This window comes from Microtus oregoni, unplaced genomic scaffold (genome assembly GCF_018167655.1).
Source record: "Microtus oregoni isolate MIOR12 unplaced genomic scaffold, Mior012 000019F_ref0000042, whole genome shotgun sequence".
Classification (NCBI taxonomy): Eukaryota; Metazoa; Chordata; class Mammalia; order Rodentia; family Cricetidae; genus Microtus; species Microtus oregoni.
In genome coordinates, this window is record NW_024543078.1 from 19193454 (window position 1) to 19315349 (window position 121896).

The 121896-nt window shown below is 43.3% G+C and overlaps 2 protein-coding genes and 1 pseudogene across 12 annotated transcripts; all 3 read left to right on the forward strand.

Annotated features, from left to right (window-relative positions):
• The first annotated feature begins 11148 nt into the window (after positions 1-11148).
• LOC121459220 lies at positions 11149-12074 on the forward strand (annotated as a pseudogene).
• A 5108-nt stretch (positions 12075-17182) lies between these two features.
• Positions 17183-94605, forward strand: Sanbr (SANT and BTB domain regulator of CSR). Of its 11 annotated transcripts, XR_005975971.1 has the most exons (25): positions 17183-17319; positions 17598-17915; positions 19522-19570; positions 19773-19888; positions 22217-22375; positions 23703-23889; positions 30128-30221; positions 32667-32905; positions 35135-35193; positions 36482-36642; positions 42275-42361; positions 42525-42635; positions 51284-51407; positions 53389-53541; positions 54778-54923; positions 56222-56321; positions 60021-60053; positions 61130-61229; positions 65415-65506; positions 65937-65965; positions 66095-66168; positions 67382-67470; positions 71306-71400; positions 93923-94278; positions 94424-94605. XR_005975971.1 is itself a non-coding variant. In XM_041669587.1 (24 exons), exons 5-24 carry the CDS (start codon positions 22226-22228, stop codon positions 93924-93926), a joined length of 2127 nt encoding a protein of 708 aa, XP_041525521.1. In that variant the 5' UTR covers positions 17183-17319; positions 17598-17915; positions 19522-19570; positions 19773-19888; positions 22217-22225; the 3' UTR covers positions 93927-94605. The 11 variants fall into 11 exon arrangements, 10 of the variants coding, with proteins under 10 accessions (XP_041525521.1, XP_041525514.1, XP_041525515.1 ...); XM_041669587.1 differs by having other exon boundaries at positions 93923-94605; XM_041669580.1 differs by lacking the exons at positions 93923-94278; positions 94424-94605 and adding an exon at positions 72467-74068.
• A 19088-nt stretch (positions 94606-113693) lies between these two features.
• CUNH2orf74 (chromosome unknown C2orf74 homolog) lies at positions 113694-115988 on the forward strand. The gene is made up of 4 exons (XM_041668739.1): positions 113694-113836; positions 114377-114487; positions 114876-115044; positions 115815-115988. The coding sequence occupies exons 1-4, from the start codon at positions 113694-113696 to the stop codon at positions 115986-115988; spliced, it is 597 nt and encodes a 198-aa protein (XP_041524673.1).
• Positions 115989-121896: the final 5908 nt, after the last annotated feature.

Below are 121896 nucleotides of genomic sequence, written 5' to 3' on the forward strand. Positions count from 1 at the left end.
GACCAGGAGATAAGAAAGGGGAGTCACATCACCATGACAACAACAAAAGCAGGAACCTGAGTAAACACTGCTCATTGATGCCTCTCAACATCAGTGGTCTCAATTTTCCAGAAAAAAACACATGTTAACAGTATGGATGTGAAGTCAGGATCTGTCTGCTACATCCAAGAAACACACCTTAATATTACCTCAGGATAAAAATATGAAAAAAGATATTCCAAGCCAATGGACCTAAGAAGCAAGCTGGTGCGGCCATTTTAATATCTGACAAACTAGACTTCAAAGATAATCAGAACAGATGGGGAAGGATACTACCTACTCATCAAAGAAAAACCCACCATGAAGACATTGCAGTTTTAACATTTATGCACCAAACACAAGTACACCCAAGTTCATAAAAGAAACACTACTGTAGCTTAAATCACATATTGATCCTTACACACTCCTAGTGGGAGACATTGATAATCCACTCTTGCCAATAGACAGGTCATCTAAGCAGAAACTAAAAAGAAATGCTGGAGTTTACTGGTTGGACACAAAGCAAGTCTCAGCAGATTGAAGAAAACTGACATAACACCCTGCAACCTGTCTGACCACAGTGGCAGTGGGACCTGGGAGAATGAAGCCAATTAATGAGGCAGACTATATTCTCATGCACTAAACGTCTTTATTTAGAGCATCGGACAATTTAAAGTCTGAGGGCTAAGAAAGATCACATGAGCTGAGCAGTGGTGATACATGTCTTCAATCCCAGCACTAGGAAGGCAGAAGCAGGTGGATCTCTGAGTTCAAGGCCAGTCTGGTCTATAGAGCAAACTTAAGGGGAACGAAAGAAAGCTTGTCTCAAAATAAAACACAAAAGAAAAAGTTCACATGAGTAAAGTTCTAATGAGTTGCACAAGGATAAACTGCGTGTGGCAAAAAACATGTTTTTTTTTCCATAGAGGCATTTAAAGGATATTTAAACATTTCATTGAATAACAACAGAAAGCAATAATGAGTAATCTGAAGTAAACTCACTCCTATCCCCACCCCTGGAAGGAGCACAAAAACACATTCTGAGAACAAATTCCTTGTTTTTGAAAAATCTGAGGTCACAAAACTCTTGGAGTTTCCTCAAAAGCACCCACACTCCATTTCTGGTCTGCGTTCTGACAGACCACCACAAATTTTAATCTGCATATCAACAACAAAGTTTACACACTCATGAAACTGAATAATCCACAACTGAATGAAATGGGTCAAGACAGAAATTAAGAAATTAAAGACTTTCCAGAATTGAATGAAAATAAGTGCACAACATACCCAAACTTATGGAACACAATGAAGGTGATTCTAAGAGGCAAGTTCATAGCACTAAATGCCTTCATTAAGAAAAAAAATTATTAGAGTTCTCGTACTGGTAACTTAACAGCACACCTGAAAGTTCTAGAAAAAAAGAATTCACACCCAAAAGTAGTAGAAATCAAGAAATAAACTCAGGGCTGAAATCAGTAAAATAGAAACAGGCAAGTAAATGAGAAAATCAATAAGATTGACACACCCTTTTCCAAATTAACCAAAAGGTAGATATGCTAATTAACAAAATTAGAATAAAAAGAAACATCACAACAGACACCAAGGAAATTCAGAGACATATGTTAAAAACCTGTACTCTACCCAACTGAAAAATAATTCTAAAAAAGGACAATTTTCTTGATATGTTTCAATTACCAATTCAATTCATCAAAGTTGAATCAAGATGAAATAAGCAGTTTAAGCAAACCTATAACCACGAGTGAAATAGAGCCAGTAATTAAAAAGTTTCCCAACCAAAGTCCAGGGCCAAATGGTTTTAGCACCAAACTCTACCAGACTTTCAAAGATTTAATGCCAGTACTCCTCAAATTATTTCACAAAATAGAACCAGAAGGAACGAGCATTGTCCAATTTGTTTTATGAGGCTACAGTTACTCTGTTACTCAAACCATATAAAGACCCAACAAAGAGAATTATAGACCAATTTCTCTTGTGAACATAGGTGCAAAATTCTCAATATTTGCAAACCAAATCCAAGAATCCTTCAGGAAGATCACCCACCATTACTAGTATCCTGGCGCCCCTTCTGAACCTGGCACAGCGACACCTTCGTGTATGGCAAGCAGGTCCTAATTTGTACACAGGTGCAAAGGTCACTTTAGCAAGCCAGTCTTAGCCGCTCTCTCCCTCTCCTCCCTCCCTCTCTTTCTCGCTGACTCTCGTTTTCTTTTCCCTTCCCATTCCCTTTATCTCAAACTCCACACTCAAGTTCTCTCTGCATGTCGTATTCTGTCAACTGCTGTGGTCCTCACTGGACTCACCAAGGTCCTCATTCATGCCATATCTTAATAATAGCGCTGTGGAAAACTTGGCAGGGTCTCCCTTGCAGCTGAGGAGGACAAGGGATCCTGGAACCCTTCTATCCAGTCACTTTTCCAATTCAGGATGGCTGGAATTATACACCCAACACCAGCAAAATCGACAGTGATGGTACACCCCTTCCCTCCCCTACCTCCGGCCGTGCTTCCATGAGTGAGGATTTGTCTTGGCTGTGGTTCCTCACTCACAAAGTCCAGTACCAAGCAGCCACATTTCTCTCAGGCTTAAAGCCCTTTGGCCTCCGACCTCTAAATTAATAATTCCATTCAAAATTAAGGATTAGAATAGGGTGACCAGACATTGTTCTTGATTGAGCCTCACCCTGGAGGGATTTCTGGGAACCCTGGACACCTACTTTGGGGAGGCCCAGTTAGTGAAGCTATATCAAGAACTACACTGGAGAGTCCCCTTAGTCTTTTCTTCTAGGCCCCTGCCCCAAGCATTCACTGTTTGCACAGATGGCAGGAAGAATGGGGCCGCCTTTGTAGTTTTCCCTGCAGGGGGGACCAAGACAAAGATTACCAAAATTCCCCCTTGTGAGGGATCTGCTCAATATAAGGAAATGATGGCTGTATATATTGTCCTACAGGAGGTTCCAGAACCCTGCAACCTCTATTCAGACAGCTCTTATATGGTGAACCTACTGCCTCTCTTACCCTGTGCTAATCCCATTTCTGCCTTGATGATACAACTTGGATCACTCTTAGAAGGTAGAAAAAAACCCATATATATTCAACATCTCAGAGGACACCAAAACCTCCCTGGCCTCATTTTCCAAGGAAATGTTGCTGTGGATGCTGCAGCTTCAGGAGCCTGTCTCATAGAGGTCTCAACTCTGCCCATACAAAATGCTACCCAAATGCATGACTTAACTCATGTCAACTGGGGAGGACTCAAATACCTATACCCCCAAATCCCACAACAGAATTAAAGAGAATTGCTCATACATGTAAGACTTGCAAATAGTTTCTCCGTACCCTGCCCCTTTACAAGGGCTGGGGGTGAATCCAAGAGGGTTAGGGCCCAGTATCATCTGGCAAACAGATATAACACATTACCCTCCATTTGGCAAGTTAAAATATATGTTTGTGACCATAGACACGTACTCTAAGACATGCTGAGCTACTGCCCACTCAGGGGAAAAGGCAACCCATGCCAAAAGCCACTTCTTACAATGATTTGCTACCTTGGGACTACCACAACAAGTAAAGATGACAATGGCCTCTGTTTTATAAGTAAAACATTAAAAGACTTCTTCCAGAGATGGAATATATCCATACCACCAGGATCCCATACACCTTTCATGGTCAAGCGATTGTTGAAAGACATCACCAATATCTCAAAACGGTCCTTATAACACAAAAAGGGGCAGAAGTCTCCCCCACCTACAACTGCAAAAGGCATTATTAGCCATCAATATTTTAAATTTTCAAAAATCAGATGAACAAAATAGATTCCAGAAACATTGGGGATCCCTACCAACAAGGCCCTGCATAAAAGTTAGGTGGAAGGATCCTCTCACTAACCAATGCAGGGGCCTGTAGAGAGCTGCGTGGAGCCGCACCTGATGGTGCTGGCTTCCTCCCTCCACAATCCCGAAAGCGAGTGCTCTCTGTGTTAATCAACTCCTATTATGGCTAAGGCCTGACTCATGCTATTATCACGCAATGATCATCAGCTGCTTGCATATGCGTGGACCTATGGGCAGTGCCCACCTGGCAATCCGGGGTTTGTGGCCTATGCCTTTTTAAGGACTGGGAGAGGTTTGCCCGGGGGGGGGGGAGAAGGGGGGGAAAGAGAGGGGGAAGAGAACAAGGTCCTGAATAAACTGCTTGCAAGAAGAGCTCCGGTGTTGCGTCTTCCTTGCTGGTCGAGGTGGGCGCGACAGAGGCCCAGATCCCTTGTTGAGACAGGGCTGAGGGTATGGATGTGTCTTCCCAAACAGAGGGGAAATGCCTATATGACTACCTGCTCAGAACTTAAAATTTCTCCCCTCCCCTCAGGACAATGGGGAAGACCAAGATGACCAATAAAGAAAGAAAGAGATTATGGTGGACAACCCTTAAATTCAAAAGCAAGAAAAGAAAAATAACCACTGCCCAAGGAAGAATGACCCTTGAGGAAAGTATTGCCTGTTTATCTATTTCAGATGGCCCTCCTGGCAGTAATCATGTTAACTCTTCTCATGGGGATCAAGGTCCAGGCCCCCACCAACCACAGAAGGTGACGTGAATGTTGTCGACGCTGACACTGGAGGGATCCTAAACCAGACATCTCAGATGACGACACCCTGGAGGTGGTGGCCTGACCTGACGTTTGACCTGTGTGATTTGTTGTGTGGGAGCTGGGACTGGATTCCGGGGATCAAAGGGAGACCTGAATGCAGAGGCTCTTGGGGGTGTATCCTACCCCAGGCATCTTACCCTAATGAGACTGGGTGTTCTCATGTTCTTAGGAGACATGCCCTCCTACAGACACCCTTTTATGTATGCCCAGGAAACAACCAGACTGCCTCCGCTCTTAGAAACTGCAGAGGAGCTCCTGATTACTATTGTTCCTCCTGGGGATGTGAGCGGATTGGGACTGGACATTGGATAAAACAACATGGAGATATAATGATCTTCAGGGTCTCCCAGGTACCCCTATCCTGGAACCCCCTATATGGAAGATGCGCTCAATTTAGATGTAACCCTCTGATATTAAGGTTTACGGGGGAAGAAAAGGGACCTATCCTGGTTATCCGAGAAGATGTGGGGATTAAGGCTATATCAGAAGGGATATAATCATGGCCTTATACTCATGCTTTGAATGGAGATCCACCTTGGATGCTGGGGCCTGCTTCCAAGCTTATGCCCATGGGGAACATACCTGTATATACCTCAATTTTATATACCTCAACCCCCTATCATCTACCCTAAGTCACCTTTTGTCCTCCCCTTTGTCTTGGAGTATAAAAGGGCTAGAAAAAAGAGACTTGGGGCAGATTCAGTATTCACTAGTATGCCCTCCCTACTCTATCTTTAGTCTCTCATCTATTTTTTCTTTAATCCACACTCCCCTTCTGAAGAGTGTATACAAGTCTGCTGGACCAACACATAACCCTTCCATTATGGAAGCCTTTCCTCTTTGAGCTGTAACACTTACACTTAGGAGGCAGAGGCTGACAGTTCTCTGAGTGTGGGGAAAGCCTGGTCTACAGAGCAGATCAGGCTACATACATAGGCTGTTGGGGTTGTGTTGACTCTTTCAAAATTTATAAGTGAAATGGCAGCATTTTAGTTGGCTACACAACTAAACTGCTCAAACAGTCTACATTTTCTAAACACTTCTTAATTCTAGTCAAGACTTCTGAATCATGCCCCTAAGTACACAGACATTAAAAAAAAAGGAAAGTGGTCAAAACTTATGTCAGGGCAGCACAAATCAAGACCAAAATGATACATTACATCACATATGGTAGAAATAACTTTTACTGAAAAGTCCCTGGTAGGGTAACAAGTGTTGGCAAGGATTTTGTGGAGTCCTATACACTGTTGGAAGGCATGTAAATTAGTATAGATATTATGGAAAACTATTATAGAAGTTCTTAAGAATTAGAAGCAAACTGTATGATCCAGCAATCTTACCACTAGGTTAATAATGAAGAATTAGTATGTCAAATCGATGTTTGGCTGCATGTGTTAACACACACCTGTAATTTTGGTATTTGGAAACAGAGAGAGGATTAGCTCAAGTTTGAGGCCAGCTTGATTTACATATCTGGTTCCACTCCAGCCAGAGCTACATCAAGACCTTGTCTCAGAAAGGCGGGTCAGCCAGAAGATCCAACAGTAAAGGCACATGGCACCAACCCTGACAACCTAGTTCAACCCTCAAGTCCCTCTGAGATTTTCTTGGCATAAATGTGTAAATATTACACAAACAAGTGTGTAGAAGCAATATATATGCTCACTAGTTTGGTTTAGCTGTTCTACAGTACATCTTTAAGATGTTTGGGGGGGATTTTGTTTGTCTTGAGACAGGGTTATTCTATAAATCCTTGACTGTCCTGGAGTTTGCTCTATAGACCAGGCTGGCCTCGAACTCACGCAGAGCCACTTACCTCTGCCTCCCAAGTACTGGGATTAAAGAAGGGCACTACCATCTCTGACTTAAAGTTTGTGTGTGTGTGTGTGTGTGTGTGTGTGTGTGTGTGTGTGTGTACATATGTATGTGAGGACACGTGGCTCTTAAGTGGGGTCAATTCCTTCCAACTTTACTTGGGTTACAGTGATCAAATTCAGGCCACTAGTCTTGACAAGCACCTTACCTGATCAGCCATCTAGTCCTCCCTGGAGCTGTATTTAAGGTAATCTGTTGTACACTATAAGGCATGCATTTTTTGACAAATGAAATAGATTTTTTTTTCAAAACTACATGTTCCTCGCCCTGTATTTTATTTCATATAGCACTGTGAAGAAGGAAGAGAGAGATCCTCAACCATACCAGAAGCAAGAATATGAAGGAAGACAAAGTGACCCTACCAGCCCAAGACTATCCATAAAATTTGAAATTTCACTGTGTCATGAATGATAGGACCTTCCCCTTGTTTAGTTTTGGTTTTTTTGTTTGTTTGTTTTCCTTAAGATAGGGTCTCAGTGAGGTGGTAGTGGCACATGCCTTTAATTCCAGCACTTGGGAGACAGGAGTAAGCATATCTCTGTGAGTTTGAGGCCAGCCTACTCTACAAGAGCTAGTTCCAGGACAGGCTCCAAAGCTACAGAAAAAAAAAGATAGGGTCTCATTGTACCTCTGGTTGACCTCAGACTCAGAGATCCCCCTGGCTCTGCCTCCTGAGGGCTAGGGTTAAAAGTGTACACCATGCATGGCTTTTTTATTTGTTTTTGTTTTTTATGTATGACTGTTTTGTTTGCATGCATATAACTTACCATGTTTGCCTAGGAATGGCAGAAGAAGGTGTAAAATCTTCTCGCATGTATGGGTATTTGCAACAACTCAGGTGCTCTGTAAGAGCAGCAGATGCTGAGCCTTCTCTTCAGCACCTAATAATGCCCTTCTTTATAAAAGACTACAGTTTTCTCTTATATACATATACCACGTTTTCTTAACCCATTCATCCATAACTGGACACTTTAGGCAATTCCTTAGCTATTGTAAATAATGCAAGAATGCAGGGGTGCACATGAGAGCAGAGACACCTCTTTGATGTATTGTTTCATTTTCTTGGAGATCTATGTCCAGTAGTAGGATTTCTGGGATTGCATGATAGTTCATTAATTTTTTATTTCTTTTTTGGGAGGCAGATTTCACACATGTAGTTTTCCATAATTGCCATGGGAGCTCCATCAACCAATAACCTTTAAGATACCAGCCCACTTGGGCATGGCCTCTTATACTATAAATGCAGCTTTATAGCATACACTTGCTCTCTTGCTTCCAGGTGCTGGATTTGGTTCCTGTTCCCCATTTGTGCAGAGGACTGTGATCTAGGATTGTGATCTCTGATTCTACCCCTAAATAAATAATTGTTATACATAATTCTGAACTAGTGTGGGATTATTTTGTAACTTCTGTCATCATCTGGTGCCCAAATGTGAGGACCAGTTCACCCTTTGGGGGATTGGTTGCCAACTGTGTGGCACATTGAGCACTGGCTCTCCCACCTGCAGCTGCAGCCAGCACTCATACACAGCAGGCCACTGCTCAGTTCTCCCTGGCTTGCAATGCCACTTGGTGCATTACACACCAACCCACATGCTGCTGCCTGCAATCCCCACAGTGCACACACTTCACAACTCACACTGACAGAAAACTTTGAGTTTTATCTTTATCCTGGTCCCCGTCTCAGAATCATTTGATTACCTTAATAGCTGCTCTTAATTTGTTACACAAAGCATATTTTTCAGTACCTAAGTAAGCAACACATGCTGTTCACTGCTGCTAGCGTCTCTCGGCCACATGGCTGCAACTGTAAAACCTACTGGCCAATAATGATTACTACAATACTCCAATATATTGTAATTGCCTTACAACAGATAAGATCTGAAAAACTACAAGAATAACTGATAACTATTGACAGAATCTCCTCTCTGTATTTTTTCAGGGCAATTTGTAATCCCCTTTTTGGCAAAACTTTCTTTACTTCTTCAAACATTCTTTCTAAAGTATCTATGTTTAAATCAGATAGCAAAATGTCATCCATGTAATGGTAAATTATAGACTTAGGAAATTGCTTAAATATTATTTCCAATGGATGACAAAGTATTGGCACAGGGTGGGGCTATTGAGCATCCCCTGAGGGAGGACGGTCCATTGATATCTCCTAGTAGGCTGAGAATTATTATAAGTAGGCACTGTGAAGGCAAATTTTTCTCTATTCTTTTCTTGTAAAAGTATAGTGAAGAAACAATCTTTCAAATCAGTAACTATAAGAGGCCATTCTTTTGGTAATAGAGGCAGAGGAATTCCAGACTGTAGAGGGCCCATAGATTGAATTACCTTATTGACAGCTCTTAGATCTGTCACCACTCTCCATTTTCTTTTTTTTAAACAACAAATACAGGAGAATTCTAAGAGCTGGTTGATTTGTCAATATGGTGAGCATCTAGTTGTTCTTGTACCAGCTGTCCTAAAGCCTGCAACTTTTCTTCAGCTGGAGGCCACTGCTTAACCAATATTGGTTTCTCAGTTAACCATTTTAAAGGTAGGGCTGTTGGTACCTCTGGAGGTTTGCTAGTTGCTTTATGTTCTTGTACAGCCTGAATGGCTGGTGACCTTTGTGTATAGTACCTTATAACATCCTTCCCAGAATTATGAGTTCCTGGGACTGCAGGAATGTTAATCTGGGTATCCCATTGCTGCAGCAGGTCACAACCCCATAAATTTACTGCGATATTAGCGACATATGGCCTCAGTTTTCCTTTTTGACCTTTTGACCCAAATGTAGTTAACCCATCTCGTGCTTTGTTTAACGTGAGATATGGTTCTAATTCCTAGTAATTTAACATCTGCCTCTTGAAGAAGTCAATTTGGATGCCAAGATTCTGGAGTAATGATACATTTGCACCTGTGTCTATCAATCTAACAATTACCATGCCATTTATACACACTCTAGCTTTGGTCTTTGATCATTTATAGAAGTCTGCCAGAATATATGTTTCCGGGCCGGGTGGTGGTGGCGCACGCCTTTAATCCCAGCACTTGGGAGGCAGAGACAGGTGGATCTTTGTGAGTTCGAGGCCAGCCTGGTCTACAAGAGCTAGTTCCAGGACAGGCTTCAAAGCTACAGAGAAACCCTGTCTCGAAAAACCAAAAACAAACAAACAAACAAAAAAAAACCCCAGAATATATGTTTCCTATTGGAATTTTTTACTTATCCTCCATGTTTATGCCATCATCTAGAACAGCATGGTTTTTTACAGAAGGCTCTGAAATTTTTAATTTTCCTCTTGAGAAATGTCCTCTACAGTGACTGAGAATGACTGGGCCACTTTTAACTTGGAGCCCTGTGAGATGCCCCCCCCCCACAGAGGAGTTTTCCCAATGGTATCGGATGCCTTGTTTGTCTATTGTTGATCTGCATTCATTGGTCCAATGTCAGCCTTTGCCATACATTCTACATATACCTGAAAGCTGAATCCTCCTATTTTTGCCCATTCCAGAGGAGATATTATTCCCAGGAATTTCTTGTCTACAATCCCTTCTCAGATGTCCTATTCTACCACAAGTAAAACATTTGACATTTTGATGTCTCCTCATTCCTTTGGAAATTGCTTCTCCTACCCAAGATTCAGTATTATAGTCAAATGTCTCAATGTTTATTGTATGCAGGATCCATTCATCCATAGGTACTAATCTAACTTTTAAAATCCCAAGTATCTTTTTGCATTCTAAGTTGGCATTTTCAAAAGCCAGAAATTCATTATGTACTTTTCTAGCATCTGGGTCTGTTACTCCTATTTGTACAGCCTTAGTAATCTTTGTAAAAAACCACTTAATGGTTCTCTCTGGCCCTGTTTAACCCTGGTATATAATTCAATTCATTTTTCTTGTTTTTGAATCCTGTCCCAAGCATTTAAGGCTACTTTGTGGCATAGGGACAAGATTTGCTCATCATAAAGAGCTTGAGTCTGTGGGTCAGCATGAGTGCCCTCACCAAGAATTTGATCATGGGAAGTCTCAAGGCCTTTTGTTTTTCCCTGTTTCCAAAATTTTTGCCTCTATCCTTAAATAACATTTAAACATCAACTGGGGCCCATCATCCAGGACTGCTGAAACTAACAGAAGCCAGTCATGTGGTGTTGTCTTGATGCTAGAAGCCTGTCTTTATCATCTCCCTAACAAATGCTGAATGCAAGCCATAAGTTATAACAGCTTGCTTAATTTCTTTTAGATCATTCATTCCTATAGGTATCCATCTACCTTCTTTGGATCCTTTTGGGCCTTTAGAACTTGATGCTTTGTCAGAGTAGATTACAGGGCAGGAAGCTAAAACCCTGGTTAAGTCATCTCTGACAGCTATTGGCAATGTTGAATTCTGTCCTTGTGTCTTCTTTCCCTGTTCATCAGCTCCAATAATTTCCTTAGTTATTTCAAATCATTTTATTATTGTCTTTTGTAAAGCCTGAATCTCCTGGCCTGTATATATTTCTAGTGATTTCATTGAGGCGCCTAGCCTCTGATCCTCATTCTGCACATATAATTCCAAGGTCTTAAGTTTCTCCTTTAAAGATAACAGCTCACGACTAGCTCATGCTTGCTGCAAAGGTTGGGGGTCAGGGTGAGCGTCTCCCAGGCAGAAGGAGGAAGATGGTGGTGGAATCACGCATTACCCAGGAAGAGACTAAGAAGGAGCCCGAGAAGCTGATGGACCGTGAGAAGACCTGCCACTCCTGCTCCTACTGTAGATCTTTGCCACCAACAATGGCCACCACCACCTGTAGAAGGAGCTGCAAGCTGCATTCCTGTTGCCCAGCTCCCAGCCGCCTGGCTAGCTTATGCCCTGAAATAACAACACACAAACTGTAGTCTTTAAACACTGCTTGGCCCATTAGCTCTAGCCTCTTACTGGCTAACTCTCACATCTTGATTAACCCATTTCTAATAATCTGTGTAGCACCACGAGGTGGTGGCTTACTGGGAAAGATTCAGCATGTCTGACCTGGTGGCTGGATCCATGGCATCTGACCCAGAGAGGAGAGGCATGGTGATTACCTCACTTCCCTCTTCCTCCCAGCATTCTGTTCTGTCTACTCCACCCACCTAAGGTCTGGCCTATCAAATGGCCAAGGCAGTTTCTTTATTAACCAATGAAGTCAACACAAAACAGAAGACCCTCCCACATCAACCACCGAATGGACGAGTTCTCCCGCAGGAATGTGCCCTCAAGTGAGCTGCACCTGGATGGATGCAACCCTGAAAGAACTGACTAATTTAGTAAAGGAAGTCTACCCAGAAGCCAGAAAGAAGGGCACACACTTCAATTTTGCAATTGTTCTTATGGATCTCAAAAACCTGGATATTGAGTTAAGGAGATTGGCAGCACCATGTCTGGCAGGAAGGGCACTGATGACTCCATGACCCTGCAGGCACAGAAGTTCCAAACAGGGGATGATCTGGATATATCCATCATTCCTCCAAGTCGGGCACCTCCTTCAGGACGGATGAGACCATACTAAATTCTATTGACTTTCTTGAAGTTATTTTTCAGTCAGTTTGTACAATAAACTTACTTAATCTTTTCCTCCCTTGGAAAAAAATAAAGATAACACCTCATCCTTGGAATGGATAGCATGCAGATTGCCATTCTGGAGAGATACTCTATCTGCTAACCTATCATTACTTTTTAACAAATTTTGACTGTCAAATTCAACAGTATGAATTCTTTCAGATAATTTCTCATTACCCTTAAATTTGGATTTAATTTTGTCTGTCAAATTAATGTTGTCCTTTTTAATAGTATTAATTTTTTCAGGCAACTTTTGATTTTTGATAGTATTAATCCTATCAACTAGCTGTTCATTATTAATCTGCAAAGACTGTATCATTCCGAAAAGTGCCACATTCTTTCTTAATGATATAATATGAAGAAAAAACTGAGTCCTAATATCCAATAAATTAAAGTATCACCATAACCATATAAGCTTCACAGAATAGAATCCATAATATTAGCAAAAAAGTTACTAAAAGTTTCAATATTAATGTAATCTGTTGTAACAGGAGCGGCGGGCTACGTTCCTGGCACCCGGCCGCCCCTGTTACAACAGAGTGGCACCTAACGTGGTAATGAACTTTACATAAAACCTGAGAGGGCTTAAAAAGGAGAGAGAGAGAATTTTAGACAGCTTTTTGCTGTTTGTGGGTTGTGTGCCGGCAAAGAAATTGTCCTGACTCAGCAGCAGGAAAAAACTGGCTGTTTTAAAATGCCAGCTTTCTGGGCTGTGCTGCCATCGCAATCTCTGTCTGGCTCCTGCGGGAGACAAAGTCTTTGAATGGAGCATTTGGATTAAAGTGCTACGATTTGTTTGATGGCAACTAGACTCGCTGTGTGCCTGAAAGGAAGTCATTGCATGTTGTGGCTCAGAGGCACAAACAGCTCCACCATGCTAGTGGTGCAATGTGCAAGGATCAGAGGCACGAGCGGCTCCACCATGTTGGACTGGGCGGGGCAAGCAGGCAGTACCCGTTTTTGACCTAGGAATGTCACAGCTTAGATTTTTTTTTTTTTTTTTGGTTTTTTCGAGACAGGGTTTCTCTGTCCTGGAACTAGCTCTTGTAGACTAAGCTGGTCTCGAACTCACAGAGATCCACCTGCCTCTGCCTCCCAAGTGCTTGGATTAAAGGCGTGTGCCACCACTGCCCAGCACAGCTTAGATTCTTAAGCATTTAACGATTTAAAAGCACAAAACAAACTGCTCCTGGATAGTAAAGAAAATTACAGATTCACAATAGGACAGATTCAGACCACTAAATGGATCACAATGTTAGATGAGTGTACATAGGTTGAGAGAGAGAAAATATATATAGAGAGAGAATAAAGTTAATGCCCTTAAAAAAGGGGGGTAAAGTCTTTAAAGAGACAGAGTACAGATAGTTATAGATTAAAAGAAATAAAGAAAAATAAGCCACGTAAAAATGGAAAATTCACAGAGAGTCTAGATTATGTACATTGTGTTTTCTTTAAAATTTTTGACTGTAAAGGAGCTAAGTACAGAGAGACATTTCATTATATGGGTTGCCAAGTGGAACCAGAACGGATATCATGAGGGTATGACTTCAGAATTTGGGTCTAAGGATATGATGCTTTGGAAAGGGTCTTCTTTTGTTTTCACAGAGGCTGAGACCCTGTGGATTGCGTCTATCCCGATATGGTATGATAGATCACGCCCTCCTGAAAGGTTACTGTGAACACCTTCAAAAAATTACTTCACTCAACTGCCAATTTAGATAAACTTGGCACACAGATTATACCATAAAAGACCTGATTAACAGCACCCCCATACAGCAGGAAGCAGTTTGGAGAGAAATAACTACGTCCATATTCCCAAATATTGTTTATAAATGTTCTTTTACATTTAAAGGGGGGTATGATATAGATGTGAATAATTTGCATTGGTATGGATTTTAAGGTCAATTTTATTATATGTATATGTATTTTTGAAGATATTGTGACTGTGTAGTTCATTTTTAAAATGTAATGTATAATTAGGAAATATAGGTTGTTAGTGGATAATCATCAATAATAATCAAGCTTGTAGTCATGTTAGTTAGATTTTCTAGATATATAGAGATATATTTCAGTTAGATAGGCATTCGTCATATCTTTCAAAGACTGCAGAATGTGACATTTAAAATATTTTAATAACTTAGGGTTTTTCATGACAATGAGACACGTCTGCTCCTGGCAGTACCAATCTACTTCGAGAGGAAGATGGGCATTGAAGAGGCTCCTTATGGAGTTTGATATTAATTTGGGCAAGAAACTGCTCTTGCCTGGACTATTGCATAAACTGGACACAGAGTACCTGCAGAGAAAGGACTGCTGAACTTGCCGAAAGGTGAGATGGTCTTTCGGGATTCCTGACTCATGAAAGAGTCTGCAAGACACTCTGCAGGGCGCCAGATGAAGGAGAAGGCGTAAGTCACAAACAATCCCACACCAGTTTGGAATTATGATTAGTAGAATGGTTATTTATTTAAAGGGGAAAAACTTACAGATCACCATCCCAGACAACAGCCCTCAGCACAATCAGGAAGGGAGTCTAGTTGCTGGAAGTGGAGCAGGAAGTAAGAGAGAGCGAGGAGGGAAGTGGCCGCTTTTTTAAAGAGAGAGACCACGCCCCAATGGCCTGGTATCTCAGCAGCTATTGGCTGGAGGAGCGAAAGGACCTCCTGCAACAGTAATCTGCCATGTTGATTTATTAATTACCTATTATGTGATTTGGTAAACTGTAATCTTTATTGTCCAGCAGATGTCATGGTTGCAGAGTTGCGACTAGAAGCAATGCAACTGGTGGTGACAGGAACGGTCCTGAGCTGCTTTAGTTTCCTGCCTTGGTACTCGTTAAATACTGAGCAATATGCTTTGCTTGACAAATTAAAAGCAATTATATGGAGCAAGAAACCCAGAATTCATGGGCAAGGAGCACAAACCGGAAGTTGCAGAAGTTGCCACACGGCAAGGAACCACACCAGGGAACCGCCCCAGGAAATGCGGCAGTAATACGTGCGCTTGGAAAATTTCCAAGTTGCCACACGCAGTAAGCTCTGCTGTGGCAGATGTTCTACCAAAAAAACAAAAACAAAAACAAAAACAAAAACAAAAACAAAAAAAAACTGCTTAGGTAAAAGCAAGCCATCGGGTGGGGTTGGGAAACTTTCTGGGCCATAGACCGGGCTAGGCCTTTAGGTCGTCCACCCGGTAGGTGTGGAGTCCAGATTTATGTGGGAACCAGATAAAGAAGAATGCCTAAAAGAAATTCCACACCAGCTCAGACTAGAGAATAATAGATGGTTATTTATTTATGGGTAGACTCACAAATCAGTATCCTCTGCTGGAACAGAGAACAGAAACCGAATCCCACAGCTGGAAAAGAGGCCGGATGCATGCTTTACTTTGGCGTAAATAGTATAAGAGGTCATACCCCAGTGGGCAGTTAATTTAAAGGCTACTGGCTCTATGATTTCCTACAGCATATGCTGGTTGTAATTCTAATCTTATACTTGATATCTCTTCTTAGTGTATATAGTTTTGTGTTGATTTTGGAACTCTCTTATTTAAACAAAAGGGGGAGGTGCTGTGGGAGCTACTTCAGCCAATAGCCTTTAAGATACCAGCTCACTTGGGCATGGTCTTTTATGCTATAAATGCAGCTTTAAAGCGTGAGCTCACTCTCTTGCTTCCGGCTCTTGCTTTCATTTGTGCAGAGGACTGTCGTTTAGGACTGCTATCTGTGAGTCTACCCCTAAGTAAAAAAAACCCTTTGTTAGATGTAATTCTGAACTAGTGTGGGATTATTTTGTAGCTTCCATCATCACATAATGACTGTACTAATTTAAATTCCCACCCTTTTGACGTTGCAACACAACTTTGTCCTCTATCTACAAAGCAGATGCTCAAAAACTTTGAAACCAAGTTACAGAAGATATTCCACGATTTTGTGATGAGCAGCATTCATAGGTGTCCTGGAACCCATGTGGTTTTAGACTGCTTTCTTTGATTTTTAGTGTTGGGGAGCAAACATGAGGCATCCTGTGTGTTAGGGAAGCATTCTACCAACTGGTCTACATCCCTGGGTCCTAAACTTTAGTTATTTGAGATTTAAATTGAAAAGACTAAATAAATTATCCTCTCAAGGACCCTGTCTGTAAAAGTATGCTTTAGAAAAGACGTAAGTAAACTGTATGGTGTTGAATGCCTGTAGTCCCAGCATTTGCAAGGTGGAGGCAGGAGGATCAGGAGGTACCGAAAAGAGAAAAAGAAAAAGCTAGAGTTCAAAATCAACAGCTACATAGGGAGTTGAGACTGGACTGCCCCATAAAGAATGAAAATATTAAAGCTATGATGGAAAAGTTTCCAACACTATCTAAAGTGATAACACATGTTTATTATGGTGTGAAGCAACAGAGGCTGGTCTCATATGGGGTCCCCAACAATAAAGCTTGGTTCTCTTAAATCTGTGTTTATAATGACACCGTTTGGAATCTTGCCAAAACCACGGAGTGGTAGTCAACGTAAACTCACATTCTGGCTTCTAATCCGCTTCCTTCAGTGCCTTCCGGCTTAAGACCGATGTCATTGTCCACAATATATCAGAGCAGTCACTAGCTTTCCAGTTACAGTATGTTTCTAACTGCCAATCAACGCCCTATCAGATTATAGAATTTCGTTTTACCTATAAGCAGTTTCTACCAAAATAACTGACACAGAAATATTTTTTTAACTCCATTCTTTTAACTCGAGCTCCCTTTATCTCCCACGCATCCCTCTGGTGCACTCCGCGTCGGTCATCTAAAATCAATCGCTGAGGATCAAGTTGCTAAGAGACAGGACGCTGAGAGGGCGGAGACGCTGCACTGCGACAGGCTTGAGAGGAAAAGCCAGAGGGGGCAGGCTAAGGAGCAGTGGGCGGAGCCGTGGGCTGAGCTCCGGACCGCACCCTCCGGCCCGCAGGAGCTCGTCGTTCATTGGCTCCTCGGCTGCGGCGCTAGCCTGCGATTGGCCGGGCCGGTCGACTGGCGCTCCGCCCCTCGGCTGTCGTGCAGGGCGGCCAGCTAGCGGGCGCAGGCGGGTGCGGTCGCGGTGCGTGAGGCCTCCTGAGCTGGGCTTAGTCGCCGGGTCGCGCCGTTCCGGGCACGAGCGCGGGCGGTGCCGGCCGCTGCAGGTGACACGGGCGCAGTGGGGGCCGCCGCGGCCTTGTGGAGGTGAGAGAGACGCCGAGAGGCTGGGGCACCCAGGCTGGAGCTGGGAAGTGGGACGAGGGCCAGGAGCACGGCCGCCCCGGGCGGGCGGACGGATCGTGCGGGCCCCGCTGCCCGGAAGCCCGCGGACGCCCGGGCACAGCCCGCTGCCCGGTCCCGCCGCCGCCCAGCAGCCCGTCCCGCCCGCGCGCCTGACGACGGAGCCCAGCTTCGGCGCCGGACTCCGGCCCTCGTCGTCCCGGCCTGGCTCCTGTCCGACGCCTTTGTCTGCCTCTCTCTAGCCCGCGCCCCGAGTAGGCGTCCACGCCGCGGAATCCGGGCCCGGAGGACGCGCCGCGCAGGGAGCCTCGGACCCGGGTGGGAGGCGATGCTACCCTACGCCCTTCAGAATCAGAGCCAACCGCCTCGGTTCTCAGGTCTCGACCAGGGTCAGGAAGTCTGTTCTCCTTGTTTGGGATGAGTCAGTGTTAACAACCTCCCTGTGTTGTGCCAGAGACCTCCCACCTGTCCCGGTGCCCCCTTCCTTCCACTGCCATCTCTGCCTAGGAAGAAAAAAAAAAAAATCAAGAACCCCTTTTTCATTGAAACATGAAAAGCAGGTGCTTATTATGGACAGAGAAAGCGACTTAGATAGCCGTGTATATGCAAGTGAATAAGCCAAAAATAAGGAAATAAGTTATGTTCTTTAAAAGTGTAATGTGTTAAACAGTAGAATTTTCAATTTAGGGTAAGTAATTTGTTATGCCTTAGACACTTTTAATATATATTATCATGTATAAGAGGATAATTTTGAGCTTCAGATATTCTTTTGATCAAAGTTTTTCATGTGTTTATACCTTGTTCCTGAATGAGATGCGTGTGCCAGCTGTTCCAAGAGACTATATGCTTTATTAAAAATTACCTGTCAATGCTTTACCTTTCATACTTACGTTCAGACCCGAAAGGAAGTTTGCTAGTAGATTAATTTAAGTAGAATACGCAATAGTTTTACCCTTGCTTGGAAAGATTCAGTTGTGTCTACAGAAAAAAAAATCACACCCAAATTATGTAAATTATCCATGAGCACAAATACATGAGAATAATATTTGAAATATACACGATTTTAAGAATTTGAGAGAGACAACATTCTTGACATTTTAATGACTGGAGATTTAGCTCAGTGGTAGAGTACAGTGCCTCATCCCCACCACCAAGAATAGGAAAAAAATTCAATTGATTTTTTTTTCCTGGAAATTAAAACCAAAAAAAACAGCTTACAAGGGGTCTGTTTTCTTTCTTTCTTTCTTTCTTTCTTTCGTTCTTTCTTTCTTTCTTTAAGTGCTAGGCATCAAACTGAGGGCATAGGCAAGAACTCATCTACATTCCTGGATCCTAAATGTCTACTAAGGTCCCAACAAATTATAAACACCCCTTTCCAAATCATGTGCTCAGAAAAGGGATCCATGTATTACCCCTGTAAGTAGAGAGCAGTGTGCTCAGAAAGGGATCCATATATTATTCCCCTGTAATAGAGAGCAGTGTTCACTGAAAATCAAGATTGCCACATATTATTGTAGATACTTACATATTCTCATAGAGTACGGCTTTCAACTCAGAGTGGGGTTCCAACAGATACATTGTTTCTTTAAAGTTTTGTGACTTTATTAACTCAGCAAACATTTTGGGCACTATCTGCTTTGCTGGTCCTTCTAAGGAATCAAAAGATAAAAGGACCAATCTATGAGCTGGGTGTGTCAGTACAGACCTGTAATCCCTGTGCTCTGGAGGTTGAGGCAGGAGGATCAAGAGGTAGAAGCTAGCCTGAGCTACAAAGCAAGATAAAACTGCCGGGCGGTGGTGGCGCACGCCTTTAATCCCAGCACTCGGGAGGCAGAGGCAGGCGGATCTCTGTGAGTTCGAGACCAGCCTGGTCTACAAGAGCTAGTTCCAGGACAGGCTCCAAAACCACAGAGAAACCCTGTCTCGAAAAACCAAAAAAAAAAAAAAAAAGATAAAACTGAAATTCTGTCCTCTGCAATTCTTTCTAAGTGACTCAACTAATTCTTGAAAAAAATTTATGTCACCAATGGCCAAAGTAGAATAAGAATAAATAGTGGTTGTAATAAAGTGTGGTACCCATTTGAATCCAGATGCTGTGCTGGGTTCTTTAATGGTATGATTGAATTCTCACAATAATTCTAAAGACTGTTGATATTTTCCTTATAGCTGAAACAGTTGAAGCCCCAGGATGCACTGCTGCAAATGGTAAAGCTGGGTAAGTTTCAAGAGCCCACTTGAATCCTTTATCGGCAGCATACTTCATTGTTAATCTTTATGAATCTGTTTGATCCAGGGATCTCAGAAATGCTAATTCTTCTGCTACAAGCATCCAGTCCTTACACTGTACCTGTAAGAGGTCCCACTTAAAGCCTCATGGAAATCCAGAAGCTACCTACTGTTTTACCTTTGTTTTGCAGATGAGGAAATTGAAAGCCAAATTATTTGAACTAGATGCTATCTTAATGGTGGAACCAGGATACACACTTCAGAATCTATACTTGTGACTACTACGCTGTACAGATCCTCCAATAAGGTACATCCCTGGAAGCCATGATTTTAGAGTGCTTTGTGTTTCTTTTGTGTTTTAGATTTATTCATTTTTATTTATGTGTGTTTGCTTGCATGTATCTGTGCATCATACACATGCTTAGTCCCCATGAAGACCAGAAGAGGGCGCTATAGCCCCTGTAACTGGAGCAATGAACAGGTGTAAAAAACACCTGTTTGTGCTGGGTAGCAAACTCAGGTCTTGCTCAATAACAGCAAGTACTTGTAACTGCCAGCCATCTCTCAGGCCCCTGTTGCTTTTTAATGCTTATGCAAACACATAGATTGTTACTTGGCTGCCATTTCATGTCCTAAGGCAGTGGTTCTTGCTCCTGATTTGCTTCCACACTTCTACTCCAGCGCACTTGAAATACCGCAGTCCTAGGAAGCATATACTGTCTCTGTAGGCCACATCTCGAAATGTCATGGTCCTAGGAAGCATATGCTGTCTCTATATGCTACGTCTCGAGATATTGCAGTCCTAGGAAGCATATGCTGTCTCTGTAGGCCACATCTCAAGATGTCACGGTCCTAGGAAGCATATGCTGTCTCTGTAGGCCATGTCTCATCTGTGAGGTGCCATGGGTATCTCCAGAGTACCTTCCCAGAGTGATCCCTTTTGTTCTCTGCACTGTCAGTCATAGGCTTTTAGTCTAATTTCTCTGCTGCAGTTCAGCAAGTGTAGGTGGCGTCTGTCTGTCAGTGATCTTTGCTCTACGTTATGCCATATTTTTCTTAGAGCAGCTTATAGTTTCAGGTGGAATTCTCAACCTAGAAACTAACAACAGTTAAACTGTAAGCATGACTAGCCATAAACCCTCACCTCTGTTTTTCTATAATTTTGTATTCCAACTTCGGCTGCAGTGCCTGACACATGATGGAATTGGTAAATGCTTGGATAAAACAGTGTCTTACATTGCCTGACATAAAGAGTTTTTAAAACATTTTAACTTTGGACAGGTGGTTCTGTTTTTGTTTCTTTTCTTTCTTTTTGTAATATCCCTGGCCTACCTCAGGAGCCAAAGCTTTGGCAGTTGTTTCACTGAAACACAAGCAGCTTCACAAGCTATTAGAGTCTGTCCTTTCTCATCCTGAACCATCACCTCTGACTCACCACCTCTCCACCCCATGCTCTTCTATAGAATGGAAAGAATTATCTTAATAGATTGATGGCATTGTGTAACTTATTTAGCTTCTTAGAACCTGTTGTAAAATTAGTGAGAGCTCTTCTTTCATATCTATTCCAATTTCTCTGCCTCCCCATGGTGTGACTCCATTTTGGCTGTTGGCCAGAATAGTGTCACCATGATGCTTACGTTATCCGTTTTTCTGCCAGTATCCATCACCAGATCAGTCAGGTCAGTTTCACATTGCTTCAGGAAAAAAATGGGCTGCAAAGAACTTTGCAAAGAGAAGTTGTTTCAAACATATAAAAATAGCACCACTTAATAGTCATTACTACAGTTCTAATAAGCATAGGCACTTTACCTGCTCTGCTCGGTTACCAGGCTAAGGCTCATCTTATTATGTCTGTACAAGTTCAGTTTGTTCAGCCGTCATTATTTGTACCGCAAACATTCACTCAGGGAAAAACAGGAGGGAGGCTATTTAGGAACAACATTTAGGAATGAAATTATAATCTTTTTTTTCTTTTTAAGCAAGGTACATGTGTCGATTTCTTCACAGTTTGATTAAATGAATTCTAGATAGTCAGTGTATAAACCAGGCATGCTTAGTGAGTTTTTATAAAAAGAAAAACTTCCCCTGGACATTTGATTTGGAAAAAATTTAACATATAACAGAGTCAGAAAGAATTTTGTAGTAAACACCCAAATGCCTGCCACTGGAAGTCTGTCATTAAGATTCTTTTTATTGCATTTTTTATCCATCTGTCCATCTGTATATGTACCCATCTTTTTTTTTAATTTTTTTTTAAATTTATTTATAATGCATACAATATTCTGTCTGTGTGTATGTCTACAGGCCACAAGAGGGCACCAGACCTCATTACAGATGGTTGTGAGCCACCATGTGGTTGCTGGGGATTGAACTCAGGACCTTTGGAAGAGCAGGCAATGCTCTTAACCGCTGAGCCATCTCTCCAGCCCCTGTACCCATCTTTCAAGTCATAATATCGTAAAGCTTTTGTGTCTGAAGAGATTTTGGATTGATATTCTGTGTTTGTTTTAGGTCAGTTTTATTTTTTCTTTATATAATGACAGGTGATTTTTAGGAATGACTGTAACTAGTCTACAATGTTCTGGAAACATCTGAATTTCAGATGTTAAGAAGACTGTGTTTTCCCTGTTTCTAGCTCCAAAAGATGAGTCGTGGGTATCCAGAAAACAATAATTTCCTGAATAATAATAACCAAATGGTATTAGATATGATACTTTATCCACTAATTGGAATCCCTCAGACCATCAACTGGGAAACTGTGGCAAGGCTTGTGCCTGGACTAACACCCAAAGAGGTAAGTAACAATCCCTAGATACCACCTAAGGAGCAAACACAACAGCAACACTAAAAACAGAACCCCCCAAATGTGAGATCTAAAGAAACATCTAAGTGAAAAGAATTTACAGCTTTTTATTTCCTTTTATATTTATTTTATTGTATTTATAAGTGTTTTGTCTGCATGTATGTCTGTGTACCACATTCACATAGTGCCCAAGGAGACCAGAAGAGGACATTCCAGGACAGCCAGGGCTACACATAGAAATCCTGTCTCCTAAGATAATTTTAAAATAAAGTATCTTTAAATAGAAGGCAAGAAAATAACTTTTTGCCATTAATCTTTTTACTTTGCCTTACACATACATAATCTTAATGATTGAAGTTGATCATTCAGAACTATGAATAAATATGTCTTCTCCCCTATAAGTTAGATCATTCAACAATATTTTATTAAATTTTATTGGATGAAGATTATCTTAATGATTACTCTTATAATATTACTCAATGATAATATCATGTATTAAGGTAGTAAGCATGTATAAAACCACTATGTGATCCCGAATTTCCTGAGAAACCACCACACTGCTTTCCAAAGTGGTTGCACAAGTTTGCATTCCCACCAGCAATGGATGAGTGTACCCCTTTCTCCACAACCTCTCCAGCAAAGACTATCATTGGTGTTTTTGATTTTAGCCATTCTGACAGGTGTAAGATGGTATCTTAAAGTTGTCTTGATTTGCATTTCCCTGATCGCTAAGGAAGTTGAGCATGACCTTAAGTGTCTTTTGGCCATTTGAACTTCTTCTGTTGAGAATTCTCTGTTCAGATCAGTGCCCCATTTTATAATTGGGTTGATTAGCCTTTTACGGTCTAGTTTCTTGAGTTCTTTATATATTTTGGATCTGAAAAACCCTGGGATAAAACCGGACTTGCTGAACATAGTGGACAATGAGGACTACTGAGAACTCAAGAACAATGGCAATGGGTTTTTGATCCTACTGCACGTACTGGCTTTGTGGGAGCCTAAGCAGTTTGGATGCTCACCTTACTAGACCTGGATGGAGGTCGGTGGTCCTTGGACTTCCCACAGGGCAGGGAACCCTGATTGCTCTTTGGGCTGATGAGGGAGGGGCACTTGATTGGGAGAGAGGGAGGGAAATGGGAGGCAGTAGCGGGGAAGAGACAGAAATCTTTAATAAATAAATAAATTAAAAAATAAAAAAAAACCTCATGTGCTTTTTAAACTTTTTTGGTTAGCACAGGAAGTACCACCATTCTGGCATTTTCATTCACAGGGAGTTTTGTAATGTAACCTCCATTTTTACCATTTTCTATCTTCGCAGTGTGCAAAAAGGTTTGATGAGTTGAAGAGCAGCGGAAGCTCACCTGTTGACAACCAGTATAACCCCTTAATGGCAGCTGGGGAGGGTCCTGTGGAGTCTTTAGCCACTTACATTAAATCTTCACTTCTGGAAACACAAGGAGATTTTCAAGAGACTCCAGTTGATCAAGATACAGTTTCCAAAGCAGGTAAGGTTGTAAAGTACAATAGAGCACTTGTCCTTATGAAAATCTACATTTGTACAGTCTAGTCAACCTTAGTCAACAATACAAATACTTGTGTAAAATCTGTTAGTATTTTTATCTTTGTGAATGTTAAAAATTTTCATTGTCTTTGCTGTTTTTCAAAAACCTTAACTGTAAATATGTAGGCAAAGTAACATTTCTAAAACAAACTGTTAATTGTATCAAAATTATTTACTCTAGTTTCTCAAACTAGTGTTTTACATATTGTTTATTTGCTGTAATTTTGTTTTTTGAAAAAGGGTGTCATGTAACCCAGGCTGGCCTTGAACTCAATATGTAGCTAAGAAAGACCTTGAACTTCTGAGTTTCCTGCCTCCCATCTCCCAAGTACTGAGAGATGACTGTATCTCTGTACTGAGAGATGACTGTATCTCTGTACTGAGAGATGACTATATCTCTGTACTGAGAGGTGACTATCTCACTGTACTGAGAGATGACTGTATCACTGTACTGAGAGATGACTGTATCACAGTACTGAGAGATGACTGTATCACTGTACTGAGAGATGACTGTATCTCTGTACTGAGAGATGACTGTATCACTGTACTGAGAGATGACTGTATCTCTGTACTGAGAGGTGACTATCTCACTGTACTGAGAGGTGACTATCTCACTGTACTGAGAGATGACTGTATCACGGTACTGAGAGGTGACTGTATCACTGTACTGAGAGATGACTATCACTGTACTGAGAGGTGACTGTATCACTGTACTGAGAGATGACTGTATCACTGTACTGAGAGATGACTGTATCACTGTACTGAGAGATGACTGTACTGAGAGATGACTGTATCACTGTACTGAGAGATGACTGTATCTCTGTACTGAGAGGTGACTATCTCACTGTACTGAGAGATGACTGTATCACTGTACTGAGAGGTGACTGTATCACTGTACTGAGAGATGACTGTATCAACTGTACTGAGAGGTGACTGTATCACTGTATTGAGAGATGACTGTATCACTGTACTGAAAGGTGACTGTATCACTGTACTGAGAGGTGACTGTATCACTGTACTGAGAGATGACTATCTCACTGTACTGAGAGATAACTGTATCACTGTACTGAGAGGTGACTGTATCACTGTACTGAGAGATGACTGTATCACTGTACTGAGAGATGACTGTATCACTGTACTGAGAGATGACTGTATCAGTGTACTGAGAGGTGACTCTATCACTGTACTGAGAGGTGACTATCTCACTGTACTGAGAGATGACTGTATCACTGTACTGAGAGATGACTGTATCACTGTACTGAGAGATGACTGTATCACTGTACTGAGAGATGACTGTATCACTGTACTGAGAGATGACTGTATCAGTGTACTGAGAGGTGACTGTATCTCTGTACTGAGAGGTGACTGTATCACTGTACTGAAAGGTGACTGTATCAACTGTACTGAGAGGTGACTGTATCACTGTACTGAAAGGTGACTGTATCACTATACTGAGAGGTGACTGTATCACTGTACTGAGAGATGACTGTATCACTGTACTGAGAGGTGACTGTATCACTGTACTGAGAGATGACTGTATCACTGTACTGAGAGATGACTGTATCAGTGTACTGAGAGGGGACTGTATCACTGTACTGAGAGATGACTGTATCACTGTACTGAGAGATGACTGTATCACTGTACTGAGAGGTGACTGTATCACTGTACTGAGAGATGACTGTATCAGTGTACTGAGAGGTGACTGTATCACTGTACTGAGAGATGACTGTATCAGTGTACTGAGAGATGACTGTATCACTGTACTGAGAGATGACTGTATCACTGTACTGAGAGATGACTGTATCACTGTACTGAGAGGTAACTGTATCACTGTACTGAGAGATGACTGTATCACTGTACTGAGAGATGACTGTATCAGTGTACTGAGAGGTGACTGTATCTCTGTACTGAGAGGTGACTGTATCACTGTACTGAAAGGTGACTGTATCAACTGTACTGAGAGGTGACTGTATCACTGTACTGAAAGGTGACTGTATCACTGTACTGAGAGGTGACTGTATCACTGTACTGAGAGGTGACTGTATCACTGTACTGAGAGAAGACTGTATCAGTGTACTGAGAGGTGACTGTATCTCTGTACTGAGAGGTGACTGTATCTCTGTACTGAGAGATGACTATCACTGTACTGAGAGATGACTGTATCACTGTACTGAGAGATGACTGTATCACTGTACTGAGAGATGACTGTATCAGTGTACTGAGAGGTGGCTGTATCAGTGTACTGAGAGGTGACTGTATCTCTGTACTGAGAGGTGACTGTATCACTGTACTGAAAGGTGACTGTATCATTGTACTGAGAGCTGACTGTATCACTGTACTGAGAGGTGACTGTATCACTGTAATGAGAGATGACTGTATCAGTGTACTGAGAGGTGACTGTATCTCTGTCATGAGAGGTGACTGTATCTCTGTACTGAGAGATGACTGTATCTCTGTACTGAGAGGTGACTATCTCATTGTACTGAGAGGTGACTGTATCTCTGTACTGAGAGGTGACTGTATCTCTGTACTGATAGATGACTGTATCTCTGTACTGAGAGGTGACTATCTCACTGTACTGAGAGATGACTGTATCACTGTACTGAGAGGTGACTGTATCACTGTACTGAGAGATGACTGTATCAACTGTACTGAGAGGTGACTGTATCACTGTATTGAGAGATGACTGTATCACTGTACTGAGAGATGACTGTATCAGTGTACTGAGAGGTGACTGTATCACTGTACTGAAAGGTAACTGTATCACTGTACTGAGAGATGACTGTATCTACTGTACTGAGAGGTGACTGTATCACTGTTCTGAGAAATGACTGTATCAGTGTACTGAGAGATGACTATATCACTGTACTGAGAGGTGACTGTATCACTGTACTGAGAGGTGACTGTATCTCTGTACTGAGAGATGACTATCACTCTACTGAGAGATAACTGTATCACTGTACTGAGAGATGACTGTATCACTGTACTGAGAGATGACTATATCACTGTACTGAGAGGTGACTGTATCACTGTACTGAAAGGTGACTGTATCACTGTACTGAGAGGTGACTGTATCACTGTACTGAGAGGTGACTGTATCACTGTACTGAGAGAAGACTGTATCACTGTACTGAGAGGTGACTGTATCTCTGTACTGAGAGGTGACTGTATCACTGTACTGAGAGATGACTGCATCACTGTACTGAGAGATGACTGTATCACTGTACTGAGAGATGACTGTATCAGTGTACTGAGAGGTGACTGTATCTCTGTACTGAGAGGTGACTGTATCACTGTACTGAAAGGTGACTGTATCATTGTACTGAGAGGTGACTGTATCACTGTACTGAGAGGTGACTGTATCACTGTACTGAGAGATGACTGTATCAGTGTACTGAGAGGTGACTGTATCTCTGTCATGAGAGGTGACTGTATCTCTGTACTGAGAGATGACTGTATCTCTGTACTGAGAGGTGACTATCTCACTGTACTGAGAGGTGACTGTATCTCTGTACTGAGAGGTGACTGTATCTCTGTCATGAGAGGTGACTGTATCTCTGTACTGAGAGATGACTGTATCTCTGTACTGAGAGGTGACTATCTCACTGTACTGAGAGGTGACTGTATCACTGTACTGAGAGATGACTGTATCTCTCTACTGAGAGATGACTGTATCGCTGTACTGAGAGGTGACTGTATCACTGTACTGAGAGGTGACTGTATCACTGTACTGAGAGGTGACTGTATCACTGTACTGAGAGGTGACTGTATCACTGTACTGAGAGATGACTGTATCTCTGTACTGACAGGCGACTGTATCACTGTACTGAGAGGTGACTGTATCACTGTACTGAGAGATGACTGTATCAGTGTACTGAGAGGTGACTGTATCTCTGTCATGAGAGGTGACTGTATCTCTGTACTTAGAGTTGACTGTATCTCTGTACTGAGAGGTGACTATCTCACTGTACTGAGAGGTGACTATCTCTGTACTGAGAGGTGACTGTATCACTGTACTGAGAGATGACTGTATCTCTGTACTGAGAGATGACTGTATCTCTGTACTGAGAGGTGACTGTATCACTGTACTGAGAGGTGACTGTATCACTGTACTGAGAGGTGACTGTATCACTGTACTGAGAGGTGCCTGTGTCACTGTACTGAGAGATGACTGTATCACTGTACTGAGAGATGACTGTATCACTGTACTAAGAGGTGACTGTATCACTGTACTGAGAGATGACTGTATCACTGTACTGAGAGGTGACTGTATCACTGTACTGAGAGATGACTGTATCACTGTACTGAGAGGTGACTGTATCACTGTACTGAGAGGTGACTGTATCACTGTACTGAGAGATGACTGTATCACTGTACTGAGAGGTGACTGTATCACTGTACTGAGAGGTGACTGTATCACTGTACTGAGAGATGACTGTATCAGTGTACTGAGAGGTGACTGTATCTCTGTACTGAGAGGTGACTGTATCTCTGTACTGAGAGATGACTGTATCTCTGTACTGAGAGGTGACTATCTCACTGTACTGAGAGGTGACTGTATCTCTGTACTGAGAGGTGACTGTATCTCTGTACTGAGAGGTGACTGTATCACTGTACTGAGAGGTGACTGTATCACTGTACTGAGAGGTGACTGTATCAGTGTACTGAGAGGTGACTGTATCTCTGTTCTGAGAGGTGACCGTATCTCTGTACTGAGAGGTGACTGTATCTCTGTTCTGAGAGATGACTGTATCTCTGTACTGAGAGATGACTGTATCTCTGTACTGAGAGGTGACTATCTCACTGTACTGAGAGGTGACTGTATCTCTGTACTGAGAGGTGACTTTATCTCTGTCCTGAGAGATGACTGTATCACTGTACTGAGAGATGACTGTATCTCTGTACTGAGAGATGACTGTATCACTGTACTGAGAGATGACTGTATCTCTGTACTGAGAGATGACTGTATCACTGTACTGAGAGGTGACTGTATCACTGTACTGAGAGGTGACTGTATCACTGTACTGAGAGGTGACTGTATCACTGTACTGAGAGGTGACTGTATCACTGTACTGAGAGATGACTGTATCACTGTACTGAGAGGTGACTGTATCACTGTACTGAGAGGTGACTGTATCTCTGTACTGAGAGATGGAGTATATCACCACACCCAGTTTATGCAGTGCCGGGGGTTAATCTCAGTCGTGCTAGATAAGTCTTCAGCCAGCTGAACTGTATTCCTAGCCTTCATTTCCTTATTTTAAATTAATTTAACGTGGATGCAATATAGCAAATTTATATTTCATTTTCTCTTCTGTACTCATAGTTTTTTTTTGTAGATATCCCACTTAAAGAATAATAAAATTTTCTTCTCCCAGAACAAATCAAAGTTAAGTTTTAAGTTCAGCTGCACTCTGACCTGTTTTTTACTTTTACTTTTTCATGTAGCTCAGGTTGGCTCAAACTTGTTATGTAGCTAAGGATGACCTTGTATGCCTGATATTTCCGTGTGCTGGGATAAAGGCGTGTACTATCATGCTTGGACACTTTTTAAAGTGTTTATTAATTAGTTAATTTCTTTCATTTGTTTGTTTTTCAGACAGAATCTCTCTATGTAGCCCTAGCTGTCCCAGAACTTACTGTATGAACCAGGCTGGTCTAGAACTCATTGAGCTCCATCTACCACTGCCTCCCAACTTCTGGGATCATAGGCATATGCTACTATCCAGGCTACTTTAAAAAAATAGAGCATCTTGCTCATCGTAGTCTCTTTTTACAGCCATGTTTACTGCAGTTGACAGAAATTCAGGTAGCACAATGGCAGGGTTGAGGAGGTGTTTTCTGGAGTTGCACTTGGAAGTCACCGGTTTACTTTCATCTGCAGTCAGAATATGGAAATAGGAATGTATTTTGGGAAGAGGAGACTGGACTGTGCTTTTGAGCAATTGGCTTGGTTTGGAATACCACATCTTCTGAGAATGTTCACTAGAACGTTAGCAGTTCGTACTGCCCTTAAGATATGAGTATTAAGGTGAGAAATGCTACCTGACAAATGCCAAATACCATAGCTGGCCTTGGGAACCATGTGTTTACTTTGTTACCATTCCATAAGTAAACCCATTCTCAGTTAGAAATGCTAACCCACCCCCCTTTTTTTGTATGTGTCTGTTTCTGTATTTAAGGAAGACATAGTATAGCTTCCACAAGGAATTGTTCTTCAGAAAGTGAAAATTGTACTACTCGTAATGCTGGAGAAATGACTGAAGAATCTGAAGGGTAGGAGGCCGGTTGTTTGCTAGATAAGATTTAATATTAATATTACCGTTAGCCGTTCACATATACGATTGGTGGTTGTGTTTATCAGTCAGCATACTGTAGGAATTTTACATTACTTCATTGCTAAGACATTGGAATCAGATTCATCTGTGCTGAACAACAACAAATAGCTTAATACCTAAGCATGTTGCTTGCTTGTGTTATTTATAAGTTGTGGAGGTTTTTCATTCTTAAAATAATTTGCCTATCTTTAAAAATTAGAAATAACATCTATTAACATAATTTTGAAAGTAAATTTTAATGTCCAAAGAAAAACCTCTAAGTAATTAGTTCTTTAACTTTACTAATGAGATTAGATATGCATTTTAGAACTGTCTAGTATAGTTGCTTTACAAATATATAGAAATCAGAATGTATTTCAGTATGCTTCAAGTTTTGATATTTTGTTTTGCTCTGTGTGTTTCCTATACAATAAAGTGCATGCATAATAAATGTTTACTTTGTTTTGACAAATAATACACTAGCTCACCTAATGAATATGGAACTATCTTTTTCATCTATAAAATTTCTTTCCTGCACCTCTAATTTTTGTAGATTTATAATAACAGTTTTATTAATATGAAGTTCACATATCACAGAACTCATCTACCCGCTGCCTTCCTCCTCTCCCTCCTCTCCCTCTCCTTGTATGCGGATGGAGCCTAGGGCACTGCACATGCCAGGGAAGCAAGCCCTCAGCCGCTAGCTAGTCAGAGTCAGCCAGGTTTCCCGGGCAGCCTTGAACTTGAGCTCTCCCTCTCCACAGGCCAGAGTGTGCATGGTGAGCCCATGTAAGCAGAGGGTATTGGTAGGAATCCCTGCTTCCCGCCTACCGCGTGGGTCCCAAGGATTAAAGCGAGGCCATCAGGCTTAGCAACAAATACCCTTCCTACTGAGCCTCTTGTTAGCCCTCTTTTGATTGTGATAGAACATTGATTATAATACTTCTTCTTATATCCCAACTTTATATAAAACACTTCGTTCTGTATTTGGAATTTGTGAAATTGAACTAAGCACTAAGTAATTCATACTTTTAGTACACTGTATTTCTTCCTATTTATTCCCTTTTTGTAATGGCATGAGACAATGCATCACACTGTTGGGGGTTCTGGTTTTTCGTTTGTTTGTGTATGTGAAGGTGCAGGTTTGGAAGTGAAAAGATTTTCTCCGTCCTGGAACACTCCAGGTTGGCTAGCTGGATGCAGCCAAGTCCTAAGGATCTGTCTGCTTTGATCTGCCCAAAACACTGTGCTTTTTAAAATGGGTTCTAGGAATTCAGCTCCATCTCATTTACCCTTACTCCTGTTTTTTCCTTTTTAGTTGACTTTTGCATTTTTGAGACAGGGTCTCACTCTATGGCCCAGGTTGGCCTGGTACCTACTATACAGTACAGACAGCCCCCAGCTGATGGTAATCCTACCACTTCAGATTCTCATGCCCCATTACACACGTGAGCTGCCATACCTAGTGAAATACATCACTTTCAAGGAAGGTAAATTCAAGGAGTATGTAGTTTTTGAAGCAAACTTTCAAATGTATTTACTAAATTATTTTATGTAAATAAGCACATAGTTTTAATTATTTTTTATAAGTAATCTTTTTATTATTATTACTTTAATACAGTCTTATTCCACACAGTATCCCTGCTCCCACCCCCTTCCCCCCATACCCTACCCTTCTCCTTACCCCCATCCATCCCCAGAAAGGGTAAGCCCCGCATGGAGAGTCAACAAAGTCTAACAGCAGTTTGATATAGGATCAAGGCCCTCCCCCCATATCTAGGCTGAGCAAGATATCCCTCCATAGAGAATGTGCTCCAAGATGCCAGATCAAGCACTAGGGATAAATCCTGGTCCCACTGCCAGTGGCCCCACAGAACACCCAAACCTCACAACTGTCCCCCACTTGATGTGGGCCTAGTTTGGTCCCATCTTGTAACTGTACTCATTAATATATATTTCATGAGTGCATGGAGCCAAACATTGCTGATACTAAAGTAAGCATACAGGTTTTTAATTTGATTGTTCAAGGAATCATTTTAGATAGTTTTCCTTTTTTAAAAGTATAAAGATGTTAGTTATTACACAAGAATCAAAGTCTACTATTTAATTGTTCTTTGAGAACTGAAACTTGAACAATAAAATTGAAGCCATGTAAAGTATTAGTTCTTTAGAAACAATATTTTTTATTTCTTTATGAAATGGGTAGCTTACTGAAGTTAATCATAATCTAAGGTATAATCAGATAAACAAGAAGTGAGAAATTTTGAAGTCAAACCCTATAAAACAGATTTTTGTGGTCGAAACTTGCAAGAGGACCTTGTTCTCTTACCGCACTACACATCAGTGGTCTCGCCGCCCCTTCACACTCTAATCGTCTCTTTTCTGTGTAACGTTTTTCATGAAGGCCAAACATGGTGATCCACGTATGTGATGAAGCAAAAAACTTGAAAGAAGATTTTATTTGTCCACGAGATCTTTTAATATCAGAAATGAAGTACTTTGCTGAATATTTATCTATGGATGCCCAGCGCTGGGAAGAAGTGGACATTTCTGTTCATTGTGATGTTCATATTTTCAACTGGCTGATAAAATATGTCAAAAGGAACACTAAGGAGAATAAGGATTGTGAGATTCCCACTTTAGGTAAAAAAACAAAAACAAAAAAACAATCCATTGCTTATTTTGAGCTGAAATCTGTGTCACCTGGTAGCTGCTTCAGGTCCAAACTGAGGCGTAGAGGTTTACTAGAGCCGTGCTCAGACCACAGGAACTCACGCTCTATCCGTCCTGGAATGGGTCCTGGGGCTCTTTAAAGGCTCTAAGGTTAACCAGGTTTACATGACAATACCAAGATGTTACTCACTTTTTCTGTGTGTCAAGATTTGTTCAGAATGTGAAAAGGCAACGTGTACAAAATTATTGAGCTTTATAGCCCGAATCAAAGCAGACACAGAGAGCTGTTTTACTGGTTTTCTCCAGTACCATGCACTCATAGTTAAAAAGGAAAGGGAAAATGTAGGTTCACTTGTCCTTGATGAAGCGGTAAAAATGACTTTATTATACCTCAACCCTCCGTATACATCCTTTTCTGGACTCTCATAATGGCCTCAGCAGTTTGGATGCTTACCAGTGTGGCTGTCTTGAGGTAAAGCATTGGCACAGCTGAGTGAGCTTATAACTCAGCTGACTAGTTATGAGCTAACTCAACTGACCTCAAAGTAGAAAAACATGTTTACTTGAGAAAGCAGCTTACAGAACTTGTGATTATTCAGACAGGTAAATGAGCTAGTCACATAAAGAAAAACAGTTGATAGTGGTGTTGTTAGTAATAAAAGCCAAGTTCTCACGTGAGAATTCAAGTTTTGGAAAGTGTCCCTGCTGCAGTGTAACCGACAACTTCTCCATACACAAAAACTTTTCTTTTTAAATTCTGTTGGTCTTACTATCAAATCTGAGCTCTAAACACCTCTTTCCAGTGAGTCATCTGAGTACTTAGAACATGCACGACTCTCCCACGTGAGCACTGTGCAGTGTCTGAAACATTTCTGCAGTGGGTTAACGCTGCACTCACAGTGCAGATGACCACCGAACAAAGGAGTAGTTTACTGATCTGAGTTCAGATTCTGTGCCACGCCACCTTCACGACAATACTACCTGTCAAGTTTTGGCTTCACAAAAGCAGCCTACCCCCAAACAAGTGCAAAAGCTGATTTGAAGCCAGGTATGGTGGCTCATGCTTGTAATTCCAGCACTCTGGGAAGCTGAGGCAAGAGCATTGCTATAAGTTGAAGATCAGCCTGGGCTAAGAGTGAGATCCTGTCTCAGAAGAAAGAAACAGATACGAGAATTTGGCAGTCAGTTAAGTTAGACGTTGAAGAGATTTATAAAAAATGTTCATCAGTGCCACTCACTAATTTTTTTATTTGAAGATATTTTTTCACAAAACTATGTTTACATGTAATAGAATTATTGTATTTTAAAACTGACTTCTAAAAATTTCCTGACATTATTTCTAATATGGTAAATTATGGTAAATACTGACATATGTCCCACATAAACAAAATCTGTTTCTAAGATTGTAAAGGATTTCTACTACAAAGGGTTCAGAATGATTGTTACCAGGATGGTGGAAAATGGCAGGATTTCTTCTTAAATATATTTTACAGAGATGACATATTTACTGAAATTGCAGTGTGAGGCAGCACCTCCTTTCTCTCTGTGTGCCCGGAGACCCACTCAGTGTGGCCATTATGTGCAGCTCTCTCTGTGTGCCTGGAGACCCACTCAGTGTGGCCATCTTGTGCAGCTCTCTGTGTGCCTGGAGACCCACTCAGTGTGGCCATTGTGTGCAGCTCTCTCTGTGTGCCTGGAGACCCACTCAGTGTGGCCATTATGTGCAGCTCTCTCTGTGTGCCCGGAGACCCACTCAGTGTGGCCATTGTGTGCAGCTCTCTGTTTGCCCGGAGACCCACTCAGCGTGGCCATAGTGTGTACCATTAGCATTTTGTCAGTAGTTCATTTCCATTATATTTCAGAATCTTTAAATGTTTGTTAGCACTGATGCCTTTCTGAAATACTTCCCTAATTAATGCTCTCATCCATTGCTGGTTAGCTTTTCTCACTGTGACTTTTGCATGCCATTATCTTTAGCTAGAGTTTTGTACTTAACATGAATCTAATTCATGGACAGTTTACCATATTTGTCTACACCCTATGATTTAATGTTAGATCTTCTTTCTTTTATCCAATCTAAGTGATATAAGTAAGGGTATATTAATTTTTTTTATTAAAGTAACATCCTCTTTTAAGACGAAAAGAGAAAATTGAGTTAAAAATCAAAATGAAATTTCATCTTTTTTTTCTTTTTATTAGAGCCAGGAAATGTCATTTCAATTCTCATTTCTTCAGAATTCCTGAAGATGGATTCATTAGTAAGTATTCATTTTAAAAATCTAAGCCCCTTTATTGACCTAATCCTATCCCTCTTTTGGATGTATAGAAAGCAAAATAGTTAGCTTCAGAGAATAATTGTAACAGTACTTTGTTCTTTTGAGAAGGGGTTAAGACTACTGGGTATCATTTGTATGTTATATCTATAATTGGAACAACTGTGTAATTTGAGACTTGATAGAATAAACTTTATTCTAAAAGATTTTTGTTCTATCACTAATAAGGAAAATTAATTGGATTATGTTGTTTTACTATTTAAATAATTTCTTTAGGCACGTTTTTATTCTGTGTCTCTCACTTATAGTTCAATGAACAAAAACCAAATGCCCAGCTACTAAACAGTGTAGCTTTGTGTTTACATCATAGTTTGTATCTATTGCTTAAGGACAGCTGGTCAAATATAAAACTGTAATATATATATATATATATATATATATATATATATATACACACACATACACACATCTATTTCAAGCGATAATATTAAGTACAATTATTTTCTTATTTATCTAATAAATATCTGGGCAACCCTAGGATGCATAGTCAGGCTTAATCTCACACAAAACCAAAAGCAAAAAAATGTTTGTAATTCATGGTTTTCTGTTCCCACGGCTGACATTTTGCAGCTGTTATTTAAATGCTCTCTGGGTTTGCCCCGATCCAGCTGTACAGAGCAGAGCGCTGCTGTGCTGTGTGCAGGCGGACTCACTGGTTTGTGAGGCGTCTGCGGGCCGTGGGCTTCAAGCAGGACCTACAGAACAATCAGAGTCCTCACACTTTGAGTTTCAGACCCTAAGCCCTGAACTTTTATATCATCAGAACAGTGTGTGGAGAAATATGAGACACCTCTCTCTTTACATTTACACTAAGTAAATCCACCTCAGGTTAGAAAAAGCAAATAAAACAGAACTGAGAAAGTCCTTATATGTCTGAAATTTTGTTTCTCTTCCCTGGAGGATTGGGTATACCTTAATAACTAAGTTTATTCTTGAGAAGTCAATTGAATATGCACGGTAGTGTGCAGAGTAAGATTTATGTCTGCTACAGATGCTTAAAATACATTATTGTAAATAAAAGGGATTGGAAATGATTTCTTTATATGTGTTTTAAATTTTGCCTATTTAACAGTGTAGATGAACACATACAGGTCCAGTTACTGGCAATGTATATGTGGGTTTGACTTTTCATGATTTTTATGTTTGAAGTTACTCTGACAATATCATTAATGTTACTATTTTCAACACTGATTTTCTATTCTGTGTTTTTCAGGTTGAACAATGTATTCAGTATTGCCACAGAAATATGAATGCCATAGTAGCTGCCCCATGCAACATGAATTGTATCAATGCAAACCTCCTTACACGCATATCTGATCTGTTCACACACAATGAAATTGATGACTTGAAGGACAAAAAAGATAAGTTTAGGAGGTAACTCTTTAAACCTTAGTTCTAAACCTAATAAGTTTTGTTAAGTATATTTCTGTTTAATTTTAGTGAAATTCTATTTTAAAATATATATGAAATATATTTCTATTTTACTTTAAATAAAAAACCAATAACTTACAATAAATTTTAATGATTTAAAAATTTTTATTACATGGGGCTGGAGAGATGGCTCAGTGGTTAAGAGCATTGCCTACTCTTCCAAAGGTCTTGAGTTCAATTCCCGGCAACCACATGGTGGCTCACAACCATCTGTAATGAAGTCTGGTGCCCTCTTCTGGCCTGCAGACATACACGCAGACAGAATATTGTACACATAATAAATAAATATTTTTTAAAAATTTTTTTATTACATTTAACTTTATTTTGTGTGTATATGTGCATGTGGACACCAAAGCACACATGAAATCAGTTTTCTCCTTCTCCAGGATGGATTCTGGGGTGCTCAGATTTGATGTCAGATACCCTTTTCTGACAAAGTATCTTGCTAGCTCCTAGTAATCATTATGTGTAATGAACATATGGACATATGGTGGTAATGAGCTGTGTTAAGATTAAGGCTTCATCTTAAGGGGGCAAAGGGGTATGATGTGAGACCAGCAACATCTTGTAGGGGCCATTGGGGTCAGAGCACTGACTCTGAAAAACTTACTTTTATTATTTTTTAATTGTATGTCTTCCTCTGCATGGTGGGGGTTCACATGAGTGCAGGTACTGGTGGAAATCAGTGGCATTGGATCCCCTGAATCTGGAGACATGTGCTATTGTAAGCTGCCCAGAATGTGTGCTTGGAACCAAATGCAGGTCCTTCATAGGAACAGTGTGCGTTCTAAACTGCTGAGCCATCTCCAGCTCAAGTCCACCTAGTCTAAATTAAGGCAGGCTTATAATAATGTTGGTATTTAGTAACCCAAGTTCTCCAGCTTTACCTTCAAGATTGCAACCTAGCTATTTTGGGATCCTTGCATTGCCCTACAGATATTTCCGGCGAGGAGACTGAGATCTAACTGGGATCTGTTGCAAGGAGGGAAGGAGAACTTGAGGGAATGGGAGGGACAGAGAAGGAGAGCAAGGTATGTGGATTAAAATCCAGGTCTTCAATTCAACTCCATTGGTCCACCTGTCTGTTTTTATGCCAATACCAAGCTGTTTTCATTACTATAGCTCTATAGTAGAGCTTGAAGTCAGGGATGATGATGCCTCCAGAAGTTCCTTTATTGTACAAGATTGTTTTTCCATATGAAGTTAAGTATTGTTCTTTCAAGGTCTGTGAATAATTGTGTTGGGATTTTGATGGGGATTGCACTGAATCTGTAGATTGCTTTTGCTAAGGTTGCCATTTTTATCGTGTTGATTCTACCTATCCATGAGCATGGAAAATCTCTCCACTTTCTGATACCTTCTTCAATTTCTTTCTTCAAAGACTTAAAGTTCTTGTCTAACAGGTCTTTCACTTCTTTAGTTAGTGTTACCCCAAGATAGTTTATTTTATTTGTGGCTATTGTGAATGGTGATGTTTCTCTAATTTCTTTTTCAGCCCCTTTATTATTTGTATATAGGAGGGCTATTGATTTCTTTTTAGTTAACCTTGCATCCTGCCACATTATCAGCTGTAGGAGCTCCCTTGTTGAATTTTTGGGGTCACTTACGTATTCTATTATATCATTTGCAAATAGTGAAAGTTTGACTGTTTTCTTTCCAATTTGTATTCTGTTGATCTCCTTTTGTTGTCTTATTGCTCTAGTTAGAACTTCCAGTACTATATTGAATAGATATGGAGAGTGTAGACAACCTTGTCTTATTTGTGATTTTAGTAGAATCGCTTTGAGTTTCTCTCCATTTTGTTTGATGTTGACCGTCGGCTTGCTGTATATTGCTTTTATTATGTTTAGATATGTTACTTGTATCCTTGACCTCTCCAAGACCTTTATTATAAAGGGATGTTTGATTTCGTCGAATGCTTCTTCAGCATCTAATGAGATGATCATATATTTTTTTCTTCATTTATACAGTGAATTGCTTTGATAGATTTTCATATATTGAACCATTCCTGCCTTTCTGGGATGAAGCCAACTTGATCATGGTGGATGATTTTTTTAAATGTTTTCTTGGATTTGGTTTGCCAGTACTTTATTGAGTATTTTTGCATGAATGTTCATGAGGGAGATTGATTTGTAATTCTCTTTCTTAATTAAGTCTCGGTGTGGTTTCAGTATCAGGGTAATTGTAGCCTCATAGAAAGAGTTTGGCAATGTTCCTTCTGTTTCTATTATGCAGAACAATTTGAGGAGTATAGGTATTAGCTCTTTGAAGTTCTGGTAGAATTCTGTGCTGAAACCATTGGGCCCTGGGCTCTTTTGGTTGGAAGGCTTTTGATGACTGCTTCTATTTCCTTATGGTTATAGGTTTATTTAAATTGTTCATCTGGTCTTGATTTAATTTTGGTATATGGTACCTACCCAGAAAATTATCCATTTCTTATACATTTTCCAATTTTGTGGAGTACAGGTTTTCAAAGTATGACCTAATGATTCTCTGGATTTCCTCAGTGTCTGTTGTTATGTCCCCCTTTTTATTTCTGGTTTTGTTAATTTGGATATTCTCTCTCTACCTTTTGATTAGTTTGGAAAAAAGTTTGTCTGTCTTGTTGATTTTCTCAAAGAACCAGCTCTTTGTTTCATTGATTCTTTGTATTGTTTTCTTTGTTTCTATTTTATTGATTTCAGCCCTCAATTTGATTATTTTTCTGTTGTCTCTGGGTAACTCTGCTTCTTTTTATTGTAGAGCTTTCAGGTTTGTTGTTAAGTCACTAGTTGGAGATTTCTCCATTTTCTTAGTGCTCTGAACTTCCCTCTTAGCACTGCTTTCATAGTGTCCCATAGGGTTCAGTATGCTGTGTCTACATTTTCATTGAAGTTTAGGAAGTCTTTAATTTCTTTATTTCTTCCTTGACCTGGGGTGATTCAGTTGAGCACTGTTCAGTTTCCATGAGTTTGTAGGCTTTTTGCAATTAGTGTTGTGGTTGAATTCTAACTTTAAGCCATGGTAGTCCAATAAGATACAGGGAGTTATTCCATTTTTTTGTGTCTGTTGAGATTTGCTTTGTGACCAAATATGTGGTCAATTTTAGAGAAGGTTCCATCAGGTGCTGAGAAGGAGGTATATTCTTTTATATTTGGTGCAATGTTCTGTATATGTCTATTAAGTCCATTTGAGTCATGACATCTGTTAGTTCTCTTATTTCTCTGTTAAGTTACTGTCTGGTTGACCTATCCATTAGAGAGTGTAGGGTGTTGATGTCCCTACTGTCACACAGGGGTCCTTCCCAAGGGCAGTATACACATCTCTCCAGCCATGATTTTAGCATCTTAATAATACCTAATCTTATGATTTGCAAACACTATAACTTTCTACTTATTTATTCCTAGGTATTTAATTTCTCATTGCTATTATAAATGCTATTCTGGTTTATTTGCTGTTAGCAAGAGAATATTAACGAAGGCTGCCCTTTACTTAAAGGGTTGAGAGAGAAGTAGCAGTTGGGCACCTTTTAAGGCCCCTGGAGTGGAAAGGAAGGTAAATTCAAGGAAGTTTTGGAAGTGGAAGCGATGACAAAATGTGAGGACCCTGCTCTGTGTAGAGGCCGAAGGAAGTGGGGTCCCCGAATGTAGAAATGTGAGAACCCTGCACTGTGTAGAGGGCAGAAGTGGGGCCCGGATGTAGAAATGTGAGGACCCTGCTCTGTGTAGAGGGCAGAAGTGGGGCCCCCGGATGTAGAAAGTTTTCCAGACCTTTGCTCTGAATGATTGCTTAGGAAAAGAAAACAGAGCAGAAGTGGGCTCAAGGGGGGATATTTGTAAGGCAATACTAGGTTTTTAAATGTGTTAATCAGAATGAGCCATTAAAAGAAAGAAATTGATAATGAAGAGTATTATCCAAGAATTCAGCCCTTAAGTGGAAGGATGTGTAATGAAATTATCTTGAACAAAATACCTGGAAATGGGAATGGAATCCAAAATCCATATTTGGCCTTTAAGATCAACAAATAATACATTAAGAAAATGGTGGTAGGAAGGACATACATGGAAGACTTCAAGCTCAGTTATACTATGTTTAATAAGTACTTAGCATTTATTTCCTAATACTGTATCTGACATTATTTAAAAACATATAATTTAATCTTCATTAACCTTATGAGCTTATAATTATTAGCCACAGTTTATTATCTTTGATTTTTGTTTGATTTACCATTAGAGTGTGTAGGGCACCTGGCCCTTCACCAGTGAAGGTCAGAGAATAACCTTTGAGAGTCCGTCTTTCTTCTTTTGCCTTTATCTTCTCAGCACTTCGCTGGCCCCATTAGCCATATGTTATACACAAGAAAATAAAGATCAAAAAGCAGGCTGCTAAAAATTACATTCCTAGTTATTGGTAGACCTGGGTTGTTAAATTCTCAAATTTTAAAATCTTGAATATTCCAGTAATAAAGGCCTGAAGGAAAGACAGATAACTGCTTCTTTTCTGGCAAAAAAAAAATACATTCTTGACAGATATGGTGGCATATTCCTACAACTCTAGCACTCTAGAGGCTAATGCAGGAGGATTGCTCCAAGTCAGAGGCCATCTTGAGCTACATAGTGAAACCAGTTTTCAGAAAAACAACACAAAATATGAGCAAAAGCGGTGTCACAGTGCATGAGCCTCGAACAGCGTTTGGGGTGGAGGGGGCAAGTACTCGGGATTTAAAGATCAACCCCAGCTGTAGAGTGAGTTTGGGGTCATAAGAGACCCAGCCTTTAAAAAAAAAAAATGGCAAGATTGCTCAGTGGTTAAATGCACTTACTGCCAAGACTGGTGGCCTGAATCCAGTCCTCAGGACCCACATGGTGAAAGGAAATAGCTGACTTCCAAAAACCATTCCCTCATCTCCATGTATGTACACACACACACACACACACACACACACACAAAATAAATAAACACGTAATAAGAAAAAGAGAATCTTGATCAGCAATAGGTTTATTTACTTAGAATAGCAAAAATTAAATGCCCAAAAGGAACTTCCTAGGAAGTAATAATCTCATTTTCTACATGTATGAGGACAACACTTATTTTACCACTGTAAACTAACTTTAGGGCTGGGAAGATGGCTCCATACACAAAGTGGCTGCTGTGTATGCTTGAAAATCCCCGGACCCACAAAAAGTCAGACTTATGACATCTATCTGTGTAACCCTAGACTGGAGCAGTAGAGACAGAAAGATCCCAAGGACCCACTGGACAAGCCAGTCTAACCAAAATGACAGCCTCCACATTGAGTTAGAGATTCATTTTTTAAAAATAAAGTAGAAGGACCAGAGAGAGGCTTCAGTGTTTAAGAGCACATACTGCTCTTACAGAGGACCTGAGTTCAGTTTCCAGCACCAGTGTCCAGCAGCTCCAAGGGCTTTGATGCCCCCCATGGGCACCTGCGCTTATGCGCACACCCCCCACAGAGACGCATACCCATAATGTAAAAGGAAGGTAGGGAAGACGGAAAGGAGGGTGGGAAAACACACCACTAACTTTAAGATGCTAAATATAGACGTTTAATTTATTGGCCATTTGTTTTTAATAGTAAACTATTTTGTAAGAAGATCGAAAGACTGTTTGATCCTGAGTACTTCAGTCCAGATTCTCGAAACAATGCAGCAACATTATACAGGTAACATATTTTTCTTGGTATGCTATGTAATATAGCTACGTTATATTCTCGGTATGTTATGTAATATAGCTACGTTATAGTCTTGGTATGCTATGTAATATAGCTACATTGTTTAATTACTACATTCATTCTTTTCTTGAGTGTTTTTGACATCTTGTTGTAGGTGTTGTTTGTGTAAGAAACTGTTAACCAGAGAAACGGAGAGGAGAATCCCTTGCATCCCTGGAAAAATCAATGTGGACCGACATGGAAATATTATCTACGTCCACATAAGGTACAGTGAAGATAATCGACAGTTTTTGTGTGTGAATTTCAAGAATACTTATAAACATATAACTTCATTTTCTGGTTTGTTTCTTGTTCGCTGTATAGTCTAAACTAGCTTTGAACTTACCCCCTCCTACCTCAGCTCCCAAGTGTCAGAGTTGTATGCAGGCACCGTACACTTCCTGTGTAAATACTTTTATAAGGACTAGGGCGGTACTGAGTGTATTTCTGACTGACTTAGAAAGACGCTGCTTCAAAACAAAGTTGTTGCAAAAACTACCTTGTATTTACTGGGTGTGTTTCATAATGTCCTAAAACTTCAAAATGTTGCAAGTTATTATATGTTAGTCTTAAAAGATTTTAGTCAGTACCATTAAGGTGATTTATTGCTAATGTTTTTATTATCTATTAAGTGTTATATTGAATTTTACAAGAGAACTAAATTTATTTTCAGTTAATTCTTGATGAATGAAAAAAATTAAGGGTGGAGTTTCTATATCTATTCTTCATACTTTGGCATACTTTATTAGCATATAATACATACTCATGCTTATATTTAACACAAGATTTCATTCTGAGTTGGTGAACTGTCTCAGAAGAACAGAAACTTTGAAGATGTGTGTGTTCTTTGATAGCATTCCGTTGCTAGGAAGTTTTACATAGAGGTATTGTTGAGTCTATGAAAGCATTTAACAAGGCCATTCATTGCCGTATTAAGTATACTAGCTAGCTTCCCTCCTTCCACGAGTAGGCTAAAATACAGCCATGTAGTGGTACATGCACATGGTGCATGGGTGGGAATGCAGACGAGGAACCATGCACAAAATCATTTTTTAGTATTAAAATAAAATGTAATATATAATGCTATATAAAATGTAGAAAATCGATTCTTTTTTAAAATGTTTGTTTGGTTCTCTGAATGGGGGCATATGTGTGTGGGTGCCCTGGAAGGCCAGAGGCATCAGATCCCCTGGAGCTGGCATTGTAGGTGGTAGTTAGCTGTCTGACATGAGTACCGAGGATCAAACTTGAGTCCTCTCCAAGGACAGTAACCGGCAAGCCATAACCCCAGCCCCTCAAATCAGCTCTTAGTGTATACCCTTCAAGGATAATGTTTAAACTGGGTGTGGTGGTGTATTTCTATATAACCCGAGTACTCAGAACACAGAGCCAAAGGATGGAGAGTTTGGTGTTAGCCTGAACTATATAGCAGATTTGAGACCAGCTTCAGAAAACTCTTGCCTGGGGCTGGAGAGATGGCTCAGCAGTTAAGAGCACTAGATACTCTTTCAGAGAACCCGGTTCAATTCTCAGCAGCCACATGGTGGCTCACAACCAACTCTAACTTCAGTTCAAGGAGATTTGATGCCCTATTCTGAGCTTCAGGGGTACCAGGCATGCACACGGTGCACAGATATGCATGCAGTCAAAGAACCACACACACACACACACAAAAAAAAGATTAAAATAAGCTTTTGGCTAGGGCTGATGAGATGACTCAGGGTTAATGTCTTTGCCACAATGCCCAACAACCTGAGTTTAATCCCCAGGACCCTCATAGTGGATGGAGAAATAGACTTGCCTAAGCTGACCTCTTGACGTCTACTGGCACTCACAATAAATAAATGAATTAAAAATTTTAATTGTAATTTAAAAATATAAAAGGGCTGGGACTGGTGAGATGACTGAGCTAGTAAAGGAACTTTTCTAAGAAGCCTGGGGACCTGAGTTTGATTCCCAGGACCTACCTAATATAGGAGGGGACATATGACCTCACAGAGTTGTCCTCTGACCCACATACACACTCACACACAAAAGAAATAAATTATTTTAGAAAAACCAAGAGGTGAGGATGTAGCTCAGAGGTAGAGTGCTTGATTAACATGCACAAGGCACTAAGTTTGATCCCTAGCATACCTGAAAGAAAGAAAATAAGGGAGGTGGAAAATGTCCTTAGAGAAGAATATATACTTACAAAGAAAGTTGTTAATAATCTTTAACATGTGTAATGCATAAAACAAAACTAAAAGGCTGGGGACATAATCCAGTTGGTAGAGTGCTTGCTTAGCATGCATAATAAAGTCCTAAGTGTGACCCTCTGTGCTGCAAAACTCAGGCATGGTAGCACCTACCTGTAATCTCTGCACTAGAGACAATCACAGAAAATCAAAGTCATCATGGGCTACACAATGCTCAAGACCACCCTGGATGAAAAAATATATATCCCGTTTTAAAGAACATGTCCTCTAAAATATTAACTGTTACTTCTGGATGGTTCTCTATACGTATTAAAAATGTGTAAGTGGGCTGGAGAGATGGCTCAGTCCTTAAGTGCTTGCTGTACAAGCAGATCCGAGCTTGGATTCCCAGGATCCACATAACAAGCTGGATGTGGCAGCATATGCTTGTAACACAAAGGCTGGGGTAGAGGAGCCTGGAAGCGCTGTGGTGAGCCAGTGCAGCCAGAACAGTGAGCTCCAGCTTCAGTGATGCCCCTGTCTCAGAACAGTTAGGTGGCAAGTGACATGGAAAGGCACCTGATCTCATCCTCTGGCCTCCACACACACGCATGGCCAACTGTACCCATATACATGCTCAAACATGCAGTTACCACACATACAAAGTAATTTTAAAAATCCATAACCTGCGTGTATGCACACATACTCACATGAAACCATGCATCCACTATGCAAATACACACACACACACACACACACACACACCCCTATAACCATAGCCAAGTGTGGCTTATATCTGTAATCCACGAACTTGAAAAGTGAAGGCAGGGGCTGGAGAGATGGCTCAGCATTTTGGAGCACTGAAAGCTCTTCAGAGGACCCAAGTTCACTCCTCAGCACTCACACAGCAGTTCACATCCCTCTGCAGCTCCGGTTCTGGAGCATCCGATGCCCTCTCTGACCTCTGTGGGCTCTGCATACACCTGATACATGCAGACAAATGCATAAGATAAAAATAGAGTGTTTTTATTTACTTAATAATACTTTTATTTGGGGGGGGGTTCAGGATAGAGAGAGTTTCTCTGTGTAGCTTTGGAGCTCTTTTTTTTTTTCTTTTTTTATTGAAAAAAAATTTCCACCTCCTCCCAGCCTTCCACTCCTCTCCCCCTCCCCCCACTCCTCTCCCCCTCCCCCTACTCCTCTCCCCCTCCCCCTACTCCTCTCCCCCTCCCCCCACTCCTCTCCCCCTCCCCCTACTCCTCTCCCCCTCCCCCTACTCCTCTCCCCCTCCCCCTACTCCTCTCCCCCTCCCCCCACTCCTCTCCCCCTCCCTCTCCAGTCTGAAGAGCAGTCAGGGTTCCCTGCCCTGTGGAAAGTCCAAAGTCCTTCCCCCTCCATCCTGGTCTAGGAAGGTGAACATCCAAACTGGCTAGGCTCCCACAAAGCCAGAACATGAAGTGGGATCAAAACCCAGTGCCATTGTCCTTGGTTTCTCAGCAGCCCTCATTGTCCGCCATATTCAGAGAGTCCGATTTTATCCCATGCTTTTTCAGTCACAGTCCAGCTGGCCTTGGTGACCTCCCAATAGATCAGCCCCACTGTCTCCTTGGTGGGTGCACCCCTTGTGGTCCTGACTTCTTTGCTCATGTTCTCCCTCCTTCTGCTCCTCATTGGGACCTTGGGAGCTCAGTCCAGTGCTCCAGTGTGGGTCTCTGTATCTATCTCCATCCATCGCCAGATGAAGGTTCTATGGTGATATGCAAGATATTCATCAGTATTGCTATATGATAGGGTCATTTCAGGTTCCCTATCCTCAGCTGCCCCAGGAACTAACTGGGGACCTCGCCTTGGGCACCTGGAAGCCCCTCTAGGTCCAAGTCTCTTGCCAACCCTAAGATGGCTCCCTTAATTAAGATATGTGCTTCCCTGCTCCCCTATCCAACCTTCCTTTATCCCAATTATCCCGTTTCCCCAAGTTCTCCCCATCCTACCCTTCTCACTTTTCTCTCCCCATCTCCCCTAACTCCCCTCCCACCCCACCCCCAAGATCCCAATTTTTTGCCCGGCAATCTTGTCTACTTCCCATAACCAGGAGGATAGCTATATGTTTTTCTTTGGGTTCACCTTCTTATTTAGCTTCTTTAGGAAATCAAATTATAGACTCACTGACCTTTATTTATGGCTAGAACCCAATTATGAGTGAGTACATCCCATGTTCATCTTTTTGGGTCTGGGTTACCTCACTCAGGATAGTATTTTCTATTTCCATCCATTTGCATGCAAAATTCAAGAAGTCATTGTTTTTTACTGCTGAGTAGTACTCTAATGTGTATATATTCCACACTTTCTTCATCCATTCTTCCATTGAAGGACATCTAGGTTGTTTCCAGGTTCTGGCTATTACAAATAATGCTGCTATGAACATAGTTGAACAAATGCCCTTGTCATATGATCGGGCATCTCTTGGGTATATTCCCAAGAGTGGCATTGCTGGGTCCAGGGGTAGGTTGATCCCGAATTTCCTGAGAAACCGCCACACTGCTTTCCAAAGTGGTTGCACAAGTTTGCATTCCCACCAGCAATGGATGAGGGTACCCCTTCCTCCACAACCTCTCCAGCAAAGGCTATCATTGGTGTTTTTTATTTTAGCCAATCTGACAGGTGTAAGATGATATCTCAAAGTTGTTTTGATTTGCATTTCCCTGATCGCTAAGGAGGTTGAGCATGACCTTAAATGTCTTTTGGCCATTTGAACTTCTTCTGTTGAGAATTCTCTGTTCAGATCAGTGCCCCATTTTTTAATTGGGTTAATTAGCATTTTAAAGTCTAGTTTCTTGAGTTCTTTATATATTTTGGAGATCAGACCTTTGTCTGTTGTGGGGTTGGTGAAGATCTTCTCCCAGTCAGTGGGTTGCCTTTTTGTCTTAGTGACAGTGTCCTTTGCTTTACAGAAGCTTCTCAGTTTCAGTAGGTCCTATTTATTCAATGTTGCCTTAATGTCTGTGCTGCTGGGGTTATACATAGGAAGCAATCGCCTGTGCCCATATGTTGTAGGGTACTTTCCACTTTCTCTTCTATCAGGTTCAGTGTGTTCAGATTGATATTGAGGTCTTTGATCCATTTGGACTTGAGTTTTGTGCATGGTGATAGATATGGGTCTATTTTCATTCTTCTACAGGTTGACATCCAGTTGTGCCAGCACCATTTGTTGAAGATGCTTTCTTTCTTCCATTGTATACTTTTAGCTCCTTTATCGAAAATGAGGTGTTCATAGGTTTGTGGGTTAAAATCCAGGTCTTCTATATGATTCCATTGGTCGACTTCTCTGTTTTTATGCCAATACCACACTGTTTTCATTACTGTGGCTCTGTAATAGAGTTTGAAGTCAGGGATGGTAATGCCTCCAGAAGTTCCTTTATTATATAAGATTGTTTTGGCTATCCTGGGTTTTTTGTTTTCCATATAAAGTTGATTATTGCCCTCTCAAGATCTGTGAAGAATTTTGATGGGACCTTGATGGGGATTGCATTGAATCTGTAAATTGCCTTTGGTAGAATTGCCATTTTTACTATGTTGATCCTCCCAATCCAAGAGCAAGGGAGATCCTTCCATTTTCTGGTATCCTCTTCAATTTCTTTCTTCAATGCCTTAAAGTTCTTGTCAAATAGATCTTTCACTTCCTTGGTTAGAGTTACCCCAAGATATTTTATGCTGTTTGTGGCTATCGTGAAAGGTGATGCTTCTCTGATTTCCCTCTCTGCTTCCATATCCTTTGTGTATAGGAGGGTGACTGATTTTTTGGAGTTGATCTTGTATCCTGCCACATTACTAAAGGTGTTTATCAGGTGTAGGAGTTCTTTGGTGGAGTTTTTGGGGTCGCTTATGTACACTATCATATCATCTGCAAATAATGAAAGTTTAACCTCTTCCTTCCCAATTCGAATCCCCTTGATCCCCTTATGTTGTCTTATTGCTATTGCTAAAACTTCTTGGAAGTTCTGGTAGAATTCCGCATTGAAACCATCTGGTCCTGGGCTTTTTTTGGTAGGGAGGTTTTTGATAACAGCTTCTAATTCTTCGTGACTAACAGGTCTATTTAGATTGTTCACCTGGTCCTGGTTTCACTTTGGTATATGGTATTTATCTAAAAACGTGTCCATTTCTTTACATTTTCCAGTTTTGTGGCATACAGGCTTTTGTAGTAAGATCTAATGATTCTTTGAATTTCCTCTGTGTCTGTGGTTATGTCCCCCTTTTCATTTCTGATCTTATTAATTTGCATCTTCTCTCTCTGCCGTTTGATTAGTTTGGATAGGGGTTTATCAATCTTGTTGATTTTCTCCAGGAGCTAGCTTTTTGTTTCATTGATTCTTTGGATTGTTTTCTGTGTTTCTATTTTGTTGATTTCCGCCCTCAGTTTGATTATTTCCAGTCTTCTACTCCTCCCAGGTGAGTCTGCTTTTTTTTCTAGAGCTTTCAGATGGGCTGTTAAGTCTCCAATGTGTGCTTTCTCTGTTTTCTTTAAGTGGGCACTTAGTGCTATGAACTTTCCTCTCAGGACTGCTTTCATAGTGTCCCATAAGTTTGAGTAGGTTGTTTCTTTATTTTCATTGAATTCAAGTAAGACTTCGATTTCTTTCTTTATTTCTTCCTTGATCCAGGTGTGGTTCAGTAGTTGACTGTTCAGTTTCCATGAGTTTGTAGGCTTTCTGGGGGTAGCATTGTTGTTGAATTCTAACTTTAATCCATGGTGATCTGATAAGACGCAGGAGGTTACAAATATTTTTTTGTAACTGTGGAAGTTTGCTTTGTTACCGAGTATGTGGTCAATTTTCGAGAAGGTTCCATGAGCTGCAGAGAAGAAGGTATATTCTTTCCTATTTGGGTGGAATGTTCTATAGATGTCTGTTAAGTCCATTTGATTCATTACCTCCATTAATTCTCTTATTTCTCTGTTAGGTTTCTGTCTGATTGACCTGTCCATTGGTGAGAGAGGAGTGTTGAAGTCTCCTACTATTATTGTGTGCGGTTTGATGGCAGCCTTGAGTTTTAGTAATGTTTCTTTTATGTACATGGGTGCTTTTATATTAGGGGCATAGATATTCAGGATTGAGACTTCATCCTGATGAATTGTTCCTGTTATGAGTATAAAATGTCCCTCTCCATCTTTTCTGATTGATTTAAGTTTGAAGTCTACTTTGTAAGAAATTAGTATGGCCACACCTGCTTGTTTCTTGGGTCCATTTGCTTGATAAGCCTTTTCCCAGCCCTTTACTCTGAGTAGGTGCCTGTCTTTGTGGTTGAGGTGTGTTTCTTGTAAACAGCAGAATGTTGGATCCTGTTTTCGTATCCAATCTCTTAGCCTGTGCCTTTTTATAGGTGAGTTGAATCCATTGACATTAAGTGATATTAATGACCAGTGGTTGTTAACTCCGGTCACTTTTTTAGTAGTAGAGTTTGTGTGTTTCCCTTCTTTGAGTTGTGCTGGTGAAGGGGGAGCTCTTGTAGATCAGGCTGGCCTTGAACTCACAGAGACCGGCCTGCTTCTGCCTTCCAGTGCTGGGATTAAAGGAGTGTGCCACCACCATCCGGCAAGAGTATTTTTTAAATAAACTGTTTTTAAAGTCTAACATGGTTTCTCCATGGCTATGATTCCAGCCTTGGGGAGGATAATATAGGAGGGTCAGTGCAGATTCCAGGCTAACCTAGGCTATAACATGCCATCCTGGGTTCATTTTTAAAAATTGTCTCTAAATCATTTTTAAGACAGATGTGCCTGTATGATTTGTAATATCATATTCATACTTCATTATTTGCTGAACTAAGTACAAAAATCACAAAAGTTTTTAAAGTTTCAAGTGGAGCCTTAGAAAGAAGCTGGATGTGGTAGCCTACCCCTATAATTCCAGCATGCCAGAGACTCAGGCAGTAGAAACTCAGTTTTTGAGGTCCACTGAGCTGTGTAGCAAGTTCCAGGCCAGCCTGGGCTATCTAGTAAGAACTTGTCTCAAACAAATAAATAGTACGGTTACATGGGCCATAACAAATATGGTTTATGCCTTTGACGGTTGTTAAAATGTATATAAATAAGGAAGACTGGTTGTCTAACACTGTATGGCTCAAGTAGAAAATGCTGTTTAAGAGTAATGTAATAAGTTGTCACATTATTGGGGTATTTAGAAGCACTAACAGCACACCTTACAACACGAACAGTTCTAGTAAAGGTCTCAGAACTCATGAGATGGCCAACAAAGACATCCATCACCGACTGACCTGAATTTGACCTCTGGGAGACCCCCAATATGAAGGAGCAAACTGATTCCTACAGACTGTCCTGTGACCTACATACACATACTCACACATGTCCTGGCACATGCACTCACACACATCCACATACATAAGAGGTAAACAACTTTTAAAAAGCAAAAATGAAATAAAGATCCTTTAAGCCAACATTGCCTGCTTCTTATGTGTTGACCTGTTCAAACTGTTTAATAATATTCAGCTCAACAGAATGAGTGTGTTCAGCCTTTTCATACCTTCTTCTGTTGTCTAAAGAATAAAGAAATTGTACCTGTTTTTCAGTGTAGCCCATGCCACACTCAGTTGAAGAATATTCTTGGAAACAAGCCACAAATGTTAAGACATTTGGTTAAAACTTATTTCTCACTTAAAATAATTGAGAATTTTTCTCCAGAGATAAAACCTGGGATGTACATGAGTATTTGAACAGTCTTTTTGAAGAATTAAAATCTTGGAGAGATGTATATTGGCGCTTGTGGGGAACGATCAACTGGCTGACTTGTTCCAGGTGTTGCCAGGTAAGGTTTTAAAGAAAGCAGTGGCAGGAAGAGTGTTCTGGTGCAAATTGTCTGCATCTGCCTCTGTTTCTTTTGTTATTTTGTCCTTTCTTCCTCTTGTGTTTATTGCTCAAACAGTTCTTGTCAGACTTTCAGAAAAGCAACAGATTCTTTGTTATCTAATCCAGTTTTTCAGTGTAAAACATATAGAATCTTTATCGCTTTTATTTCCAGCCAAACTGTTTCTCCACTGGGCCATAAATTTCCTTAGAGATTCAGAGGCATTCGGCCTTTTGTTGTCTTGGGTTTCAAGACAAGGTGTTACCGTGCAGCATGCACTATCCTGGAGCTTGTGATCCTGTCAGCTCCCTGCTGCTGCTATTACAGGTGTGTGCACAGGCATGCACCACCACACCTGGCTGCTTCTTAGTGTTAATTGCATTCCCGAGATGCTTTGTTCCCGCCCTGAACCCCAGTACCAGGGCTCTGGAGTTGGCTCTCAAGCTGTAGCCCTGAGCTGTATTCCCGGTCCTATTCATGGCTTCAATAGTTTAACTTTATAACAGGCACAAGCAGGTTAGTTCTAGAAGGCACATAGGACGGCTTTTTACAGAGTCACCATCGTTCCTAATTAGTCTATGTAAATCCAAGGTTTTCTACATCAAATCTCATATGAATGCCTTTGCTTTAGATTTCTCTCTCACTTGATTTTCAGTAGAGGGAAGAAAGAACAGGTCATCCAAACCATCAGAGTCAGGGCATATGTACATCCTGCTCACTGGGCTAACCCTGGGTTTGTTGAAGTATATTTATAGAGAGCACTACTCATCCGTTTTGTGAGGTTGATATATACAATAGTGTTATCACCATCAGGGCATAAACATTTCATTTTTTAAATCAGCTGCTTCTTAGTGGTTGACAGTCACTATCAAACCTGTGTGTTTGATTGATAGTTTCTCCTTTTTCAGAATGTCATTAGATAGAGTCATACAATATTTAGTTACTTGAGTGGAATTCTTTCACTGAATAGAACGAATTTGAAATTTAAACATGTTGTTGCCCACAACCATTTTCCCCTTTTATTGCTGAGTAGCCTTCTATCCTATGGATTACACGGTATGTTAACTGTTCGCCAGCTGACGCATGTTTGTGCCCTTTCAAGTTTAGAGCCAAAGTATTTCCATACAGGTTTTCTCATTAAAATGGACTTTTAGATCTCTTGAGTGGTTACCCAGGATTAGAACTGCAGTATAATAATCTAAGTTGCCATTTTCTAAATTTCCGGAGTTCTTCTGCATTCCTTTAGCCGTGTATGAGCATGGCAATTGCTCCATGTCTTGTTAACACATTTGTATATTTGTCATTATTGTTAAACTAAGTGTTAATTTTACTTTTGCCTTTGAGTTTTTTATGAACTTAGATATGGATTGGGAGCCCATTTCATAACCAAAACATGTCAAGTTATTTTCTTTAATGACTGGAAGTTAGGCCACAGTTTTTATTAATACCAATACTAAGTATCAAGAAAATCAAAGAATAACTGAGGTAAAATAATTTGATATAATTTCACTGGAGTTTAAAAAAAATGGTGAGTTTTAAAATTAGGTGTATATATTAGGATCAGCTTTTCTCATCTGGGTTTTTAGTAAAGAACTTTTGGTTTTGCTTTTTAGAAACTTCTTTGGAGTATAGCTGCATACTATAAAATTCATTGTTATATAATTCATCCATATTTTTTTTTCAGAGTTGGTACCACTTACTGTATGCCATCCACTTTAGTACATTCCCATGACCTCATAAGGGGCCCTGTGCCCATCTGCTTCCACTCAGATTTCTTGCCTCAAATCCTGGCAAGTGTTCATCTCCTTTGAGCCTCTGTCGATGGACCATTTTTGTGTGTTTCATATAAATGAGACATGTAATATATGGTCTTCAGAAAAGTCTTTTTGAGACATGTTTCTTTGTGGGATAATTGCTGATTTTGATGTCTTCTTTTACCCAGGCTTTTCTCTGCATTGAGTTCTCCCACTGTCAGTACCACTCGGAAGTGGTAGTTTATTCCACCACAGTAAGTTCTGTGAGCACTGTGGGCACTGGAGTCTACCCCTGCTGTAACCAGAAGGTTCTTCGGTTTGATCCCACCCAGCTCACAAAGGTAAGATTTTTTGTTTTAATCTTCGATTGAAGTTTGGGAGTTTCCTATATCTATACAATGAATATTGCTCATACACACCCACCACTTTCTCCCTCCAGCTCCCCTTAGTGCCCCCGCCCCATCTTCCTCCCACCTTCATGGCTTTTATTGTTATTATTAACCCTCTGAATCCGGTTATCTCTGCCGGAGGAACTAAAGGTAAGTTTTGAATATTCCCTTTTATAGTCCAGGTGCCCCTAACGTTTTTATGTCAAATCTTTTAAAGTGTAACCACATCAACATTCAAAACAAAAACTTGAGAGGGTACCTACAGAAGTAAAGAAAGAAATAGCACCCCTCGTACCACACCCCGGCTTCTTAGAAGTTGCAACTCTTAACAGTTTGCTTTCAGATCTTTTTTGTTCAGGCAAAAGACATGAAAGAGGGCTGAGGACTTCCTGGCAGGAAGGGTGGTGAGACAGTAGAGAGAGGACACAGGAGACAGTGAGCAGGAAGGAGTGCAGTCAGATAAATTATACACTCGTGAAACTGTTGTGTCTTTCTGTGTGTGACATGACCAGGCTCACTCACATAGGCTTTGTTTGGAAACTGTCTCCAGAGCATGGATAAGTCGTGAGTGACCCCATCACTGAAGACAATGACTTCCTCTCCTCCAGCAGCCCTTCACTACCATAAGCTCCTCTTCACCCCTCCCCCCACGACTGAGTATTTACTACAAGTTTAGTCTTGTATCAGCCCTATCAGGCAGCCACAGCTGCTGTGAGTCCATGAGCAACACACAGGCAGACATAGTGCTAGAGAAATAGCTGAGAGTTTTACATCCAGATCTATAGGCAACAGAAGGGGAGACAGCCACAACAGGTCTAGCTTGAGCAAATGAGACCTCAAAGGCCATCCCCAGTGACACACTTCCTCCAACAAAGCCACACCTCCTAATCCCTCCCAAGTAGTGCCACTCCCAATGACTAGATTTCAGACATACAAGCCTATGGGATCCATTCTCATTCACACCATCACAACCAGATAACCACATCTGCTGTGAGTTCATGAGTGTAGCATCCATTGCCATACCCAGAAGACAGCATCTCACGGCACGTCTTCTGGTCTTACACTCCTCCTTCTCTGTGATGGGCGTGACATGTTCCATAGGTGCCCCACTTATGGCTGAGCACTGCATCTCTTGAACGATTGTTTTTATAGTGAGCCTGCCTCTAACAGTATCTCTCCTGTCTGCAGGGCTGTAAGGTAAGGGACCACATGGTTATTCTTCATGATCAAGGAGAAAGAGATGATGTGTCGTCTTGTCCGACTACTAGAATACTGGACGATCTATACAAGCACAGGGATGTCATTCTTGTGCCTTTTCTTAAAGATGCGGCTAGGTGAGGAAAAACACTACTTTTCTGTTTTATTCAGTGGTTTCCAGTTCATGATCCCCTCCCCCCACAGTTTCCCCATATCAATGGTGTCAGCCCTCCTGCAGCTACTGTTTCAGAGAGCTGAACTGAAGGTACAACATCTGCTTAACACGTACAAGGACCTGGTGTGATCCCAGCATTGCAGTGTGTGTGTGTGTGTGTGTGTGTGTGTGTGTGTGTGCGCGCGCGCGCACTTACACATGTGTGTACGCTGGAAAGGGGGGATGTCTTAGTTAGGGTTTCTATTTTTGTAGTGAAACACCATGACCTAAAGCAAGTTGGGGAGGAAAGAGTTATTTGGTTTACACTTCCACATCGTAGCCCATCACTTGAAGGAAGCCAGGAGAGAAACTCAGACTGGGCTGAAACCTGGAGACTGGAGCTGATGCAGAGACCCTGGAGGAGTGCAGCTTATTATATTGTTCTTCATGGTTCTTATAGAGCCCAGGACTACCAGCCCAAGGGAGGCCCCACCCACAATGGACTTGTCCCCCACCCTCCGCCCAAGTCAGTCACTAATTAAGAAAATGTCCTACAGGCTTGGCTGCAGCCTGATCTTATGGAGGTATTTTCTCATTGCGGCTCCCTTCTCAAATGTTGTAGCTTGTGTTAAGTTGACATAAAAGTAGACAGGAGGGAGATCGAAATGTTTCCGGGCATAGTTGCTCACACCTGTAATCCTAGCACTTGGGAGGCAGACGTGGAGGATCTCTGAGTTCAAGACCAGCCTGGTCTACAGAGCAGTGTAACGGCGTAAATGAATGCAGACAGAGTGTAAAAATATATATATAGCTTTAATGTAGAAATAGACTTACAGAACCACCGTTCCCGCGGAGACCAGGAAAGCAGAAGCAAGCGCTCGGAGCTTGCTCGCCAAATTTATAGGCAGACATTAGCCCGAGGCGAACACGCCCCCTAAGGGGCGGGACTTATCCCTACAGAGCAGGACAGTTCTAGAACAGGCAGGACCACACAGAGAAACCCTGTCTCAAAAAGCAAGGGAAAGTACATACTGAAGTGACAGCCTCACAGGTGAACACTAAAATTCTATTTGTAGAGATAAGGATCAGGACTGTGTCTCTCAAGCCACACGCAGCATCTGTAAGAACAAGGTAGTCTGCATGCGTATTGAGCACAGTGTGTGCAGTGCCTGGGAGCCAGGCAGGGTCACAGTCCCCTGCAGCTGAGCCTTCTCTCCAGCCCTCCTGTAAGTGGTAAGAAATTGAATGTTTCTCTACAAAAAAATGTTCTTGTCATTCAAGTGATCCTGGGACTGGCTCCTGTGATGAGAAGGGCCTGGAATATGATGTTTTACTGGAACCAAATACACTATGGGGCACCAAAATGGGGGAGCTCAATGCTGTGAGTAACTTTTGTATTTACTATATATATAAAACAACTGATGGCCTTTGTCTCTGACAGGAGCCTGAACTGTTGAAATTAAAATTGAACTGGTTATCCAATTATAACATGACGCTGTGCTGAGGGATTGAAAGTGTGGAGAGTGACAGGGAATAGACTGTTTGACTCCAGGAATTGACGGCTGGTAAAAGTTTAGAAAAAACCTTGTTTTCAGGCTTTCTATTATGGAAAAATAATGAACTGGGAAATGAAGGAAATATAAATGCGTGTTTTGGTCCCTTCTTTTTCTTTAACACATTAGTATGAAATTTTGTATTTTATTCAAGAACATGTTTTATTTTTCAAAAGTTTTAAAATTGAAAAAAAAATTAAAGGTGATCAGATGTAGTAGGAGGCTGCTTATTCATTTCCCAGCTGCCCAAACTCCCAAAATAACCACACAGAAATGGTACTAATTAAATCACTGCTTGGCCCATTAGCTCTAGCTTTTTATTGGCTAACTCTAGCATATTAATTTAACCCATCTCCATTAATCTGTATCACCATGTGACTGTGGCTATCCAGGTAAAGTTATGGCCTCTGTCTCCAGTGGGGCTCCATGGCTTCCCTCTGACTCTGCCCTTCATCCTCCCAGCATTCCGTTTAGTTCCCCTTCCCTCACCCGCGCCCTTCTCCCCGCCCTCCCCGCCTAGCTCTGTTCTGCCCTGCGCAGGCCTAAGACAATGTCTTTATTAACCAGTGGTAGTCACAACATACGGGGGAATCTCACATCAACCAGAAGAGCTTTGATTCCATTTATTCAGCTGAGTTTTGTTATTAAGGCCCAGGGAATCTGTTAATTTGTTGGCTTTCATGGTAGATGTAGAATTTACTTGAGAAAGTGAAAAACTCCAGAAAGCTACGTAAATAGATGGTAATTAGTTATTTAAGAATTATGTCCAAGCTATATAGTTATGTGGTTCCTTAACTTGAAATAAATGCAAACTTGAAATGGAGGAGACAGTTGAGAGAGTGAGGAAAGAGAAAGAGGGTGCAAAGTGAGGGGACAGGAGAGAGAAGGCGAAGAGAAGAGGAGAGAGAGGGGAGAGAGAAGAGTGGCAGAGAGAAAGGAGGGCAAGAGCAAGAGGAAAATGAGCATGTTCGTCATTTTGTACACTGCTGTCAGCACAGAAACGACTCCCAGTGATGAAGATAGGATTTCCCTCAATAGTGAGAAGAAGAAAGAGGAGGGGGGGGGGTAAAGAGAAAGTGAGAGGAGAGATGGGGAGTGTGAGAAAGTAGGAAAGAGATACGGGGAGAGAGCAGGGAAAGTAGGGGAAGGGGAGAGAGAATGAGAGCAGAAAGAATAGGGGGAGAGGGAGGAGAGACAGAATGAGAGCAGAGAGAGGAGGGGGAGAGAGGGGAGAGACAGAATGAGAGTAGGGGGAGAGAGTAGGGAGAGAGGGGAGAGAAAGAATGAGAGTAGGGGGAGAGAGTAGGGAGAGAGGGGAGAGAAAGAATGAGAGTAGGGGGAGAGAGTAGGGAGAGAGGGGAGAGACAGAATGAGAGTAGGGGCAGAGAGTAGGGGGAGGGAGGAGAGAAAGAATGAGAGTAGGGGGAGAGAGTAGGGGGAGAGGGGAGAGAAAGAATGAGAGTAGGGGGAGAGAGTAGGGGGAGAGAGGGAGAGAAAGAATGAGAGTAGGGGGAGAGAGTAGGGGGAGGGAGGAGAGAAAGAATGAGAGTAGGGGGAGAGAGTAGGGAGAGAGGGGAGAGAAAGAATGAGAGTAGGGGGAGAGAGGGGAGAGACAGAATGAGAGTAGGGGGAGAGAGTAGGGGAAGGGAGGAGAGAAAGAATGAGAGTAGGGGGAGAGAGTAGGGGGAGGGAGGAGAGAAAGAATGAGAGTAGGGGGAGAGAGTAGGGGGAGGGAGGAGAGAAAGAATGAGAGTAGGGGGAGAGAGTAGGGGGAGAGGGGAGAGACAGAATGAGAGTAGGGGGAGAGAGTAGGGGGAGAGGGGAGAGAAAGAATGAGAGTAGGGGGAGAGAGGGAGAGAAAGAATGAGAGTAGGGAGAGAGGGGAGAGACAGAATGAGAGTAGGGGGAGAGAGTAGGGGGAGAGGGGAGAGAAAGAATGAGAGTAGGGGGAGAGAGTAGGGGGAGAGGGGAGAGACAGAATGAGAGTATGGGGAGAGAGTAGGGGGAGGGAGGAGAGAAAGAATGAGAGTAGGGGGAGAGTGTAGGGGGAGAGGGGAGAGACAGAATGAGAGTAGGGGGAGAGAGTAGGGGGAGGGAGGAGAGAAAGAATGAGAGTAGGGGGAGAGAGTAGGGAGAGAGGGAGAGACAGAATGAGAGTAGGGGGAGAGAGTAGGGGAGAGAGGGAGAGACAGAATGAGAGTAGGGGGAGAGAGTAGGGGAGAGAGGGAGAGACAGAATGAGAGTAGGGGGAGAGAGTAGGGGAGAGAGGGAGAGACAGAATGAGAGTAGGGGGAGAGAGTAGGGGAGAGAGGGAGAGACAGAATGAGAGTAGGGGGAGAGAGTAGGGGAGAGAGGGAGAGACAGAATGAGAGTAGGGGGAGAGAGTAGGGAGAGAGGGAGAGACAGAATGAGAGTAGGGGGAGAGAGTAGGGGGAGAGAGGAGAGACAATGAGAGTAGGGGGAGAGAGTAGGGGGAGGAGGGAGAGACAGAATGAGAGTAGCGGAAGAGAGTAGGGGGAGAGGGGGAGAGACAGAATGAGAGTAGGGGGAGAGAGTAGGGGGAGGGGGAGAGACAGAATGAAAGCAGAGAGTAGGGGGAGAGAGCGAGAGGCAGTTTAAGAGGAGAGTAAGGGAAGAGACAGAATCAGAGGGGAGAGTAGGGGAGAGACAAAATGAAAGCAGAGAGTAGGGGGAGAGGGGGAGAGACAGAATGAGAAGAGAATAGGGGAAGAGGGGAGAGACAACAGAGAAAGGAGGAGACAGACAAGGAGAAAGCAAGAAGAGGAGAGAAGACAGAAGGCTGGAAGGGAGGAGGGACAGTGAGGAGATGGGTGGGGAGCAGTGGACAGGAGGGCAGATCCACCACAGTGTTGTGCAGGGAAATTCTCTCAGGAAGATTAATTCTCCACCTTCGACTTAATGTTGCCATTTCCACTCTGTGACCTACAGACACCCAAGTGTAAGTTTATACATACGTTCATACATGTATACATATAGAATCTGAAACCTAGGCTCTCCGTATAAAGGAAAACAGGTAATATTTCTCTTTCTAAGTTTGATTTATTTCACTCAATATGGTGATTTCCAGTTGTGTCCATTTTCCTGCAGATGCCATTTTTATAGTACATTAAATCCCATATTTTATTTATCCATTCATTTGTTGGTCGACATCTAGTCTTGATCTGTATCTTGGCTTTTGTGAATAGTGCAACAGTAAGCCTGAATATGCGAAATCTCTGGAAGGTGTTGAGTTGAAGTCTATTGGGTCTGCACCCAGAGTGCTGTTGCTGGTCGTGTGGCCTGTCTGGTTTTATGTGTTGAGCCCCCATACTGATTTCCGTAGGGGCTTCACAAGTGTAAGCCCCCGCTCTCCCTGTACCCTCACTGGTATTGTTGTCATCTGTTTTCTTGTGGCCATTCTGGGCGGGGGGGGGGGGGTTAAAGATTGTTTTAAATAATTTTAAGCCTGAAGTGAACCGTGCTTGTAGCCATGCAGGTTTGTTGACTGTTGCTTCTCTGCCTTTCAGTTCTTGTCACTGAAAAACTGGACGCTGCAGTTGGTAAGTGAGCCACTGGATTCTGTTTCTGTGAACTTCTTGCTTCCATATTGAAGTGTGATAATAAAATCTTAGCATGTTATTTTATAAACCTTGGCTAAATGTTTGTCATCTTGACCACCTTTCCAGTTTTGCACTTACTAAGAAAATGCCATAGATTATTTACGAAAAGATAGAGCCTGATGTGGTGACTCAGGCCTGCAGTCCCACCATTTGGGAAGCTGAGACAGGATTCTAGTTACAAGACATTTTAAATGTATGTGTGTCACCAGTGTCAGGTGCCCTTGGAGGCCACAAAAGGGTATCAGAAACCCTGGACCACCGAGCCATCTCTCCAGGCCCTGGTTAAAGTCATATTTAAATCACATTTAGGGACTTGTTGGATGACCCAGCAGTTAAGGTGCTTGCCAGCAAGTCTCAAGATCTGAGTTCAATCCCTAGGGCCCGCCATACGGCAGGGGAAAACAAACTCCTGCAAGTTTTCTTCTGACCTCCGCACATGTCCACAGACTAAATAATTAAATAGACGAGTGTGATTACATCACACTTATGAGATTAAGACAATTCTATTAAGTTATTTTTGTTGTTGTTGTTGTTGGGTGTTTTGGGTTTTGTTTGGCTTCTCAGATAATTTCATGTTGCCCAGACTGGCCTGGAATGACTGAATTCCTGGTCCTCTTGCCTCCACCTCCCCAGTGCTGGAATTACTAGTATGGATTGTGTTTGTTTATTTTGAGACATATTCTCCATGTATAGAACAAGCTATCTTCAAATTTACCATTCTTCTGCTTTGACCTCCCAAGAACCTGTATGTGTGTTTGTGTGTGCACACACATGCATTTGAGTGTCCACAGAGGCCAGAGGCATTGTAGAGCTCAGGTTATAGGTGCTTGTGAGCCACGTGATGCGGGTGCTAAGAGTCCAGTGTGTGTCCTTCAGAAGAGAAGACCACATGGCTACTGAGCCATCTCTGTAGTCCATTCTTGACTCATCCAAGAAATTAGGGGAATGTGTTGTCAGGAGTTTGCTCCTGACACAGTAGTGTGGGGTTGGTCAGGTGTGCTTTTCTCTCCCTCTAGAAACAGCAGTCGCTGTTCTCAGAAGAGGAGGAGTACACCACTGGATCCGAGGTCACTGAGGATGAAGTTGGTGATGAAGAAGAAGTGGCCAAGAAACAAAGTAATGGTTTCTAAGTTAAAATCAACCCTCACTATTTGTGGAGAGGTATTTTCTGAATCTTTAGAAGCAAGGTGTGGGTGGTTGGAGTTCAATGTCTTCATGTACAGTTGCACTGAGGAAAAGAAACAGAAAGGAAGCTCTTATCCTTTAAGATTCCCCAGCTCAAGCTGGCCTAGGGCCCCGCAGCTACAGGCACTTGCTGCCAAGCCAATACCTGGGACCCATGTGGGAGAAAGAGCCAGGTGCTGTAGGCTGTCCCTCTGACCTCCACAAGTGCATGTGTGCCGTAGTGCTCACACGTGCACACAAACGCGGAGAGAGATGAGCCCTGGTGCTCTGCTTGGTGGAAAGATGATTAGCAGCGCCTTGCTCTTCGAGAAGACCCAGTTGGATTCTCAGTCCATCAGGCATTACAAACCTCCTGCCTTTAGCCACTCAATTTTAATATTAATTACTTACTCCTATGAATGCCTTTCTCGGTTGAGAAAACCCATTTCTATTTCTGTATTCTAGTTTTTTGTAGTGAATGGATGTAATTTATCAAATGCTCTTTTCTTTTTTTTTTAAAAAAAGCAGCATTTTAAATTAATTTATTTATTATGTATACAATGTTCTGTCTGCATGTGTGCCTGCCCGCCAGAAGAGGGCACCAGATCTCATAGATGGTGTGAGCCACCATATGGTTGTGGGAATTGAACTCAGGTCCTCTGGAAGAGCAGCCAGTGCTCTTAACCTCTGAGCCATCTCTTCAGCCCCGCTCTTTTCTTTTTTTGACTGTTAAAATTGTATAGGTCTCCCTTCATTATGTCAATATAGTAATGGTGACTTTTCAAGTGGCCCGTTGCCCTTCTGGGGTGAGCTCCATTCTTTTGTTTATGTTTTATACCATTCGACCTGCTTATATATGACTAATAAATTTTTCTTGGTGCCTATTGGAATATTTTCAGTTCTCTTAGGATTTTTTTTCTTTTTTGAGTTTTGATATCAAGTTAGTCATAACCTCCTAAATTAGGAAGTGCACTGTTGACTTTTTTGTAGGGGAAGAGAGGCGGCGCGGGAGGGAGCACAGGGTCTCAGGCTGCCAAGCAAGTGGTCCATCGCTGAGCAGTGACCCCAGTCTGTGCCTCTCTTTCCATCGCAGCCTTTTGCATATTTCCTTCCACAAATCCTGATAAAATTCAGCAGTGAAGCTATGTGGGCCTGGAATTTTCTTCATAGAGTGTTTTAAATTATGTATTTGATTTCTTTGTTGTAGTGTTGCTCAAGTTTTCAATTTCTTATCTGTTTTAATAATGCATATAGCTGAAGAAATTGTATCCATCTTACCTAATTTGTTGGTGTAAAGTTGTGTTCTTTTTTTTTTTTTTTTTTTTTTTTTTGGTTTTTTGAGACAGGTTTTCTCTGTGGCTTTGGAGCCTGGCCTGGAACTAGCTCTGTAGACCAGGCTGGTCTCGAACTCACACAGATCCGCCTGCCTCTGCCTCCCGAGTGCTGGGATTAAAGGCATGCGCCACCACCGCCCGGCAGTTGTGTTCCTTTTGTGTCTCAAGGATCTCTACGCGGTCCTTTGGTTTGGAGTTACTAATCCAAGACTCAGATGTGGATGTCAGACAGTTACCATAGTTTGTTTAGGCATTGCTCTCATAGTATCTCATTCTTTGTGGTTACTTGGAGCTGAGGTTTTTGTTGCTTTTAATTCTTTTTTAATATCTAAAATGTGTTTATTGGGATGGTTCCCATTCATTGTGGACCAAAGTGCTTTCAGGGGTGCTTCCTCTTGAAGGAGAATCCTGTCAGTTTCTTTTTCTGTGTGGGCTGACAGATCAGCAGAGCAGCCAGCACGAGACTGCTGTTTGTGCATGGGTAGAGATTCAGGAAGGTTGTAGCATCTAGGCATGCCGCATCTGTGAAGTAAGAATTGGGGCTCTCAGCAGATGCTCCTCTGGTGCTTCCTCTCCTCTTTTGGAGAGAGATGAAGCCAATTCTTGTCAAAAGCATGTTCTCTGAGGTAAGTCCTCACTGCTAGAAAGGTGTGTTTTTAAGCGTGGCTCGTTGGTGTGGCTGTGATTACAGGTGTGCACCATCACGCCCAACTAGATTTTTAGTTTCTTTTTTACTTTTAAAGAAATCTGGGTATATTTAAAACTGTTCTACCCTGAGCGCTACTCTGATATATTTCACAGATTTTGACATATTTTATTTTGATTACACACACACACACACACACACACACACACACACACACACACTGGGGTTGGGTTTGAGACAGGGTCCCATATGTCCTTGGCTAGTTATAATTTGCTGTGTAGCCTTTTCTACCCTCTTTGTGCAAGCTAGGCAAGCATCCTAACAACTAAGCTACATCCTAAGCCTGTTTTGTTCTCTTTTCTCCTTTTGGAGATCAGACCTTGTTGTGTAATGACCTGTACTTGATATGTAACACAGGCTGGCCTTAACCCTAAGGCAGTCCTGCTTCAGCCTCCCAAGTGCTAGGATTATAGATGTGTACACCATGCCCAGCTGTGTTTATAGTCAGTCAAGTATTTTCTGATTTTCCTTATGGTTGTATGTGCATGATGTTCATGGAGGCCAAAAGAGAGCATTAGAGCCCCTAGAACTGATGTTACAGGCATCAGTTGTGAGCTGCCATGTGGGTGCTGGGAATTGAACCCAGTTCCCCTGGAAGAACAGTCAGTGCTCTTAACCACTGATCCACGTCTCCAACTCCTAGATGACTTTCTTTTTTAATATAGGACCTTGCTGGTAAACAAAGCTAGCCTTCAGCTCACAGTCCTCCTTCCCCTTTCTCCCACTGTTGAGACTATGAACACACATCTGCGTGTCTTGTATACTCGCTGAATTCACCATAGACTTTTCCATCACTTTATTTCTCACCTCCTTCCATTTTCTAACTTAAAAAGACACATTGTAGCCAGGTGGTGGTGGTGCATGCCTTTAATCCCAGCACTTGGGAGGCAGAGGCAGGCAGATTTCTGTGAGTTTGAGGCCAGCCTGGTCTACAGAGCAAGTTCCAGGACAGCCAGGGCTACACAGAGAAACCCTGTCTTGGAAAAAAAGGCCCAGCTAAGCATTTGGACCGAGTTATACTCATTTTTCAGAATTATATTCCTTTCCTGGGACTGTGTCATTTCCCCTGGGGTTGGTCAGGCTTAGCTTCTGCCTTGTGGCTAGAGGACCCCAAATTCACAGTTCTTACCTCATCAAGTTTTCTGTATAAATTGCCTAACTCTGTGCCTAACTTTGATTATTTTCCAGTACTTTGAATAGCTTTGGTAAAATTTCCATTGTTTTTCTATCACTTAACTCAGAAGGACTTGCCCATCCCTGTCCCACTCCATTCCATTACCATATATCCTGCTCTATGTCTTCTAGCAAAGCTACAACTCTTGGTTGGCATTATTAATTTTGCTGCTTCCTACTCTGATATCTCCAAGTTCATCGTATATACATCATATCTTATAGGTTTCCCATGAGCAGTAGTGACAAGGTTCCCCTTGAAAAAGGACAAAGCAAACGTGGAACATAAGAGCTGTAAGAGATAGCGAGTCCATCCTTCTTGCCTTGAGCCTTTGTTTCCAGAGTGCCGCCTATGCTCCGTCTTTCCCCATACCCACATTCCACTTCACTCTTGGCCAGAACAGACTCAGGGTATTGACTTAAGAAGGCCACTGTCCAGACATGACATGTCCCAGCCCTGCTTCCCAAGATCATTCCTGCTTTGTGTCCTTCCTGAGCAAACTTCATCGTGAAGTTTTGCATGTGTCGTGATGAACCACCTCTGTCCCTTATCCTCAAAGTGTGTTTTCTCTAGGTGATAGTATTTGTTAAATAAAAATCTTGGACTTAGAGGACAATTCCACTGTCAAATTAGATTAAATAAATATGTAACTTTCCATGACATTTTAAGTTAACATACAAAGCAGTGGTTTATTATGCACTCTTTATTTTTCTTCGAAGATTTTTACCAAGTACAAAGAGATGTGACTCAAATGAAGCAGCTTCAGTTTGACTTTCTCATGTATTTGAGTTTTGTTTAGACATCAGTGGTCTTTTTTTCTTTTTCTTAAAAATACAATTGTTGGCTAAGTGTTGTTCTGTTTGGACATAGCAGTGACATTGGCAGGGTGTGGCACTCATCTTCTTATATTGTCCTTTCTTTGTCAGGGAAAAGGGAAAAGCCGAAGAAGTTCACTAAGCAACCAAAAAAGCAGCTGTCTTCACCCTGTTCTCAAAAGAAAGAAAAGGCGCTGGAGAAGGTAACTAGACAACCTGATGCAGTTTCAAAGTTCATTTAAGAAGTAAACAAGCATGTGTAGCCTACACAAGTCCACATAGAGAGTGAATAACAGGGACACAAGCAATGTAAGTGGATGAGAATCTAGAAGATACAGGGACCGCTGGAAGGTGAAAAGCAGTGCCTGGCTGAGTATGCCGTCCCTTGTGTAGAAGGGTGGGATGTACACAGATTTCCTTCCATGTGCATAAACCTCTGCCTGCCTCTGCTGAGATTAAAGGTGGACACCACCACTCCCAGCTGTTGCTGCAAGGTTTACATGAAATAACAGTTTTGGAGGCCCCTGTTGTAGTGTCTTGTACTCAATAAATGTACATTATTCTTACAATTACTTAGAACACTAATCAATGAATATTCTCTGACTAGACAATGTTTTCTTCTCTTTCTTTTAGTCAACTTCTAGAGATGTGTCTCCTTTCGTGTGAGTATTGGTTCCTTGATCCAGTTGGAAACCCGTGCTTTGCTTTGGTTCTTGGTTTTGAGACGGGGTCTGTATTGGAGTGCCCTGTGCAGCAGCGGCAGTGGATGTTTCTGTCCATTTATCCAACAGTGTGAGCATGCAGAAGAATAAGTGGGACGCCACAAGATCCTTGAGGTTCAACCAGGACGCACAAAGAGAAGATGGTAAATTTTATTGTCTGAATAATATAAAATTAGGTATAAATCCCAGTGTTTTTGGTGGTGAGTGCAGGTGAGTGCAGCAACCATTAGAGGCCAGAAAGGGGCGTGAGATATTCTGGGGCTAGAGTTAGAGGCAGTTGTCAGCTGCCTCATGTGGGCTTGATGCAGATGCTGAGAACCAGACTTGGCTCCTCTTGGAGAAGAGTCTGTGCTCCTAATCCCTAAGCCGTCTCTCCAGCGCTGAGTAGTGGTAAAGGCTCCAAAACAAGAGCTCAGTGTGCACGGGCTCCAGCCCCACGCGGAGTGGCATCACCAGGCCATCCAGTGGGTCGCGTGTTGTCTCTGCATCTGTGATTGAGGTCTCTTAGACTTGTTTGTATGTAGAACTTTTACTGTAAAAATGACCAAATATGTTTTAAGCTGTCATAGCCTCCTGTTCTTACAACAAAATACTAAAAGCTGAGTATTTTTATAAAGAATAATTTATTTAGCTTATAGCTTGTGTGTGTGTGTGTGTGTGTGTGTGTGTGTGTGTTTTCAAGATAGGGTTCCTATATGTAGCTTTGGAACCTGTTTGGGAACTTGCTCTGTAGACAAGACTGACCTTAAACTCACAGAGATCCTGCCTCTGCCTCCTGAGTGCTGGGATTAAAGGCGTGTACCACCACCACCTGGTTAGCTTACAGTTTTACAGTACCAATGTCTCCTTGGCTCTGGTGAAAGCCTCCTAGCTTCTGGCTACAGTCCCAGTAGGGACTCATAGGGAGCGTGTTTAGGATGAAGCAGTCACATGCCAAGAAAGGAAGCAAAAAAGTTTATTTTTGTATCAATGTGACCTTACAGGAATTAAACAGTGTCACATAATAACTACATTGGTCTCCTCTAGGACTGTTGGCCCCAATCAGATAACTACCAGGCCCTAGCTCCTAAAGGTTCCAGCACCGCTCATTATTCCCACACTTGGGGTCAGACTTGTACCACTTGATCCTTTGGGGACATACCAGCCATACCCAGGAGTCTGAAAGGCAGTACAGCTGTCCATAGATTAGTCATTTGCTACAAGGTACCCAAATTCTTCACAGATATGTAGAAGTGTGTACCTGAAATGAAGAACAAAATACATTTTCATAAACCTTTGTTGATTATAGTCTTTCTAGAAAAATAGGAACTATGTGGTTCTCATGAAAAGTAATGGTCTGTTTTTTTTTACCTTCAGATCAGCGGCGGATGTCTGAAATTACAGGGCATCTAATAAAAATGAGATTGGGTGACCTGGACCGAGTCAAGTCAAAGGACTCAAAAGAAGTAAGAACTATTTACCAGTGTGTATATTTAAGTAAATTTTTTCTTCCTGGTTTTATTTCATATGAAAAACAGTTAACTGTTGTCTTAGTTAGGTTTTCTATTGCTGTGAAGAGACACCATGACCACAGCAACTCTTATAAGGAAGACATTTAATTGGGGCTCAGTTTAGAGGTTTAGCCCATTATCATCATGGTGGGAAGCAAGGCAGCTCACAGGCAGATGTGGTACTGGAGAGGCAGCTGAGAGTTCTACATCTGGATCTACAGGAAACAGGAAGAGAGAGTGACATTGCACCTGGGATTTCATGATAAAGCAAATTATCCTTAAAGTATAGTGTTACACCAAGAGTAGGTTAGTTGTGCATTGTTGGCCAAAGCAACTGGAAAAAAGTGCTGCATCTGTTCACCCTTGTTTGTCATATCTGGATGTTGTCTCTGAGATAAATGCTAACTTGCTGAATTCTCATAAGAGTTACTGTCAGTAACAGCATTATGTGTCATCGGCGTCTGCATTATAAATGCACCATAGCTCCTAAATAATCCATTTTGTATGTTTTTACTTACTCATTGGGGTTGTAGCTCCTTGGTAGAGTGTATGCCTAGAATGAATAAGGCCCTAAATCCAATCTCCGGCAGCAAAAGTAAAATGAAATAAATGGGAACAAATAAAAGGACAGGACAGGATGGAACAAATAAAAGAAAATTCACTTACCCATAAAATTTACAAAGGAAAACAAGCTGTGACCTTCAGTTAGATAAAAACTTCCTAGCAAAAGGGCCTGTAAACTTGTGTGCACATGTGCACAGATACACATGTACACTACTAAATTAAATGTTCAAAACATTTTAATTTCTTAGCTTCAACACTAAAGCATGATCCACAAAAGAAAAATTAATGAGAATCCATCAGAACTTAAAGTTCTTCTTTAAAACCACTGTAAAGGGAACGAAAAGACAGTTGGGCTAGGTAATGCGATAGCCAGAGCTGTTCAGTGACACCCTGTCTCAAAAAGAAAAAAAGAAAGAATAAAGATTCATAGTTGGATGCCAGCCTGGTCCACAAAGTGAGTTCCAGGAAGCTAGGACTGTTACACAGAGAAACCCTGTTTCAAAAAACAAACAAACAAACAGTTCATATACAATAACAAACCAAGTGTAAAACGTTTGTCTGATGAATAGGTTTGTGGAAAACGAAGGGGAGAGAAATGATATTGTAATTAAATTATCTCAAAAAAGCTTAGCTCCTCAATAATAAAATAATCCAATAAATAGGCAAACTCGCCATGGTGGCGCACGCCTTTATCCCAGTACTTGGGAGGCAGAGGCAGGTGGGTCCCTATGAATTCCAGGCCAACTACGGTAACATGTGAGACAGTCTCAAAATAATAGAGGTTGGAGAGATGGCACAGCACTTACAGGCACTGGCTGCTCTTTCAGAGGACTCTTAAGGACCCATATTCAATTCCCAGCACCCACATGCTGTTCACAAACCTCTGCAACTCCAGTTCCAGTGGATGCAAGCCCCTCTTCTGGTCTCCCGGGGCATACTGGTATGCAGGTATGCATGTAAAACACCCATACATAGAAACTGATAAAGCAATTTAAAGTAACAATGAATAAATACATAAATAAATCAGGCAGAGGAAGAGATGCAGGTAGCAAGAAAACATGAAAATGCATCATCATTAGTCATTAGAGAAATACAAAATAGCATCTCAATCAAATGCTGCTTCTAAAAGCTCTGAGCTTTTGTTTAGGTGCTCGTGAGGTCATGAAGCAAATGGACCTCTGTTTAGCTTGTAGGAGCTGTGGAAAATAGTTCAGAAGTTTTTTATAAATGCCATTCATTTATAATGTCGTTATTCATAATTGTGAAAAACTAGAAAGTCTCCAAAATGGTAATGTGACAAGAAAAATTCTGAGATTTCCTGAATTTAAAGGGCTAGAAAAGTGATGGGAGAAGCTTAACTCACAACAAGGTGTATGGTGCATGCCTGTAGTCTCAGCACTCAGGAGGATGAGGCTGGATGGCAGATGGCCACATTGAATATTCCCAATTGCCAGGCTCAGTGGGCACTTGTGCCCCAGGACCTGCCCTTTCTTTTTCTCTGATTTCTGTAGCAGCTCAATAAAACCTTTTCTTTCAAAGAACCCTCAGGCTTAAGGCCCTGGGTTTGCTCCCCAGCCCACATAAACCAGAGGTGGTGGTGCAGTCTCTATACTCAAAAGATGGAGCAGAAGGATCCCAAGCTTAAGGTTGTCTTTGGATGCATAGTAAGTTTGAGACCAGCCTAGTCTATATGGGACCCTCTTTAAGGGCCAAGAGGAGTTCAGGGTTTAGCAAATAAACTACGTGGTTTTTTTTAAATTAAAAACTAATTGGCCTAGTAGCTCAGTCTTCTTATTAACACTTATAACTTATATTAGCCCATTATTCTTGTCTATGTTAGCCACATGTCTCAGTACCTTTTTCGGCGAGACAGTCACATCTTGCTTCCTCTGTGTCTGGGTCACAGCTACAGACTGAGCTTTCCTATTCCCAGAATTCTCCTGTTCTCGTTGCCCCGCCTCTATTTCCTGCCTGGCTACTGGTCAATCAACATTTTATTAAAATACAATTGGCAGGGTACATACCATTATCCCACAGCACTCCCCGCCCCCTTTTTTAAAACAAAAACTCTGAATCCAGTATCCTTTGTTTAGCTTTTCTCCTGACCATTATCCATAACAACTTGTAACCCACATTCTAAACAAAGGAAAATATCCATAGTCAATTTTTGGGAATGTGGGTGTAGTTTTCCAGAATACTTCCTGCTGATTGGGGGCGCTGATAATCTTATGGGGGACCTAAAAAAAATTAGAATTATGATCAAGTTGTGACTGGAGTATCCTGTGAGGTTTGATCATCTCAGGCAGCAGTCTTGAACCTGTTCTGGATGAAGAACTCAGACATCTGGGCCATCTATTCCTGCCGGAGATTTCTCAGGTGGTCTTCTTTGATCAAAGCTGATTTTTCTTAATCTGGAATGAATTCATAGCCTCTCATTTCCTGTGGAAATAAAAGCAAAACCTCTTCTCTAAAGTAACATACCTTTTGACTTCAATTTTGAAGTCAAGGTATTTTCAAAATACTCATCTTGGATTAATTCAGCAGCATTTATAAACAAGTATCTTTTAGCAGCTGTTGTTCCTTCCTCAGCATTCAAACAACTCAAAGAGAGCACAATAACATACAGTATCAAGATTCTCTATGTATTTTTCATCTTTATGTGGCTTTATTTTAACCTTTATTTCTTTTATTTTTAATTTCTGCCTTTTCGAAACAGGGTTTCTCTGTGTATCTTTGTCTTGGAACTCACTCTGTAGACCAGGCTGTCCTTGAACTCACAGAGATCTGTCTGCCTCTGCCTCCCAGTGCTGGGATTAAAGGTACGTGCCACCACACCTTGAACTCAGAGATCTGTCTGCCTCTGCCTCCCAAGTATTGGGATTAAAAGTATCAGGGTTTAGCAAATAAACTATATGTGTTTTGTTTTGTTTTTGTTTTTTTTTTAAATAAAAATCAAGGCTGGAGTAACCACATAGCAGCTAAGAACCGCATGAGGACTGGAGCTCAGAGTCCAGCCCCAGACAAGAGCCAGCTGAGCCCCTGTGCATTTGTCAAAACCCAGATCTATGTACTAAAATGAAGAGTCTTACTATATGTAGTACATCAGAAGCCTGAGCTTTATAGACCAAAAATAAATTACTTTCTAAATTTAGAAGTGTGTTTTGTTATATATAGGTCAGTCTTTACTTCCTTGAAGGTAATTCAATTTTGCTTCTTTATTCCACAGTTTGCAGGAGGTATTTATTCTAGACTGGAAGCACAAGTCAAAGCCTCAGCGGCGCCTGGTAGTGCCCGGCAGAACAGCTCTGACAAAAACCCCAGGTAAATCAGCAGCGAGCAGCATGAGGCCTCTGGTTCCGCAGAGTAAACCGTGTGAGCACTAAAGCACATAGTATGACTTCCGTTCCTTATTTCAGCAAATCAGAACACTTTTTAACAAGTCGTGAACACAAATTTTCATGAACATAAAAGGCTTAGTTTTCTTTAAGTTTCCTATTTATTGAGCCAGCTACCTTCGAGTCAGCCGTTCTTGTCCGCAATCTGGAGGTAAAAGCTCTCCTAGCACGCTCACCACATGTGTCTCCAGCACCAAGTGATGGTGATACTGCACTGGTAGGAGCTGCAGCGCAGCTGCGGGCTGGTGAAATTGTCATACTATGTAAATTGTGTTAGGGTCACTGTAGGAAGTCACTGACCTTTCCTGTCCCTCCCCCACCTTTCTCTGTAGTGTGGCAATAGGCAGAGTGTGCTGCAGAGTAGAGAGAACACTGTTGGTCTACGTCTGATACAGGCTTTGTGTTATTCCAAAAGTCTCTTGAACATCAGTCCTAAGCCTTTATCCTGCCCGAGGAGGACAGAGCCGCGTAGGTCGGCCCTTTCTTTACCAGAAAGTCCCCCAGTACAGTCACATCTTACTTCTCTCAATAAATTAACGAATAAGTCTTGTGCCATTCGCCATCACTGACTTCCTGTTAGAACTTAAGGTACTGAGACATGAACACAGGTACTAGAGACGCTGTGTGCCTAGTCCGCGACCAGAGATCTGCACAACTGAATGCGGCCTCCTCAGTCGCTGTGCTGGGTTCATCCAGAGCAGCCGTGCCTACAGCTGCAGTTCTTACGGCTCTCATCCCAAGTGTCCATCTTTGTCCCCTAGAAACACCGGTGTGTTCCGTTACAGTGCTGCTCCTGGCATGTACTGTGCAGTTTACATACTAGATTCTCTCTCAAAATCATTTTTTAAGTTTGAATTCCAAATTGTATCTTACTCATGAGCGGCATGCAGTTTCACTGAGTGTTGATATTGTCAAGCGGACAAGCTGAGGCAACAACAATAGCCTTCTGTTCCAGAGCGAGTCTGACTTTCTTTTCTGTTTAAAAAATCTAGGTCTAAAAGTCGTTTTGGTCAAGGGCGTCCTGCATAAAGCACCCTTAAACATAAAAAGAGAGAAGGCACACTCCTGGACATCTGAAATTGTTCATTTCCTGAAGACCTTCAAAAACATGACTTCTAAGTGTTTTATTAGTTATTCCTGCAAACCGCGTAAATCATGCCGAGACAGATATATAGTTAGGCTTCATTAAAACCTAACTATAAATATAAATTTTTATATACATTTTTCCTTGTATAATTCTAGGCTGTGTAGAAAATAATTACAAATTTTACATAGTCAAGATTCCTAATATTTGTTACCCTTTATTTATTTGAAAGAGAAAAGGCCTAAATTGTCAAATGACTGAGTTTTGGAAAGACCTTAAGAAATGAAGGGTTGCAGTTAGTAGTGTTACGTGTATGTGTGCTGATTGCCATTGTGTGGACTGTTAAGTCTTAGGAATAGCATTGAAAGCGAGTCCTGTATGACGATACCCAGTGATGTGAATGCAGGTCTATGTGCATATGAAAGCATGACAGATCTTGAAGCCGCATGAGTTTCAAGACGAGGTTTTTCCAGTATCATGTTGGTCCAGATGTGTCCATCTTCTCAGGCTTTTACTGGAAAGTACAGTGTTAATTTGTTTCTTTCAGTTCTTCATGCTTCTGAGTTGGTCATCTGAGCCTGAATTAGTCATTAGTTTCTCTTCTCTGAAGCTAGTGACATCCCAAATTTCCTAGAATAGCCTGTGATGGTTTAGGGTAGAATCATTTCGGTTCTGTAACATTCACTTGTATGGCTCTCTGACCCATCCGTTCTCTAAACCTATTTCAACAACCCCTTAACAATTACACTCGCTTGTTACTTAGGAGTGTCTTAAAAGTCCCGGATAGATTAGATGGCTGGAAATTTCATACATTCAAAAAAAATAAAATCAACTATTTTATAGATCATGCTTTAATTTTTTCTAACCAGGTACATAGCATGCCCGGGAAATTTTGTTCCAGACTGTGAGCATGCACTAAATCATGTGTTTGGAAATTATTCAGAGAGCAGGCCTTGGTGATGTGGGACAGGACAGCAGTTTGAAAGAACAGTTCAGCTCACATTCAGTTCACACAAAAAGAAATTAGAATTGTTAGTGTATCTTTTAGTTGTTATATGAAGTTCAATTATTTGATAATTATGTTTTTAATGTCTGATTTTGTTATATATATTTCAGTCATCTGATATTGTGGAAATAGCTTATACCATATTTATTTTTTAAAGTGTTTCTTAATACACGATGTGTGGTCTCATTATTCTTCAGCCTTGCAGTTGGCTGCTGGTCTCTGATAGCAGGGTTTGGATGTGTGTGTAAATGGACCTATTGTGATCAGCGTGATCAGAAGGGAGCCTGCTTTGGGATTTTCACTGATGATAAAGTCCCGAGGAGACTGATACTAACAAGCCAGACTTTGTTATAGTCTGACTCTATACAGAATGTGTTTGGTTAGTTCGGGTCTGTCTGTGATACATGGACAGGCATCTCCTCTGCCAAGTATTTTAAGGATTTCTTTACATTAATTCTGAGTTTATACTTCTTTAGTTGAAATAAATGGCAATGACAAAAACCATGTAGAAAGTCCCTTGGTCTGCCTGGTTCTGCTGTCTGAGAAGTCTGGAGAACGAGCTGTGTGTGAGGTGAAATGCCGAGGTTCCACGGTTATCATTGGAGTGTGATGGCACACCCCGTCAGTCTGGAAATTGAAGTAGGAAAATCCCACATTCAGGACCTGTCTCAGAACATTTAGCCAAACATTTAAGGTCTGAAATACCACAGAGGGTCCGGGCGTGCAGCTCAGCAGTAGAACAGGTGCACAGGAGCCTGGTTTGCTCCCACTAACAGGAGTGAGTGGAAACAGCACATGAATGATCTTCACTGTACTCGTCCCTTTTCTTTTGAATGTTTAGTTGGAAATTGTGAGCTATATAATTGTTTTAGAAGCTGAGGCTGAAGCTGTCATATTTTTTGGTGATGGCATATTTAAGCATTAAAAAGCCTTTTGTCTCCAAACTGGGCAATAATTCTTTTTTTTTAAAATTTATTTATTATGTATACAATATTCTGTCTGTGTGTATGCCTGCTCCTGCAGGTCAGAAGAGGGCACCAGATCCCAGAAGGTTGTGAACCACCATGTGGTTGCTGGGAATTGAACTCAGGACCTTTGGAAAAGCAGGCAATGCTCTTAACCTCTGAGCCATCTCTCCAGCCCCCTGGGCAATAATTCTTGAGTCAACCTCTAGCTATCATTCAGCAACTGTTCTGCCTCTTCCAGGCCAGAGGCACTGTGTTACCTAGCTCGTCCAATTCTGATGGGTTAGTTCCTCCAGTCTCCCTAAAATGTGGTTGGTAGAGGAAGCTAATCCTAGGATAATGTTACAGAATTATTGGGAGTGAGTAAATTAATAGAAATCTCTCCATAAATATCATCTATTGTTGCATTGATATTGTTATTTATTTGGAAGAAATTTTCAAATTCTTTAAGGCAAAAGTTAATTGTACCTCTTCCTATAATTTGAGTTTCTGTGGGGGAAGTTTTTCAATTACTGACCCTACTCTGCTCTTGGCTGTAACTTCCTGTCTGCCAGGCTGTGTTCAGAATTGAGCCCGGTTTCTCCTTGGCCGTGGTCTCTGTGCTGTCACTGTGGCCCTGGGTAGTGTTTCGTGCTGTGCTCTAACAAGGATTGACGTCCTCTCCAGCAGTGTTCTCGCGTGTGGACCTAGGAAGGAAGCGCCTGAATCTGTTCCTCTCCATCTCAGCATCCCCACCTGTCATATCTGACAGGGAGTTCTACAAACCCTAACTTTGTGTGATCTGTTACCCAGAAAGCAACCCTGGGCCTTAAGAATGAGTAACTGTGTGTTCACACCTTAATTTTCACAATTGTCACTGTGCTTCAATCCACTCAGCCACCCAGGATGAACCCAGCCTCATAGCCTAGATTTGCAAGTTCCTCCTTTCCCACCTTCTCTCTTACTGGCCACACCCCAGCTACCATTCTTCCCAATAAGTAAGGTGCATTTTCACTTGGATGTGAGCTATTCCCGTAGACTGCAAGGCTGTCTGATAACCACATTTGGGTTAGATGTCACTCTTGTGGGGATCCTTTCCATTGCCAATGTAAACAACACTCCCATCCTATCAGAGTTTGTTCTGCAGGTGTCTGACATGTGTGCAGCGTCTCCCAGTATAAAGAATGCACCCCTGTCTTTCTGACTACCATAGTGTTTCAAAGTGTACAATGATCAGAAGAGATGATACCAAGCTGTGTCTCTCTGGAGGTCACCTGCGGTTGTCCCAGCATGGCAGCAGTGTCCTTCACAGCTTCTAGATTCTTTTTTTTTTTTTTTTTTTTTTTTGGTTTTTCGAGACAGGGTTTCTCTGTGGTTTTGGAGCCTGTCCTGGACCTATCTCTTGTAGACCAGGCTGGTCTCGAACTCACACAGATCCGCCTGCCTCTGCCTCCCAAGTGCTGGGATTAAAGGCCTGCGCCACCACCGCCTGGCTAGCTTCTAGATTCTTATCTCACGATGGGTCACCCAGAGAGATTCCCTGTAGACCCACACTGAGTTCTGCTAGAACCTGCCGAATATAAGCAGAGTGGCGGTCCACATAAGCCACAGTTGTGACCACGTGACCTCTCAACAGCTTCTACACGTGGGTGCTTGCGTGGTGAATAGACAGGCGCCGTGGCATTTTCAAGGAAGAAGCCGTGAATCTAAAGGCCTCTCTCAGTCTCCCCACAGTGATTATTTATGGAGCTTCCGTCTTACTCCTTTGAGACGGAGTTATTCACTCACCTGGAGCCTGCCATTTTTCTGCTCTATGAGAGACCCAGCACTACAATTTCAGGTAGACACAGCCATATTCAGTGTTTATATGGGTTCTGGGGATCTGAACTCAGGTCCTTGTGATTGCTAAGCAAGCCATCAAGCTAACCCACCAAAGCCTCATGTAACCTTTTCAGACAGAGTTTCTCTGTGTAACAGCCCTAACTATCCTGGAACTAGCTCTGTAGACCAGTCTGGCCTTGAACTCACAGAGATGTGACTGCCTCCTGATTGCTGAGATTAAAGGTGTGTGCCACAACCACCTAGCACATACAATCATTTTCTACCCTTATATTTCATCCACCTTTTTTCTTACATTTTTATAAAAATAATATGTAGAGTTTGGGAGGTGGATCAGTTGGTACTTGATGCATAAGAAAAAGGACCAGAGTTCAATTCCCAGAATCTGTGTAGAAAAACTAGGTCTGATGTTTTGTGCTTGTAATCTCAGCAACTGGGGAGACAGAGAAAGGCAAATCCCCGGGGCTCAATAGCCTGTCAAGCTAGCCTTCCATTGAGAGACTTTGTCTTGAAAAACAAGGTGGATGTGTTATGATTTTTTAAAAATGCTGCAAGATCTCCGGCGGCAGTAGGCAGCAGAAATGCGGTAGGTCCCCAAGTGGTGGTAGCAGGCCATGTGGCGGCAGGCAGTGGGCCCTGAGAGCAGCCAGTCCCAGGCAGAGATGGCTGCTGGTCCCCGAGCAGTAGCTGGTCCCAGGCGGGGCGGGAAGTATACAGAAACATGGATAGACATGACATATACAGTGAGGTTAAATATTTATTCAGGGGGTATGGAGAGGGAAGGGAGAAGGGAGAAAAGAGAGAGGGAGAGAAATGAGAGAAGGGGAAGAGAAGAGGAGGAAGAGGAAAGGGAGAGAGAGAAGTAGGGAGCAGACAAGGGAACAGAGAGAGAAGCCAAGATGGCAAGGGAGGGAGAGGCTGCAGGGAGAGGGCATGGCTTGTCTCTTAAAGTGACGAACAATCACAACAGGATGGAGCCTAACTTCCACACATCTGCACACAAAACATACACTCATATTTAAAATGAACAAGCAGAATCTTGGAGGTGATGCCTTTGAGTCATAACAAATGTGGGAAAGGAAAGATCAGAGTGGAAAGCAGCCAAAAACAGCACAGCTAAGAAGTTCCACAGACGTCAGCACGTGCATGCATGCACAAACACAAGTATACTAACATTGCCGACAGTCTTGAGAAGGGCAGCCCATCACTTGTGAGGGAAACCCCCCACTAAGACCCGCCCAGGAGCCCTGAGGGCAAAGACAGTGCTTAGCCAGCCAGACACTGCAGCAAATTGTCTTCCAAAGGTCAGAATAGACAAAAGAATATGGGTGTGTGTGTGTGTGTGTGTGTGTGTGTGAGTGTGAGCAAAGTGCTCATGCGCATCACCATTGTGCACAGGACAATATTCTTATCTGCTTCTTTATGGGTGAGCAGACCCACAGATGGCAGCTTGTCTAAGGGCAGTAACACACACACACACACACACACACACACGAGCATACTCAGTGACACCGTCACTAGCCATCAGTATGTGTAGCACACGTGGATGTGCAGCCTGACACGTAGTAAGTGTTTAGTTTTTCTGGCCGACAAACCTCTCCGCCAGCGCAATAATCCAAATCAAACCAAATCAAACAGAATTAGAAGAAGTCCAGGTTTAATGGATGCCAGCAATCTCGGGAAAACACAAAGAGGGGGAAAGGAGAACCGGAAGGACCACGTGTTCCTTCTCTGCAGGGCAGTTAGAATAATCTGTGGGAGGGAGTGGTCTGGACCCATCGGGAGGGTGGTGCTGTGCTCACTGCCCTCATGGCCTGCCTTGCCTGCCTCCCTGTGATCTCTTGGCATTGTTTTGTGCCAGGACACTGACGCAGGCCAGCGGTTCCCAGCTCTGTTAGAACTGCTCTGTGTCTGTAAGGAACAGCCGGAACAAACATGGCGGTTTAACAGGTTAATTTTGAGTGACATTGTTGATTGTTTGGAACTCTGTTCCTACCTATGATTAATATAGTTCCTCTAATTTAATAAATTAACAAAATTAATTCCTTAGTAAGAAATGTAGTCAGCCACCTGTCTGAATTATTGTACATCAGGATAAATATGTGAGAGAAATCTCTATTGTGTACCGCCTTAGCCGCGGTCAGTACTGGAGCTCGTTTGCCTTGCTTTTTAAGTTAGGCCTCATTCTCTCTGGCAGATAGGCTTCTAATAGTGGCTCTGGAGCTGGGGTAACATTATATTTTAAAGCTCACAGGTGATTCTTGTTCGAGTGGAGTCAGAAGCACACTGATGTTTGACATGGTCATGTTTAAATGACAAGCACTAACCTCCACCACAAACATGCTCAGGAGCATAGGGACTCAGGAAATCGTGGACTCTGATGCCAGAGCCTCGCCTTGAGGGGCTGTGGCCTGGGTTATGTACACATTCAGTTTTCAGGGTTGGCTTTATGTAAGCATGCATGTGTGAACTGTCTGAAGTAGGAAGCAAAGTTCTGTGGAAGTAACTGGTGAGAGAGAAATTGCCAGAACACACAGAGAAGTCTAGAAGGAAAGGAGAAGTGGAGCAAGGAAGGCTACTTAACAACATTGCTGTTAAAGTCTGTTTCCTTCTGAAGCCAGACTCGCCCACTATGAGATGGGAAGACCTGCACATGTGTCTGTTCTGCAGGTTCTGTTGGCATATGCTCTAGTAATCTCAAACAGTAAAGGAGAAAATACCTAAATATGTCATGGCAGACACATCAGTTCAGACACTTTAAAAACCGAATGTTCCTCCTTTCAGCGAACACTTGTATTAACCTCTAATGTGTAAAACTGAGTTCCATCTTACCTAGCCTGCCAGTCTGTGCTCGAACCTGCTGGTTGCCTGACCTCCATCCTCATTCTGTCCACCAAAGTGGGAAAGACACAGATGTGGGAAACGCAGGGCAGATTTACCCCAGGATGTCCATAGACGCTGTTTCAGAGATGGGACAAAGGGATGGATACGGGAGAACACAGCAGCAATGTACCCACCACCTAGTAACCCAACGGAACAGCACTAGCGATTGTAGTAGAAATAAAACATCCCCACACACCCATCCTCCCAGAAGTAAACCTTGCACTGAATTTTTTATTTACTGCCCTGATGCCTGTCATTTGTGCCTCCATACTTTGCCTCCACATCAGAATGGTGTGTGCAGCCTTCATGCAGTGACCTCATACTGCACACATCCTTACGCAGCTCCGAAAGCATACTTTTAGAGTGATGCATCCTGATACAGGGAGCTGAAGCTTACTCACTCAATAGTACAATCTAGTTTAGCAATCTCCTAAAATACATGTATCTGTTTCTTGTCAGTAAATGTTGATATTATATTTCAGGCTTGCTTTTGGTTTTATTCTTTTTAAGTAGTGTCTTATTATGTGGCCCAGGCTGGCTTCTAACCCATGCTCTTCCTGTCTCAGTTTCTGGGGTGCTGGGATTACAGACACGTGTAATCCCACCTAGCTTCAGTTTCTTCCCCTTAACATTCCATTAAAACCCTCTGGAAATTCTTTCATGAATATATTAGCTGATGGATTTGCATGTCAACAATTTGTCAAGTTCTCCTCCCGAATTGTTCCAGCATGGGCACCTACCAGCAGCACCCGATGCCCCTGTTTGCCCAGCCACCGGCATTCCTGCCAGTCAGGATAGTCCTGTTGTAGTAATAACAGAATCTCAGCAGTGTAGTACCGAGGCTTAGGCTGTGCTCTGAAGCTCTGCTCATCGTGGTCATAAGGGGGCAGGGATGAAGGCTCCCTCCGACACTGACTTACCAGGCTCAACTGCAGCCCATAAAGTCCCTGCATAGAAATATGCTTTCACTTTGCCCATTGCCGGCCTTACCTTCATGCTTCCCATTCCTCTCCTCGGGTGCTACTGTTTGTAAGTTTATTACAAATACCACAGGTCCTGACAAACTGCAGTTCTCACTAGTCCAGAGAAAGTGGAATAGTGTCATCGTTTTTGTTTGGAGACTTACTTAGGGAGGTTAAGTGTATGCTTGTATGTTTATTGGTCACTTGGGTTTCTTCTCATTCTTAATCCATTTGTGCGGCTAATAACAATGCCATAAGCTACTTTATAAGAAAGAGATTTATTTCTCTTAGCACTAGAAGCCAAAAACTAAGATAAGCTCATGCTGTCTACTGAGAGCCCCTGAGCTGCGTCCTCATGCAGGAGAACCTGGAAGGCGAGTTCAGCCAGTCCGTAAAGCTGGACAAGGTAGTGCATGCCTCTAATCTCAGCATTGAGGCAGGAGGATGGCAAATTTGGTCTACATAGTTAGACTCTACCTTAAAAAAACATATCAAAACAAAAACATTTCTTAATACTATCAAATTGATAACAGCTAGGTCTTGGATGGGACAGATGTGTTAAGGTCTAAAGAGCATCTGTTTTTCTACTGAGCATTAAGGCTTACCATATGTCTACGTGTGGTCTGTGTGCATGTCGGCCCTTTATTAGTAATATGGATTATAAATATCTCTACCTTTAAGGTTGTCAACGATCCATAGAAGGCTTTTTTCCTCCGTTTTTGTTTAGTTCTCCGTGTTATGAGATGGTATCCCAGGATAAGCCTAGAATTCAGAGCAGCTCTCCCGTTTGTTTGTTTATTTGTTTGTTTTCTTTTTTTAAATATTTATTTATTTGTTATGTATACAATATTCTGTCTGTGTGTATGCCTGCAGGCCAGAAGAGGGCACCAGACCCCACTACAGATGGTTGTGAGCCACCATGTGGTTGCTGGGAATTGAACTCAGGACCTTTGGAAGATCAGGCAATGCTCCCAACCTCTGAGCCATCTCTCCAGCCCTATTTGTTTGTTTTCAAGGTGGAATCTCAGTGTGTGGCCCTGGCTATTCTGGAACTTACTCTGTAGACCAGCTGGCCTCAGACTCAAAGATCTACCTGCTCCTGCCTCTTGAATGCTGGGATTAAAGGTGTGTGTCGCTCTACCTGGCAATGGGTCGTGACCTTCAAAATCATTTTTACAGGCATGAGCCAACAGACCTGGAGGAAGTTAATTTAGACTATAATTAAATATATTAACTTTTCCTCTTTATGATTCTGTCTCTTTAAGAAGCCATCTTTATTCCTGATATTTACTGTAATGTTTACTTTTAGAAGTTTTGGGGTTTATCTTTTTCACATTAGGTGGAATGCGGTCAGGAGGCTGTCACTAGACCTGATGAGATCATCTTGGGTCTGTGTTGTGTTTGGTGTGAAGTAGAGACCTAATTCTTTCCTCTGTTTTCGGAGCTGTTCTGGCGCCGTCCCTGACTCCCTCCACAGTGCCCAGCAGACGGCTGCCTGCCACAGGATGTGTCTGCGTGTGTGCGTGCTGTCGGGGTTCTGTGGTTGGATTCCTTTCTCTGTCCAGGCCTGTGTGCGAGTGTACACATGTGTGCAGTACCCACAGAGGCAAGAAATGGGCATGTGATCCTCTAGAGCTGGAGCTACAGGAAGTTGTGAGTCCCTGACCTAAGAGCTGGGAGGGAACCAAATCCAGTCCCCTGCAAGAACAGCGAGAGCTCGTAACCAGTGAGCAGTCTGCCTAGGGGTTACCGACACTTTCTAAATGTCTTTCGGCCTGCAGCCACCTTATCTGTGTTAGCAGTCCATCTACATTGTTTATATACTAGAGTGTGAACAGACCACAGGAGGGAGGAAAAACTATGCCGGGATTCCAAGAGAGGTTTACTGTAAAGGAACTGGCTAAAGAATCGTGAAGAAATGGGAAACTAAAGGAGATGTTAAGGTAAAAGCTGAACTAGCGAAAGAAAGCAGTTAGAATCATTAGCGCCTGGAAGCTCAGAGGAGGAACTTCCAGAGGTGTGGTTCTAATAAATCCCGAATCTTTCAGACCTGTGAGATGGCTCAGTAGGTAAAGTCTCCTGCGCCAAGCCTGACAGCCTGAGTCGACCCCGAGAACTGACTCCAGGTTGTCCTCTGGCCCGACCTCTGTGTCATGACACAAACATACACACACTAAATACAAATGTAATAAAACACTTTAAAAATAACTTCTCATTTTCTTCTGGTACCTAAATGAATATACGTTCACATGGAAAAAAATAATCTATCAGAACCGTTAAAGAAAATTGAGTTTGGTGATGAGGGACAGACTAGCCCGGGAGGGTGAATGTATAATGTCTGAGTCTGCAGCTCTGGGAGGCTGGGACTGGGATCACTGCAAGGCCAACCTCAGCTACACAGTAAGCTGCAGCTCTGGGAGGCTGGGACTGGGATCACTACAAGGCCAACCTCAGCTACACAGTAAGCTGCAGGGCGGCCTGGGCTAGAGTGAACCCTGTCTAAAGAAAAAGAGCGCTACACAGTCTATAAACTGAATGGCGGCTGGTGATGGAGACATGATCAGGGCTTGTGCTCAAGCCTAGCGAAGGGAAGCACGATGTCTTCCTCGTGACTGCAGGCCTGCAGCAGGGAAGCTGTGCCCGAGCTCTGTCCTGCTGACAGGCCAGTCCATGCTCAGGATATCTGTTGGGAGCCTTTCCTAAATTCTGGCTCCAGGTCGGAATGAGAACACAGCACGTGAGTGAGGTGTACCCCGGGCTTGTGACTGTCTAGGGACTGGCTGCTCTGTGAACATCAGGGAGTCTTTCTGCTGAGTTCCGTCTCACCTGAGCCTGGTTTAAACATTAGAGGTTAGTCCCCAGTGTCGTGCTCTGACCAGGAAACCTCAGATTCACCTCTACAAAAGGAGACAGAGAATGAGGGGTCCCTCTGGGGAAACAACCCGGGGAAGGAAACCCTTCATTAGAGGTGGACAGTTGGGACCCCAACCATGTCAGACAGGAACCATTGTTCCTTTGTTGGGCTGTGTCATTTTCGTTGGTCTTAAGTGGAGGAACCAAAGTATAAACTTGGACTTAAGACTGTCTTACTAAGCACTACCCTGGGAAGCTGGGGAGATGCCCGTGGTGCTATCGTGTGCCTCTTTAACGTTCTTAGAAGAAATGTGCTCTGCTGCACACATGAGCCTCTGGGTGATAAAAAGATTTCTCAAAATGTTAAAACTGTAATGAAAGTCATTTTTAAAATGAAAATCTGAAAAAGAAAGCAAAGTCAAACACAAGCTGTATGACTGACAGATCCCTGAGACAAGCTCGAGAACATAATGTAGTGTGTTACAGAGTCGGCATCTCACCTCAGGACAGCTTCTAAAGAACAGCACTAGACAGCTGAATCTGGCATTTGAAAAAGATGCAGGTCATGGCAGACTCCGTGTGCTAAGTAGGATAAAGTCCACCTGGACCAGAGAACCGTACATAATGGACGACCGCTGGGCGAAAGTCCACTCTTTTCACTACAGAAGACAAGCAGGCAGTAAGTGAAAATACCAGAAGAGACAAAGCCTAGTGGGAAGCTGCTCTGGCACATCTGTAACCCCAGCTGCTCTGGCACATCTGTAACCCCAGCTGCTCTGGCACATCTGTAACCCTAGCTGAAGCAGAAGAACCGTGGAGTCTGAGGCCACCCTGGGCTATACTGGGTTCTGCAACGGCTTGGCCACAATGACCACCATCTCAAAACTCCGGAAGGGAAAGACAGTTCACAGGAGAGCACAGGTCCAGAAGAAACAGGATGCAGGTTAAGGATCCTGAAACACATGCTCTCACCCGCTTCAGAGTTTATTGCTGTGACAAACATGACCATAAACACGGAGAGGACATGGTGTCTGTCTTCTCACAGGTCACAGGTCACACTCCTCAGGGAAGTCAGGGCCGGAACTCTAGGCAGGAACCTGGAGGCAGGAGTGGTTTGGCCTAATTAATTCTGGCCAGAATTGTAAGTTCTAGTGGAAACATTTTCTTCCTTTTTAACTTTTATTGATTCCTTTTGGATTTTACTTCAAGCATTCTGATCCCACTCAGCTCCCCTCACATCTGCCCTCTGCCCTTGCAACCCACCCAAAACAAAACCAAATTTAGGAGAAAAACCAGACAAAACAAAACGTGTGTGTGTGTGTGTGTGTGTGTGTGTGTGTGTGTGTGTGTAGACAGAGAGAGAATAACTGTCTTGGCGGCTGTGGTGTGTGCACTCATCTTGCAAGTGTTCATTTGCTTGAGTCATTGATCAGGTTGGAGGCCTCTGGCCAATAATGAGCTCTCCCTGGGGCTTCTCTGGATATCCTGCTGCTGTCCTGTGTCATGGAGACCCTACAGTTTTGGATCTGTAGGTTCGTCCCCTCACATGCTCCAATAGTTCATAGATGAGGTGGATTTGGGGGTGGGCCAACTCTGGGCCCTGGTTCTGGGCCTGGGTTCTGGGTGGTAGCTGGCCTGGTCAGCTTGTTAGCTCTCCCTCATCTGCACTTCCTGGACAAGCTCCCCAAAGCTGCCTCGCTGCGGCAGCTCTCCCAGTGCCCCTGCCTCAAGGGGTGGAGCCAATTCTGCTCTCTGGCCCAGGGAGGGGGGGGCAGCTCCCTGTCTTTGCCTAGGCAAGGTGTAGAGCTGGTGGGGGTGGGGCCAGCTCTCCTGCCCCTGTGCCCTCACCCTGGGCTCATCTGTGCCCACACCCAGGTCAGGTGCAGAACCTGCTCTCCTGATTGCTGCCCACGGTAAGGGGCAGGGCTAGTTCTCCCACTCTTGTGACCCCAGGGCCAGTTCTCTCTCCTGCTGCAGGTAGCAAAAGTCAAAGGGAGGAAGGCATCGTTCCTTCACCCGTGCCACCACATGGCAGACGAGGGATTGGGGTAACTGTTACTCTCACTCCCTCGGGGCTTGCTCACCTCCATTCCTCACTCTAGTGTGCTGCCCAGACGAGGTGTAGAGCCCACTCTCCTGTGTGCTGCAGCCAGTGAGGGTCAGGGCTAGCTGTCCCCCTCTTGTGACCTGGGGGCCAGCCGCAGGTGGTACCAGGTGGGCATTCTCTCACCAGTGCCACTGTGTGGCAGACAAGGGAGATCAGCTCTTGTGTGCTGCCCAGGTGCGGTCCACGCCTGTGGTGAGTGGGGGTGGGAGGATCTCCCTTGAGGGCGGGTCCAGCTCTTTTGCTGCAGTATACATACAGCAAAGGGCAGAGCAGTTATCATCCCAGGGTCGGTGAAGGCAGAGCTTGCTCAACACAGCGTGGTTCCAGTGATCCTCTCTGCTAACATGAGCCACAGACATCATCACAGAACCACTGATCCAGACATGGCCCTAGGCGGCAGCCCAGGCTCAAGTGTCTGCTCGAATGTCTGAGTGACTGACCACCTGGGTCAGTATGGCCCTGGCGACAGCATTGGCCTTAGACTCTGACACGGTCTCGGGTGTTGACCAGACCCCAGTCATCTGCACAGCCCTTAGTGGTAACAGAAGCCACGGACATCAACTCAGACCCTGGCTGCTGCAGGACCGCGGACCCAGACATGGCCTTAGCAGCAGCCCTGGTCTGAATAATACCATGGTCTCACGTGACAGCACTGGCCACTCAAATAGGCTTTGCCCCAGCAGCGGCACAGCCCGTGGACGCCAACATGGTCACAGGTTGTGACCTAGGCCGTGGGCATCCATGTGGTCTTTGGTGGCAACCTGGGCCAGGGACATCAACACAGACCACAGACCACAGACCCAGACATGGTTCTTGGCAGCAGCCTGGGCCGGGATGTCCCTGCGCTGGTGACATCTGAGTGACCGCGTAGGCCACTGGGATTGCCATGGCCCCTGCAGCAGCATGGCCCTTGGATGTCAGCATGGCTCCAGGTGGCGGCCAATCCTACCGGCCTCTGCAAGGCCCTCAGTGGTGACAGTAGCCACAGGCGTCAACACAGGCCTCCTTGGCTGCTTCAGGGCCTCAGGACCTCAAACCAAGCCCTGGCCCTGGTAAGCAGTCCATTCCCATTAACCTGTTCCTCCACCTTCAGCTCTTCAGATCCACATTTCTCCCCAGCCCATGAACCTTTCTGCCTCTCTCTCTTCCATTTCCCCAACCTGTACTTGCTCACCATGATGATGCCCAACTGTCCTGGGCCAGGATCTAGTTGGTGGAGTCCTGCCCACCCCAGCCGAACGGCTCTTCTTCTCTCTCCTGCCAGTGCCTAGGAACCTCAGGTAGCACCTGAGATGGTGTCTAACTGCCTGGTGCCAGAGGTGTCAGGTGGTTTCCTGATTGATTGTGCACCCCACAAAGATGGGGGGAGCCATCTGTGTCCTCCACCAGCTCAGCCCTGGAAATGACTGAGCCCCTCGTGGTAATGTTTTTGAAGGGTTATTTCTTTCGCTCCAGGAGATGGCTCAGCAGTCAAGAGAGCACACTGCTTTTGTAGAGGACTGTTTGAACCCCAGTGCCCACGTCGGGTGGATCACAACTGCCTGTAACTCCAGCCAGGGCTCTGTAGTGCCTGTGGCCTCTGTGGTTCCTGCACTCACGCACATACTGACCCCGACACAGAGCCAGGCATGGCAGTGTGTGCCACTAACTCACGTACTTAGGAGGCAGAGGCAAGTGGATCACTGATCTCTGTGAGTTTGGGGTTACCAGGGCTACATAGTAAGATCCTGCCTCAAAATTATTTATTAACTAATTGAAAGTAAAGCTTTTTATTTAAAAAAAAAAAAGATCTTCTAAACTTTCAAAAAAGTTGCAGAAATGGTGGGAAAACCTGCCACACATGCCCAGAAGCCACAGCAGAGTTGTGTGTCCTGCGCCAGGGATGTTCATTCAGGGGAAGGACCCAACCTTGCTAGGACCATACCGCCTTGCCGCTCCAGGCTCTTACCCTGCACAGCCTGGATGCCTCAACAGCCTCATGCCTTTGAGTGTTTTTACATCAGCTTGGGGTTTCTTGAGACTTGGCTGCACTGTGACATCCAAGGTAGCCTACACCTGAGTGTCCTGCCTTTGGCACCCAAGTGTGCACCACCCAGCACCTCATAACATACAGTATGGGACACATCTCTCTGCTGATTCTCCAGCGCCACACTGTGTCACTGCAGTAAATTGGATCACGTGGTTATGTTGCCTTCCACTTGTCTACACTGTCAAATCATTTTTTTCTTTTTTGTTGTTCGTGTTTTGTTTTGTTTGGAGACAGAGTCTCTCCATGTAGCCCTGGCTGTCCTGGAACTTGCTGTGTAGACCAGGCTGACCTTGAACTCACAGGGATCCACTTGCCTCTGCCTCCTGTGATGACATCATGCCTGGTTTCCTTTTTTTCTTTGTGATGAATATCTTATGTGGAGACAACTCAACTATCCATACTTTATTCATGATCCCAGTTTCAGGCTCTAGGACAAGCGACAATGGCTGGTCCCTCTTTTTTTTTAATTAATTAATTTATTTATTAAAGATTTCTGCCTCTTCCCCGCCACCGCCTCCCATTTCCCTCCCCCTCCCCCGATCAAGTCCCCCTCCCTCATCAGTTCGAAGAGCAATCAGGGTTCCCTGACCTGTGGGAAGTCCAAGGACCACCCACCTCCATCCAGGTCTAGTAAGGTGAGCATCCAAACTGCCTAGGCTCCCCCAAAGCCAGTACGTGCAGTAGGATCAAAAACCCATTGCCATTGTTCTTGAGTTCTCAGTAGTCCTCATTGTCCGCTATGTTCAGCAAGTCCGGTTTTATCCCATGCTTTTTCAGACCCAGGCCAGCTGGCCTTAGTGGGTTCTCGATAGAACATCCCCATTGTCTCAGTGTGTGGGTGCACCCCTCGCGGTCCTGAGTTCCTTGCTCGTGTTCTCTCTCCTGCTCCTGATTTGGACCTTGAGATTTCAGTCCGGTGCTCCAATGTGGGTCTCTGTCTCTGTCTCCTTTCATCGCCTGATAAAGGTTAATATTCAGGAGGATGCCTATATGTTTGTCTTTGGATTCACCTTCTTATTTAGCATCTCTAGGATCACGAATTATAGGCTCAATGTCCTTTATTTATGGCTAGAAACCAAATATGAGTGAGTACATCCCATGTTCCTCTTTTTGGGTCTGGCTTACCTCACTCAGGATAGTGTTTTCTATTTCCATCCATTTGTATGCAAAATTCAAGAAGTCCTTGTTTTTTTTACTGCTGAGTAGTACTCTAATATGTATATATTCCATACTTTTTTCATCCATTCTTCCATTGAAGGACATCTAGGTTGTTTCCAGGTTCTGGCTATTACAAACAATGCTGCTATGAACATAGTTGAGCATATACTTTTGTTGTATGATAGGGCATGTCTTGGGTATATTCCCAAGAGTGGTATTGCTGGGTCCAGTGGTAGGTTGATCCCGAATTTCCTGAGAAACCGCCACACTGATTTCCAGAGTGGTTGCACAGGTTTGCATTCCCACTAGCAATGGATGAGTGTACCCCTTTCTCCACAACCTCTCCAGCAAAGGCTATCCTTGGTGTTTTTTATTTTTGGCTGGTCCCTCTTTGGCCATTAATATGAGAGCTGCTAAGAAGCCTTTCTTTAAAAGTCATTTAATTCACTAATGTCTCTATAGCATAGGGCTCATTTAATTCGAAGAATTTCTATTCATTATTTCTATGCTTAACTTATCCCCAGTTTGGGCACGGGGTACATGACTCCATCTTTGGTTCTGGCTCATTTGTTTGGACACTTCCATCCTGGCTGGCACAGGATGCTCTGGGCTCAGCGAGTTCTCCCCGTTTCTCTCTGGAATCAACTCCCCACAGACCACTGGTTCCTCAGAGTCCAGAGCCATCAGGAAACTGTCTGGTTCCTAAAGCTGGCTTGTATTGCCATGTTTCAGCTTCCGAACTCACTCCGTGAACTCAAAGAGAAGGTGTAAGTATGTAGCTCTATTTCTCTAAACAACTCACCTAACTCATGACCCAAGGATACACGCTGGCGATTCTAAACCCAGGCCTGTCCCGTGACCAGTGATACACGCTGACGATTCTAAACCCAGTCCCACATAGATGGGTTCACTCTAACTCTCCATTTTTTAAATGTTTACCCTTCTCTTGGTGAGAATTTGGCTATAATTATCTGAAATACCGTGATGTATTTTCTGAATGTCCAGTGTGAGTCAGTCTTCTGTCCCCATCATGCCGGCCCTGCCGCCCTCGTTACAAAGCGTCAACCTACCATCCATGGATCACCGCTGATGACACCAGCTTTCGTGAGGCAATGTCGTATCTCGTTGGTCCACACAGTAGATTTTGAAGATGCAGGGCCTCTGGCCTGTTTCACCAGTAAACAGATACTGTGTAAAACTGAAGAATGGCTGCTGACTTAACTTTTATATTGAAATACCAAGATTTTAAAAATATCTACTCTAAGATCACTAGTAGATTTAAGAGTAGATTTTAAATCCCAGTGCTACACAGTGTAGCATTGACATACAGACACACGACATGGTCTAAAATGAACCCAAGTGGTTTCTGACAAAGGTGCCAGACCATTCGGTGCAGAATGGCTTTTTCTGAAAGAAAGAAAGGGAAGTCCGTGTATCCACATGCCTAAAAATGGATGACAGACACCTGTACTTGGGAAGAGCACAGGAGAACTGTGAGTTTGAGGAGGAACTGCCAGGGTAAGTCAGTCTGAGCAACACAGTAAGATGCTGCTCAAAAAGCCAAAACAAACATTAAATCAAAATCACCAAAGACTGAAAACTATAAAAATCTTTTGAAGTACATAGATCAAAGCTTTACAGTGCTGGATTTGACAGTAATTTCTTGAATATGACAACAGAGGCCCACATAATAAAAAATAGACAAATTGGATTCCATGAGAATTTTTTAATGTGCATTGAAAGACTCAGCGGGATATGACAGCTTATGCTTATAACCCCAGCAGTCCAGAGGAGAAGCAGAAGTTCAAAGCCATCCTGGGTCACACAGCAAGACCCTGTTTCAAAACAAATAAATATGAGCAAAGGAAAAAGGCAGCCAAAGAATAGGAGAAAACATTTGCATATCTTATATCTGAAAGCGGTTGAGTCCAGGACAGAAAACACCCATAAGTTTCATCAGCAAAATAAAAAGCCTGTTCAAACAGGGCAGAGGGTTTGCTGTGATCTGAAAGCTTATGTCCTCCATCCCCTGGATTTGTGTTAAAACTTAGTCACCAATGGGAAGGACAGCTATTGCCAGGAGGCGAGAAAGTGGATTATTTCATAGGTAGACGGTAGTTGGAGGTGGCACTTTCATGTCCCATCTGCACGGTCTCAAATAATCACACACAAGCTTACATTAATTACAAACTGTTTGGCCTATTACCTCAGGCACATTATTAACTAGCTCTTACATCTTAAATTAACCCATCTCTATTATTCAATATTTTACCACGTGGCCATGGCATTACCTCACATCTTGCTTCCCCGGCAGCTGCCAGCATTTCCCTGACTCCGCCTTCTCTTTCCCTGTATCTTTGCTTGGATTTCCCACTTGGCTCCATTCTGCCTGACCATTGGCCAAATCAGCTTCTTTATTAGCCAAGGATAATAAAACATTCACAGCGTACAGAAGGGCACCCTGCCTCATAGATCATTTCAGTTTTGTGAGAGGCGTTTGTAGGTAGATGGCAGTGTTAATGAGATACAGCGTGAGTGACACACTGCTATGACTTAATGTGACCAACACGGGCTGCGGATGTAGCCCAGCTGGCAGAGGACCTTGTAGCATACATGATGTCCTGAGTTTAGTCCCCAGCACCACATAAAACGGGTGGTGGCACATGCCTGTAATCCCAGCGCTCCAGAGACAGGCAAGGGATCAGAAGTTCTGAATGATCCTCAACTATATAGTGAGTCTGAGGCCAACGTGGACTACATGAGATTTGTCTACAAATAATATAAGTGGTAAATTTTGTTTATTTTACAACAATAGAAAATGGAATGTAACTAGATAAAGCTTCTTTTTTTATTTGTTATGTATACAGAATCTGTCTGGATGTTTTGCCTACAGGACAGAAGAGGGAGCCAGATCTCATTATAGATGGTTGTGAGCCATCATGTGGTTGCTGGGAATTGAACTCAGGACCTCTGGAAGAGCAGCCTGTACTCTTAACGGCTGAGCCATCTCTCCAGCCCGATAAAGCTTCTTCCAGAAGCCTCGGGTTATTAAATGAAAATCCCAGGGCCAAGAGTAGGCTACCCTCTAGGAGCTTTTGGTCAAGAAGACCTGTGACCCCTCCAAAACAACAGAGATCACTACTCTTGGTTGCCCACCAGAACTACCTGGTGAGACCATGGAAGACACCATATGCTTTAGCCATAGGACACACAGGAGTTAAACTGGAACCACATTGGGAGCTTCTTCCCTGCTTGCTGGCCCTGATAGTGCCAAACGTTCCTGTGCAAGATGTTGGGGGAGACTATCGGGCTAGCTATAGACCCCGTGCACAATGATACTGACCAGCAGGCCAGATGTCCCCCGCTGCTGCAATAGTGGGCTGTTAGGGGGTACACAACTGCTTTCTATATTTAATATCTGCTTCATCCAAAGGAATTTCTCTTAGAGTTTCCGTTGTGTGACGAAGCACCATGATCATAAGGCGCCTTGGAGAGGAAAGGGTTTATTTGGCTCACACTTCCACATCACTGTTCATCACTGAAGGAAGTCAGGACAGGAATCACACCAGCGCAGGATCCCAGAGGCAGGGCTGATGCAGAGGCCATGGAAGGTGTTGCTTACTGGCTTGTTCCACATGGCTTGTTCACCCTGCTTCCTACAGAACCCAGGACCACCAGCCCAGGGACGGCACCACCCACAGTGGGCTGGGACCTCCCCTATCAATCACTAGTTAAGATAATGCCCTACAGCTGGATCTTAGAGAGGCATTTCCTCAGCTGAGGTTCCCTCATTCAGATAACTCTAGCTTGGGTCAAGCCGACATGTGACGAGCCAGCACAGAATTCAATCCGATGCTGTGAACCAAGTCAGACGGTCATGGTGGTTGATGTCACGTGACCTAGTGGAGAAGCCATTCCTGTTGTTTTCTAAATAACCGTAGCTATGTCTATAAAATAGTGTGGCCAGAGAGGCGGCTTCTTGCCATGGTCAGAGGTGACTGCAGAGACTCACAGCCAGTCAGAACAGAGAGAATAAATGACTGTGGCCTGTCCAACCACAGGTGGGACACTGTCACCCCTCGAAGGCTCAGGGGAGGAGTAAAGATAACGTAAGAACCAGAGGAAAGCAGGTGGCCGTGTGGGGTGCTAACGTCCAGGCCCTGCGTGGATGTTGCGGGCAGACTCACAGCAGCTGTGATTACCTGCACACGATTGGGTAGGTCAAGAGTTTGTCACAGGAGGGGGTGGGGCTCATGGGGCTCTGTCTCTTTAGAGGATTTATACAACGTTAGTGATTGATGGGAAAGGGAGAGACTGTTTTTCAGTGGCGTGGCTACCAGTGAGGTGCCCAGGTTCCCGTAAACAAACTCTCACCTATGATTCTGTACCATCACCCCCCTCACACACATTCACACACAACATGAAAGTATACATGGGCCAAGTAGAGAGGCAGGGGTAAATGGGGGTGGGAGGGGAATGAGAAAGGCTAATGGGAGATAAATATGATAGAAATACATGCGTGTACATGTGTGACATTATGTATAATTCATGTATACTAATAAAACAGTTTTACAGATTAAAAATTGGAAAAGCTCAGCAGTTGAGAGCACTGGCTGCTTTTCCAGAGAACCCTGATTCAATTCCCAGCATCCACATGGTCGCCCACACCATTTGTAACTCCAGCTCCAATGGATCTGACGCCCTCTTCTGGCCTCCACTGATACCAGGCACACGTGGTGCACAGACATATGTGCAGACAAAACACTCATAAAATAAAAATAAAACATTTCTAATTAAGATATGGGAAAACTATACTTTGAGCATGAAATAACAGTCATGAATCAAAAAACCGCAGTCCCTTTTACCTCCCCAACACACACACACACAGAGCCTAAAAGATCTTTAAAACCTTTTTCATATTGTGTTTGTTTTGGCAGCACAAATAGTAATTGCAACACTGGTAAAGATTAGCATGGCATTTGTGCCAGGAGAGCGCACCAATGTATGTAGTTCTCCATCTTTTTATTATACATATCTTACCATGACCAAAAATATAGTAAGATACATCCTGTGCATGCGATTTAATGAAACTAAAATACGCGACACTCTTTGTAGCTGTAGCAAGTCCATCTGTGGCTGAGGATGGCAGCGGGGAATTGATGCAAAAGCAAGAGAACTATGGAGGAAATAGAAAGCCCATTTCGGGGTGATGAGAATACTCCATAATTTACATAGAAGTTGCCAAGACAGCTTGGAACTGAGTGCTTAAAATGGATGTATTTGATATGTGTAAATTGCACTTCTATATTCGTTTGTTTTTCTTTTCTTTTCTTTTTATTGAGAAAAGGAGAAAAAAAAACAAGTTTCCACCTCCTCCCAGCCTCCCATTTCCCTCCCCCTCCTCCCACCCTACGCCCCCTCCTCCCACCCTTCTCCCCCTCCCCCCACTCCTTTCCCCCAGAGGGGGGAGGTCCTAGGTCTTACCACAGGGCAGAAAACCCTGACTGCTCGTTTGTTTTTCAATATGGCAATAATGCTAGAGAGCTGGGAAGGATCGCGATGATTCTTTGGTTTTGTTTTCAGATGAGGACATCAAGCTACAGAGAGGCCAACGGCAGAAGTAGCTGGCTGCAAAGCAGACTTAGACTCAAGTGTCAAAACCTCAAGTTCAGTGTCTCTTCATTCTTGAACAACAGGCTTAAAAATCAACTTCCTCCTCAACGGAGATGGGAAGCGAAGTCCCTGGTTTAGCCGCGGTTTGCAGACCGTGCCTGGAACTCCGCTCGGCAGGCAGCACGCTCGGCTTTGGAGACTGTGCAAAGGGCTTTGTTCTCAAGTCGTCCTCCACCTACATTGTGTTCTCAGCTGCCATCAGCCGCAGGGGGACACAAGACCACACCCACCCTTCTTTCTTTGTGGAAAGCGGTCGGCCAAGGCAGGTTTGTGAGCATGCGCAACATGCTTTTATTTCCTAATCGGTGCAACAGCGCCTTTCGACGTGCGTGAACTATCGCCTGAGCATGCCTGGAAGGAGGTTTGGGCATTTCTACACACAGCGTCAGCATCTTTTGTTCTCAATTACAGAGAACAACTACGGATTCACTGAAAGGACAGAACCAAGCTCGCAGCGAGTGACAACAGCCTCTCGCCCAGTCTCTGCCCTGTTTAACTTATAGCTTTTATTATGACGTATTGCTTTTTCAATCACGTGACTTGTCCATTAAAATGAAACCACGGTAATGCGTATTGTATAAAAAGTAAATAAATCTTCCACAAATTCTCTCTCTCTCTCTCTCACACACACACACACACACACACACACACACACACACACACCTGTCTTCTCTTTAAAAGTCAGGATGTCGTATATTGTAGGCTGAGGGGGCAGAGGCGATCAGGAGCCCTTCATCTGAGGATCCAGGCGCTGCCTACCACCTCTGACGTGGAACTCTGCCCTAATTGCACGTGGACTTCGGGAGGAGCTCAGTATAAAGTCCGGGGAACACTAGGGGAGGGGGCTCTCATCCCTGAAGAGTAAAAAGCCTTCGGGGTGGGGTCTCTTGGGGGCGGAATGCCCACATCCCTGTGAGTGAGCCTACAGCCCAGTCTGAGGGAAGTATTTTCTCAATAAAGGCTCTCTCCTCAGTGACTATAGACATAGAATACGTCCTCCCAGCGCCTGGAACCCTAGGGCTTTAGTTAAAGTTAGCAAATTCTCCGCCTCGTTACATTCATGAAGACTCATGGCATCAAATGTGTTCTGTGCTAACAAATCTTATATTTTTATCTCCTGTCCAGATACTTTTCTAGAGGCCCAGACTTGAAAATGCCAGTGTTCTCTTAATCTTAAGACTTACTTTTATTTACCTCTCCACAGGCTAGAAAGATGCAGTTAGATCTCACACTAGACTCTGTCCTGGGGTACACGGACTTCATACTTGGGGTTTTCTTACAGATTCTAAAATCCATTAAGAACTAAAATATATATTTAAGAGGAAGGAAGGGTTCCAAAGCTCTGAAGTTAACTGAGGTTGTCTGTAATAAAGTGTTAATAAAGGAAACTATAATAGCCCAGTTTTTCTGAAAATACTGAGCCTTTTTATGCATAATCCTGTCTTCAGGGTACCTGTGGGATCATTAGCAATTTATGGGACAAAGAAGCACACACACACACACACGCACACAGTGACTTATTGTGTCTGTACTAGCAGGACAAACAGTATCCCCCGTGCTGGCCACAATGCTCTCAAGCCACAGCCTTTGCTCTAGTGTTGAGTTCAGAGGATCTTACCTTTCTGTTCTTGCTGTTCCTTGTGGCCCTGGACCCAGAGTGCAGCCCCTGGGAGCCGCTTCATTGCTGCTGGTTATCCCACCGCTCAGCAGCTCAACTTCAGTTCAAACTAATCCCACATATGATCTCATGGTCTTCATGGGGCGGGGAGCTGGATACATCCATCTCAAGGAGCTGAAATCCAAGTACTGGTCCAGATCTGTAGCTTCATGTGAAGACTTACCTGCTACGAGCCCCAGGAACAAACAGCAGTCTGCAGAGAGGTGAGTTACTGTTTTATCAGTCATACTCAGGAACAAAAGCAGTCTGCAGAGAGGTGAGTTACTGTTTTATCAGTCATACTCAGGAACAAACAGCAGTCTGCAGAAAGGTGAGTTACTGTTTTATCATACTCAGGCCGGCCCTCAGACTCTTTGATGAGAGCATCCTCCTGCACACTGGCTTGCAGAACGTGAGTTTGCCCAGCCCAGTTCTCCTTGGGTCTTTCATTATTTTCTTCTCTGTGCTCCAGGTTAGGCAGCATTCTTTGCTGCGTGTGTAAATAGGCCGTGTTCCCAGCACCCACAATTCTATTTTTCTCTTAGCAATGCCCAGGACCTGATACTTGGGTTCATTTGTTTATTAGTATTATGGGATATCAGAGAGGGTGGGCAGTAAGTATCTGGTACCTGAGACCCAGTATATTAAGAAGTGCTTCAGGGCTCCCACACAATGAAGCAAGGCCACAGAGGCACAGTCAGGGTGGGGGAGGACCTTGCTGTGGAATATTTGTACTGTGTGAAAATGTGTTACTGTGAATGGTGTAATAAAAAGCTGAAGGGCCTATAGCCAAGCAGGAGGTATAGGCAGGACTTCCGGACAGAGAGGGCAAGTGGGAGGTGGATGAATCTAGGTGTGCAAGAGAGGCCAGTGGGACTCAAGAGAAGTCAGACATATGGTACAGATCAGAGGTAACCAAGCCACTCGACAGAATGTAGGTTACAATAAATGGGTATAAGACTGAGGGACAAGCTTCAGCTAAGGCTGAGCTTTCATAATTAAGAAATCTCTATGTCATTATTTGGGAGCTGGCTGGGGAGGGGAAAGAAAAAGACTCATCTCAGGATCCCTTGTTCCTTAGTTTCCTTTCTGAGACTGTGATAGAATCGGAAAGGATTTATGTGACTCATGCTTCCAGGTCACAGACCTGGGGGGAAGTCAGGGGCCCAAGCAGAAACCACAGAGGATACTGCTTCCTGGCTTGCTGGCTGGCTCCTGCGGGGTCCCGTCCACAGTGGACTGAGCCATGTAACAATCAAGACAATCTCTAATAGACATGCTCACAGGCCAATCAGATCTGGGTAGTGCCTTCATATGGAGCCTCTCAGACAAGTCTAGGCTGTGTCAAGTTCACAGTGGTAAATAGGATGCCCCTCCCCTGTATTGGCTTTCTGTTATTTGGTCGGATTTTTAAATTCTTCCTCTATCATTTGAAAGTTTTGCATTCTGTGTTTTGTCCCCATCCTGAAGCTCATGGTCTTGAGTATTTTCTCCTAAAACCCCTGGAAGGTAGCATACTGACAGAGAGGACCCTGAGGCCATGCTAACAGGCTCTGAGCACTCACGTCACACGTGTTGGTGTGTGCCCCTCTTCAGATCTGGGTATGAAATGCCATGTGATGCCAGGCTCGATGCTTGCAGTTGTAATCCTATGATAGCCCTTGCAAGGTTGAGGCAGGAGGATTGCTCTGAGTCCAAAATCAGCTTGGACTATATGTGAGTTCCAAGTCAATCTGAGGCCACAGAGTGAGGCCTTGTCTCGGAAAACAAAAGGAGAAGGAAGTGCGGTTGTGTCGGAGGCTTGAGAGGTGACTGGATCACGGGAATGTCACCAGTGGGTAGCATCCTGGTGCACAGGAAAGGGCTATTGGTGGTGAGGCCTGGTGCTGTGTGGCTCTTTCTTCTGGATTGAAACACTCCCTCTAGCCGGGCGTTGTTGGCGCACGCCTTTAATCCCAGCACTCGGGAGGCAGAGGCAGGCGGATCTCTGTGAGTTCGAGACTAGCCTGGTCTACAAGAGCTAGTTCCAGGACAGGCTCCAAAGCCACAGAGAAACCCTGTCTCGGAAAATCCAAAAAAAAAAAAGAAAGAAAGAAAGAAAGGAAGGAAGGAAGAAAGAAAGACTCCCTCTAGGAAGAGGGGTGAGGGAGGAGGGAGGCTCTAAGACCTAGGGAACTCAGAAAGCTCCAACATTCCAGAAACTTCCCAGGATCGTCTAAGTGCGAAGCTGCTGGGGGAAAGGTGACTGCCATGAGTCAGGCTGTAGGATGGGCAGGGGGTTCACAGAACACAGCTTTTGTGAGACACTGGGGTGAAGTTTTTGGGTGTTATAACCGCCCATGTCACCCACACTTCTGTCAGTAACACCCAAAAACTTATTAGTTCACCAAGTTGGACCTGGATGGAATCTTTTCTTCAGTCTGTGCCCAGCCTTGGGGAACAGGTGTTTGCTCAAGTCTCCCCAGGGAAAGCTGTGTGATACCCAGTTGGAGGGAGCAGATCCCTGGGGTGTGCCCTGCCTCAGCACCCTCCTGCTTCCTGTCTCTGCTTCCCGGCCACCATGACGTGAGCAGTCCTCCTCAGCTTCCCGTTCTTGCTGCCATGACGCTATGCCTCCGGCTTTCCACAGTAGAGCCAGCTGGCCCCTCGCCGGAACTTCTGAAGCTGTGAGCCCAGCTACCCCTTCCCTCTAAGCTTTCTTTTGGGTATTCATTCCTGTGGCAACATCTCTTTCTAATTATAAGGAGGAAAAGGGGGAGGAGGAAGAGGAGAACAAAGCACCCGCCTCTTGGTGCCTTTTCCTAGACCAGCGCGCAGCTCACGGGTTTGTGAGGACCGAATGCTCACACTGCATGCACAGCACTGAGTAACAAGCGATGGAACTGAAGTTTCCTGCAAGTCGTTCATTTTTACCTTTGAGAAAAGAAAAGCGATAAATGAAATTTTTGGTTTAGGTGCAAATGCAGACAGGAAATGAAGAGAGAAGAGCTAAGCCACTGTCTAAATCTGGGGCATTTTTCTTGCATAGGAATCTAGTATTCTGTCTGGGAATTGCTTGTTGCCTGGGTTATCCCTTGCCCTGCTGGGTGCCCTCTCCAGTGCCCAGAAGAGCACCTGGGCACATGGAAGCTCCTCGTCACTGTCACGTGCCCTGATCCTTCTGTGCACCCCAATACCTATGACGCCGCCCCGATGTAGTAATAAGGGGCAGCGGGGCTGCGTCCCCGGCACCCGGCCACCCCCACGGCTAGCTTTACCCAAAATAATTACACAGACACTGTACTCTATTCTTTTAAACACTGCTTGGCCCTTTAGCTCTAGCACTTACAGGCTAATTCTCACATCCTGATCAACCCATCTCTAATAATCTGTGAGAACCAGTCTTACGGGGAAGATTCTAGCCTAGTCCATCCTGGGTCGGAGCTTCATGGCGTGTGTCTGCCCAGGAGCGGGGCATGGCGTCTCTCTCAGGCGTCTGCTCTGGAGAGGAGAGATGTGGAGTCTGACCCCACTTCTTCTTCCTCCCAGCGTTCTGTTCTGTTTACTCCACCCACAGGGCCAAGCAGTTTCTTTATTGCTTAACCAATGAAATCAACAGATTGATATATGACACTCCCACATCACCCCGACACAGCAGAAAAACCTCCACTGTGCAGTTTTCCCAAGACTTGGGTATGGAAGAGAGGGTTAGGAAGTGCAAGATGGTGCCAGGAGATGTCACTGTCCCTGTGTGTAGAGAGCTTGCTCACACTGAAGCTGCTCTCAGCTTGGCCAGGCTGTCTTTCCAAACCTTAGCAAGTGCAGTCTCACAAAAAGAGAAAATACAAATCAAGGAAAGGCTAATGATGGGGGAATTAGAGCTGTGGGGTCTGAAATAGACGCCATTTATTACAACTAGATCTTTGTTTTGTGCTGCAGTGTTAGAGGTTAACCCTAATGTCTCACGCCTAGGAAGCACCTTACTGCTGGTCAGTCCACACCCAAGCATCAAGAGAGAATGCAGAATGAGAAACACCTGGAGGATAGCCTGAGCTACATGGGAAGAGCTTGCCCAGGCTGGCCTCAAGCTCCCAGGCTCAAGTAGTCCCACTGCGTTAGTCTCCTCGGTAGGCAGGACCACACGCGTGTGTCAACACACCTGCCTCTGCACCAGCGCCTGTGATTAAGAAGCTATCTCATGAGCCTCAGACACTGGCTTGTGATTGGAGAACAGTTTCGTGGGCAGCCAGTTCACTTACAATATTGGTTTCTCCTATTTTCTCGTCTGATCTTTTTGTAGTTTGTATATGTGTATGTATATGTAAATGTGCTGATGTGTGTGTAGCCATGTTTCTAAGTACGTGCACATGTCTGTAGAGACTAGACATTGACATCAGGTGGCTTCCCCAATCACGCTACACTTGGTCTTTTTGTTTGTGTACCGTCTGTTTTAATCTTTATTTTGACTTTACGTGCATGGATGTTTTGCTTGCCCACAGAGGTCACAAGATGGTAGTGGATTCCCTGGGACTGGGGTTATAGGTGGTTGTGAGCCACCATGTGGATAATGGGAACGGAACCCAGGTTTTTCGAAAGAGTAGCCACTACTCTTGGTCATTCCCACAGCCTCTCCCCACCTTGGTTTTCAGACAGGGACTCTCAGTGGGACTTAGGGCACGCGTTGGCTAGGCTAGGCTAGGTGGCCAGTGAACCTCAGGAACCCCGTCCCCCTCCCAAGAGCTGACATTACAGGTGTGTGCAGTCATACCTGATCATACCTGGCTGTCAGCAGTCCTGGGAGTAGAAACCAGGTAGTCATGACTTCAGCAAACACCTCAGCTGAGCCCCTCTCACCCTACCATCACTGAGGTCACACTGCCAGGGGATGCTTATTTCCTTCTTCAGTTTCTCTACTTACTAAAGCCACCAGAGAGAGAGAGAGAGAGAGAGAGAAGGAAGAGGAGGAGGAGGAGGAGGGAGAGGAGGAGGAAGAGCAAAGATGAAGGGAAAAACTTCCATAGCAGTTTCCCAGTGACTGTATCGTGCTATTTCCATTTGTGAGTTAGTGAGGTGGATTATTTGAAGAAATTAGTTTTTTTTAAGGACTTTCTAAACCTAAAGCGGAAATGTGCTTTTGCCTTAACAAAGTTTAAGAAATTTGAAATTCTAAATAAACAAAAAAAAATTGAAGGAAAGGGATTATGTAGTGGCATCGCAACTGTATTTTAATAAAGACCTCCTGAAGATCTGAGAGTAAAACCGACCCACTGGTCAGCCTTACAGACCAGATTATGGTAACACACACCTTTAGTCCCAGAAGCCACAATGACACACACCTTTAGTCCCAGAAGCCACAATGACACACACCTTTAGTCCCAGAAGCCACAATGACACGCACCTTTAGTCCCAGAAGCCACAATGACACGCACCTTTAGTCCCAGAAGCCACAATGACACGCACCTTTAGTCCCAGAAGCCACAATGACACACACACACCTTTAGTCCCAGAAGCCACAATGACACGCACCTTTAGTCCCAGAAGCCACAATGACACGCACCTTTAGTCCCAGAAGCCACAATGACACGCACCTTTAGTCCCAGAAGCCACAATGACACGCACCTTTAGTCCCAGAAGCCACAATGACACGCACCTTTAGTCCCAGAAGCCACAATGACACACACACACCTTTAGTCCCAGAAGCCACAATGACACGCACCTTTAGTCCCAGAAGCCACAATGACACACACACACCTTTAGTCCCAGAAGCCACAATGACACACACACACCTTTAGTCCCAGAAGCCACAATGACACACACCTTTAGTCCCAGAAGCCACAATGACACACACCTTTAGTCCCAGAAGCCACAATGACACACACACACCTTTAGTCCCAGAAGCCACAATGACACACACCTTTAGTCCCAGAAGCCACAATGACACACACACACCTTTAGTCCCAGAAGCCACAATGACACACACCTTTAGTCCCAGAAGCCACAATGACACACACCTTTAGTCCCAGAAGCCACACTAGTTGCCACACTAGAAACTGGGCAGTGCACACCTTCACTCTCAGCCCTAGAGAGGATTATAAGACGGGAGGAGACAGCTCTCAGAGGCAGTCTCCTTCTGAGATTCCAGGAGGCAGGATTGCCATTTCAGACTGAGGTCAAGGTAAGAGCCAGTGGCTGACTGTTTTGCTTTTTGGATCTTCAGATTAAACCCCAATTTCTGACCCTGAGTTTTTATTAATTGTGCTTCAGGATTGGAGGTTAAAAATAAAAACATTGGCTATTTGAAGGCAAGGGACTGGAGTCTCCCTCCAGTGACAGAATGCTTGTTGGCAGGAGAGACCCTGGGCTCCATTCCCAGCAGATCTCCACCCAGCTTCAAACCTGGTGTGTGGCACACTCCTGCCGCACGAGCGTGTGGCAAGCGGAGGCCTAGAGACCAGAAGCTCGAGGTTCTTTTCAACCACATAGCTGAGTTCAAGACCAGCCTGGGTACACTAGGCAGGTTATCCCAAACACACACACACACACGGGGGAGGAGAGAGAAAGAACAAAAAAAAAAAACCCATCAAAATGGATATTTCAAATGAAAGAGTCAACATCTAAGAATCTTTTGAAAATAGAAGTTTTGAAACATTTTTGAAGCAAGTTCTTACCTGGCTGTCCTCGGGCTGGCCCCTCCTCCCGAGTGCTGGGGTTACAGACATCTACACCCGGCTAAGATCAATATTTTAATGTCAGAGTTACACTCAGATTTGTGAGCAATATGTCCGTTCATGCACTTGCCAGTTCCTCCTTCCCCGGTGCCCTCCACCAGCACCTAACCGTGCGAGTCTGAATCCACCAGATACCTCGTGTAAGTGGAGCCCTTCCGCGTCTGCCTTACTCACATCTTCTGGATTCATCCACACTGTATCATGTCTCAGAATTTCAGTTTTAAGTGCGAATAGTAATTTCATTTTTATATGCAAACCATGCATTATCTGAACTCCCATCAGTGTATGTTGGGTTGTGCCCCAGGTAGTTTTTTTGTTGTTGTTGTTTTTGTTTTTTGTTGTTGTTGGTTTTTTTTTTTTTTTTTTTTTTTTTTTTTTTTTTTTTTGTCAAACTGACAAGCTATGATGGAATTTAAGGTTGCAGTTCACACACCCGGATGGCTCTCTGAGCTCAGTGCAGTATGGAGGACTCCCTTCCTGCCTAACTTTATTTGGAGACTATCTCTAAGCTCCAATGTGCTCCACACAGAGCACCCTGCAAACACTGTGTGACTTAGCGCGTGTTTCCCTCTCTCTTCCCGCACACTCTAGAGTTGGAACTGGGGCATCACTGACATTGATCTGTCTTCAATCGAGTCTGTATCTGCATAGTGGCTGTGTCCCCTCCCTTGTTCTCTGTCCTGCCCTCCCCTGGGACTAGCTATGTGAGCTAGCCCCATGGCTGCAACAAACTGAACTGTCTCACTGAAGCTGACTCCCATAAGCTCACAGATGCTCCAAACCCCGCTGGCTGCTTCTGCTCCCTTTGTCCTCCTGGGCTGACGACCAATGATCCTCAAGGAAAAGGGAGACCCTTACAAAGCCAGAGTTACAGGGCAAGAAGCAGCTCCATTGAGAAAAGTACTCTGTATCACCTGTAGGCAAATCTGTGGGGTATTTTCTTTATTGATGATTGATTTGGAAGGGTCCAGACCACTCATGGGCAGGTGGTCCTGGGGTATATAAGATAGCAAGCTGAATAAGTCATGGAAAGTGACCCAGTAAGCAATGTTCATTCATGGCCTCTGCTTCTGTTCCTGCCCTGACTTCTCTTCATGCTGTCTTGTCTAGGACAGAAAGGACAGCCAATATTTTAGGCCTTGACCTCCAAGGTCAGCCAGGACCCAGGGAACAATGACATCCCCACAAATCACCTTACTACTCTGATAAGACACCTAGTGTGCTAGCCAGAGAGACACTGAGTTGCCCAGGAGAACTCTAAGCAGGTATGAGAGTCCATGAGGGGGACCCAGTTCCTGGACTTCCAAGGGAAGCCACGTGTTCAGCCAGACCCTGAGGATGGCAAAACGGGTAGGAGGGACACTAAGCAGTAATGGCACACACCTTTACTGACAGGGGTTGGGCAGGGAGATCTCTGCAAGTTCAAGGCAAACCTGGGCTGCGTAGTGAATTCCAGGCCTAGTGCTGCAATGAGACCTGTGGTCAAAGATCAGCTTCGGCAAAACTCATACACTTCAGGGTAGGTGCGTGAGGATTGGAATTATTTAGCAAAAGGAACAGAGGTATGAGAGAAACAAGAGACAGTGGCACAGAATAGCATCAGGAGGGGCGGTCAGTGAATTCTGAATCTGCCTCGTTTTCCACATGCTTATATACTTTACTCCAAAAGGGGCGGAGGTGCAACGGGCTTCATTACGAGGATATAAAGAATGGACTTGAATTCTCCGACCTTTGGTCCAGGTGGATCCACCTCTATATCCAAAACACTGACCAACCACACCCTAGGTCAGAATTTCTCGTTTGAAGCCATGCCTGTTGTCAACAACTTGGGGTGATCAAAAATTAGCTCAAACTCTCTGACCTCCAGTCAAGGTGGAACAGGCTCACAACTGTGGGCCCTCACACCTGTCTCAAAACAAAACAATTATAAAAACCAAATGTGAGTTAAAATATTAGGGTTAAAACAGATAAAAGACACTGAAGGGGCCAGGTCTTGCAGCTGATACCACAGCCTAGCTAACCAGACAGGAGAGAGAATGAAGCTCTAACAGTAACAAGGCCTTAGCAAAAACCTCATCTTGCTTTAATCAACCCATCTTCTGTCTTTCATGCTGATTATATTACTAAAAGTTTTCTGTTTTGTTTTGTTTTTACAAAGGGGCTAGAGAGATGGCTTAGCAGTTAAGAGCACTTGCCACTCTTTCAGAGGACCCAGAACACGCGGTTCACTTCCCAGCACCCATTATCAGGCAGCTCACAACTGCTCTAACACGTTTCAGGGGCTCTGGTGCCTCTTCTGGCCACTGCGGGTACTGCACACTTGTGAAGCACACACATACAGGCAAACACTCACACGTACAAAATAAAACAAATAGGGGCTGGAGTATTCACTTAGTGGTTAAGAGCATGGACTGCTCTTTCAGAGGAGCACAGAAGACTAGAATTCAAATCCTGGCACCTCCATCAGGTGGCCCACAACTGCTTGTAACTCCAACTCCAGGGGATCCAACTCCCCTGGGCCACACACACACACACACACACACACACACACACACACACAGAGAGAGAGAGAGAGAGAGAGAGAGAGAGAGAGAGAATTAAAAATAGTAAAAGTTTAAAAAAATAAATCTTTTAAAACCTGTTATAAAACAACCTAATAGGTAGTCTTTTAATGTTCCATAACAAAATATAAACAAGGCAAGGGCCGAATACAATCTAAATTACATTGGTGAATTGCCATGTGCTTTCCAAAAAGGGGACTCTGGGATTAAGGACAGCCCTCTTCTCCCAGACTCCAGCATGTTTACTTCAGATGTCCTCCAAGGCCCCCTGTCTTGGGCAGGCTGGACCAGTAACTCTGTGGCTGAGAGAAAGGAGAGTAGCTGAGGGTATTGAAAACATCGCACCTTTGGGAACAGCTAGAAGGAAAGTCATTTCTGGCAGTGTGGCTGGTGTTTATCTCTTGGTATTAAAATGTCTGCATTGAGAATGAGAAGCCAACTTTCTGGTTGCCCTGCCCAGGACTCTGGCTTGACTCTCTGTGACCTTTCCAGTCAGCCCTGCTGGATGTTACAAGTGCCTACTCTGGTGATGTCTATTGGTCCGTCTACTTCTATCTGCTGCCTGCTATTTTCCTGCTACTTTTGCTTGCTATGCAATTAATAAGCTCACTCACTCAAGAAGAAAGAGGGAGTGTTGCCGACCATCCTCCGTACAGAACACAGGGCATTGCTAGTCTCCCAGAATTGTGTCCTTTCTGATTCTTGCGGATGCTGTGAGGAGGATTTGGTGGAATTCCCAAGAGAAGCTATGTCATTGGACCATATTTGTGGGGACGTTTTCTGCTGCTGGTATAGTCTCACTGTAGATTTACCCAGATTCTCTGATCCTTCATGATTTAGAGATAAAAGCTTTTGTGTTCTTGGAATTTTCTTATTCCTCCAAGATAGCCAATTTTTTTTAGCATTGTTTTGTGCTATTCTGTTTTTTAAAATCCAGTTTTTTTTTTTCAAGGCAGGGTTTCTCTGTGTTTCCCTGGCGGTCCTGGAACTCACTCTGTAGAACAGGCTGGCCTCGAACTCACAGAGATCCACCTGCCTCTGCCTCCTGAGTGCTGGGATTAAAGGCATGCGCCACCACCCCCCGACTTTTTATTGTCTTAAGTGTATGTATGTGTGTGTGTTTCTGGGGGTGCAGAACAAGCAGTGAGGTTCCCTGGAGCTGGAGCTGCCTGATGTGGGTGCTGGAAATGGAACTCCAGTCCTCAGAAAAGAGCAGCCAGTGCCCTCACCACTGCCATCTCTCCGGCTAGTGCTCCCTCAACACTGCCCTCTCTCCGGCTAGTGCTCCCTCAACACTGCCATCTCTCCGGCTGGTGCTCCCTCAACACTGCCATCTCTCCGGCTGGTGCTCCCTCAACACTGCCATCTCTCCAGCTAGTGCTCCCTCAACACTGCCCTCTCTCCGGCTAGTGCTCCCTCAACACTGCCATCTCTCCGGCTGGTGCTCCCTCAACACTGCCATCTCTCTGGCTAGTACTCCCTCAACACTGCCATCTCTCTGGCTAGTGCTCCCTCGCAATCCTTTTGTGTTTCTGCTGAATTGACAGTAATATTCTGCCCTGAGTAAGTTTTGAAGCAGGCATATGTGGCTGGGCTCTGGAGAGCCATTACTGAGTGACTGCAACCTCACTGAGCTTATAAAGGCTTTGTTTTATCTTACTTATGTTTTTTGATTTGTAACCTGTCTTTTTTGATTTATTTGCATCAGTATAAAATGTGTGGGCTCCATTTGTTGGTGTGTCATGTACAGTTTGGAGAAGAATTTAAGTAGTTTTTTATAAGGTTAATTTTATTGTTTTGGGGATAATTATTAATTTTTCCCAAAAAATTAGCACAAACTCTTTGCCATGGTTTATTGTCTTTTTAGAATTTTTTAATTTTATCAGCAGTAAAAGGCACTACAATCTCTGCTGGGTCTATACCTGCTACTTGACAAAGTCTTGATTTTTCTATAATTAACTTAGAGATCTTTTTAACATAAGTTTTAATTTTTTATTTGGTTTATGTGGTAAAAAGATTCATTTTAAGATAATATCTTTCTTCTGCATTAAAATTTCTGTAGAGGAAAATTTGGAAGGCAATATGACCAGAATACAGTTAAATTTTGGATTTACCCTATCCACATATGCCACCTGTAATTAATTTTTAACAATCATCTTTTTTTATTTTAGCTGCTAATTTTTGGGGACTATTTAAGTCTTTTATACCTTATAAGGTTTTGTTTAAGTGAATTATTTGATCAGATGTTATCCCAACAGCCAGTTATAGACTGGAAATGTCTCCTAACAATCTTTGAAAGTCATTAAAAACCTGCAATCAATCTTTCCTAATTTGTGCCTTTTGTGTTCTAATTTTTTATAAACCTATTTTTTAACCTAGGTAATTGACAAAATCTCCTCTTTTTTAGGAACAATTTGTAATCTCCATTTAGGCAAAACTTTTTAATTTTTTAAACATTTTTTAAAGTATCTGCATTTGAATGAGATAGCAAAATGTCATTCATGTAATGGTAAATTACAGACTTAGGAAATTGTTTATATATTATTTTTAATGGCTGACTGACAAAGTATTGGCACAGGGTGGGGCTATTGAGCATTACCTGTGGGAGGATGGTCCATTGATATCTCCTATTAGGCTGAGAATTATTATAATTCTCACTGTGAAGGCAAACTTTTCTGTCCTCTTTTTGTAAAGGTATAGTAAAAAAAACAATCTTTTAAATTAATACCTATAAGAGGCCATCCTGTTGGTAACAGAGAAGGCAGAGGAATTCCAGATTGTAGAGTGCCCATGGGTTGAATTACCTTGTTGACAGCTCTTAAATCTGTCACCATTCTCCATTTTCCAGATTTCTTTTTAACAACAAATACAGAAGAATTCTAAGGGCTGGTTGACTAATATGGTGAGAATCTAGCTGTTTATGTACCGGCTGTTTTAAAGACTGCAGTTTGTCTTCTGTTAAAGGCCATTGTTTAACCCATATTGGTTTCTCAGTTGACCATTTTAAAGGTAGGGCCATTGGAACCTCTGAAGTTGTTTTGTGTTTTTGTGCAGCCTGAATGACTTGTGACCTTTGTTTATAATACCTTATAATATCCTTTTTAGAAACATGAGTGTTGTCTGAGTTTTCTATTCTGCCCAGTTCCTGCAATCGTTGTCCCAAAAAAATCACACAGAGGTCTACATTAGTTATAAACTGATTGGCCCATTCGTTCAGGCTTCTTATTAACTCTTATAACTTATATAGCCTATTATTAGCCATTATTTTTATCTGTGTTATCCATGTGTCCCAGTACCTTATTCAGTGGGGCAGTCACATCTTGCTGCTTCTGTGGTTAGATCTTCCTCTTCCCAGAATTTTCTGTTCTCATTGACTCGCCTTTACTTCCTGTCTGGTTGCCTCGCCTATACTTCCTGCCTGGCTACTGGCCAATCAGCATTTATTTAAAATATAATTGACAGAATATAGACATTTGTCCCACACCATTTCCCCCTCTTTTTTAAAAAATGAAAAGAACTCTGAATCCAATATCCTTTGTTTAGCTTTTCTCCTGACCATTATCCATAACAACTTGTAACCGATATTCTAAACAAAGAAAAATATCCATATTCCATTTTTTGGGGAATGTGGACATAGTTTTCCAAGCTACTTCCTGCTGGTTGGGGGCGCTGATACTCTTATGGGGACCTAAAGAAAATTTAGAATTATGATCAAGTCCTGACTGGGGTATCCTGTGAGGCTTGATCATCTCAGGCAGCATCTTGAATCTGTTCTGGATATAGAACTCTGACATCTGGGCCATCTGTTCCTACCGGAGATTTCTCAGGTGGTCTTTCTTGATCAAACCTGATTTTTCTTAACTCAGAATGAATCTACAGCCTCTCATTTTCTGTGGGAACAAAAGCAAAACCTCTTCTCCAAAGTAACATACCTTTTAACTTTAATTTTAAAGTCAAGGTATTTTCAAAACACCTATCTTGGATTAATTCAGCAGCATTTATAAACAAGTATCTTTTAGCAGCTGTTACTCCTTCCTCAGCATTCAAACAATTCAAAGAGAACATAATAACATACAGTCTCCAGACTTTCTGTATTTTTTCATCTTTACATGGCTTTAGTTTAACCTCTATTTATTTTATTTTTACTTTTAATTTTTGGCTTTTTGAGACAGGTTCTCTGTGTATCTTTGGCTGTCCTAGAATTCCCTCTGTAGACCAGGCTGTCCTTGAACTCACAGAGATCTTCCTGCCTCTGCCTCCCAAGTACTGGAATTAAAGGTGTGCACCACCACACCTTGAATTCACAGAGGTCCACCTGCCTCAGTCTCCCAAGTGCAGGATTAAAGGTGGTTACCACCATACCCAACTACTCTCTTTCTTTTTTATTTTAAGGACTTTAATCTTTTTCTTTACTTTCCCAAGTTTGCATATATTTTTAACACATAGTAAACCATTTAGAGATTTTTTCATCTTTGAATATATCTTTACTGTATATCTCTCTCTCTTTTTCTGACCACATGAGTCTTTAATTTACCAAGCAATATGGAGAAGATTAGAGCAGTGGCTTTGATGGCTGAATCCAGCCCATTTCTTAGCTTTCTGAGATTCCAGACTCATGGCAGAGGTACCAGCTGAAGCCATGTTTATTGCCACAACTCTATGGCATTTCAAGGTCCCTGCCAGCAAGCAAGCTTCAGCACAGAAAGCCAACATTTTAAAATGGCGTGGCTTTTTTGGGCACCATTTGTTGTCGAGATTTTGAGGAGGGGGGAATTACAGGAATGTTAATCTGGATATTTCATTGCTGCAATAAATCACAACCCCATAAATTTATTGCAATATTAGCTATATAAGACCTCAGCCTTTCTTTTTATCTTTTTGGCCTTTTGCATTCAACCCATTTTGTGCTTTGTTTTACTTGAAATAGGGTTCCAGTTCCTAGGAATTGAATATTTGCCTCTTGAAGAGGCCAATTCAGATACCAAGATTTTGAAGTAATGATACTCACATCTGCATCTGTGTCTATTAATTCCTTAATTACAATGTAATTTATATGCATTTTCAGCTTTGGTCTTTGATCATTTATAGATGTCTGCCAAAATATACGTTTTTTATTTTTTGCTGAAGTTTTTGATTTATTCTCTATGTCTATTTTATTATCCAGAATAAAATGGTTTTTTACAGTAGGCACTGGATTATTTAATTTTTTGGTGAGACATGTTTTACACAGTGACTAGGAATGACTGGACCACATTAAACATGGGAGCTTGGGAGAAGCCCCCCAAGGAGTTTCCTGATGATATTGGTTTGCCTTGTCTGTCTTTTGTTGTTCTACATTTACTGGTCCAATGTTAGCCTTTGTGACATCTCTTACATATACCAGAAACTGAGTCCCCCTATTTTTGCCGTTTTTAGAGGAGACATTATTTTTTAGGATTTTTTTTGTCTACAGTCCCTTTTTAGATGCCCTATTTTTACCACAATTAAAACATTTGGCAATTTGGTGTCTCCTTATACCATTGGAAATCACTTTTCCTACCTAAGCCTCAGTATTATAGTCAAATGTCTCAACATTTATTGTAAGCAAGATTCCTTTAACTGTTGGTGCTGATCTGACCTTTAAAAGCCCAACAATCTTTTTGCATTTTAAGTTGGCATTTTCAACAAGTGCTCACCTAGCTTCCGGGTCTGTTACTCCTACTTGTACAGCCTAAGTTAATATGTGTAAAAAGTCATGAAAGGGTTCTATTTGGTCTTGTTTAACTCTAATATATGCTTCAATTTTTTTCTAGTTCCTGAATCCTGTCCCAAGCATTTAAAGCTGCTGTGCTACACAGGAACAAGGTGTGTTTGTCACAGAGAACCTGGTCCCAAGGATCAGAGTTATGGCCCTCACCAAGAATTTTATCTTGGGAAGTCTCAAATCCTTTTGCTTTTTCCTGTTGTTTTAAAATTTTTTGCCTCTTTTTATTAATAACACTTTTAATGCTGCTGAGGCCCATCTTGTAGGACTACTGAGATTAATTGAAACCAATTGTGTGGGGTGGCCTTATTGCTTGAAGCCTACGGTTTCACCATTTCCCTAACAAATGGCGAATGTAGTCTATAAGAGACTATTGCTTGTTTGTTTTTTGTTTTTTTAAGATCGCTCATACCTATTGGTTGCCATATGTATTTTTTGACTACCTTAGGGTACTCTGTGCCAGATGATCATTCTGAGAGTTATTACCAAATAGGCAGTTAAAACTCTAGGTAAGTCATCCCAGGGTCTGGCATGTACTGATGAGGCTAAATTCTGTCCTTGTACCTTTGTCCCTGCTCATCAGTTTTGATGATTTTTTAAATCTTATAAAATCTTTCTACTACTGCCTCTTGTAAAGTCTGAATCTTCTGTCCAGTGTTTTGTTTTAATGCCCTCATTGAGGATTTTAAGGTATGAAACTTGTCCAGTAAAGATAACATTTCATTGTTGAACATAATTTTGATGGCATGTATATTACCTTTCTGGAGAGACACTTGATCCATTAATTTATCATAACTTTTAAACAGATTTTGATTATTAAATTTAGAAGCACAAATTTTTTTCAGATAATGTTTTAGCACCCTTTGACATTGACTGGATCTTGTTTGTCAAACTAATACTATCCCTCTTCATAGTATTGATTTTTAAAACTAGCTGTTTATTACTAGCCTCTAAAGACTATATCATTTTTTATAAGTGCCTCATTTTTGGCTCTGTTATTAAACCATTTTCTTAATGAGATAATATGAAAAATAAAACTAATCTCTATGAAGGCGTAAGTCACAAACAATGCCACACCAATTTGGAATTATGATTAATAGGGTGGTATTTATTTAAAGGGGAAAAAACTTACAGATCACTGTCCCAGGCAACAGCCCTCTACGCAACTAGGAAGGGAGTCTAGTCGCTGGCGGAGCAGGAAGTGAAGAGAGAGAGGAGAGGGAAGTGGCCGCTTTTTTAAAGGGAGAGAGACCACACCCCAATGGGCTGGTATCTCAGCAGCTATAGGCTGGAGTCCGGAGTGGGAGGACCTCCCGCAACATCCCTAGAATCAAATAAATGGATGTATAAGAAAAATCACATAAGCTTGGCAGAGTACCATTCACAGCTTAAGTAAAATAATTATTAAGCTCCAAGATGATTATACTATCAGTAATTTTGTAGTTTTTCAGATCTTACCTCCTGTAAGGCAATTACAGTGAGCTGGAGTAGGTGCAGTAACCTTTATTTGCCAGCCGGTGTTGCAGTTAGGGACGCATGTCTGAGAGATGCAGGCAGCACTGAACAGCGGGTGTTGCTTACTTAGGTACTGAAAAGTATCCTTTTTAAAAAAAAACAAATTAAGAGTGGTTATTAAGGACAGTCAAAGTGATTCTAAGAGTTGGTGACTTGAATAAGGTGAAAGCCCAGAACTTTCCATCAGTCGCAAATCGTGGACACAGGGATCACTGGCTGGAGAAACAGGGGCACAGTGAGATGGGACCAGTTAAAAGGGACAAATGAGAGGGGTGGTGGGTGGGTTGCCAGTCCCAGCAGGAAACACACTGAGCTGGTGAACCAGCAGCATCGTGGGGGGCCTGGGCACCCTGAAGAGCAAGCATGGACTTGGCCCAACTTTGTGTTGGGCGCCAGGTGAAGCTGAGTGCATAAAGCGGGGAGCGTGAGTCAAATAATCCAAGCTGACTCCGAAATGGTGTATTCTAAGGACTGTACTAAGGGAGAAAACTCACGGAACAGGAACGGGGTCCAACCTCAAGGTGTAGAGCATGGGAAGAAGAGAGAAAGAGCAAGTTGGGCAGGACAGTGGCTTTCTGGGAGCTCAAAAGTCATGGCCCCACCTGGTCCACCCTCTTAAAGGCCGTTTGGCTGAAGGAGGTTCCCCATCAGACCGGTATTGCCGGCCTATGCCACCACCTTTCTCAAACTTGCTTTTATATAGTACAATCCAGTTCTAGCACTGCCCTCCCTGTCATGGACATGACTCAACTCCTGGGGCATGAGCTCATCTTCTGACTGAGCATCTTGTTCTAGTTCTGCTTCCATGAGCTGTGGCCTGGACGGCACCTAGCTGAGAGTCCAGGAGGCCAGCACAGTGGACAGGATGAAGAACGCAGGCCATTCCTTCTGGAGAAAAGTCCTTAGGAGTACACAGAGCTATAGACGGGGATTTTTGTAGGAAGGTGAGTGGGCTGATCACATCCACGAAAAGAATTCAATCAATGAGGCTTGAGTCGGGAGAAGAAAGCTGGAATCTGGAAAATCCTGGTCTAAAACATGGCCAAGACAGTGCCAAGTGAGCTCCACCTGACACCTGAGAGGGCGGCTGGAAGCCGCAGCCCACAGAGAGGTCAGTGGCCTCTAGCTCCAGATCATGGTCTCTAGCACAACAGTTCTGTGGCTCTGTGATGTCACTGAAGAGAAGAGAATGGAGAGCTGGGTCCGTCTCCTGCTGCTGCAAGTCCTCTCTCCTTTGGGTTTTGGCAATTTTGGGGGTGAGGGGAGGTGAGCTGAGTGAGCAGCGTATCCCAGCTCAGTCTCCCCTCTGGCCACCGCAGCCCCTTACTGCCTTTATGAAGAGAAATTAGGCAGTGTGAGTCACTTCCACCAAAAGAAGCCAGGCTACCTCTGCGAGACTTGCTGGAGCGGAAGAACACAGTGAAAACAGCCTTTTATCCTTCTCTTTCTAGAAAACATAAAGAACAAGAAATCTGCATTCAAACTGGGCTGGGAAAGAATGTTTGGACAAAATGAGGATGAGAAAATGGACGACAAATCGAACCCTTTGGTCTTTGAGACCACGACCATCACGTTCTTCATCATCCTCCTCATTTGCTTCATTTGTATCCTCCTCTTATTGGCAGTGTTTTTATATAAATGGTATACACCTATGTTGATGATCTGGGAACTGGCTTCAAGTTACAGTAGCAAGTGTGTCTAGAAATAACACAAAGTCGTTTTAAATAAAACAAGGAAAAGGCAAGCTGGCGCACACACCTGTAATTCCAGAATTTGGGGAGGTGGAAGCAGGATTAGGAATTCAGGGTTGTTATATATTACACAGAGACTTCAAGATCAACCTAGGTTCTGAGAGACCCGGTCTCAAAAACCCAAATAAAATAGAATAAGCAAGGTAGCAACTAGTTACTTCTTCCACATCTGGGTTTTTCTTTTTTCTTTTTCTTTTTTTTTTTTTTTTGGATTTTTCGAGACAGGGTTTCTCCGTAGCTTTTGGTTCCTGTCCTGGAACTAGCTTTTCTAGACCAGGCTGGCCTCGAACTCACAGAGATCCGCCTGCCTCTGCCTCCCGAGTGCTGGGATTAAAGGCGTGCACCACCACCGCCGATGCCCTGTTTAGAAGTAAAAGTCCCATTCCACACCTTAGCGCCTTCTGTACTGGTGTTTTATTGTTATTTTTAGTTTCAGAGGCAAGAATGAAGAGTCAGTGAATCTACTTTGTACTGATGAGAACGAAGGTGAAGATTGTTTAGCTGCTAATGTGGAGATGAACAAACCCGAGGATCAAGACAAGTGAGTCTGAGGAAGGCGCTCAACGGCAGGCGGCTGTGCTGAGGCTTGACAAGCTGACCTTGGCTTCTCCGGCGCTCGCATAGAAAGCCAAGTGTGGGGTTACACTTGTAACCCCAGTTCGGGGCAGAGACAGGCAGATCCCAGCCAGCCCAGATGAACTGTGAGCTTCCGGTTCAGTGAATGCCCCCAAATCACAAGGGGAAACAAGTGACATCAGATGGCAACTGACAACCTCTGACCTCTGTACACATCCAATCAGACAAGCACACACACACACACACACACACACACACATACACACGCGCGCGCGCGCGATATGCTAGCCATTTCTATATGTGGTAATGTTGACTAGGATGCATGAATTTTTAAAAATTGCTGATTTTCCCAGGGTCCTACTGCACTTGGTAAACATGGACATGCCTGTGAGACCTGGCATCCTCGTCCAAAGACAGAGTAAGGGAGCCACGGCCCCACACTTAGGAGAGAACATCGAATTCGAAGAGGACAAAAACAGACAGATATTCGAGTCTGCGAATGTTAGAGAAGCCAACTACAAGGTGACCTGTGTTGTGCTCGCGGGGCCGTTTAGGTTCGATGAGGAGAGTCACCCATGTAGAGACAATAAGTAGATATGGCATTGTCAAGCTGGAGGCTTTTCGTTTTCATCTTTCATTTTTTTTAAAAAAATATTTATTTATTATATACATAATCTTCTGCCTCTGTGTGTGCCTGCAGGCCAGAAGAGGGCACCAGATCTCATTACAGATGGCTGTGAGCCAGTACGTGGTTGCTGGGAATTGAACTCAGGACTTCTGGTATGGCCAGCAGCGCTCTTCCTGCTGAACCATCTCTCCAGCCCCTCAGCTTTCATTCTTATATTCCTATTTTTCTTCACATTTCCCTTGGTTTTGATTTTCTTACACTCCTGGGATCTTAGAGCTATAAAAGTCCCTGTAAGCTATCTAGAATCTAAACTTCATTACACATGGGAAACAGAGATGTGTGTCTGCTGCCCCACTGCTGCTGAGCCCAGGACCAGCCTGCTGTCCTTGCTGCGAACCTTCATGAGCTCCCCCCTATCTCCACACCGGAGACAGAATGCGGGCCCATATCACTCTCAGCTTTGACGCTATGCCATCAAATTAGGCCGGACGAGTCCAGGTTTCTCTAGCCGTGGGAATCTGGCAGCCACACATGGTCACTGCTGCCTCTACCATTCGAAAATCCTTTCTCTATTGCTCCTTCACAACGTGCCTTTGAATGCTTTAAAGCACCACTCCCTGTGTTTGAAATGTCATTTCTATGGTCTGTCCCGTTCTCATTGCAGGGTGGGATCGTTGAGAGAACACCCACGCGCGCCACCTTAACTCCTTCAGTTATTGAAAGCCAAAAGAGACCTCTGAAAGGAGTGACGTTTTCTAAGGAGGTGATTGTTGTGGATCTTGGAAATGAATACGCCAGACCTCGAAGCTATGCTCGAGAACATAAAGAGAGAAAGTAAAGCGCGGGAAAGGCTGCCGGAGAGAGAAGTGTAATCTCTGACTAGCTCTGGATTGACATGACAGGGTCACGTCAGAGCAGCGGAATGATGGGAAGAGAGCAAACACAGGCGATATTTTACCTCTGTCGGAAAGAAGTGAACTGTGCAAAATTTTGTACGTAAAATACTGAGCTCAAATATAGTTTTCAAAAAGCAAATCTGAGTTTGGTAAGTTGACTATAATAAATGTCCTTAACCATCTGTCTACTACTGCAGCACTGAGTGTCATGTTTGTGTGGGGTTTTAGGACACCGACACTGGATGCTTTGATCACAGGCAGTCGTGATCAGATACCCCTGCAGCTGTCGTCATGGGAGCCCTGGTAAAGAGGTCTGGGGTCCTCTGTGCATTGGATGCAATCCAAAACTGCTTGTACTGACCATTGCATTATAAGATTGGGTCGAAAAACCAACTGCTGCCAACAAAACATACTGCTAAATTTGGCAAATCGTAGAATTCAGCCATTCTTGAGTCTGTCATTTAAATCTGACATAGTGATGTATACTTGTAACATCAGCTACTTGGGAGACCAGGAGGTTACTTGAGTCTAAGAGTGTAAGACCAGCAAGACTCTATCTCTAGCAAATGATAAAAACGTGCTGTCCAAACGTGTGTGTGGAATGTGGCCCTCTGGTCCAGAATGACCACCTTCAGAGGGCTGCAGTTAACAGTGAGCAAAATGCATCAGGGTATTACAGACAAAAACCAGAGCGCATCCCTGACTCCGGGGCACAGCCCTGGCTCCGGGGCACCACGCATCGTTCTGGCTTGGGGTAAATAAACGGTGATGATGGGGCGAGGGCTGTGTTTGTGGGTGCTGGATAGCATGCCACGCAAAGAGAACATAACAGACACGGCCCAGATACATCTGTGTGGAACGTTTGCTGCTATTATACAGCTTACTCCGCGGCGGTAAATTCATTTACACTGCTGTACAGTCATCCCCATCCGGTCACAGAACTCATCTGATTAAACTGGAACACTGCACGCCGGCATTAGCTCCCAGTCCCTCCTCTCCCTGAGTTCTGGCTCTCCCTAGAGGCCCCGAGGGATCTGCCTGTCTCTGTCCCCACACTGCAGGGATCACAGGCATGGCTTTTACATAGGTACTAGGATCAGCCGGGGAGTCTCCTTTTAGCACGGCAAGCCAAGCCGTTTCCCCAGTTTGCGCTAACACGTGCTGATGGACCGGGTGTGGCTTTGAGAGGTGAGGGAGGCAATAAGGAAGTTTTGCAGAGAAAAAAACAAAATCTGGTTTTGATTTTACTTCTTTTGTATGGGTGCTTTGTTTGAATCTATGTCTGTGTGACATGTGCATGCCTGGTGTCTCTGGAGATCATAGAGACAGACTGGAGTTACAGATTGTTGTGAGTCGCCGTGTGGGTGCTGGCGGGGTCGAACCTCAGTCTTCTGGACGAGCACTCAATGCTCACAAAAGCTGAACCATCTTTTAGCCCAAGTGAGGAAGAGATATTTGAATAAAGCCTTGGGAACAGAAGCTGAGGTGACGAGTGCCTACTAGGCAGAGGTCCGGTAAACATAAGGACTTGGCATGCTAGGAGAGGAAGAGCCGTGGGCAGGGCAGAGTCCAGCACGGGGGTAGCCTCAGGTGTGGGCCTGCAAAGGCTAGACCAGACCTGAGTGAACGTTGCTGAGTCGTGATTGAGCCAGCAAGATTCTGCCTCGAAATAAAAGGTGCCATGCTGGTATGGGGGTGCACACCTTGAGTCCCTGCGCTTAGAGCTAGAGTTCTCTTCAGTCCAGTCTTTGCTGGTTCTGAGAATCTTGCTGGCTCAATCACGACTCAGCAACGTTCACCCATGGGAGGTGCTCACCCGTGCCTACATGTAACCTCAGCTCCAGGTAATCTAAGGGCTCTGGAGCACTCATAAACACGTGGTTAAACATAAAAATACATCTTTTTTTTTTTTTTGAAAAGAAATAACCACCCTTATCCTTTAAAATCTTTTCTGTCACAACGAAAAAGTGATGGCCGCCGGTGAGGATGCAGCCGCAAAGCCTGGTGAGCTGATTGCAGCTCCAGAGAATCCACACGGTAGGAGGACAACTCTTGCAGGTTCTCTCCTGACCTTCGCACTCGCCCAACGCATAAACATTATCTAAAAAAAAAAAAAAAAAAGATCTTTCATATTTCCTAGACAGACTTTATAGTCTAACACGTTGGAATGCACAAACATTGAGAAACAGTCATCCAGTCACACAAACAGTTTTCCTGGTACCCACTGTGGTGGCATGCTGTGGTACACAAGCAGGAGAGGGGACGCATAGTCGCCACCAGGAGGCTCTGGGCTGCAGGGCTGTGTGCTCGGGGCAGATGTGTTTCTGCAGTCTTTGGTGGATGTGAATGAAGGTGAGGTGTGCGTGGGCATCAGAATTATAGCAGGAAAGGCCTACAGTGACTCCCCAGGACGGCTAGCTAGCAGGTCTGCCATGACACGGAATTGCAGCCAGTCCCAAATTCCCAGTGAGGGTCTGTTGGTCACCTGGGGCAACACTATTTTTAAATAATTTGTTTTTTGTATGTGGTATTTTGCTTGCATGTCTGTGCACCACACGTATGGCTGCTGTCTGCTGAGGCCAGAAAGGGTGCCGGATCCCCTGGAACTGGAGTTATAGACAGTTGTGAGCTGCCATATGGGTGCTGGGAATTGAACTCAGGTCTGTTGGAAGAGCAGCAATCAGTGCTCTTAACTGCTGAGCCATCTCTCCAGTCCAGGGAACACTCTCTTTTTAAATTTTGAAACTGTGTTTCAATCCTGTAGTCCAGGCTGAACAAGAACTCAGAGTCACTGTGCTGAAATTAGAAGCAGGCACTGAAATTTAAAAACCATTTGCATTCTAAGGATAGAACTACTTACCCTTAAGTAATATAAAACTATTTACCAAAAAGGGGGGAGGGATAATATATAGTTGGCTAACATTCTGATACAACAAGATATTTTTGTGGCTTCTTCTGTAGCCTAATACTGAAGAGATTGAGCCTACACACAGGGATGAGTTGGGGCAGGAAAGCTTGCAGGTTGACAGTTTATATTATTGACTTTGTACACTCATATGTCAGCAGGTGCCAACTTGCCACCTCTAACCATGTGGCTGCATGTGTTCAAGCCATCTTGGATGCTCCAGGAATCACAGCCTGTACAAACCCCAGGTTTCTATAGAAGTGGTTCACTAGAGAAGCCTAGACTGTCCGTCAAGTCTTGCATAGCTTACTAAAAGAAACAGGCATGTTTCCCAGGTTGTGGGGCTATTATCGTACTGGTAGTGAGATCCCCCAAACATGATGCCCTGCGTTTGGTCTTGGGGACCCACAGGCTGGAGAGAACAGACTCTAGAAGGCTAACACTGGCCCTCACACCCATGACCCTAATGGTTTTTTGTTGTTATTGTTTTTTTTTTTTTGCTTCTTTGTCAAAAGTCACATGTGTGGGTTTGTGGGTTTGTGTTGTGGAATATTAGTTGATGATGTGTTACATTTGTTTATGCTATGAAACATTTGTTTAATGATGCAAAAATATGTTCTTTTATGTTGCGGTTTTTTGTTGTTATTAAAAAAAAATTATTGCCGGGCGGTGGTGGCACACGCCTTTAATCCCAGCACTCGGGAGGCAGAGGCAGGCGGATCTCTGTGAGTTCGAGACCAGCCTGGTCTACAAGAGCTAGTTCCAGGACAGGCTCCAAAACCACAGAGAAACCCTGTCTCGAAAAACCAAAAAAAAAAAAAAATTATTTTGGGGGGAATGGAGAGATGGCTGAGTGATTAAGGGCCTGAATTTCGATTCCCAGCACCCACATTGGGTGGCTCCCAACTGCCTGTGACCCCGCACTAGAGGATTTGACACCTTTGGCCTCCATGGGCACTTACATTCATGTGCACACATCCCCACCCCACATACACATAATTAAAATAATACAAATAAAAATTTAAAAACATTAAAATATTTTATGTGTATGGCTGGGTTTTTTCTGCATGCATATCTATCTATACACTGCACAGATGCCTGGTACCCAAGGAGGTCAGTAGGTGTTTGGGATCCCCTGGGACTGGAATTACAGACAGTTGTGAGCTGCCATGCGGATTCCAGAATCCAGGTCCTCTGGAAGAGCATCCAGTGTTCTTAACTTCCAAGCCATCTCTCCAGCCCCAATAAATACTGTTTTTAAAAAAGAGAAAGGAGGGTACACTCATCCTTTGCTGGTGGGAATGCAAACTTGTGCAACCACTTTGGAAAGCAGTGTGGCGGTTTCTCAGGAAATTCGGGATCAACTTACCCCTGGACCCAACAATACCACTCTTGGGACTATACCCAAGAGAGGCCTTATCATACAACAAAAGTATATGCTCTACAATGTTCATAGCAGCATTGTTTGTGATAGCCAGAACCTGGAAACAACCTAGATGCCCTTCAATAGAAGAATGGATGAAGAAAGTATGGAATATATACATAATAGAGTACTACTCAGCAGTAAAAAAACAAGGGCTTCTTGAATTTTGCATACAAATGGATGGAAATAGAAAACACTATCCTGAATGAGGTAAGCCAGACCCAAAAAGAGGAACATGGGATGTACTCACTCATATTTGGTTTCTAGTCATAAATAAAGGACATTGAGCCTATAATTCGCGATCCTAGAGAAGCTAAATAAGGAGAACCCAAAGAAAAACACATAGGCATCCTCCTGAATATTAACCTTCAGCAGGCGATGAAAGGAGACAGAGACAGAGACCCACATTGGAGCACCGGACATAAACCTCAAGGTCCAAATCAGGAGCAGAAGGAGAGAGAGCACGAGCAAGGAACTCAGGACCGCAAGGGGTGCACCCACACACTGAGACAATGGGGATGTTCTACTGGGAACTCACCAAGGCCAGCTGGCCTGGGTCTGGAAAAGCCTGGGATAAAACCGGACTCTCTGAACATAGTGGACAATGAGGACTACTGAGAACTCAAGAACAATGGCAATGGGTTTCTGATCCTACTGCACGCACTGGCTTTGGGGGAGCCTAGGCAGTTTGGATGCTCACCTTACTAGACCTGGATGGAGGTGGGTGGTCCTTGGACTTCCCACAGGACAGGGAACCCTGAATGCTTTTCGGGCTGAGGAGGGGTGAGGACTTAATTGGGGGAGGGGGAGGGAAATGGGAGGCGGTGGTGGGGAAGAGACAGAAATCTTTAATAAATAAATAAATTTAAAAAAAGAGCCTGGTATTGGCATAAAAATAGACAGAAGGATAAATGGAACCGAATTGAAGACCCAGATATTAATCTACACATCTTCAAACACCTGATTTTTGACAAAGAAGCAAAAAATATCAAATGGAAAAAAGAGAGCATATTTAACAAATGATGCTGGCATAACTGGATATCAACATGTAGAAGAATGAAAATAGATTCTATCTAACACCACACACAAAACTCAAGTCCAAATGGATCAAAGACCTCAACATAAAGCCAGCCACAATGAACCTCATAGAATAGAAAGTGGGAAGTACACTTGAATGCATTGGTACAGGAGACCACTTCCTAAATATAACCCTGATAGCACAGACACTGAGAGAAACAACTGATAAATGGGACCTCCTGAAACTGAAAAGCTTCTGTAAAGCAAAGGACACTGTCAACAAGACAAAACAGAATGGGAAAACATCTTCACTAACCCCACATCAGACAGAGGCCTGATCACCAAAATATACAAAGAACTCAAGAAATTGATCGTCAAAAGAACAGAGCACTCTCAACAGAGGAATCTAAAATGGCTGAAAGACACTTAAGGAAATGTTCAACATCCTTAGCCATCAGAGAAATGCCAAACAAAACAACTCTGAGATTCCATCTTACACCTGTAA

Coding starts and splice junctions, on each gene's coding strand:
- Sanbr (XM_041669580.1), top strand. CDS start 22,226: ATGAGTCGTGGGTATCCAGAAAACAATAATTTCCTGAATAATAATAAC. Junction 42,636..51,283: donor ATTATCTACGTCCACATAAG/GTACAGTGAAGA, acceptor ATTTTTCTCCAG/AGATAAAACCTGGGATGTAC. Junction 60,054..61,129: donor AAAACTGGACGCTGCAGTTG/GTAAGTGAGCCA, acceptor CTCTCCCTCTAG/AAACAGCAGTCGCTGTTCTC.
- CUNH2orf74 (XM_041668739.1), top strand. CDS start 113,694: ATGTTTGGACAAAATGAGGATGAGAAAATGGACGACAAATCGAACCCT. Junction 114,488..114,875: donor AAACCCGAGGATCAAGACAA/GTGAGTCTGAGG, acceptor TGATTTTCCCAG/GGTCCTACTGCACTTGGTAA. Junction 115,045..115,814: donor TTAGAGAAGCCAACTACAAG/GTGACCTGTGTT, acceptor TTCTCATTGCAG/GGTGGGATCGTTGAGAGAAC.